Here is a 121,896-nt window from a genome sequence, read left to right as displayed (position 1 = left end):
GGAGTTTGTTCACCAGTCAGCTGGCAGTTGTCCCCCTCCGTGACTCTACACACAGAGCCTCTGTGGGATTTTAAAGATAAATTATCATAACAGCCAGCTGATATTACATATTGATTTGTTAGCCCCAAATCCATTCAACGCTGAGAAAGGAAGAGCATGAAACTGATTGGTGGGTGGCCATGTCAGTCATTATCAGAGGCCGAACTCCAGCCAGCTAAATACTGTATCCAGAGGGGTGACGCATTTGAAGGCGGGATCTTCAGTTATCCGATGATGTGATTCGGGCGTCCTTTCGCCAAGGTGAGAATAATGGCGCCCGTTGTCCAATTAGGAATGCGCAACTGTCCGTGGTTGTGGTTGATTGGTGAGAGCTGACGTCAGTCAGAGAACTGCCGCACGGCCAGGCGGATGGACGTGCGCCTATGTCCTATAGGCCGCTGAGACGTCATTTAGGACGGAAGGGGCGGGGTGGAACAGTGGGCTCGGCCATGGTAGGCAAGGAGAAGGAGTTAACTATCCACTTCAGTCCGGGTTGTGTGCAGCTGCTGGAGGTAAGCGGCCCTCAGGACCCCGGGACACCGGTTACTAGCCCCATTACTGCAGCTTCAGTCCGGTGCAATCCCCGCAGTCGCGTCAGAAACGGCTCCGCCTCGCAACTGGGCCCAGAGGAAAGTTCCCTCTCCGAGAGGGGTGGTACTGAGGGAGAGTCACACTGTGGGAGGGGTGGTACTGAGGGAGGGTCACACTATGGGAGGGGTGGTACTGAGGGAGAGTCACACTGTGGGAGGGGTGGTACTGAGGGAGGGTCACACTGTGGGAGGGGTGGTACTGAGGGAGGGTCACACTGTGGGAGGGGTGGTACTGAGGGAGAGTCATACTATGGGAGGGGTGGTACTGAGGGAGGGTCACACTGAGGGAGGGGTGGTACTGAGGGAGAGTCACACTGTGGGAGGGGTGGTACTGAGGGAGGGTCACACTGTGGGAGGGGTGGTACTGAGGGAGAGTCACACTATGGGAGGGGTGGTACTGAGGGAGGGTCACACTATGGGAGGGGTGGTACTGAGGGAGGGTCACACTGGGAGGGGTGGTACTGAGGGAGAGTCACACTGCGGGAGGGGTGGTACTGAGAGAGGGTCACACTGAGGAGGGGTGGTACTGAGGGAGGGTCACACTGAGGAGGGGTGGTACTGAGGGAGGGTCACACTGGGAGGGGTGGTACTGAGGGAGGGTCACACTGTGGGAGGGGTGGTACTGAGGGAGGGTCACACTGGGAGGGGTGGTACTGAGGGAGGGTCACACTGTGGGAGGGGTGGTACTGAGGGAGGGTCACACTGTGGGAGGGGTAGTACTAAGGGAGTGTCACACTGTGGGAGGGGTGGTACTGAGGGAGGGTCACACTGGGGGGGTGGTACTGAGGGAGGGTCACACTGGGAGGGGTGGTACTGAGGGAGGATCACACTGAGGGAGGGGTGGTACTGAGGGAGGGTCACACTATGGGAGGGGTGGTACTGAGGGAGGGTCACACTGTGGGAGGGGTGGTACTGAGGGAGGATCACACTGAGGGAGGGGTGGTACTGAGGGAGGGTCACACTGTTGGGGGGTGGTACTGTGGGGGGTGGTACTGAGGGAGAGTCACACTGTGGGAGGCGTGGTACTGAGGGAGGGTCACACTGAGGGAGGGGTGGTACTGAGGGAGGGTCACACTGAGGGAGGGGTGGTACTGAGGGAGGGTCACACTGTGGGGGGGTGGTGCTGAGGGAGGGTCACACTGTGGAGGGGTGGTACTGAGGGAGGGTCACACTGTGGGAGGGGTGGTACTGAGGGAGGGTCACACTGTGGGAGGGGTGGTACTGAGGGAGGGTCACACTGAGGGATGGGTGGTACTGAGAGAGGGTCACACTGAGGGAGGGTCACACTGGGGGGGTGGTACTGAGGGAGAGTCACACTGTGGGAGGGGTGGTACTGAGAGAGGGTCACACTGGGGGGGGTGGTACTGAGGATGGGTCACACTGTGGGGGGGTGGTACTGAGGGAGGATCACACTGAGGGAGGGTCACACTGGGGGGGTGGTACTGAGGGAGAGTCACACTGTGGGAGGGGTGGTACTGAGAGAGGGTCACACTGGGGGGGGTGGTACTGAGGATGGGTCACACTGTGGGGGGGTGGTACTGAGGGAGGATCACACTGAGGGAGGATCACACGGTGGGAGGGGTGGTACTGAGAATGGGTCACACTGGGAGGGAGTGGTACTGAGGGAGGGTCACACTGTGGGAGGGGTGGTACTGAGGGAGGGTCACACTGTGGGAGGGGTGGTACTGAGGGAGAGTCACACTGTGGGAGGGGTGGTACTGAGAGAGGGTCACACTGTGGGGGGGTGGTACTGAGGGAGGGTCACACTGTGGGAGGGGTGGTACTGAGGGAGGGTCACACTGTGGGAGGGGCGGTTCTGAGGGAGGGTCACACTGTGGGAGGGGCGGTACTGAGGGAGGGTCACACTGTGGGAGGGGCGGTACTGAGGGAGAGTCACACTGTAGGAGGGGCGGTACTGAGGGTGGGTCACACTGTGGGAGGGCTGGTACTGGGGCGGTACTGAGGGTGGGTCACACTGTGGGAGGGGCGGTACTGAGGGGGTCACACTGTGGGAGGGGTGGTACTGAGAATGGGTCACACTGGGAGGGAGTGGTACTGAGGGAGGGTCACACTGTGGGAGGGGCGGTTCTGCGGGAGGGTCACACTGTGGGAGGGGCGGTACTGAGGGAGGGTCACACTGTGGGAGGGGCGGTACTGAGGGAGAGTCACACTGTAGGAGGGGCGGTACTGAGGGTGGGTCACACTGTGGGAGGGCTGGTACTGGGGCGGTACTGAGGGTGGGTCACACTGTGGGAGGGGCGGTACTGAGGGGGTCACACTGTGGGAGGGGTGGTACTGAGGGAGAGTCACACTGTGGGAGGGGTGGTACTGAGGGAGAGTCACACTGTGGGAGGGGTGGTACTGAGGGAGGATCACACTGAGGAGGGGTGGTACTGAGGGAGGGTCACACTGTGGGGGGGTGGTACTGAGGGAGGGGTGGTACTGAGGGAGGGTCACACTGTGGGAGGGGTGGTACTGAGGGAGGGTCACACTGTGGGGGGGTGGTACTGAGGGAGAGTCACACTGGGAGGCGTGGTACTGAGGGTGGGTCACACTGTGGGAGGGGTGGTACTGGGGCGGTACTGAGGGTGGGTCACACTGTGGGAGGGGCGGTACTGAGGGGGTCACACTGTGGGTGGGGCGGTACTGAGGGAGAGTCACACTGTGGGAGGGGCGGTACTGAGGGAGAGTCACACTGTGGGAGGGGTGGTACTGAGGGAGGGGTGGTACTGAGGGAGGATCACACTGAGGAGGGGTGGTACTGAGGGAGGGTCACACTGTGGGGGGGTGGTACTGAGGGAGGGGTGGTACTGAGGGAGGGTCACACTGTGGGAGGGGTGGTACTGAGGGAGGGTCACACTGTGGGAGGGGTGGTACTGAGGGAGGATCACACTGAGGGAGGGTCACACTGTGGGGGGGTGGTACTGAGGGAGGGTCACACTGTGGGAGGGGTGGTACTGAGGGAGGGTCACACTGAGGGATGGGTGGTACTGAGAGAGGGTCACACTGTGGGAGGGGTGGTACTGAGGGAGGATCACACTGAGGGAGGGTCACACTGTGGGGGGGTGGTACTGAGGGAGGGTCACACTGTGGGGGGGTGGTACTGAGGGAGGGTCACACTGTGGGAGGGGTGGTACTGAGGGAGGGTCACACTGAGGGATGGGTGGTACTGAGAGAGGGTCACACTGTGGGAGGGGTGGTACTGAGGGAGGATCACACTGAGGGAGGGTCACACTGTGGGGGGGTGGTACTGAGGGAGGGTCACACTGTGGGGGGGTGGTACTAAGGGAGGATCACACTGAGGGAGGATCACACGGTGGGAGGGGTGGTACTGAGGATGGGTCACACTGTGGGAGGGGTGGTACTGAGGGAGGGTCACACTGAGGGAGGGGTGGTACTGAGGATGGGTCACACTGTGGGAGGGGGTGGTACTGAGGGAGGGTCACACTGTGGGAGGGGTGGTACTGAGGGAGGGTCACACTGTGGGAGGGGCGGTACTGAGGGAGGGTCACACTGTGGGAGGGGCGGTACTGAGGGTGGGTCACACTGTGGGAGGGGTGGTACTGGGGCGGTACTGAGGGAGGGGTGGTACTGAGGGAGGGTCACACTGTAGGGGGGTGATACTGAGGGAAAGTCTCACTGTGGGAGGGGTGGTACTGAGGGAGGGTCACTGTGGGAGGGGTGGTACTGAGGATGGGTCACACTGTGGGAGGGGTGGTACTGAGAGAGGGTCACACTGAGGGAGGGGTGGTACTGAGGGAGGGTCACTGTGGGAGGGGTGGTACTGAGGGAGGGTCACACTGTGGGAGGGGTGGTACTGAGGGAGGGTCACACTGAGAGGGGCGGTACTGAGGGAGAGTCACACTGGGAGGGGTGGTACTGAGGGAGGGTCACACTGAGGGAGGGGTGGTACTGAGGGGGTCACACTGTGGGAGGCGTGGTACTGAGGGAGGGTCACACTGAGGGAGGGGTGGTACTGAGGGGGTCACACTGGGAGGGGTGGTATTGAGGGAGGGTCACACTGTGGGGGGGTGGTACTGAGGGAAAGTCTCACTGTGGGCGGGGTGGTACTGAGGGAGGGTCACTGTGGGAGGGATGGTACTGAGGGAGGGTTACTGTGGGAGGGGTGGTACTGAGGGAGGGTCACACTGAGGGAGGGGTGGTACTGAGGGAGGGTCACACTGTGGGAGGGGTGGTACTGTGGGAGAGTCACACGGTGGGAGGGGTGGTACTGAAGGAGGGTCACTGTGGGAGGGGTGGTACTGAAGGAGGGTCACACTGTGGGAGGGGCGGTACCAAGGGAGGGTCACAATGTGGGAGGAGCGGTACCGAGGGAGGGTCACACTGTGGAGGGGCGGTACCGAGGGAGGGGTCACACCATGGGAGTGGCGGTACCGAGGGAGGGTCACAATGTGGGAGGGGCGGTACCGAGGGAGGGTCACACTGGGAGGGGAGGTACCGAGGGAGGGTCACACTGTGGGAGGGGCGGTTCTGAGGGGAGGTCTCTCTGTGGGGGGACCTGGGTTGGAAGGTGTTGAATCAGGCAATACTATACAATAGGTTCTTGAGCAGGTTTACTTCACCTCATCCACCTGCCCAGTCTGTGGGTGGGCAGAGTTGGTGTACCACACGTACACGGAAGGTGAGAGGTTGCAGCCGCTTTGAGTTTCTCAGAGAGCTGCTGCTGAGGTTCTGGCTGCACTTGAGTCCAGCGCTCCTCATATACGGGCACCCAGTTTGTAAGGGGGTGGGGTGTGAGGACGATCTCCTGGTGGGCTTGGTCCTGGGCCTGGCCAAGATGGTCATTCACGGGTCTAGGGGGCGAAGGTGGAGGGCGCTGCCCGGGCTGACTGCCTGCCGCTTTTCCAAGGATACATTCATGAGTAGTACTTCCTCAGTGTTATTGACTGTTTTATAGATGGTAGTGACAATATTTTAATCAGAGTGTGCTTACTGTCTTGTAAATACTGAATGTTTTTATCTTGTGTATATGTAAGTAAATGTAGTTTGGTTTTTAAAAGAAATATTGGTACTGAGGGACGGTCACACTGAGAGGGATGGTGCTGTGGGAGTGTCATGGTGTGGGAGGGATGGTACTGAGAGAGAGGCTCAAACCTTTAGGAACTCTCTCCTAAAGTTGAAAATTTGTGGCAAAATCACAAAGAAGAATTCTTGGGGCCATCAGGAGACTTTGGGAGTGTGGAGTATCCTCTCAGCAGTGGACTGGACTGAAACATTTTCTTTGCCTGGAAAGTTTCTGTTTGATGAAGTTTTTTGGGCTGTGCCTATTCAGCGCTGAGCAGTGGGTGTGGGTGGCAGATTGCCAAAGTTTCGAGTCTAACTCTGCGGGGAGCAGGGATGGATTTATTCCGTTTGTAACAGAAAACTCCTCCTCTTCGGAGTGCTTAGCCCCAGGGGGGCTGCTGAAGAGGACTTTGGAGCAGCTGACAGAAGAACGGACTGGCTCTTCATTGTTTGTAGCCACATAGGAGCGCTGAGGTTTTAACACCTCGCGGACTTCCCCTGCCTATCCACTCCATCCCGCCTCCTCTCTGAACTGTGCTCCTCTGGGTGTAGACTGTGTAATATCCCAGTCAGGGACTGACGCTAAGCGTGGGTTCAGGTGACGGGTGGGAAGGTGAAAAAGGAGAAGCACCTGAAGGCTTCTTCCCTGAGAGAAGAAGTGGGCAGGAGGTGTTGAACCAAGCTCAGAGTGGTCCTGTGGCTGTTGAGATTCAGGAAGAGCCTGGTTGTCGGAGGAGGGGAGGGAAGTGGTGCCTCTGAAATGGAGGTCGGTGTGCCTCAGCGTAGGTATCCTGAAGACCAGGGTGCACTGGAGGAAGATTTACCCCTGGTAAAGGCTGTATTCCCCTCACAGCTGGAGGATTGCCCTATGCTGGGGGGGGCATCCCCAGAACATGCATCCTCTGGGCTGGTGAGAGGGGCTGTGTGGGGAGGCAGACGCCTTCAGCTGAGACAGCACACTCAGAACGAGCAGCAAAGGGCATTGCTTGTGGGTGGGGGCGGGGGGTCACCAGTGGGATTAATTTCCCAGATTGCCTTAATTGAGGCTAGATACTCTGCGAAGTAGTGTCTGGTCCATGAGGTGAACAGAGCAACCTTGGATCGCCATTCTGTGCAGCCAATCAGAGAGAGGATGTCCTGAGGGGTGAGGTGGGAGGGGACTCTGCTCGTGCTGATTCTGGGGAGGGTGACAAGGATGTGGGGATGGGCATAGCCCAGCTTGTATCCTGGCTCTGGGCATAATTCTGGACCCAGGGGTGGTGGGGCCTCCCTCTGTCACTGGTCCTGGGGATGGGACAGTGGCCATTGTGGGGTCTTCTGTTCGGGCTGCAGTGAGAAGTGAGGTGGTCACGTCGGGTGCGATGGCTAGTGAGGAGAGCCTGGGACACAGTGAGGGAACGGGGGAGGGGTGACTTGAAGCTGAGAAGACGGACCAAGTCACGGGCTGTCCCTGTGCAGGAGATCCGGATGTTTGTGGAGGAGGAAACTGATCGCTAGTCAGATCTGTAAGGGATTGTTCAGTCTCTCTGCACTATTCTCCAACAGAAGGGGAGGGGAATTGAAGTGACCCGTAAGGAGAGGCGCCAGTTTAAGAGACTCCTGGAGTCTCTGAGAAGGGTTGTAGAGTGAAGATGGGAGATGGCTGGAAGGAGAGCTCTACTCCTTTCTAAGGCTCTGGTTCAGTAAGATACATCATGAAGTTCAGTGTGGCAGTTGAAGACGTTCCACAGATTCCTTCATCTCTGTCCTCTGGGACGGGAGATATGTGGTGAACTTCTTGCAGGAAACCTGCATTGTTCCAGGAGATGAAACAGACTGGCTCAGGGAATGGCGGGGGTTCCACATGAGTCACTTCAACTCCACTTCCAGCAGGGTGGCCCCTTATTGCCAGCCTGAAATAGTGAAGGTTCAGGAACTCATTGCAGGCTGCCTGCTTCACCTTGCCGTGTGCCAGGATGGTGTGCCGATGCATTGTGTCGGTGTGTACACCCCTGAGCCCGGCCAGCTGCAGGTGTGCCTGTTCAGAGAGGTACCCGCATTGCTGGAGGCCACAGATCATAATGAATACGTCATCCTGGGAGGTGGAGGCTCACAGATCAATCATCTGTACATCATCTCTGGGTGCATGTCTCCTGGGCGTTGCCTGCCTCCATGCGGCCAGTTTCCTGTTCGGACCACCACCTGGTGTGTGCGGAGCTGAAGGCGCTTTCTGCATGGGTAGGGTCCGCGTACTGGCACTTCAACAACCGGCTGCTGGAGGTTGGCCAGTTCCAGGATTCGTTCCGTCAGTTCTGGAGACCTGGCAGGAAGAACAGGAGTTTCCCCTCCCTGAGGCTCTGGTGGGATGTGGGCAAGGCTCACATCTAACTGTCCTGGCAGGAATATGTTCGTAGATTGACCAAGTGGTACTGAGCGGATTGATGCACTGTTGTCTTTGGTAGAGCTGACCAGTGCCCTCAGCCAGCTGTAGAGAGGCAAGTCCCGGGGACTGGATGGTTGACCGTTGAATTTCTCTGGGCCTTCTGGATGTCCTCGGGGTTGATTATTCAAGGGTATTGGGGGAAAGCATGGTGCCAGGTAGGATGCCACTCGCTTGGTGCAGGGCAGTTGTAGCCCTGTTGCCACAGAAGGGAGATCTCTATTGCCTGAGGAATTGGCACCCAGTATCTCCCTCAGTGCGTAGTACAAGATCTTTGCCCGGACAATGGCCGATTGTCTGGGCTCCGTGCTGGCCCAAGTAGTAGTCCACCTTGATCAGTCCTGCACGGTCCCAGAATGGTCGATCCAGGACAATATCCAGCTTGTCCAGGATCTGATTTACTTGTGCCAGAAGGCTGGTCTGTCAGTCACTTTCTCCCTTGACCAAGAGAAGGCTTTTGATTGAGTAACCACGAGTACCTTTTTGGGACTCTGCGAGTGTTTGGGCTCAGGCCGCATTTTTTGGCCCACGTCCAACTGTTGTACACGGCTGCAGAGAGGCTAATGAGTCCTTGACAGCACCCTCGTGCTTTGGGAGGGGGATGCGTCAGAGGTGCCCCATCAGGGCAGTTGTACTCTGTTTGCGTGGAGTCTTTTCTGTGCCTTCTCTGTAAGAGGTTAACGGGTTTGGTTCTACATGAACCAGACATTGAGGTCATCCCTTCGACTTATACCGATGACGTCCTCCTCCCGGTTACCGGCCCTTTTGACCTCTAGATGATGAAAGACTGCCAGAAGATCTTCTCAGCTGCTTCCTCTGCAAGGGTTAACTGGGAAAAATGTGCAGGCCTCTTGGGCCAGTGGCAGGTGGAAGGGTCCCTGTCGGAGGGGCTGAGACATGTTGCATGGAGCAGCACGCACATCCTCTACCTGGGGTCTACCTAACAGCCAGAGGAGGCCTGTCCAGCAAACTGGCGGAACTTGGAGACAAAAATCTCTCCCTGGCTGGGGTGATGGTGTGGCCTCCTTTCAAACATTGGTATTAAATCAGCTGGTAGCCTTCATGATATGGTACTGGCTGGGTACTTTATTCTGCCCCCCCCCCCCCCCCCACTGCCTTTGTCTACATGACCCAGAAGAGGCTTGTGGACTTCTGGGGCAATCGATGGCATTGGGCCCGTGCTGTGGTCTTGAGACTACTGATTGTGGAGGGCAGTCATTGATTGGTGTGTGTGTGTGCACCCAGCTGGTGGCTCTACACCTCAGGACCCTGTACTGTGACCACCCTCCGAGATGGCACTTGGGGGTATCAGCTTTCTCTGTTGGGGACATTGCCTACTGGAGGGCACGCAGCTTCCAATGGACAGCATCAGCCATGCTGCTTCGAGGGAGCAGCCGTGGTTTTACAGGGAGTTGTTGGGGGTGTGGAGTTTAATCTCGACCAGACGGTGTTCCTGCGCTGGTAGGGGTGGGGAGGGGTGACAGAGCTCTAGCTGTGAGGGGGACTGGATTCCATCCTGACACTTCAGGTGTCGAGGGGGCTCGTGGAAGTGGAGCAGTTCCAGCTGCACCAACAGACGTAAGAGCAGAATTAGGCCATTTAGCCCATCGAGTTTGCTCTGCCATTCCATCATGGCTGGTCCCAGATCCCACTCAACCCCATACACCTGCCTTCTTACCATAACCTTTGATGCTCTGACCAATTGGGGAGCTATCATTTTTCGCTTTAAATATACCCACGGTCTTGGCTTCCACAGCAGTCTGTGGCAGAGTATTCCACAGATTCACTACTCTGTGGATTAAAAAAAAAAAAAATTTCCTTCTTACCTCTGTTCTCAAAGGATCGGACCTCAAGTTTGAGGCTGTTTCCTCTGGATACCACCTCAGTAGGAAACATCCTCACCATATCCACCCTTTCTAGCCCTTTCAACGCTTGATAGGTTTCAATGAGATCCCAAAGCACTCATCTAAATTCCAGTGAGTACGGGCTCAAAACTGCCAAATGCTCCTCATGTGTTAACCCCTTCATTCCCAGAATCATCCTCGTGAACCTCCTCTGGACTCTCCAATGACAAAACATCCTTTCTGAGATATGGGGCCCAAAACTGTTCACAATACTCCAAGTAGAGCCTGACTAGTGTTTTATAAAGCCTCAGCATTATCTCCCTGTTTTTATATTCTATTCCCCTTGAAATGAATGCCAACATTGCACTTGCCTTCTTTACCACAGCCTCAACCTGTAAATTAATCTTCTGGGAGTTTTGCACATGGACTTCTAAGTCCCTCTGCACCTCTGATGTTTGAACCATCTTCCAGTTTAGATCATTCTCCGCGCTATTGTTCCTTTACCAAAGTGCATTATCTTACATTTCCCAACACTGTATTCCATCTGCCACTTCTTCGCCGATTCTTCCATTTTGTCTAAGTCCTGATGCAATCGCATTGCTTCCTCAGCACCATCTACCCTTCCAACTATCTTTGTATCGTCTGCAAACTTTGCCACAAAGCCATCAATTCCGTTATCTAAATAGTTGACAAATGTGATACCCTGAGGAACACCATGAGCCACTGGCAGTCAACCAGAAAAGCTCCACTTTATTCCCACTCACTGCCTCCTTCCCTTCAGCCATTCCTCTATCCATGCCAGTATCTTCCCTGTAATGCTATGGAATTTTTTTCTTCTTGTAGCTTTGTGTGGCTCCTCTCTCATCAGAATCAGGTTTATTAGCACCAGCATGGGACGTGAAATTTGTTAACTTAGCAGCAGCAGTTCAATGCAATACATAATTTAGCAGAGAGAGAAAAAAATAAAATAAAATAAAACAATAATAAACAAGTAAATCAATTACGTGTATTGAATAGATTTTTTTTAAATGTGCAAAAACAGAAATATTGTATATTAAACAAATTGGGGTAGTGTCCAAAGCTTCAATGTCCATTTAGGAATCTGTGATGGCAGAGAGGAAGAAGCTGTTCCTGAATCGCTGAGAAGCCTTCAGGCTTCTGTATCTCCTACCTGATGGTAACAGTGAGAAAAGGGCATGCCCTGGGTGCTGGAGGTCCTTAATATTGGACGCTGCCTTTTTGAGACACTGCTCCCTAAAGATGTCCTGGGTACTTTGTAGACTAGTGCCCAAGATAGAGCTGACTAGATTTACAATCTTCTACACACAAAATACTCTGCAGATGCTGGGGTCAAAGCAACATTCACAGCATGCTGGAGGAACGCAGCAGGTCAGGCAGCACCCGTGGAAATGATCAGTCAACGTTTCGGGCTGGAGCCCTTCGTCAGAACTGTAGGGGAAGGGGCAGAGGCCCTATAAAGAAGGTGGGGGCAGGGTGGGAAGGAGAAGGCTGGTAGGTTCCAGGTGAAAAACCAGTAAGGGGAAAGATAAAGGGGTGGGGGAGGGGAGGCAGGAAAGGTGAAGAAGGAATAGGGTAAAACACAATGGGTAGTAGAAGGAGGTGGAACCATGAGGGAGGTGATAGGCAGCTGGGGGAAGGGGGGCAGAGTGACATAGGGATAGGGGAAGGGAGGGGGAGGGAATTACCGGAAGTTGGAGAATTCAATGTTCATACCAAAGGGCTGGAGACTACCTAGACGGTATATGAAGTGTTGCTCCTCCAGCCTGAGTTTAGCCTCATCATGGCAGTAGAGGAGGCCATATATGGACATATCTGAATGGGAATGTGAAGCAGAGTTGAAGTGGGTGGCAACCGGGAGATCCTGTCTGTTGTGGCGGTCAGAGCAGAGGTGCTCAACGAAACGGTCCCCCAATCTGCGTCAGGTTTCACCGATGTAGAGGAGGCCGCACTGGGAGCACCGGATGCAATAGATGACCACAACAGACTCACAAGTGAAGTGTTGCCTCACCTGGAAGGACTGTTTGGGGCCCTGAATGGTGGTAAGAGAGGAGGTGTAGGGACAGGTGTAGCACTTACGCTTACAGGGATAAGTGCTGGGTGGGAGATCCGTGGGCAGGGACGTGTGGATCAGGGAGTCGCGGAGGGACTGATCCCCGCGGAAAGCGGAGAGGGGTGGAGAGGGAAAGATGTGCTTAGTGGTGGGGTCCTGTTGAAGGTGGCGGAAATTGCTGAGGATAATGTGCTGGATCCGGAGGCTGTTGGGGTGGTAGGTGAGGACAAGAGGAACTCTGTCCCTGTTGTGGTGGCGGGAGGCTGGGGTGAGGGCCAAAGTGCAGGAAATGGAGGAGATGTTGGTGAGGGCATCATTGATGACGGCAGAAGGGAAACCACGATCCTTAAAGAAAGTGGACATTTGACTCTCATAACTACCTTGACTATACCTCTTCCCACCCTGCCACATGCAAAAATGCCATTCCCTATTCCCAGTTCCTCTGTCTCCGCCGCATCTGCTCCCAGGATGAGGCTTTCGGTTCCAGGACATCTCAAATGGGTGATGGCATAAACATTGACTTCTCTAACCTCCGTTAATGCCCCACCTCCCCTTCGTACCCCATCCGTTATTTATTTATTGTTATTATATATATTTTTTTTTCCTCTCTTTTTCTCCCTCTGTCCCTCTCATGATACTCCTTGTCCATCCTCTGGGATTCCCCCCTCCCTCTTTCTTTCTCCCTGGGCCTCCCGTCCCATGATCCTCTCATATCCCTTTTGCCAATCAACTTTCCAGCTCTTGGCGCCATCCCTCCTCCTCCTGTCTTCTCTTATCATTTCGGATCTTCCCCTCCCCCTGCCACTTTCAAATCTCTTACTAGCTCTTCTTTCAGTTAGTCCTGATGAAGGGTCTCGGCCCGAAACTTCGACTGTATCTCTTCCTAGAGAGGCTGCCTGGCCTCCTGCATTCACTAGCAACTTTTAAGTGTGTCCTTTGATATTAAGCTTCCTTCAGCCACATCTCAGTGATGCCCACAACATCTTACTGACCAATCTCTAATTGTGCCGTGAGTTCATCCATCTTATTTTGAATGTGAAGCGCATTTAAATACAGTACCTTCAGTCCTGTATTCTACGTCCTTTTGAATTTTTCCTCTATGGTACAATTTAACTTTTTGTTCTGTCTGCATTTGTACGCAATCATTGGCTTGTCCTTCCTTACATACATGTTACATTCATCATCTACTTGTAAACCTGCTGGCTCATCCTCAGCTCTATCGTACTGGTTCCCATTGCCCCGTCATATTAGATTAAATCACTCCCAACCGCTCTAGTAAACCTACCCACAAGGATATTGGTCCCCATTGGATTCAAGTGCAACCTGTCCCTTTTGTACAGGTCACACTTGCCCCAGAAGAGGTCCCAATTATTCAGAAACCTGAATCCCTGTCCCCTGCTCCAATTCTTCAGCCACGCATTTATCTGCCGTCTCACTCTATTCCTATCCTCACTGTCACATGGCACAGGCAGCAATCCCGAGATTACTACCTTGAGGTCCTGCTTCTCAGCTTCCTTCCTAAATCCCTGTATACCGTCTTCAGGATCTCTTCCCTTTTTCTACCTATGTTGTTGGTACCAAATAGTGCCACGACTTCTGGCTGCTCACCCTCCCGTTATAGGATGTGGAAGCATTCAGAAACATCGTGGACCCTGGCACCTGGGAGGCAAACTACCATCTGTGTTTCTTTTTTGCGTCCATGAATCGCCTGTCTGTCCCCCAACTATAGAGTCCCTATTATTGCTGCCACCTTCTTCAGTTCACTCCACTTCGGAGCCACAGGGCCAGACTCAGTGCCAGAGGCACGGCCGCTGTTGCTTCTGGAGTACTTAATGTTGAGGGGGACGGCCACAGGGCTGCTCTCCACTATCTGACTTTTTACCTTCCCTCTTTTATCTGTCTCCTGCAACCATGGGGTGACTACCTTCCTGTTGCTCCTTTCTTTCATTGCTTCACTTTCCTTATCAGACTGAAGGTGCTCGAGCTGCAGCTGAATAAAAATAAAGAAATAAGAAATAAACTTACCTGCTTACCTACTTCCTATTCAAGATTCCTGGAGTCCCTTGGGTGAAGACAGTGGAGGGCTTATAGGGGTGCCTTATTCCCTAGCCCTAGGGAGTGGGGTGGGCATGTTAGGTGGAGGCGCTGCCTGCTTGGAGGGTGACAAAGGTGTGGAATGTTTTAAGGGGGAAGAGAAGACTCCTTCGAAGCCAAGATACTGGATTTTAGCTGGTCTGTGGAGGAGATTGGGCAGTTTGTGAAGGACTACGGGAGGAAACCGTTTGAGGCCCAGCTGGCCACTGACCTGCAAGGGTTTGTTGGATTCATTCACACCATCCTTGAAAAGAAGGAGAAGGGTGTGGAAGTGATGCACAAGGAGAGGCACCAGTTTAATAGACTCCTGGAGTCCCTAGAGAAGGGATGTGGGCGAAGATGTTGGAGGGCTCGAAAGGAAGCTCTATTCCTTTGTCCTAGGGCTCTGGTGAGGGGTCTCAATAAAAAAGATCATGACGCTAATTGTAGCACTGCTTAATCAATGGTGGCAGTTGTGGGGGCACTGTGTAGATTCCATCATCTCTCTGTCCTCCAGGGGTAGGAGATGTATGATGAGTTTCTCACAAGAATCCCTCTCTGTTTCAGGAGATGAATCCCCAGGCTCCTGGAATGGCAGGGGGGTGGGGGAGGTGGTGTGAGGTTCCACATAAATCACCTCAGCTCGATTTCCAGTGGGAATGCAATTTCAGGAACTGCCTGTTTTACCTCGCCATGAGGCAGGATGGTGTGTCAATGCATTTTGTCAATGTCTACGCCCCTGAGCCCAGCCTGATGCAGGTGCACCTGTTCAGAGAGGTGTCTGCTTTGCTGGGTACCACTGACCGTAACAAGTGAGTCATCCTCGAAGGTGACTTCAATTGTACCCTGAGAGAGGGATCCCTCTGGTCCCCAGAGTAGTCAGACTTCGCTTAGGAAGTTACGGGAGCTGGTCGGGTCCTTTGACTCGGTTGAAGTCTGGTGGAGCATTCACCCTGACTCCTGTGCTTTCTCATGGAGGTATAGAGGGGTTGGAGGCTTGCGGATTTATCAACTGTACATCGCCAGGGCACACGTCTCCTGGGTGTTGGCTGCCTCCACGTGGCCGATTGTGTGCTTAGACCACCATCTGGTGTGGGCAGAGCTCAATGCACTGCCTGCACGGCTGGGGTCTGTGTACCGGCATTTCAACAACGGCTGCTAGAGGATGGCGAATTCTGGGATTTGTTCTGTCATTTTTGAAGGACCTGATAGGAAGAACAGGGGAGTTTCCCCTCCCTGAGGTTCTGGTGGTATGTGGTCATTTGAGTTTCAGGAAGAGGTTGAAGTCAGAGACTTGTGAAGTTGTAAGAAACACTTCGAAGTTGTACTCCACTGTAACTTAGTGCTTTTGATTCCCTACTCCTGAGTGGGCATACGAATAGAGCTTCTCGAGCGTAGAACTGAAACAGCCTTGGGAGTAGACGGCATCACTGCTGATGTGATGAGTAGCTCAGTCAGTAGCCGCAAGCTCATTGTCTGCAGCTGAGAAGAAGAGATGTTCCAGTGACCTCAGAGCTGACGGTGATCCTGATGAGAAAGGAGACAGCTGATAGTGATGATAAAGGCTTCTACTGCCTGCCGGTGGAAGAGTCATCTGGATCTTCAGCTGCGCCCTTCTGGTCATGGATGGCTGTTCCCGGAATCACGGTGTGGATTCCGTCTGTCCGGACACACCGTGATTACTCAGAACAGCCCGGGAACTGGCCCTTTGGTTATGCCATGTTGACCTTGAACCTTTTGCCTGAGTATAATCCGTACCCCTCCAGTCCCTGTCTGGGCGGCAGCCAGTGTAATGCTGTACAGTGCCAGCAATTCCTGCCACTGTCTGTAAGGAGTTTATACATCCTCATGGGTTTTCTCTGGGTACTCTAGTTTCTAAAGATGTATAGGTTAGGCTTAGTAGATTGTTGGCATGCTATGTTGGTGCTGGAAGCATGGCGAATCTCATGGGTTACACCCACCACATTCTCAGACTGTTTTGATCGTTGGTGTAAACGATGCATTTCACTGTACTGTGTGTTTCGATATACTTGTGACAAACAAAACTAATCTTAAATCTAGTCCAGCAACCTTAACACCCATAGTTTGTCTGCTTCTGCCATACCCCGGCAGTGTATTCTAGCCACTCCCCACTCTCCTGTCCTACACCTCAGATAACACTGCTGGGAGGTCAGTGTGTCCTCACTCACTGCTGTCGAAGGCCAGGTGCTCCCCAAATCTGTCCTCCGGGGTATCTTTCACTATCTCACAGCCTCTCTGCCAATGAAGTACGTTGGAGGAGTCGTCTCTGTATTGGACAGGTGCTAACCAGCTTACTCTCAGCCATGATAATGATTAACTTTATCTATTCCGTGCAGTGAAACCCATCATTTTATGCCAAATGAAATCGGGGTCTGGGGGCAGCCCGCAAGTGTCACCACGTTTCTGGCACCAATGTAGCATGTCCGCTGTTGCGTGAATGAAGTCGCCAGAGAAAGGCACTGGTAGATATGGAGCACCTTCTTTACTCAGCAAAACAAGATACAGCAGGCATCATATGGAGATGCTTTTGGGGAAAGGTCTGGCTGGCTCATTGTGGGCTCCATAGTTCGTGTGCTAAACATCAAAGGACAATTCCATATTTAAAATGTATCCACAATGCTTTCTTTGAAACCACACACAAACTTTACATCTCCTGATTCACACTCACACCACAGACTTATAAATGAATTTTAATCAGCATTGTCTGGTCCGTGATTCACAACTGTGAGGAACCAATTGTTCAGAGATGCATTTTAAATTAAATCTCCAATTTATATTCAGATTTGCAGATTGGTGGCTGAAGTCATTTGCTAACTATAAATGTGCTAAACCAAAAATCGCTCTAACGTCCACAACTTAAGAACCTGTACGTCTTTGGTATATAATAAATTATTTGCAGAGCACTTTTCATCCAGAAGATGTAGTTCAAAATGCTTTACAATGAGATGAAGTGCAAATGTGAAATTAAAGATAAAAAGATATTTGTTAAAAGCAAGGTTAAATAAATAGGTTTTGAGTTGGTGAACAAGAGAGAATCTGCAGAAGATGGAAATTCGAGAGGGGGGGAGAGAGAGAGAGACATCCGTCCACACACCCACACGGAAAACAGTACAGTCAATGTTTTGGGCCTACCTGCCTTTTCCCCATAACCCTTTATTTCCCTGCTATGCAAAAATCTATCCAGACTTATCTTAAATAGATTTACTGATGTAGCCTCCACTGCTTCATTGGGCAAAGAATTCCACAGATTCACCACTCTCTGGGAAAAGCAGTTCCTCCTTATCTCCATCCTAAATCTACTTCCTTGAATCTTGAGGCTATGTCCCCTAGTTCAACTCTCACCTACCAGTGGAAGTAACTTTCTTGCCTCTATTTTATCTAGCACTTGCATAATTTTATTTATTTCCAGCAGATCTCCTCTCATTCTTCTGAATTCCAGCGAGTACAGTCCTAGGCGACTCAATCTCTCCTCATAATCTACCCCCTTCATCTCTAGAATCAACCTGATGAACCTCCTCTGCACTACCTCCAAAGCTAGTATATCCTTCCTCAAGTAAGGAGACCAGAACTGCACGCAGTACTGCAGGTGCAGCCTCACCAGTACCCTGTACAGTTGCAGCATAACATTCTGTTCTAAAATTCAGTCTCTCTAGCAATGAAGGCCAACATTGCATTTGCCTTGATAGCCCGGTGCACCTGCAAACCAACTTTTTGTGATTCATGCACAAGCACTCCCAAGTCCCTCTGCATAGCAGCATGCTGCAATTTTTTACCATTTAACTGATAATCTGGTCTTTCATTTTCCCTTCCAAAGTGGATGACCTTGCATTTAGCAACGTTGTACTCCATCTGCTAGACTCCTTGCCCACTCACTTAACCTATTTATATCTCTTTGCAGACTCTCCATATCTTCTGCACAATTTGTTTTTCCACTTAATTTAGTATCATCAGTAAACTTAGATACACTACACTCGGTCCCCTCTTCCAGATCGTTAATGTATATCGTGAATAGTTGTGGGCCCAGCACTGACCCCTGCGGCACACCACGCACCCTGATTGCCAACCAGAGTAACACCCCTGTATCCCAACTCTCTGCTTTCTGTTACTTAACCAATCCTCTATTCCTGCTAATCTGTCATCCCCAACTCTTTTTATGTGGTACCTTATCAAATGCCTTATAGAAATACAAGTAAATAATGTCTATCTGTTCCCCTCTATCCACTGCACTTATTACATCTTCAAAGGACTCCAGTAAGTTTGTCAAACAGGACCTGCCTTTGCTGAATCCATGTTGTGTCTGCCTGATGGATCCATTTCTTTACAGATACCTCACTATTTCTTCTTTAATGATAGCTTTAAGCATCTCCCCAACTACAGATGTTAAACTAACTGGCCTGTAGTTACCTGCCTTTTGCCTGCATTCTTTTTTGAGCAGTGGTGTGACATTTGCCCTCTTTCAATCTACTGGGACCTGACCAGAGTCCAGAGAATTTTGGTAAATCACCACCAACACCTCTACTATAACTTCTGCCATTTCTTTCAGTACCCTGGGATGCATTCCATTAGGACCAGGGAACTTGTCTATCTTCAGGCCCACAAGTTTGCACACCACTCCCTCTTTAATGATAAGTATTGTATTGACGTCCTCATTTCCCATCGCATCCGTAACATCTCTCTTTGTGTCCTCTACCGTGAAGACCAACAAAATATAGTCATTCAAAGCCTCGGCCATTTCCTCATTCCCTAATATCAATTTCCCTTTCTTGTCCTCCAAAGGCCTATGTTCACTTTAGCCACCTTTTTCCGCTTTAGAAACATAGAAAACCTACAGCACAATACAGGCCCTTCGGCCCACAAAGCTGTGCCGAACATGTCCCTACCTTAGAACTACCTAGACTTTACCCATAGTCCTCTATTTTTCTCCATGTAGCCATCCAGGAGTCTCTAAAAAGACCCTATCGTTTCCGCCTCCACCATCGCTGCTGGCAGCCAATTCCATGCACTCACCACTCTCTGCGTAAAAAAATTTACCCCTGACATCTCCTCTGTACCCACTTCCAAGCAACTTAAAACTATGCCCTCTCGTGCTAGCCATTTCAGCCCTGGGGAAAAGCCTCTGACTATCCACACAATCAATGCCTCTCATTATCTTGTACACCTCTATCAGGTCACCTCTCATCCTCCATCGCACCAAGGAGAAAAGACCGAGTTCACTCAACTTATTCTCATAAGGCATGCTCCCCAATCCAGGCAACATCTTTGTAAATCTCCTCTGCACCCTTTATGTGGTTTCCACATCCTTCCTGTACTGAGGCAACCAAAATTGAGCACAGTGCTCCAAGTGGGGTCTGACCAGGGTCCTGTATAGCTGCAACATTACCTCCTGGCTCCTAAACTCAATCCCACAAAATAATCTGCAGATGCTGGGATCAGAGCAACACTCACAACACGCTGGAGGAACTCAGCAGGTCGGGCAGCATCAGTGGAAACGATGAGTCGACGTTTCCACTGATGGTGCCCGACCTGCTTTGTTCCTCCAGCGTGTTGTGAGTGTAAACTCAATCTCACGATTGATGAAGGCCAATGCACTGTATGCCTTCTTAACCACAGAGTCAACCTGCATAGCAGCTTTGAGTGTCCTATAGACTCTGATCCTCCACACTGCCAAATTCTTACCATTAATACTATATTCTGTCATCATATTTGACTGACCAAAATGAACCACCTCACACTTATCTAGGATGAACTTCATCTGCCACTTCTCAGCCCAGTTTTGCATCCTATCAATGTCCTGTTGTAACCTCTGACAGCCCTCCACACTATCCATAACACCCCCAACCTTTGTGTCATCAGCACATTTACTAACCTATCCCTCCACTTCCTCATCCAGGTCATTTATAAAAATCACAAAGAGATTTTATATAATTATAAAAACTTTCACTATCCATTTTTATATTTTGTGCTAGTTTATTTTCATAATTTAGCTTCCCTTTCTTTATTGCTCTTTTTGTGGTACTTGGTTGCTTTTTAAAGTTTTCCCAATCTTCCAGTTTCCCACTACTCTTGGCGACTTTGTATACACGAGCTTTTAGTTTGATACCTTCCTTTATTTCCTGAGTTATCTGAGGCTGGCTCTCCCCACCCTTACTGTCCTTGTTTTTAACTGGGAAATCAGAGAGAGCACTTGGAGGAAACCCACACCATCACAAGGAGATCGTACAAACTCCTTAGAAATGGGTGGGAATTGAACCGCAATCTTGCACCCTGACACACAACCCTCATGACCAAGCAGGCTGTGCAACTGGAACCCATGTAGTTCGATCAAGGCGAGCTTTTGTTGGCTGCTGGGTTCTGGCAGTGTCCCACAGAGCACCCACAGCAGCTGTGAATGTGGTGCTGTTGCAGAGAGTTGATGCTGCATTCATCCCCTGCTCCTTCACACTGCAGTCGAGATATTTGGGTTGTCAGGGAAGCTATTATACTCTTGGATTCCACTGCAATGAGACATGAAAAGTGGCAGATGGAGTTCAAACAGAAAAGTGTGAAGTGACTCACTTTGCAAGGTCGAACTTAAAGGCAGAGCAGAGGGCTAATGACAGTGTTCCTAGCTGTGTGGAGGAAGGGGGGGGACCATAGGGTTCAAGTCCATAGATCCCTCAAAGTTGTTGAAAGGGTGGTTAAGAATGTGTATAAAGTGTTGGCTTTTATTAGTCGGGGGGGGGGGTTGAGTTGAAGAGCTGCAAGGTAATGTTGCAGTTCTATAAAATCCTGGTTAAATCACACTTGAGACCATAAGACATAGGAGCAGATTTAGGCCATTCAGCCCATCGTGTTTGCCCAGCCGTTCAAACATGGCTGATCCTGGATCTCACTCAACCCCATACACCTGCCTTTTCACCATATCCTTTGATGCCCTAGTTGATCAGGAACCCATCAACTTCTGCCTTAAATATACCATAAGAGCATAAGACATAGCAGAATCCGGCCATCTGGCCCATCGCGTCTGCTCCACCATTCAATCATGGCAGATCCTTTTTTCTTCTCCTCCTCAACTCCAGTTCCCAGCCTTCTCCTCATAACCTTTGATGCCATGTTCAATCAAGAACCTATCAATCTCTGCCTTAAATACACCCAATGACCTGGCCTCCACAGCTGCATGTGGCAACAATTCCACAAATTCACCACTCTTTGGCTAAGGAAATTTTTCCACATCTGTTTTGAAAGGGCGCCCCCCCCCCCCCCCATCCTGAGGCTGTGTCCTTTTGTCCAAGACTCTCCCACCATGGGAAACATCCTTTCCACATCTACTCTGTCTAGGCCTTTCAACATTTGAAAGGTTTCAATGAGATCCCCCCCACATCCTTTTGAATTCCACCGAGTACAGACCCAGAGCCATCAAACGTTCCTCGTATGATAACCCTTTCAATCCTGAAATTATCCTTGTGAACCCCCTCTGGACCCTCTCCAATGCCAGCACATCTTTTCTAAGATGAGGAGCCCAAAACTGTTCACAATACTCAAGGTGAGGCCTCACCAGTGCCTTATAAAGCCTCAGCATCACATCCTTGCTCTTGTATTCTAGACCTCTTGAAATGAATGCTAACATGGCATTTGCCTTCCTCGCCACCGACTCAACATGCAAGTTAACCTTCAGGGTGTTCTGCACAAGGACTCCCAAGTCCCTCTGCATCTCAAATTTTTGGATTTTCTTCCCGTTTAGAAAATAGTCCACAAACTTATTTCTACTACTAAAGTGCATGACCGTGCATTTTCCAACATTGTATTTCATTTGCCACTTTCTTGCCCATTCTCCTAATCTGTCCAACTCCTTCTGTATCCTACCTGTTTCCTCAACACTACCTGTCCCTCCAACAATCTTCATGTCATCTGGAAACTTGGCAACAAAACCATCTATTTCATCATCTAAGTCATTTAAATACAGATTAAAAAGAAGTGGTCCCAACACCGACTCCTGCTGAATGCAGCTAGTTACTGGCAGCCAACCAGAAAAGGATCCTTTTATTCCCACTTGTTGCCTCCTACCAATCAGCCAATGCTCTAACCATGTGAGTAACTTTCCTGTAATACCATGGGCTCTTAACTTGGTAAGCAGCCTCATGTGTGGCACCTTGTCAAAGGCCTTCTGAAAGTCCAAATATACAACATCCACAGCATCCCCTTTATCTATCCCAGGGGTCCCCAACCTTTTTTGCACTGTGGACCGGTTTAATATTGACAATATTCTTGCGGACCGGCCGACCCGGGAAGGAGGGGGGGTGGGGTAGGGTTGCCAAAGGACAAGAGTAGCAGTCAAATACGTTGTGTTTACCCAGAGAAAGACTACAATGACCATGAAGCCTTGCGCGGGCACCAGTGCGCATGCGTGCCCTGCCCCTGCGTGTACCTGCTGATTTTTTTTTCCTGCAAATACTTTTTGGCGATTCTGTTCGGTGGGGTGGGGGGTGGCATTAGTCACGACCGGAATATAGGTGATAAGTGGCTAATACACTCAATTTCGTTTGTAAAAAGGTTTATCTAACGAATTTAATATTAAACACACAGCGCATATTTTCCTCGCATGAATATAGTGATAAGTCAATTATCAGGGGAGGACAAGGGAGCTTGAAGTAAGTGTTGAACGAACTTCCAGTAGAAGTGGTAGAGGCAGGTTCGATATTATCATTTAAAGAAAAATTGAATAGGTATATGGACAGGAAAGGAATGGAGGGTTATGGGCTGAGTGCAGGTCGGTGGGACTAGATGAGAGTAGCGTTCGGCACGGACTCGAGGGGCCGAGATCGCCTGTTTCCGTGCTGTAATTGTTATGTAAGTAAGTGAATAGCATCATAACATTTTACGTAACATTTGGATATTAAACACACAGCACATATGTTCCCCGTATGATCATATAAAATCATTGCAACACACCAATATTGCTGAATCAGTGGGAGCCCTGGGCTTGGTTTCCTGCAGCCACACGGTCCTATCGAAGGGTGATGGGAGACAGCGATACTCGAAGGGGATTCCTTATGTCCAGTCTATTCCGCAATTTAGTTTCCGTTGCATTCATTGCAGAAAACTCCGCTTCGCAGAAAAATATTGGAAATGGAAGCAACGTTTTCAGTGCTTTCGTGGCTATCTCAGGATATTTAGCCTTGACTTTGATCCGGAATGCTGGCAGAGATGTTATGTCAAACACACTTTTCAGCTCGCCGTCATTTGCAAGCTGGAGGGGTTGATCTCCTTCCCGCGCTGACATGGATGACGCGTGCATAATGACCTCGCGTGCGTTCAAGCTCAACCGTGGCCATGACGGGGAATGAGGGAAGGTGCCGTGTTTCCCCGCGACCCGGTAGCACATGCTTTGCGTCCTGGTGGTTGGGTACCGCTATCTATCCTACTTGTAATCTCCTCAAAGAATTCCAACAGGTTTGTCAGGCAGTATTTTCCCTGAAGGAAACCATGCTGACTTTGTACTATCTTGACTCCATCACCTCATCATTGACAATTAACTCCAATATCTTCCCAACCACTGAGGTCAGGTTAACTGATCTATAATTTCCTTTCTGCTGCCTTCCTCCTTTCTTAAAGAGTGGAGTGACATTTGCAATTTTCCAGTCCTTTGGCACCATGCCAGAATCCAATGATTTTTTGAAAGATCATTTCTAATGCCACCACAACCTCTAACGCTGCCTCTTTCAGAACTTTAAGGTACAGTTCATCTGGTCTGGGTGACTTATGTACCTTGGTCTTTCAGCTATTTGAGCACTTCTCTCTTGTAACTTCACCCATGTCTCTTCCTTCACACACTACAACATTAGGCATACTGCGAGTGTCTTCCACAGTGAAGACTGATGCAAAATACTAATTTAGTTCATCAGCCATCTCCTCGTCCCTTATTATTATTTCTCCTGCCTCATTTTCTAGCAGACCTATATCCACTCTCATTTCTCTTTTATTTTTAACATGAAAAAACTTACTATCTACTTCGATATTATTTGCTAGCTTGCTTTCATATTTCATCTTTTCCTTTCCAATGATTTTTTTTTAGTTGTTCCCTGTAGGTGTATAAAACTTCCTAATCCTCTATCTTCCCACTAATTTTTACTTTGTTGCATGCCTTCTCTTTTGCTTTTACAATAGCTTTGACTTCCCTCATCAGTCACAATTGTACTATTTTTCTTCATTTTTGGAATACACATGTCTTGCCTTCTTCATTTTTCCCAGAAACGTACGCCATTGCTGCTCTGCTGACATCTTTGCCAGCAGCTCCTTCCAATTTACTTTGGCCAACTCCTCTCTCATACCACTGTAATTTCTCTTACTCCACTGAAATACTGCTACATCAGACTTTACTTTCTCCCTATCAAATTTCCAGTTGAACTCAATCATATTGTGATCACTGGTTCCTAAGAGTTCTTTTACCTTAAGATCCCTAATCTGTAATAGTGCAACAAGGTCATTCACTTTATTTCTTGTACTACGTGCTTTTAGGTACAACATCTTGAGTACCGTTTGCTATCATTTCTTGCTATACCCACAGACTTGGCCTCCATTGTAGTCTGTGGTAGAACATTCCACAGATTCACTACTCTGGCTAAAAAAATTCCTCCTTGTCTCTGTTCTAAATGGTCACCCCTCAATTTTCAGGCAGTGTCTCGAGTTCTGGATACACCCACCATAGGAAACATCCTCTCCATATCCACACTATCTTGTCCTTTCAACATTCGGTAGGTTTCAATGAGATCCTCACGTATTGTTCTAAATTCCAATGTGTACATGCCCAAAGCTGCCAGACATTCCTCATATGTTCCTTGGAACGTTCCTTCATTCATGGAATCATCCTCGTGAACCTCCTCTGGACTCTCCAGTGACATCATATCCCTTCTAAGATGTGGGGCCCAAAACTGTTGACAACACTCCAAGTGTGGTCTGACTAATGTCTTGTAAAGGCTCAGCATTATGTCCTTGCTTTTATACCAGAATCAGGTTTATTGTCACCCGAATATGTCGTGAAATTTGTTAACTTAGCAGCAGCAGTTCATTCATTGCAATACGTAATGTAGAAGAAAAAAATAATAAACAAATCAATCAATCGGATACATGTATATTGAATAGATTAAAAATCATACAAAAATGAAGTAATATGTATTAAAGTACAAGGTAGTGTTGGTGGGTTCATTGTCCATTTAGGAATCGGATGGCAGAGGGGAAGAAGCTGTTCCTGAATGACTGAGTATGTGCCTTCAGGCTTCTGTACCTCCTATTTGATGGTAACAATGAGAAAATGTGTGCCCTCGGTGCTGGGGGTCCTTAATAATGGACGTTGCCTTTCTGAGACACTGCTCCTTGAAGATGCAACACAACTCAAAAGTTGCTGGTGAATGCAGCAGGCCAGGCAGCATCTCTAGAAAGAGGTACACTTGACGTTTCGGGCTGAGACCCTTCGTCTTGAAGATGTTCTGGATACTTCGTAGGCTAGTACCCAAGATGCCGACTAAATTTACAACCCTCAGCAGCTTCTTTTGGTCCTGTGCGGTAGTTCCCTCCCCCTTCCCCCCATACCAGACAGTGATGCAGCCTGTCAGAATGCTCTCTATGGTACATCTATAGAAGGTTTTGAGTGTTTTTGTTGACATACCAACTCTCTTCAAACTCCTAATGAAGTATAGTTGCTGTCTTTCCTTCTCTATAGCTACATTGATATCTTGGGGACCAGGTTAGGTCCTCAGGAACTTGAAACTGCTCACTCTCTCCACTTCTGATCCCTCTGAGGATTGATATGTGTTCCTTCATCTTACTCTCCCTGAAGTCCACAATCAGCTTTTTTGTCTTACTGATGTGAGTGCCAGGTTGTTGCTGTGACACCACTCCACTAGTTGGCATATCTCAGTCCTGTACACCCTCTTGTCACCACATGAGATTTTACCAACAATGGTTGTATCATCAGCAAATTTATAGACGGTATTTGAGCTACGTCTAGCCACACAGTCATGGGTATATAGAGAGTAGAGTAGTGGGCTAAGCACACACCCCTGAAGCATACCAGTGTTGATCGTCAGCGAGGAGGAGATGTTATCATTAATCCGCACAGATTGTGGTCTTCTGGTTATGAAGTCGAGGATCCAATTGCAGAAGTCTGAAGGCACATACTCAATCCAATTGCATTTGCTTTCTTTTCCAGAGACTCAGCCTGTAAATTAACTTCCTGGGACTCCCAAGTCCCTCTGTTCTTTGAACCTTCTCCCCATTTAGATAATACTCCTCTCCTTTTACTAAAATGCATTATCATACATTTCCTAACACTATATTCCATCTAACACTTTTTTGCCCATTCTTCCACTTGTCCTCAGCACTACCTACGTGTGACTTATGCTTCTCCCTCTCAAATTGCAGTGTGAATTCAATCATATTATCACTGCTTCCTAAGGGTTCCTTTACCTTAAGTTCTCTAATAAGATCTAGGTTATGAACAACACCCAATCTAAGATAGCCTTTCCCTGAGTAGGCTCAAGCACAAGCTGCTCTGAAAAAAAAGACGTCTGGTAGCCATTCAACAAACTCCCCCTTGCGGTCTGATACCAATCTGATTTTTCCCTCTCCGCTTATATATTGAAATCCTCCATTACAGTTGTGTCCTTGCCCTTATTACAGGCCTTTTCCAACTCCCTTTGCAAACTCTACTCCACATCTTGGCTACTATTGAAGGCCTATATTTGATTCCATAATTTTTTTTACTCTTGCAGTTTCTTAACTCCTCCCACTAAGATTCAACATTCTCTGACCCTGTCACCTCATTCTCAAGATGTAATTCCATCTCTTACCAACAGAGCCACACCACTGCCTATGCCTTCCTTCCTGTCCTTAATATACAAGGTATATCCTCTGATGTTAAGCTCCCAGTTATGGCCGCCTTTCAGCCACGACTCAGTGAACAGTGTCATACCGACTAATCTCTAATCGCTGAACAGATCCTGACCTGGATCTGGGCCGTACCCTCCAAATATCCAGACCTGCCTCGGTTTTTTTGCACTACCTTACTTTCCCTTTTCTATTTTCTATTTATGATTTATAATTTAAATTTTTAATATTTACTATCGATTTGTACTCCAGGGAGCGCGAAGTGCAGAATCAAATATCGCTGTGATGATTGTACGCTCTAGTATCAATTGTTTGGTGACAATAAAGTATAAAGTATAATTGTGCCACGTGTTTGCCCACCTTATTCTGAATGTTATGCGCATTTAAATACAGCACCTTCAGTCCTGCATTCTCTGCCTTTGAATTTTGCCTCTGTGGTACAATTTAACCCTTTGCTCTACAGTTGTATTCAATCATTGGTTTGCCTTTCCTTGCATTCATATTATACCCATCACCTACTTGTAAACCTGCTGGCTCATACTCAACTCTATTATACTGGCTCCCATCCCCCTGCCATATTACTTTAAACCATTCCCAACAGGTCTAGTAAACCTGCCCGCAAGAATATTGATCCCCTTGGATTCATGTGCAACCCATCCCTTTTGTGCAGGTCCCAGCTGCCCCAGAAGAGGTCCCAATTATCCATAAATCAGAATCCCTGCCCCCTGCTCTAATTCTTCAGCCACGCATTTACCTGCCACCTCATTCTGTTTCTATCCTCACTGTCACGTGGCACAGGCAGCAATCTGAGATTACTACCTTTGAGGTCCTGTACCTCAGCTTCCATTCTAACTTCCTGTATTCTTTTTTTTCAGGATCTCCTCCCTTTTTCTACCCATGTCGTTGGTACCAATATGTACCGCGACTTCTGGCTGCTCACTATCCCTTTCAGGATATTGCGGACATACTGAGAAAAATCACAGACCCTGGCACCTGGGAGGCAAGCTACCATCTATGTTTCTTCTTTGCGTCTGCAGAATCACCTGCCTGTCCTCCTGACTATAGAGTCCCCTGTTACTGCTGCATCCTATTCAATTCCCTACCCTTCTGAACCACAGGGCCAGACCCAGTGCCAGAGGCACGTCCACTGTTTCTTCCCCCAGGTAAGCGCTCCCTCCAATCGTACTCAAAATGGAGTACTTATTGTTGAGGGGATGGCTACAGGTGTGCTCTCCACTATCTGATGTTCTCCCTTCCCTCTCTGGACTGTCACCCATTTACCTGTCTCTTGTAGCCTTGGGATGACTACCTCCCTGTAGCTCCTGTCTATCACTGCTTCAGTTTCCCAAACAAGCCAAAGGTCATCGAGCTGCAGCTCCATTTGCTTAACATGTTCCCTAACATGATGAGTCCATGGCCAGATGAGCCATGATCTTATTGAATGGTGAAGCAGGCCTGATGGGCCAGATGGCCGACTCCTGCTCCTATTTCTTATGTCTCTCAGGAGCTGCATCTCAATAAACCTGGTGTAGATGTGGCCATTGGGGAGGCTGGCAGTCTCCTGGAGATCCCACATTTGACACCCACAACAGGACACTGGCTCTGTGGACATACCTCCTATTCTCTCAAGAGCTAAAAAGAAATAAGTAATAAACTCACCTATTTACCTTGCCTCCACCTATTCTCGCTGAATCCTGTTGCGCCAAAGCCTTGCTACTCTAACTCAAGACTACTCTGACAACTGCTCCCATGATGACTGCTCTACTCAGCTGGACTATTGTGGTCAGTTCTGGTTGCCTCATTATAGGAAGGATGTGGAAGCTTTAGAGAGGGTGCAGATGAAATTTGCCAGAATGCTACCTGGATTAGAGAGCATGTCTAATGAGGGCAGGATGAGCGAGGTAGGCCCTTTCTCTTTGCAGCGATGAGAGGTGACTTCATAGAGGTTTACAAGATGCTAAGAGGCATAGATAGAGTAGAGAGCCAGATACTTTCTCCCCAGGGTAGAAATAAGTTAATTTTATGGTGACTGGTGGAAAGGTGGGGGATGGAGGGGAGGTGTCAGAGGTAGCATATGAGTAGAGTTTGATTACTCTGGGTCTCTACTCACTAGAATTCAGAAGAATGAGGGGTGACCTCATTGAAACCTATTGATGGTGAAAGGCCTTGATGGAGTAAATGTGGAGAGGATGTTTCGTATGGTGGGAGAGTTGACACAGCCTCAGTATAAAGGGGCGTCCTTTTAGAACAGAGATGAGGAGGTATTTCTTGAGACAGGGGATGGTGAGTCTGGAATTCTTTGCCACAGGCAGCTGTGGAGGCCAAATCTTTATGTATAGTTAAGGTGGAGGTTGATGGATTCTTGATTGGTCAAGGCATGAAGGAATGTGGGGAGAAGGAGATTGGAGCTGAGAGGATAATGGGTGTGTGGAACACACTGCCAGGGGTGGTGTAGAAGCAGATACAATCGGGACATTAGATAGGCACATGGATGATAGAAATATGGAGGGTTGTGTGGGATGAAAGGATTAGATTGATGTTGCAGTGTGTTAAAATGTCAGGTCATTGTCACGAAGGGCCTGTACTCTATGACAGTGCCTCTACTTCCTTAGCAGTCTGTGGAGATTCAAAGATTTCAACAAACTTCTATGGATGTGTGGTGGAGAGTGTATTGACTGGCTGCATCACGGCCTGGTATGGGAACACTAATGACTTTGAATGGAAAATCCTACAAAAGGTAGTGTATTCGGCACGGTACATCACAGGTAAAACCCTCCCAACCATTGAGCACATCTACATGAAACACTGTCAGAGGAAAGCAACATCCATCATCAAAGATCTTCACCATCCAGGCCATGCTTTTTTCTTGTGGCTGCCAGTAGGTAGAAGGTACAGGTGCCTCAGGACTTGCACCACCAGCTTCAAGAACAGTTACTACCCCTCAACCATCAGGCTCTTGAACAAAAGAAGATAACTACACTCAACTATTGAGATGTTCCCATAGCCAATTATCTCATTTTAAGGACTCTTTAATGTGCGATCGAGAATCTCTGGAGAGAAGGCCCCAAAATCCTCGGCTTTGCCTGCTGCTGGCGACCGAGGCTGAGGTCGAAGCGTTCGGATAGAGATGGTGCTCGGTACTCGGTGTCGGAGGGCTCATCAGAGCTCGAAGTTTTCGGATGACTCAGAGTCGGACTGTGGTCAGGCATAGCAGGGAGAGTTTGCACTGTTGTAACTATATGTTATAATTATGTGGTTTTGTTAGTTTTTCAGTCTTGGTCTGTCCTGTGTTTCTGTGATATCACACTGGAAGAATATTGTATCATTTCTTAATGCATGCATTAATAAATGACAATAAAAGAGGACTGCGTGTCCTCATCTAATCTAATAATCTACCCTTCATCTTATTATTTCATGCTCTCGTTATTTATTGCTAGTTATTTACATTTGTATTTACACAGTTGGTTGTCTACTATGCTGTGCTTGATCTTTCATTGATCCTGTTACAGTTACTATTAAAAAGATTTGCTGAGTATGCCTGCAGGAATAAAGAATTTCGGAGTTGTATGTTGTGACATATACAGTATGTCTCTGAATAATAAAACTTACTTCGAATTTTCTGCAGTGTTCTGTGATACTGAACTCGGTGAGGCGGTAGATTCTATGGATATTCACTGTTTGGGATCTGTGCATTGGAAAGTGGATTTCATCTGGGAGGGGTGTTGGTGCTGGTCACAATGCACCTGACCTGGGCTGGCAGCAACACTAATCTTTGCCCTTCTCCTTACAGGAGGATGTCTCAGTGCCTGACAGACGGGTACTGGTCACTGGAGCAACGGGACTGCTGGGCCGAGCCGTGTACAAAGAGTTTGCGGAAAATGGTTGGGATGCGGTGGGCTGTGGTTACAGGAGAGCTCGACCCCGGTTTGAAAAAGTGAACCTGCTGGAGGCAGGGGAAGTGCGGAGGATGATCCAGGAGGTTAAGGTGCTGAACCTCAATATACTGCTGACAATTGGGCTGAGGAGTGGGCTGTAGGAGACATCTGTAATGGGAAGGGCTGGTGGGCTTGGGAGAGGGCCAGAAGTGCAGCCATGCTGTGCTGGGAATGAATGGTGTGGAGGAGGGGCTGATGTCATTGGTGGGATAGGAGCTTGCTAGGGAAGGGTCAAACAGCCTGTGCCTACAAGCAGAGCAGCATCATGTGTATTAGTCTGGAGCTGGGGGAAGGGGATCCTGTGCGTTTAACAGGTCCCTCACAGCAGGTCTGTTGGCCAGTGAGCAGCAAATGTCTGTGGAACAGGAGAGAGAGATCTCTGCTTTGACAGAAATTGCCATGTTCCACAGAACTTCCGAGCCAGTTGTAAAATGGCTCTGAAGTTTTATGAGATGGTATGGAGGGAAGATTCACTGTGTCTGACCCTGGGAGTGTGAGACGGGATGGTGTAGAGGAAGCGTTGATCTGTGTCTGACCTTTTTTTTTAAACAAAATATCTTTGTTACAATGTTATTGCTTCAGTATATACAAGCCAGTGACTAACACAATTATTACACAACGACTAGACAAACAACATTGAACTAAAATGTTTCCATCTCTGTCAATGGTGGCGCTAATCCCCTGTTGTGCCCAACGGTCCCGGAGCACCTCTGTGGTCGCCGTGGACAGCATGTGTTCCCCCTCAATATTTACCCGGGCATGAACATACCCCTAAACATTGCCAGGCAGTTTGCCCAGGCAGATCCCTCCGCCACCTGCTCCAGGAACCTCAGATAGCTGTTTTCGCCAGCCCCAGGTGTAAGTTGACAAGGACATCATCATCCCTCCATGCCCCCTCCTTACTGGGTGACCATAGGATGGGGCTGAAATGCAGACAGAGGAAAGGAACAACCCTCGCAGATATGTGAAAAGGGGCTGCAGCCTCGCACACTGTAGGTACACGTGGTACAGGGTCTCCTCCAGCCTGCAGAAGTGACACGCAGCTGTGATATCCGTGTACAAACTAAGGAACTTGTTACAGGGCACTGCTCTTTGCAGCAGCCTCCACCCCAAGTCCCCGAGGTGCATGGGAAGAAGTCCCTTGTAAAGGGACTTTCATTGTAGACTTGCCTCACCTCCAGGTGGAAAGACAGTCCACCACAGCGTGTCAGGACAGTGGACAAGGACTAGGAAGTGGAGGGTGTGGAGCAGCAGCCAGAGCAGGTACCCCCTACTTGCATTCCTGAATGGGATTGTGGGTGTCGATGAGAGACGACTCAAGTTGTGTGGGCTCAGCTTTCGGATGGGATTGCAGGGTCTGGGCCCAAAAGGCAGCTCTGGCAGTGCAGAGGTGAGCCCAGCCTGGGTCGTTCCACACACCTGAGCCGCACTGACATCCGTTGAGGTAGGTCAGGGGTCGGCCGGAACTCCACGATCTGCCAGAGGAGAGGGTTCCTGGCCTGAGGCAACTATGTTCCAGACCCTCATTAGGTCCTGATAGGAGTCAGACAGACTTCTGACAAAGCATCACAGCTAATGCCTGCCAGTGGTAGCCGCATCTCTTCGTGAATACAGTGGCCCCCCGGAGAAATGCCACCAAATGTCACCTGGGAGCGTGCTCGGCGTACAGGAATCTGAGCGGGGTCCTGAGGCGGAGAGCCGCCAGCCGAGTGCGGACACACACCGGCGACTGTCTGCCCGCTCCCACTGGGAGACTGAAGACTGGAGACTCGGTGTTTCCTGTTACCCCAGAAGAAGTCCGTCAACTTCCTCTGCATTCCTGAGACAAAGGGGGCAGGTGGAGCAAGGTGACTATCTGTAACCACAACATGGAGACCACCAGTTGGCTTATGACCACCACTCTGCCTTGATAGGAAAGCACCCTGAGTAGGCCTGACCAGCGTCCCAGCCGGGCCATGACTTACGTCTCATGGTCTTGCCAGTTCGCCAGTTAGGTCTCCCCAGAAGGACTTGGGTAGACTCAGATAGAGGAGATTCACTCAAAAGGTCTCATTTCCTCTGGCAGGGAGTCCACCTGCCATGGACCCATTAACTTCCTGGCACTTGCGCATTCTCTGCAGGTCATTGGGATCTGTCACCATCAGGAGCACGTCGTCAGCATAGGCCGAAAGGATGGCTTCCATGTCCAATTCATGTAGAGCCAGACCCGTCGCTCCGCTGAAGAAGGCACAGGAACAGCTCTCTACTCAGATGGTATACAACTGGCTGGACATAGGGCACACCTGATGTACCCCTCTTAAGGGAATGGGCGCTGTCAGTGATCCATTAACCTTGACAAGGCACTACGTGGCACAGTATAGGAGTATGACCCGGGCTACAAAGTGTGGTCCCAGCCCAAGTGCCTACAGAGTGCCCACTGGTCCAACACCTCCTGGTCAAGAGAGTGAAACGCTGCAGTTTCCTGGAACAGGTGGATCAGGTCCGGGACTAGATGGACATTATCCTGAATGGACTGACTTGGGACCGTGTACAATTGGTCAGGATGGATCACCTGTCAATACTGAGCCAAGAGGGTTAGCCATTGCCCAGGCAAAGATGTTATAGTCTGCCAACCAAAGAGAGACCGGACACCAGTTCTTTAGTAGGTGGCAGTCTCCCTTCTTGGGCAGTAGGACAATAGTTCTCTGCCGTGAAAGGGACCTTTCCCCGGTGGCTAGACTCTCCCCTAGGACAAAGCTGTAGTCATCCCCGAAGACAACTAGGCCAGGGGAGTGTCCAGCCTCTCTGGGCTGACCATAGGCAGATCTTTCCGGACCTCACTGCACGTGTCTGCATTTGACAGGTCTGGTGAGAATAAGGACACAGAGGGAGCGAGGAGCAGACTTCTGTGTTGATTTCATCAGGGTCTGTGATGCAGAAATCACCTGCAGCAGGTAATTCCAGTTCTGCTTTTGGGCTCCCTGCCACTTCTCCAATGAGTAGAAGGGTGAGCCAAGGTCCAAATTGTGCAGCGTTTGGATCCATTATCTTGCGTATGTACCTTGGGACTGCTACAGCGTGCTTCTCCTGGTATTCCTGCCATAACTATTGGTCCCCAGTGGTCAGACCAAGGTAGAACTCTTAAGTCAATCAACTGTCTCTCAAACCGATCAATCTCAGAGCCCTGCATCTTTGGCGACCCCCCTAGTGTACTCCTGACATAGAAACCAGATGTGGGCTTTCACACCAGAGCCGTAGAGAGCAGAAATCCTCCTGCCTCTCCCTCCAGGTGACCCAGAGTGCATGGAATGAATCCAGGAATTGGCTGTCTTCCAGCAACCAGTGTTAAAGTGCCAGTGCCCAGATCCCACCCAAGAATACAGTGGAGCAAACTCCATCCACACAAGGTGATGGCCGCATGGAGGAGCTAAATGCCGGAGATATATGCCTGAGAGATGTAGAGGTGGTCTTTGGGGAAACCTCCCTCTCTAGATCTTCTCGGGAAGGTGCTAGAGTCAGGGTGAAGATTCTCCCAGGTGTCTACCAAGTCAAAGGAGCCTACTAGCTCCTTTAAATTTTCTGATGCTGGGTCACAATGGAGACCAGATTGGTCCTCCACCATGAGGGTACAGTTGAAGTCTCCCCTGAGGATGGTGCATCCACAGGGTTAATGGAGCTCAGCAGAATGGACACCTGACGAAATAGGCGCATCTGCAACACCCTGTGCCTCGGGGCATAAACGTTGATAAAGTGCAGAGGTACACTATCCAGGCACATGGCTAGGTGGAGCAGTTGGCGGGGAACGATACCTTGGACTTCTACGATTTCCAGCTAGAAGGTTGGTGCCAAAAGAATCGCCACCCCACCAGAGGTGGAGCTGAGGTGACTCATGTAGACCCCTCCCTGCCACTCCAGGAGCCAATTGGACTCGTCCCCTGGGATGGTATGGGTTTCCTACAGGAAGCTCACTGCATATCTCCCATCCCTGAGGACTGAGCGATTTTTAAACCTGTGGAGGGAACCCCCGCTGCCATTCAGATTTAGACTAACTATGGTGATCTTCATATTGGGAGTATACACCAGCACCCTTCCTGGTGAGAGCAGAGACACCCTCAGTCATACTTTCTCGGAAAACCAAGAAGGCTCTTTGCTGTCTGGGCTCAAGTGATGCCAGCGCTACCCTGTGACGTGCCAACCCCCAAAGGAGTAAGGCTGCTTTGCATCCTGATGTGTCTTACCAGGTAATCCATGAAGGATTTAGGCTGTCGCCTATCGTTCCCAGACATAACATTCCTATTCCCCTTCCCTTTCCGTCTGAGGATGACACCCAGGAACTTAATCAGCCTCGGCATGCTAGACCAGCGCAAGGAGGCTAATTTCGACTGATGCTTCTCACCTTCAGAGGTGAGGATGAACTCTCTGATCTCAACAGGGATCAATGGGAACTTCTCAGGAGGGGTGAGGATGTCCATCGTCTCACTATCAAATGAATCTTCCTCTACCCCATCACTACACAAAGAGCCCCTATCTTCCTTCCTGTGTGTACTGGCAGACTGGACCACTTCTAACTGACACTGCACAGCGGGTACCTTGCTCACACCTGCCGACTCCACCTTTTCATCAGCCCTACCCTCAAGAACAACAATGGAGGGATCACCCCCAGGAACTCCCTGAAAACCAAGCGTAGATAGGGTCAGCATGATGAATAAATCTCTATTCTCAGGAGCCAGGCAAGAGGTGGACCCTGACAACTCTGTTTCTAGGGGCATTTGGGAGCCTGATCCTGAGAGTGAGAGCGACAGGCTGCTGCTTTGCTAACATTATCTAGTGCACTTGCCTCTAGGAAGGCACCAACTAATAAGTCCTGGGGGAGGGCTGTAGGGCTGTCTCAGTTCCCAGATCAGGGGCAACAACAACTTCCTGCATAAACACCCCACCTACCATAGGGCTCGAGGCTGTTTCTGGGGATTCAGGTTTAGGACTCACCTCCACCCGGATTCCCACATCCTTCGGTGACCCCCCCAAGTCTACATTCTCTGGCCTCTGGGAGAAGAGCTTCTTCTCCTCAGGCTAGACGGGCACCCAGGTGCAGGAGTTACTAATGCAGTGGCACTTTCCACTTCCATCACCTTGTCCACCTGCGTGCTTCCCTGAGTCTCCCGCTGAACTTCAGGACAAGTAAGTTCCTCGGTAGTGAGCTCTGCGTTCTCAGGGGCCTTCCTGGGGTGTTTGGATTTCTTCTTCGCCTTCCTGCCCTGTGGAGGCTCCTCCCTGTGCCTGCCGTACATGTAAGCTCAGGTGCCTCCATCCCAACCACGGGCGAAAGCAGTTGCAGGGATAGGGGTAAATGGGGAACTGGTGCCAGAGGTGGACTCCTTGGGCCGGGTGTTTGGACAATCCTTCTGAAAGTGCCCCACCTCTGCGCACACATGGCACTGTGGGTGCTCAGAGCTCCAGTACTGGACTTTGTGCTGGACAGTAAACTGGCCCTCAGCGTTGTCCACCTGTGCCAGCTGCATGAACAGCTGGCACTGGAAAGAGATAACACTGTGCTGGCTGTGTCTCTTAAATTTGTGTCTTACGGCAGTTATCTCTGACGTTATGTCCCAGAGGGCTAGATGGAGAAGAAACACCTCATTGGGAATGAAAGGCTTGACGTGCCGGAGGATGATTCATTGCATGGGAGCTGTCACGAGCTCCATCTGTAAAAAAGTGGCTTTGACTGTGATCCCCTTACTGAGAGTCTAGTGCACCAGCTCATCATTCCCCAGATAAAGCACAAGACCGTAAGACATAGGAGTAGAATTAGGCCATTTGGCTCATGGAGTCTGCTCCGCATGAATCATGACAGATCCTTTTTTTCCCCTTCTCAGCCCCAGTTCTCTCCTTAACCTTTGATGCCATGACCAATCAAGAACCTATCAACCTCTGTGAGGTTCACGAGGTTAATTCCCGGGATGGCGAGGCTGTCACATGTTGAAACATTGGAGCGATTGGGCTTGTATACACTGGAATTCAGAAGGATGAGAGGGGATCTGATTGAAACATAAGATTGGACACACTAGGGGCAAGAAACATGTTCCTGATGTTGGGGGAGTCCAGAACCAGAGGCCACAGTTTAAGAATAAGGGGTAGGCCATTTAGAACAGAGTTAAGGAAAAACTTATTCACCCAGAGAGTTGTGGATCTGTGGAATGTGCTGCCTCAGAAGGCAGTGGAGGCCAATTCTCTGGATGCTTTCAAGAAAGAGTTAGAGCTCTTAAAAATAGCGGAGTCAAGGGATATGGGGAGAAGGCAAGAACGGGGTACTGATTGTGGATGATCAGCCATGATCACAGTGAATGGTGGTGCTGGCTCAAAGGGCCAAATGGCCTACTCCTGCACCTATTGTCTATTGCCTTAAATACACCCAACAACCTGGCCTCCACAGCTGCCTGTGGCAATAAATTCCACAAATCTACCATCCTCTGGGTAAAGAAATTTCTCCGCATCTCTGTTTTAAATGGGCACCCCTCTATCCTGAAGCTGTATCCTCTTGTCCTGGACTCTCCCACCATGGGAAGTCTCCTTTCCACATCTACTCTACCAGGCCTTTCAACATTCAAAAGATTACAATGAGAACCCCCTCATCCTTCTAAATTCCAGCGAGTATAGACTCTAAGAGTTATCAAATGTTCCTCGTATGATAACCTTTTTATTCCCGGAATCATTCTTGTGAACCTCCTCTGAACCCTCTCCAATGCCAGCACATCTCTTCTCAGGTGAGGACCCCAGAACTGTTGACAGTATTTAAGGTGAGGCCTCATCAGTGCCTTATAAAGCTCTGCTCTTATCACATCCCTGCTTTTGCATTCTAGACCACCTGAAATGAATGCTAACATTGCATTTGCCTTCCTCACCACCGACTCTACCTGCAAGTTAACCTTTAGGGTGTTCAGCACAACCACTCTCAAGTCCCTTAGCATCTCAGACCGTCTCAGCTCTACGTAGTCTCCTACAGTCTGACCATCACATCTCTACGTAGTCTCCTGCAGTCTCACCGTCACATCTCTACATAGTCTCCTACAGTCTGACTGCCACATCTCTACATAGTCTCCTGCAGACTGACCGTCACATCTCTACGTAGTCTCCTACAGACTGACTGTCACATCTCTAGTCTCCTACAGTCTGACCGTCACATCTCTACATAGTCTCCTACAGTCTGACCGTCACATCTCTACGTAGTCTCCTACAGACTGACTGTCTCTACGTAGTCTCCTACAGTCTCACCGTCACATCTCTGCGTAGTCTCCTACAGTCTGATCGTCACATCTCTACATAGTCTCGTATAGACTGACAGTCACATCTGTGCATAATCTTCTACAGACTGACCGTCACATCTGTGTTGTCTTCTACAGCCTGACCAGATCGCTACATATGTCCACTCTTCCCTCTGCGATGTGGGACTGTGCAGCAGCATAACATGACCTTTGTTCCCACGTGGAATGAATTTTATGTTAAGTGCCGCGCATTTTTCAGTTCTCAGTCTAAAAATTTCCTGCTCGGTCTTTGTCTGAGCCAATGCATCCACTTATTTTGTAATCTTCATGTTGCCGTATCTTTGTCCTGAGCCATTTCCATTTGGAATGAATCCGAGTTCTGCTGACATGTATGTAGGAATACAGTTAGTGGCAATCCTGTGATCGGTGGAAACCTGACAAATCTCTTGTGTTTGTCCTGTTACAGCCACACGCTGTTGTTCACTGTGCGGCGGAGCGTAGACCTGATGTGGTGCAAAATCGACCTGATTATGCCCAGCAGTTGAACGTGAACAGTTCTGCATTCATAGCCAAGGAGTCAGGTATCACATCTTTTTATGGCCTCAAATACTTGTTGCTCTTACTGACAGAAGTCCACAGGGCGACTGTTTAACTTGTCTTGACTATCTGTCACCAGTGTGTCTGCTGTTTGAGCCGAGGGTAACAGGTATCCTGTTAACTGGCAAACTGCAGGGAGCAGTGATCATGTGGGACTGGAGGCTCATGTTTGGTCCAGACAGTAGAAACAGGGCATTAGGGATGATGCCAGAGACGCAGGCTGCTGGAGCCCGGAGCAACACTTGGAGGAACTCAGCAGGTTGAGTAGCATCTGAGAGGGACAAAGGAATTGTTTCAAGATGAAACCCTGTATCAGGACTGAGAGTGGAGAAGAGGCATTGAACAGTACAGGCCCTTCGGCTCACAGTTTTGTGTCAGCCTTTTAACCTACTCCAAAATCAATCTAACCCTTCCTTTCTACATAATTTTCCATTTTTCTGTCATCCATGTGCCTTTCTGAGATTCTTCTGAATATCACTAAGTATATGCCTCTACCAACACCGCAGGTGAGACTTTCCACACACCCACTACTCTCTGTAAAGAACCTGCCTCATTTTCAGTAATGAGGAAATAGCAGAGGCTTTGGATGACTATTTTGTGTAGTCTTCACAGCGAGGACACATCTAACATGCCAAAGAGAGATGTGATGGGAGGTGAGGACCTCGATACAATAGCTATCACTAAAGAGGTAGTACTGAGCAGACTTGTGGGCCTGAAGATAGACAAGTCCCCTGGTCCTGATGGAATGCTTCCCAGGGTACTGAAAGAAATGGCAGAAGTTATAGGAGAGGCTTTGGTGATAATTCACCAAAATTCTCTGGACTCTGGAAGGTCCTGGCGGATTGGAAGATGGCGGATGTCATGCCACTGATCAAAAAAAGGATGCAGACAAAAGGCAAGTAACTGTAGGCCAGTTAGTTTAACATGTGTGGTTGGGAAAATGCTTTAAACTATCATTAAAGAAGAAATAGCTAGGCAACTGGAAAGAAATGGATCCATCAGGCAGACGCAGCATGGATTCAGCAAAGGCAGGTCCTGTTTGACAAACTTACTGGAGTTCTTTGAGGATATGAATAGCACAGTGGATAGAGGGGAACGGATAGATGTTACTTACTTGGATTTCCAGAAGGTGTTGAGTAAGGTGCCGCATAAAAAACTTATCCATAAGATCAGAATTTATAGAGTTGGGGGTGATGTATTAGCATGGATAGAAAGCAGAGAGTTGGGATACATGGGTGTTACTCTGGTTGGCAATCAGTGGTGAGTGGTGTGCCACAGGGGTTGGTGCTGGGCCTGCAACTGTTCACGACGTACATTAACAATCTGGAAGAGGGGACTGAGTGCAGTGTATCTACGTTTGCTGATGATACTAAATTATGCAGAAGGTATGGAGAGTCTGCAGAGAGATATTGAGAGGTTAAATAGGTGGGCAAGAGTCTTGCAAACGGAGTACAATGTTGGTAAATGCGAGGTCATCCACTTTGGAGGGAAAAATGAAATACCAGATTATTATTTCAATGGTGAAAGATTGCAGCATGCTGCTGTGCAGAGGGACTGGGAGTGCTTGTGAATGAATCACAAAAGGTTGGTTTGCAGGTGCACCGGGCTATCAAGAAGGCAAATGCAATGTTGGCCATTGCTAGAGGGATTGAATTTAAGAGCAGGGAGGTTATGCTGCAACTGTACAGGGTACTGGTGAGGCTGCACCTGGAGTACTGCGTGCACTTCTGGTCTCCTTAGTTGAAGGAAGGATATACTGGCTTTAGAGGCGGTGCAGAGGGGGTTCACCAAGTTGATTCCAGGAATAAGGGGATTAGACTATGAGGAGAGGTTGAGTCGCCTGGGATTGCACTCGCTGGAATTCAGAAAAGTGAGAGGAGATCTTCTGGAAACGTATAAAATCATGTAAGGGATAGATAAGATATAGGCAGGAACGTTGTTTCCACTGCCAGGTGAGACTAGAATTAGGGGACATAGCCTCAAGATTTGAGGGAGTAGATTTAGGACGGAGATGAGGAGGAGCTGCTTTTCCCAAAGAGTGGTGAATCTGTGGAATTCTCTGCCCAGTGAAGCAGTGGAGGCTACCTCAGTAAATATATTTAAGTCAAAGTTGGATAGATTTTTGCATAGTAGGGGAAATAAAGGTTATGGGGAAAGGGCAGGTAGGTGGAGATAAGCCATCTTACTGAATGGTGGAGAAGGCTTGATGGGCCAGATGGCCTATTTATGTTCTTATACCTCTGATATCCCCTCTATATTTTCCTCCAATCAAGGAAAAAATGCCTGGCTGCACTCTCTCTCTGTCTATGCTTCTTAAGATCTTGTACACCTCTATCGAGATAGTCACCTCTCATCTTCCACTCTTAAGAGAAAAGCTCTAGGTCACTCAATCTATCCTCATAAGATGTGTTATTTTATCCAGGCAGCATCCTGGTAAATGTCTGCATCCTTCCTATAATGAGGTGATCAGATCTGAACACAATTCAAGTGTGGTCTAACCAGAGTTTTATAGAGCTGCAACATTACTTGAGACAACCAGCAGGTAACAGGTTGAAGGATGAATACAAATGGAGGTGGGGTGTGGGCAGATTTGGGGAGTGGTGGAGACAGGAGGGCGATGAACAGGAACGCAAGCTCTCCCATGCTGGAATGGGATGAGTATGACCGTTGATAATAGGAGCTATTAGAGTGGAGGTGATGGCCAGGTGGAACCAGGTACAAACAGGGGGATGGTGATCCGGTTGGTCGGAGGGGTGCTCTGGTCAGTGGGATGGGAGCTGGTGACAGCCAGGTGGAACCAGGTACAAATAGGGGAATAGTATTCCTGTCAGTGGGATGGGAACAAAATAATTGTTACTGTGGATCTGATGCAGTACAAAAATAACACAATAAAATAAAGATGCAGGAGGCCATTCTATCCAAGTGATTTGTGACTTTATCAAGCTGGCCTGGTTAAAAGCTTCCGAAATAATGGTGAAGGCGTCAGGGTGTGCTGTTTCGTGAATGTTGATGTCATTGTTCAGATCATTTCCTCTTTGACATTAGCCTGAGGTGGAATGTATACCGCTATCAAAATGACCGCAGAATTCTCCTGCGACAGGTAAAATGGATGGCACTTAATTTTGAGATATTCCAGGTCGGATGAGCAGAATTGGGACAACACTGATACATTTCTGCACCAAGAGGAACTGATCATGAGACATACACCACCTCCTCTGCTTCTGTCAGAGGGATCCTGATGGCGTATAGTGAACCCGTTACTCTGAATAGCTGTGTCCCATTCAGAAGCAGTTAACCAGGATCTCACCCTAGCTCTGAGATCTTCGATTTTATTTACTAGAGACTATACGTATACAGTGATAGATTGTTCAATCACATTAAAACATCTTTGTTGACTGTACAGACCCTGGAAGCAGTTGTGATTCAGTCTATCAGGCTGAAAGGGGGATATTTAATCATGTCCGTTGAGCTGCACTGCAATGAGATCAGCTCACGCAGCCCCAGAAATAGACCAGAGGTATCACGGCTTTGAGGATGGTGGTGAGGTTTAGGAAGAGAAGGTGCAAGGACAGGTGTTGCACTCTCTGAGGTTGTAGAGGAAAGTGCCAGGGAGTCAGTGGTAGGGGGCTGGGGTCAATGACCAGGAGGTGATGGATGGAATGTTCCTCTAAATATATTCAGTTTCACCCCATGTGGTATTTGATCAAATTTCTTTTTCAGTTGTTTCAAAGTAGATTCAAGTTCTCAAACAGCCTGTGTTAGAATATGAACGCTGTTTCTCATATATCAGCCCTTACCTTTCCCACCTATCACCTCCCAGTTTCTTACTTCTTCCCCACCCATCTGTCATCTTCTAGCTTGTCCTCCATCCTCTCTTCTCACCACCTTATTCCAGCTTCTACTCCCTGTCCTTTCCAGTCCTGATGAAGGGTCTCGGGCCAAAATGTCGACTGTTTATTCTTCCCCATAGATGCTGCCTGACCTACTGAGTTCCTCCAGCGTTTTGTGAGTGTTGCTCTGGATTTCCAGCATCTGCAGAATCTCTTGTGTTTCACATATCTCACCTGGTCTTTAAGTGTCCCCAGGAGCACCTCCCTCTGTGCTTGTGCCCCTACTCTCTGGTTATTCAGGGTGGTGTAGTGATTATCAGCCTCGTTGGCAATTCCTGCATCCTCCCTCAAGATGAGATGGTGCTGGTTTGGGTTTGGACATATAAGTTTCACGTTACTGGGACAGAGGCTGGAGATCCCGGTTCACAACATTCTGGGAAACCAAATCAAACGTGGCTTGAGTGAACAAAGCAGAACTTCCAGGCACCACACTAGTGTAGCAGCGTGATGCTGTTACAGTTTGGGGCACTGGAGTTTGGAGTTCAGTTCCAGTGTCCTTGTATGTTCCTTCCCATGAGTGTGTGGGTTTCCTCTAGGTGTTTTACTATGCTCCCACAGTCCCAAGACGTGCCAGTTAGTAGGTTAATTGGTCATTGTAAATAGTCCTGTGGTTTGGCTAGAGTTAAGTAAGTGTGTTGCGGTGTGGCATGGCTGATTGGGTCGGAGGGCTTGTTCCGTGCTGTATCTATAAATAAATTACTTTAACTAATTACAGCCATTTTCTGCTCCTTACAGCTGAGGTTGGCGCCTTCATGATATACCTGAGCACAGATTACATTTTTGATGGAACACACCCTCCTTACCGAGAAAGCGACACTCCTAACCCCCTCAACCTGTACGGGAAAAGCAAGCTGGCAGGGGAGAGGCAGGTTTTGCAAAACCACCCTGGTGAGGCAGGAATTGAACTGCCTTGGGCAGTGATTGTGGTTGGCAGTAGGTGGGGGGAGGGGCTGGCAAGTGGTGGGCACTGGGGTAATGTAACAGGGAGTAAGCTGCCTTGGGCATTGGGGTTGGCAGTGGAGGAGGGGTGGGCACTGGGGTAATGTAACAGGAAGTAAGCTGCCTTGGGCATTGATTGGGGTTGGCAGTGGAGGAGGGGTGGGCTGATGAGGGAAGGGTATTGGAGTTACATAACGGGAAGTGGGCTGCGGGGCATTGATTATGGTTGGCAGTAGAGGAGGGGTAGGCACTAGGGTTATGTAACAGCATTGGCAGCAGAGGCAATGAGGCATACAGTGGCATGCAAAAGTTTGGGCACCCCTGGTCAAAATTTCTGTTACTGTGAATGGCTAAGCGAGTAAAAGATGAACTGATTTCCAAAAGGCATAAAGTTAAAGATGACACATTTCTTTAATATCTTAAGCAAGAAAACTTATATTTCCATCTTTTACAGTTTCAAAATAACAAAAAAGGAAAAGGGCCCGAATCAAAAGTTTGGGCACCCTGCATGGCAGTACTTAGTAACACCCCCTTTGGCAAGTATCCCAGCTTGTAAACGCTTACTGTAGTCAGCTAAGAGTCTTTCAATTCTTGTATGGGGGATTTTCGCCCATTCTTCCTTGTAAAAGGCTTCTAGTTCAGTGAGATTCTTGGGCCATCCTGCAGGCACTGCTCTTTTGAGGTCTATCCACGGATTCTCGATGATGTTTAGGTCGGGGGACTGTGAGGGCCATGGCAAATCCTTCAGCTTGTGCCTCTTGAGTTCTATTTTAACTTCATCAGACCACAGGACTTGTTTCCAAAATGCATCAGGCTTGTTTAGATGTTCCTTTGAATGTTTTGAATAGAACTTTTTGGCCGCAATGAGCAAAGGTATGTTTGGAGAAAAAAGGGTGCAGAATTTCATAAAAAGAACACCTCTCCAACTGTTAAGCACGGGGGTGGATCGATCATGCTTTGGGCTTGTGTTGCAGCCAGTGGCACGGGGAACATTTCACTGGTAGAGGGAAGAATGAATTCATTAAAAACACCAGCAAATTCTGCAAGCGAACATCACACCATCTATTTAAAAAAAAGCCAAAGGTGAAAAGAGGATGGTTTCTACAACAGGATAATGATCCTAAACACACCTCAAAATCCAAAATCCTCGAGACGCAAGCTGAAGGATTTGCCATGGCCCTCACAGTCCCCCGACCTAAACATCATCGAGAATCTGTGGTTAGACCTCAAAAGAGCAGTGCATGCAAGACGGTCCAAGAATCTCACAGAACAGAACTAGCAAAGAAGAATGGGCGAAAATCCCCCAAACAAGAATTGAAAGACTCTTAGCTGGCTACAGAAAGCGTTTACAAGCTGTGATACTTGCCAAAGGGGGTGTTACTAAGTACAAAGAAATGTGTCATCTTTAACTTTATGCCTTTTGGAAATCAGTTCATCTTTTACTCGCTTAGCTAATCACAGTAACAGAAATTTTGACCAGGGGTGCCCAAACTTTTGCATGCCACTGTAGATTCTTGTAAAGGTTCTACAGAGACCTCTAAATCACACAAGCAGGATGTGTGGTAGGAGGAATTGGACTTGGAGGGGGTGGGTGGATTTAAGACCATAAGAGTTTGAAGCAGAATTAGGCCATTTGGTCCATTAAACCTGCTCCACTATTCCATAATGGGTAATTTATTATCCCTCTAAACAGCATTCTCCTCCCTTTTCCCCGTAACCTTTCGCACCGTTACTAATCAAGAACATGTCCACCTCTGCTTTCAATATACCCAATTAATTGGTCTCCAGAATCATCTGTGGCAATGAATTCCACAGATTCACTACTCTCTGGCAAAAGAAGTTCATCCTCGTCTCTGTTCTAAGTGGTCGATTCTCTCTTCTGAGGCTGTACCCTCTGGTCCTAGACTCACCCACAATAGGAAACATCCTCTCCACATCCACTCTATCTAGGCCTTTCAATATCTGATAAGTTTCAATGAGATCTCCCCTTATTCTTCTAAACTCCAGTGAGTTCAGGCCCAGAGTAATTAAATGCTTCTCATACATTAATCCTTTCATTCCTGGAATCATTTTTGTGAACCATCTCTGGACCCTCTCCAATGCCAGTAGATCCTTTCTTAGATAAGGGATCAAAGCTGCTTGCAATACTCCCAAGTGTGGTCTGAGAAGTGCCTTATAAAGCCTCAGCATTATATCCTTGCTCCATGTTCACTGAGCAGGGTGTGTGGACGGGGGATTGTCAGCAGGAGGTTATTTGGGTTATGGTGGAGATGGGGAGATTGTTGTGGAGAAGGAGTTTACAGTGTTGGGAGTGTGCATGTGGGGGATATCTGCGGGGAGAGGTTGTAGAAAACGGGTGTTGTGTGGGTGGTGGTGATTTCCAGAAATTGTTGATGTGGAGAGTTTGCTCACTGTGGTGGTATTATGAGTGGAATGATTGTCAATATGTGGATGTTATTTACAGAGTGGGGATGAAGGGAGAGTGTGGACAGATTGTTGGATATTTTCAGTGAGGGGAGATTATTCACTGTATGGGGGTATTTACCCTGTCTGTTCACTGGGTCCCAGGCGCTGCAGTGCTCCGCGTTCCTGTCCTTTACGGTCCAATAGAGGAGCTGGAGGAAAGTGCAGTCTGTGCCATCTTCAGCAGTGTCCAGTCCCCTGAAAGATTGGCCAGTGTTGACCACTGGCAGCAACGGTTCCCCACGCACGTGGCTGACGTGGCCAGAGTGTGCAGGGAGCTGTCTGAGCGCAGGATGCAGGTGAGTGTATGTGCACACATGCGCACACGTACGCACACATAGAACAAATCCTGTGTCTACTCTCACCCTGTTCAACCAATTCCCCCTTTCCCCATCCGTCACCCATCTGTGTTCACCTTGTGTGACTCCATAACCTTTCAAATCGCAGTACAAGCCTTTGTGTTACAAATATGATTAGTAGATTGATCTCAGAGTAGGTTGAAAGGTCAGCACAACATTGTGGGCTGAAGGGACTGTGCTGTGCTGAACTGTTGTGTGTTGAGGGATTCCTGCCAGAAGTGTGCTACCCTCAGTTGGCTGTGTTGCTGTGTTCTGGATGTGTGGAACTGTTAACTGCAGATTTTGTCCCAGATTTACATCTGTTACCTTATTGGGAATTATTTCCCCTGAACAGGACTCTTCAGTTAGTGGAATCTTCCACTGGTCTGGGAATGAACGAATGACCAAATATGAGATGGCTTGCACTATGGCAGATGTCTTCAGGCTTCCCAGAAATCACCTGCAACCGGTGAGTGAGTGTGCGTGTGTTCATTTTCTGTCGGGGGGGGGGGGCGGCTTATGTCACACAGGATCCCTTGCTGAAAAGCATGCTATGTTGGGTGTCAAGCTGACCTGTGTATGTGTGTGTCAGGTTTGTGTCACACACAGTACTTTGCTGAAAGCATGCCGTATTGCATGTGGAGCCTCCTGTTGGAGGTGGACCTGACAATCTGCCCCTCCCCAAAATTCAGAACTATAACCTGATATTTCTCAATTGTTTAAATGAGCAAAGAGAGAGAGACAATTCATAGCAGCCTTCCATGGCATTAACATATTACTGTCGCCTGTGTCACGTTCAGACTTTGCACTGCTTCAGATTGGGTCTGTCGCCAGTCCTATAAAACAATGGACTTGGTTTTGAAATGTACTTACCATCATAATACATACACACACACACTCACACACTCACACACACTCACACAATGCTGGAGGACCTCAGCATGTCCGGCAGCATCTACAGAAAGGAATAAACAATCAATGATTTTGGACCGAGACCCTTCTTCAGGACTGGAAAGGAAGGGGAAAGAAGCCAGAATAGAAGTGGGGAGTACAGGCTGGCAGGTGAAAGGTGAGACTGGGTGGGTGGGGGAGGGGGATAAGGATGAAGTAAGAAGCTGGGAGGGGTTAGGTAAAGATATAAAGAAGAATGAATCTGATAGGAGATGAGATTGGACCATGGAAGAAAGGGAAGGAGGAAGGGAACCAGAGAGAGGTTTACAGAAAATTTATGGAGGAAATTTGCAGGGATGTTGCTAGAACTGGAGGACCTGAGTTATAAGGAAAGTTTGAATAGGTTAGGATTTTATTTCTTGGTACGTAGAAAATTGATGGGAGATTTGATAGAGGTATATAAAATTATGAGTGGTATAGATAGGGTAAATGCAAGCAGGCTTTTTCCACTGAGGTTGGATAGAATGACAACTAGAGGTCATGTGTTAAGTGTGAAAGGTGAAAAGTCTAGGGAACATGAGGGGAAACTTCACTCAGAGACTTGTGAGTGAACGAGCTGCCAGCGCAACTGGTACATGCAAGCTCGATTTCAACGTTTAAGAAAAGTTTGGATAGGTACATGGGTGGTAGGGGTATGGAGGGCTATGGTCCTGGTGCAGGGTGATGGGAGTGGGCAGTTTAAATGGTTTGGCACAGACTAGATGGGCCGAATGACCTGTTTATGTACTGTACTTTTCTACGACTGTAGGTGATGGGCAGGTGGGAAGAGATGGGAGCCAGACTGGGAATGGAAAAAGGGAGGACAGGGGGACGAGAGAGAAATAACCCGGAAGTTAGGGAAGTTGATGTTCATGCTATCAGGAACGGTGGGATGGAGGCTGTTTTTGATCCTGGTGGTTGATGCTTTCAGATTTTTCTATCTTTTGCCCAAAGGGAGAGGGAGAATCAGGTTTAATATTCCGGCCTAAAGTATGTCATGAAATCTGTTTTACAGCAGCATTACATTGCAATACATAAAAAAAACTGTGAAGTACAATAAGTATATCCTGGCAGGAAGGTTTAATAGAGCTGTTAGGGAGGGTTTAAACTAATTTGGCAGGGGAATAGGAACCGAAATGATGGAGCAAAGGAGGGGGAAAACAGAAATAAATCTAAGATAGTAAGCAGTAAAGATGTCAGGAAGGACAGGCAGGCAATGTGCAATAAAATTGCAGAGCAATCAAAGCAAAAAGTACCAAATACTGGATTGAAGGTGTTATACTTAAATGCACGCAGCATAAGGAATAAAGTGGATGATCTTGTCGTACAGCTACAGATTGGCAGGCATGATATTGTAGCCATCACTGAGACGTGGCTAAAGGATGCATGTGGCTAAAGGATGCATGTCTCTGGGAGCTGAACATCCAAGGATACACGGTGTATCGGAAGGATAGGCAGGTAGGCAGAGGGGGTGGTGTGGCTTTATTGGTAAGAAATGATATTAAATCATTAGAAAGAGGTGACATAGGATCGGAAGGTGCAGAATCTTTATGGGTTGAGCTAAGAAATCGCAGGGGTAAAAGGACCCTGGTGGCAGTTATTTACAGGCCTCCAAACAGCTACAGTGATGTGGACTACAAATTACAACAGGAAATAGAAAAGGCTTGTCAGAAGGGCAGTGTTATGATAATTGTAGGGGATTTTAACATGAGAATGGATTGGGAAAATCAAGTCGGCACTGGACCTCAAGAGAGAATTTGTAGAAAGTCTACGAGATGGCTTTTTAGAACAGCTTGTTGTTGAGCCCACTAGGGGATCGGCCGTACTGGATTGGGTATTGTGTAATGAACCGGAGGTGATTAGAGAGATTGAGGTGAAGGAACCCTTAGGAGGCAGTGATCATAACATGATTGAGTTCACTGTGAAATTTGAGAAAGAGAAGCCGAAAACCGATGTGTCGGTATTTCAGTGGAGTAAAGGAAATTACAGTGACATGAGAGAGGAACTGGCCAAAGTTGACTGGAAAGGGACACTAGTGGGAAAGACAGCAGAGCAGCAGCGGCTGGAGTTTATGCGAGAAGTGAGGAAGGTGCACGACAGATATATTCCAAAAAAGAAGAAATTTTCAAATGGAAAAAGGATGCAACAAGAGAAGTCAAAGCCAAAGTTAAAGCAAAGGAGAGGGCATACAAGGAAGCAAAAATTAGTGGGAAGACAGAGGATTGAGAAGTTTTTAAAAGCTTACAGAAGGAAACTAAGAAGGTCATTAAGAGGGAAAAGATGAACTATGAAAGGAAGCTAGCAAATAATATCAAAGAGGATACTAAAAGCTTTTTCAAGTATATAAAGAGTAATAGACAGGTGAGAGTAGATATAGGATGATAGAAAATGATGCTGGAGAATTGTAATGGGAGATAAGGAGATGGCAGAGGAACTGAACGAGTATTTTGCATCAGTCTTCACTGAGGAAGACATCAGCAGTATACCGGATACTCAAGGGTGGCAGGAAAGAGAAGTGTGCGCAGTCACAATTACGACAGAGAAAGTACGCAGGAAGCTGAATATTCTAAGGGTAGATAAATCTCCCCGACCAGATGGAATGCACCCTTGTGATCTGAATGAAGTAGCTGTGGAGATTGTGGAGGCATTAGCAATGATCTTTCAAAAGTCAATAGATTCTGAAACACATATGAGCCAATCTGAACATGGCAGATTAAAAAGAATGGGCTTTAAGCATGTATTTTATTCATCATATAAATTGAGCCACAAAAGAGGGGTAGCTACTCTAATATCAAGTACTCTTAATTATGAACATAGAAACATAGAAACATAGAAAATAGGTGCAGGAGTAGGCCATTCGGCCCTTCGAGCATGCATCGCCATTTATTATGATCATGGCTGATCATCCAACTCAGAACCCCGCCCCAGCCTTCCCTCCATACCCCCTGACCCCCGTAGCCACAAGGGCCATATCTAACTCCCTCTTAAATATAGCCAATGAACTGGCCTCAACTGTTTCCTGTGGCAGAGAATTCCACAGATTCACCACTCTCTGTGTGAAGAAGTTTTTCCTAATCTCGGTCCTAAAAGGCTTCCCCTCTATCCTCAAACTGTGGCCACTCGTTCTGGACTTCCCCAACATCGGGAACAATCTTTCTGCATCTAGCCTGTCCAATCCCTTTAGGATCTTATACGTTTCAATCAGATCCCCCCTCAATCTTCTAAATTCTAACGAGTACAAGCCCAGTTCATCCAGTCTTTCTTCATATGAAAGTTCTGCCATCCCCAGGAATCAACCTGGTGAACCTTCTTTGTACTCCCTCTATGGCAAGGATGTCTTTCCTCAGATTAGGGGACCAAAACTGCACACAATACTCCAGGTGTGGTCTCATCAAGGCCTTGTACAACTGCAGTAGTACCTCCCTGCTCCTGTACTCGAATCCTCTCGCTATAAATGCCAGCATACCATTCGCCTTTTTCACCGCCTGCTGTACCTGCATGCCCACTTTCAATGACTGGTGTATAATGACACCCAGGTCTCGTTGCACCTCCCCTTTTCCTAATCAGCCACCATTCAGATAATAATCTGTTTTCCTATTTTTGCCACCAAAGTGGATAACTTCACATTTATCCACATTAAATTGCATCTGCCATGAATTTGCCCACTCACCCAACCTATCCAAGTCACCCTGCATCCTCTTAGCATCCTCCTCACAGCTAACACTGCCACCCAGCTTCGTGTCATCCGCAAACTTGGAGATGCTGCATTTAATTCCCTCATCCAAGTCATTAATATATATTGTAAACAACTGGGGTCCCAGCACTGAGCCTTGCGGTACCCCACTAGTCACCGCCTGCCATTCTGAAAAGGTCCCGTTTATTCCCACTCTTTGCTTCCTGTCTGCTAACCAACTCTCCACCCACACCAATACCTTACCCCCAATACCGTGTGCTTTAAGTTTGCACACTAATCTCCTGTGTGGGACCTTGTCAAAAGCCTTCTGAAAATCCAAATATACCACATCCACTGGTTCTCCCCTATCCACTCTACTAGTTACATCCTCAAAAAATTCTATGAGATTCGTCAGACATGATTTTCCTTTCACAAATCCATGCTGACTTTGTCCGATCATTGCACCGCTTTCCAAATGTGCTGTTATCACATCCTTGATAACTGACTCCAGCAGTTTACCCACCACCGACGTTAGGCTAACTGGTCTATAATTCCCCGGTTTCTCTCTCCCTCCTTTTTTAAAAAGTGGAGTTACATTAGCCACCCTCCAATCCTCAGGAACTAGTCCAGAATCTAACGAGTTTTGAAAAATTATCACTAAAGCATCCACTATTTCTTGGGCTACTTCCTTAAGCACCCTGGGATGCAGACCATCTGGCCCTGGGGATTTATCTGCCTTCAATCCCTTCAATTTACCTAACACCACTTCCCTACTAACATGTATTTTGCTCAGTTCCTCCATCTCACTGGACCCTCTGTCCCCTACTATTTCTGGAAGATTATTTATGTCCTCCTTAGTGAAGACAGAACCAAAGTAATTATGCAATTGGTCTGCCATGTCCTTGCTCCCCATAATCAATTCACCTGTTTCTGTCTGCAGGGGACCTACATTTGTCTTTACCAGTCTTTTCCTTTTTACATATCTATAAAAGCTTTTACAGTCCGTTTTTATGTTTCCTGCCAGTTTTCTCTCATAATCTTTTTTCCCCTTCCTAATTAAGCCCTTTGTCCTCCTCTGCTGAACTCTGAATTTTTCCCAGTCCTCAGGTGAGCCACTTTCTCTGGCTAATTTGTATGCTTCTTCTTTGGAGTTGATACTATCCCTAATTTCTCTTGTCAGCCACGGGTGCACTACCTTCCTTGATTTATTCTTTTGCCAAACTGGGATGAACAATTGTTGTAGTTCATCCATGCAACCTTTAAAAGCTTGCCATTGCATATCCACCATCAATCCTTTAAGTGTCATTTGCCAGTCTATCTTAGCTAATTCACGTCTCATACCTTCAAAGTTACCCCTCTTTAAGTTCAGAACCTTTGTTTCTGAATTAACTATGTCACTCTCCATCTTAATGAAGAATTCCACCACATTATGGTCACTCTTACCCAAGGGGCCTCTCACGACAAGATTGCTAATTAACCCTTCCTCATTGCTCAAAACCCAGTCCAGAATAGCCTGCTCTCTAGTTGGTTCCTCGACATGTTGGTTCAAAAAACCATCCCGCATACATTCCAAGAAATCCTCTTCCTCAGCACCTTTACCAATTTGGTTCACCCAATCCACATGTAGATTGAAGTCACCCATTATAACTGCTGTTCCTTTATTGCACACATTTCTAATTTCCTGTTTAATACCATCTCCGACCTCACTACTACTGTTAGGTGGCCTGTACACAACTCCCACCAGCGTCTTCTGCCCCTTAGTGTTACGCAGCTCTACCCGTATCGATTCCACATCTTCCCGGCTTATGTCCTTCCTTTCTATTGCGTTAATCTCTTCTTTAACCAGCAACGCCACCCCACCTCCCCTTCCTTCATGTCTATCTCTCCTGAATATTGAATATCCCTGAACGTTGAGCTCCCATCCCTGGTCACCCTGGAGCCTTGTCTCTGTGATCCCAACTATATCATAATCATTAATAACAATCTGCACTTTCAATTCATCCACCTTATTACGAATGCTCCTTGCATTGACACACAAAGCCTTCAGGCGCTCTTTTACAACTCTCTTAGCCCTTATACAATTATGCTGAAAAGTGGCCCTTTTTAATGCTTGCCCTGGATTTGTCGGCCTGCCACTTTTACTTTTCTCCATAGTACTTTTTGTTTCTACCCTCACTTTACACCCCTCTGTCTCTCTGCACTGGTTCCCATCCCCCTGTAGTGAACTAACCTCCTCACGCCTAGCCTCGTTAATTTGATTCCCACCCCCCAACCATTCTAGTTTAAAGTCACCTCAGTAGCCCCCGCTAATCTCCCTGCCAGGATATTGGAACATATTTCGGAGACTAAAGTCAAAGACGGACGGTTTGTAAAAATTACAGGAAGAATAGAAGGTACAGAAATAACATTGCTGAATGTTTATGCTCCTCCAGGTTGTGAATGGTCATTTTATAGACACATTTTTGATCTAATGGTCAGTTCTCAAGGGGTAGTAAATTGTGGAGGGGATTTTAATATTAGATTAAATCCTGTATTAGATTCTTCAAGAACAGTTACCCAGAATAAACCTCTGACTTGGAAAATGAATTTATTGATGGAGGAGTTGGGAATTATAGATGTGTGGAGGGAATTACACCCCACTAGTAAAGATTATACACATTACTCTTTCCCTCATTCAGCCTATTCAAGGATAGACTATTTCTTTATCTTTAATACAGATAGACTCAGGACAAAAAACTGTAATATTGCAATAATTGATCTGTTGGATCATAGCCCAGTCTCTATGTCTCTAATCCTGGAAAGGAAATGAGGAAAACACTATGGAGGTTAAATTCACATATACTCAATAACCCAAAAGTAATGGAGAGATTAAGGGGAGATATCAAAGAATATCTAGACCTTAATGACACGGGAGAAACATCACCAGTGACCTTATGGGATACATTGAAAGCTGTACTGAGAGGGAAAATTATTTCCATTACCACTCACGTGAAAAAAATCAATGCACAAAAATTAGCAGACCTTCAAGGAAAATTAAAACAACTTCAAGTTGTAGATAGCAACAAAAGTAATTCAAATCTTAAACAGGAAATTAGGAAATTGCAAAGTGAAATTGACGATATTTATACATTGGAAACTCAAAGAAATTTTCTTTACCTGAGACAAAAGAATTATGAAGTAGGAGGTAAATCAGCTAGATTATTAGCATATAAATTATGAAAACAACAAGCAGACAATACAATTCATAAAATAAAGAATCCAAAGACAAAGCTTGTGGAGAGTACAATAGGGAAAATTCAAGAGAGTTTTGAAACATATTATCGAGAGCTGTACTCCCAACCCCGGGCCTGCAGTGAGCCCTATATAGACACTTTACTGAATTCTTTAGATCTACCTAAACTTACAGATTTATAAAATGAAAGTTTATTAGAACCAGTAACTGCCAAAGAACTGAATGTGGCCATCTCTAGGTTAAAGGCTGGAAAGTCCCCGGGTTCTGATGGGTTTACCTCAGAGTGGTACAAATCGCTGAAGTCACAGTTAGCCCCGTTACTACTTAACACCTTTAATTGGATCTTGCAGAGAGGAGAAACTCCACCTTCCTGGAGAGAAGCAATTATTTCAGTTATTCCTAAAGAGAGTAAAGATAAACTAGAATGTGGCAATTATCGGCCAATTAGTGTTCTTAATTTAGATTACAAACTATTTACATCTATATTAGCGCGCAGATTGGAAAAGCTTTTACCTGGCCTAATCCATTTAGACCAGACTGGATTTATTCAGCAAAGACAAACACAGGACAACATAAGGAGAACTCTACACATATTAGAACAGGTTAATAAGAACAAGACAGAGACAATGGTAGTAGGATTAGATGCTGAGAAAGCTTTTGATTCGGTTAGTTGGGCATTCCTATACAGAGTGTTAGGAAGATTCGGCTTTCAAGAAAAGTTTATTAAAGTAATTCAGACTCTATACGACAGCCCTACAGCCTGAATTAAGATAAATGGGGACCTCTCTGACTCCTTCATCTTAGAGAGAGGCACTAGACAGAGATGCCCAATTTCTCCTCTCCTTTTTGTGCTATATATTGAACCGCTTGCCCAACTAATAAGACAGTGCGAAATTGTAAAAGGTATCAAGGTGGCAGGGATTGAACAGAAAGTGGCGTTATTCGCAGATGATGTTTTGGTCTATCTGAGTGAACCAGAAAAATCATTTATAGGATTGTTTACACTGTTGGATGACTTTGGGAAAATATCAGGTTATAAAATAAATGTAAAGAAAACGCAGGTTATGTCCCTAAATTATACACCATCCAAAAAATTGCAGGATACATATGATCTTAAGTGGGAAGCTAAATCATTAAAATATTTAGGAATAACCCTGCCGAAGGATCTTTCAACGCTGTCACAGGTAAATTATGGGCCATTAATCTCAGAGATAAAAGCAGATATGCATGGGTGGAATCTTATCCCTTTTTTAAGTTTAAATTCAAGGATAAATACTATAAAAATGAATATTCTTCCTCGGTTACTCTGTCTTTTCCGTACTTTACCTATGGAAGTGGATGATAATCAATTCAGGGAATGGGACAAGTGGATTCCCCGCTTCATTTGGCAAGGAAAGAAACCTAGAATTCGATATAACACCATACAGTTAGGGAAGGAAGGAGGAGGTATGGTTCTTCCTTGCCTGAGAAATTATTTTTATGCCTCACAGATAACCCCTCTGTTATATTGGTGTAATAGGGAATATAAGGCTAGATGGAAGGAAATAGAATTTGGATTAGTTGACAGTTTTCCTCTACAGGCCTCAATAGCTGACAAAGGATTGATGGCCCAATTGGAAAAATTTAAAAACAGTTGGATAAATCTTACATTAAAAGTATGGCAGAAGGTGGTTAATTCGTGTGGAATTAATAACATGTTAAAACTCTTCAGATGGTGTGCATATGATACCGAATTCCTTCCCAACAGAGGAGATAAAAGATTTGAACTATGGATAAAGAAAGGTCTTACAACCTACCTCTCATTTATAGATAAAAGAGTATTACAAAGTTTCCAAATCCTGCAGGACAAACATGGCCTAGAACACAATGACTTTTTTAGGTACCTTCAAGTACGAAACTATGTTAACCAGAGTTGTAGATATACAGACCTATCAACAGTAGAATTAGAATTTTTCAAGATTCTGAATTCGGCTTGCAGTTCAATACCTAGTAAATCAGTTTCTCGATTATATAATGCACTCTCCCATGCTAAAAAGGTAAACACATTGTATATTAAAGAGAAGTGGGAGAAAGAAGTGAGGTTGGTACTTTCAGAGGAGGCTTGGGGGGAAATCTGCAGCTTTCAATGGTCCTCGACTAATTCTTTGACTTGGAGAGAACATTGTTGGAAAAATATTATAAGATACTTCAAGACCCCATATCAGGAAAAATATAAAGATACAAACGTGACGTGTTGGAGAAGGTGTGGCTCCAAGGAGGCAAATCATTTTCATATTTTCTGGGAACACACATCAAAGTTGCTGGTGAACGCAGCAGGCCAGGCAGCATCTGTAGGAAGAGGTGCAGTCGACGTTTCAGGCCGAGACCCTTCGTCAGGACTAACTGAAGGAAGAGTGAGTAAGGGATTTGAAAGTTGGAGGGGGAGGGGGAGATCCAAAATGATAGGAGAAGACAGGAGGGGGAGGGATAGAGCCAAGAGCTGGATAGGTGATAGGCAAAAGGGGATACGAGAGGATCATGGGACAGGAGGTCCGGGAAGAAAGACGGGGGAAGGGGATGGCGTTTTTGCAAGAGACTGGGTGAGAAGAGGAATGGTCCAGATAGCTGTGAGAGTCAGTAGGCTTATAGTAGACATCAGTGGATAACCTATCTCCAGAGACAGAGACAGAAAGATCTAGAAAGGGGAGGGAGGTGTCGGAAATGGACCAGGTAAACTTGAGGGCAGGGTGAAAGTTGGAGGCAAAGTTAATAAAGTCAACGAGTTCTGCATGCGTGCAGGAAGCAGTGCCAATGCAGTCATCGATGTAGCGAAGGAAAAGTGGGGGACAGATACCAGAATAGGCATGGAACATAGATTGTTCCACAAACCCAACAAAAAGGCAGGCATAGCTAGGACCCATACGGGTGCCCATAGCTACACCTTTAGTTTGGAGGAAGTGGGAGGAGCCAAAGGAGAAATTATTAAGAGTAAGGACTAATTCCGCTAGATGGAGCAGAGTGGTGGTAGAGGGGAACTGATTAGGTCTGGAATCCAAAAAGAAGCGTAGAGCTTTAAGACCTTCCTGATGGGGGATGGAAGTATATAAAGACTGGACATCCATGGTGAAAATAAAGCGGTGGGGGCCAGGGAACTTAAAATCATCGAAAAGTTTAAGAGCGTGAGAAGTGTCACGAACATAGGTCGGAAGGGATTGAACAAGGGGTATTTTCTGGGATTGCCCTAAGTTAAGTATATATTGGGAAGGTATTCTTAGAACATTAGTTAAGGTACTTAGGTCCCAGATACCTCTGAACTTTGAGACGCTCTATTTGGGGCATGTATTGTTTCTTGAACAGAAGGAAGATATAAAGTTGCTGCAGGCCCTCTTAGCGGCAAGTAAGAAATCAATCACTAGAAAGTGGCTAAATCCAATACCACCTACATTAGAAGATTGGCACGAAATTATCTTGGAAATATTTAAAATGGAAAAGTTGACTTACTCCCTGAGAATTCAAAAAGAAAAATTTTATCAAATCTGGAATAAATGGATTGAATATATAACCCCAATGCGAGCAGACTTTAGATGACTGCTCTTCTCATCAACACAGTAATATTGCTAACATAAGCACCCCTAGTCTAAATGTTCACTGTTTTTGTTTTCTTTTGGAAAATAGAGAATTAATACAAGTAAAGGAAAAGATTTGGGAAAGGGATAAAAAATGATAAAATTAAGTAAATAAGTACATAGGGATTGGATAATTATGTCTGGGGGCAGGAGCAAGCTTGAACAAGTTAGGATATAAACACCTACAATGGTTGTTACATAGACTTACATACAACATTTTGGACCAGTAGAAATGGTCCGGAAGAGATATATGGAAACTATTATTACTATTTTTCTTAACAACTAATACCATTATCTAGCCTAATAGATTAGAATTACCACTGTACATAATTATCTATTTAAGTGTCTAATTTCCTTTTATCTCATCTCAATGTGTACTTAAGAATGTATAAATAATTATAGTTTTATACATATAAAAAAATGGAAAAGATTATACGTGTGAAAAAAGTACATGATACTTGTGAATTCCTTATCCAAATAAAAATAAAATTTAAAAAAAAAGCAAACAACAAAAGTCAATAGACTCTGACATGGTTCCGGAGGACTGGAAGATTGCAAATGTCACTCCGCTATTTAAGAAGGGGACAAGGAAGCAAAAAGGAAATTATAGACCTGTTAGCTTGACATCGGTGGTTGGGAAGTTGTTGGAGTCGATTGTCAAGGATGAGGTTACGGAGTACCTGGAGGCATATGACAAGATAGGCAGAACTCAGCGTGGTTTCCTTAAAGGAAAATCCTGCCTGACAAACCTATTGCAATTTTTTGAGGAAATTACAAGTAGGCTAGACAAGGGAGATGCAGTGGATGTTGTATATTTGGATTTTCAGAAGGCCTTTGACAAGGTGCCACCCATGAGGCTACTTAACAAGATAAGAGCCCATGGAATTACGGGAAAGTTACATACGTAGATAGAGCGTTGGCTGATTGGCAGGAAACAGAGGGTGGGAATAAAGGGATCCCATTCTGGTTGGCTGCTGGTTACCAGTGGTGTTCCACAGGGGTCCGTGTTGGGGCCACTTCTTTTTACATTGTACATCAACAATTTGGATTATGGAATAGATGGCTTTGTGGCTAAGTTTGCTGATGATATAAAGATAGGTGGAGGGGCTGGTCGTGCTGAGGAAATGAAGAGTCTGCAGAGAGACTTGAATAGATTCGAAGAATGGGCAAAGGAGTGGCAAATGAAATACAATGTTGGAAAGTGTATGGTTATGCACTTTGGCAGAAAAAATAAATGGGCAGACTATTATTTAAAGGGGGAGAGAATTCAAAGTTCTGAGATGCAACAGGACTTGGGAGTCCTCGTGCAGGATACCTTTAAGGTTAACCTCCAGGTTGAGTCAGTGCTGAAGAAGGTGAATGCAATGTTGGCATTCATTTCTAGAGGAATAGAGTATAGGAACAGGGATGTGATGTTGAGGCTCTACAAGGCACTGGCAAGACCTCACTTGGAGTACTGTGGGCAGCTTTGGGCTCTTTATTTAAGAAAGGGTGTGCTGATGTTGGAGAGGGTTCAGAGAAGATTCACTAGAATGATTCCGGGAATGAGAGGGTTAACATATGAGGAACGTTGGACTGCTCTTGGACTGTACTACTTGGAGTTTAGAAGAATGAGGGGGGACCTCATAGAAACATTTCGAATGTTGATGGGCATGGACAGAGTGGATGTGGCAAAGTTGTTTCTATGGTGGGGGAGTCTAGTACGAGAGGGCATGACTTAAGGATTGAAGGGCGCCCATTCAGAACAGAGATGCGAAGAAATTTTTTTCAGCCAGAGGATGGTGAATCTGTGGAAATCGTTGCCACGGGCAGCAGTGGAGGCCAAGTTATTGGATGTATTTAAGGCAGAGATTGATAGGTATCTAAGTAGCCAGGGCATCAAAGGTCATGGTGAGAAGGTGGGGTAGTGGGACTAAATGGGAGAATGGATCAGCTCATGATAAAATGGCGGAGCGGACTCGATGGGCCGAATAGCTGACTTCTGCTCCTTTGTCTTATATTTTAAAAAATTACATTAATTAAGTAGTACAAAAGAGGGGAAATATACTGAGGTAGTGTCCATGGATTTATTGTCCTTCAGAAATCTGATGGAGGGTAAGAACCTGTTCCTGAATCATTGAGTATGTTTTCAGGCTCCTGTACCACCTCCTCGATGGTAGTAATGAGAAGAGGACATGGGTGATGGGGGTCCTTAAAGATGGATGCCATTTTCTTGAGGCATCGCCTTTTGAAGATATCCTTGATGCTGGGGTGGTTAGTTTACAGTTTTCTGCCGCTTTTTCTGATCCTGTGCTTTGGAGCCTCCAGTTGGAATGTTCTCCACGAAATATTTGTAGAAATCTGCCATGTCTACCAATTTCCTCAAACTCCTCATGAAATATTGCTGCTGTCATGCCTTCTTTGTAATTGCATCAATATGTTGGGCCCAAGATAGATCTTCTGAGACGTTGACACCCAGGAAGTTAAAACTGCTCACTCGTTCCACTGCAGATCCCTCGATGAGGACTGGTGCGTGGTCCTTCAACGTATGCTTCCGGAATGTCCGGGGTTGGTGGGCGAGTCGGTGAAGAATATAGACAGAGTCCATGGAGGGGAGACAAGTTTCCTAGTTGTGCTGAGCTATTTCCACAACCCTCTGCAGTTTCTTGTCGTTGCAGGCAGAGCAGTTGCCATACCAAGCCGAGGTGCATTCAGACATGATGTTTCTGTGGAGGTTTTGGAGAGGGTGTAGCCTGGATTAGAGAGAAAGAGAAGTTGGATGTATCTGGACTGTTAGAAGCTGAGGGGAGATTGTATAGAAGTCTATAAATTATGAAAGGCATGCATAGAGTAGACGGAATTTTTCTCTCAGAGCCGAGATGTCAGATACTAGATGGCACAGATTTAAGGCCATAAGATATAGGAGCAGTATTGGGCCATTTGGCCCATCGAGTCTGATCTGCTATTTCATCATGGCCGATCCATTTTTCCCCAGCCCCAATCTTCTTTCTTCCCCTCAAACCCTTCATACTCTGACTAATGAAGAATCTATCAACCTTTGCCTTAAATAATATATATATGTATGTATGTATATATGCTTGACCTCCACAGCTGCCTGTGGCAATGAATTCCACAAATTCACCACTCCCTGGCTAAAGAATTTCCTCCCCGTCTCTGTCCTAAAAGGACACACCTCTATTCTGAGGCGGTCTCCTCTGGTCCTAGACTCCCCCACTACAGGAAACATCCTGTCCACATCCACTCTATCTAGGCCTTTCACTATTTGATACGTTCAATGGGTCACCCCTCATTCTTCTGAATTCCCATGAATACAGAATAAATTCCAGAGGGGCAAGTATAAGGTAAATTTGTGGCAAGTTTCTTTACTCACAGGGAGGTGGGTGCCCAGACCATGCTGAAGTTCCCACAGTGCTATTGGGGTAGGATTTCCAGGGTTTAGATCCTGTCACGATATATCTCCCAAGTCCTGATGGTGCATGACTTGGAACGGTGCAGGGACATTGTTTAAGGAAGTTTAATAGTAGTTCTCTTGTCGGATGTCCCAATTGTTAATTGTGGGAAGCTGAGGGATCACAGTCAAACCTATCAAATATTGAAAGGCCGAGACAGAGAGAGTCTGTGGAGGACAAGTCAGTTAAAGTGGAGGTTAATAGGTTCTTGATTAGTCAGGGTGTCAAAGGTTACAGGGAGAAGGCAGGACAGTTGGGTTGAGAGGGATAATTAATCAGCCACGTTGGAATGGCAGAGCAGACTCGATGGGCTAAATGGCCTGATTTTGCTCTTATGCCTTATGGTTGTGGAGAGCAGATATGTAGTTATTGGAGGGATGGGAGTGGTAGATACCCCCATTGTGGCCCCTCTGCCCTGCCCTCACAAGTGTTTACTGGTGCTGAGCTCTGCACAATGCTTCAGGTATTTTGGTAATGACATTGATTTGTCTCCATCCCCTCCAGGTCACGGATCCCCCTCCCACCGGTACATTGCGACCTCACGATGCCCGCCTGGACTGCTCACGCCTGGAAAGGATGGGAATTGGACAGAGGACCCCATTCCGGCTGGGCCTGAAACGCTGTCTTTGGCCCTTTCTCCGTGACAAGCAATGGCAGCAGACGGTCTTTCACTAAGATGGTGAATTGAGTCGGTGCTGGGGGAGGTGGTAGGAGGGGAGATTACATGCAAAAGCAGTGTTTGGAAGGTTTCGGCGACACCGCCCCCGACCGGAAGCTGATCCTGGGCACTGTGTGCCGTTACTTGTCTGTACATTCGGGTTTACCTGCCCAGGTAAATCCTACAGCGAATGCGTGCGCTCTACGAATAGTTCCTGTCCACCCCTACTCTGTAATTGTGTCTGTTTTGAGTGGAAGCTTCTGTTTTGCACAAATTCTATCTGAGGTACCCAGCCAACATTATAGTTGGAATCGAACAACCCGCCCTCTGAGAGGGGAAGTGGTTCAGGGTGTTGTGTAAGTGGTGATGGTTGGCTCCCTTCTGTCTCTCCCGTGCTGCTTCTCTCTGCCTGTGGGACCACAGCCAGCTCACTTTCAGTCCCAGCTGTATCCTCACCGCCGTAGGTACAAACTGTTGGAACTGATGGGAGGAGGGGCCTAGTGCGTTTGACTTTCTCTCCCTTCCCAAACCCAACCCACCAGAAAAACATCAGTTTCCCTTTCAGCCAAAAGTCCTGACTGGTGCCAGCCTGCTCAACATTGAGGCTGTTCAGCTGGCGCCTGCTGTCCAAGAGACAAAGACGAGGAGCAGGTTCAGACCCCTGAGTCCCCGCTAAGTGCACCTCCATCGGTAGCGTGGCTGATGTCTACCTCATCCTCTCTCCTGTCTATTCTTGAATGTACTCAGTCACTGAACAGTCTCGGGGATGGCCCGTTTAAAGACCCTGAATTCTCCCATTCTCAGCCCAGAGCAACAGTGTGTATTCCTGGCAGCATCCTGTCAAATCCCACACTCCAGTAACTGTAGATCATCCTCCAACTCAGAACAGCCCCCTTGTCCCTTGTCCCAGACATCATGGCCCAGAGTACACTCTGTCCTCCCCTTCACGGACACAGGAGTTTCATTTCCTGAAACAGTCCCCTTGTCCCGGACATTGTGGAACAATTCCCTCATTTCAGACATCAGTCCCTGGGTCCCATACCCTGCCCTGTTTTCTCGGAAATGCACTCTTTCCCCTCCCCTTGCGGACACTGGAATTCCATCAGTCCCAGAGTATTCTTTGCCTTCCCCTGGTTTCTCGGAGTTGCACTCTTTCCTCTCCCCTCGCAGACGCAGGAATTCCATCAGCCCCAGATATCGGTCCTGGAGTATTTTCTGCCCTGCCCTGGTTTCTCGGAGTTGCACTCTGTGCTGGTCTAGTGAAGTCACATATCCCTGCCCTACTCCCTGTCTCCAGCCGATCTGATGCACCATTATTTAGCCATTTCTGACAGTTTGAAACATATTTTCCTATGTTGCTCGTAATAAACTGCGGGTTTGTATTTTCCCACCTGTCAGCATCCATTCCCAAATCACACTCCAGAGCTCTCTTTCTTGCTACTGAACATGGGAAGCACAGATTTGGTTCACTTCAGAGACATGACCCCTGATACTGTTCTTCTCCACACTTCCTACAGGCAATGATTTAAATAAAAACGGTTGTGTTTTTATACCGGAGATTCTCTCTTACCTGTATCGCATACAGCTCATCCACACTCTACTTTGTAAACTGGTGAATTGTGCTGATTTTCGCCTTTCTGCAGTCTCCTCGTTGACCTGTCTTCCCAACCCTAGAACTCACTGCCGTGAGAGAGGGAGCTTCACTCTGTCTCTGACCCCAGGTGTGTGTGATGGGATGGTGTGGGGGTAGCTTTACTCTGTGTCTGAACACAGGAGTCTTTGATGGGACAGTGTGGAGGGAGCTTCACTCTGTCTGACCCTAGGAGTGTGTGATGGGGCAGTGTGGAGGGAGCTTCACTCTGTGTATTGAGGGAGCTTCAGTCTGTGTCTGATTCCGGGGGTGTGTGATGGAACAGTGTGGAGGGAGTTTCACTCTTTGATCCCGGGAGTGTGTGATGGGACAGTGTGGAGGGAGATTCACTCTCTGTCTGACCCTAGGAGTGTGTGATGAGATGGTGTGGAGGGATCATCACTGTATGTCTGACCCCGGGAGAGTATGATGGGACAGTGGAGGTGGCAGAAGGGGGTGTTATAAAAGGTGATATGATTCACAGATGTAATGGTGACGTATCCCAGTGGGTGTGATAAAAAGTCCCGGCAGGTAATACAGGCCCTGTGATGGGACAACTGGGAGTTCTGCCACAGACACACATGGGCAGCCTGCTCTTTCACTGTCCATTTGTCCCTTTGTCCGGCCACCTTCACAGACAAAGCACCCCTCTCCATGGGTGGGGAGCATCCTGTCCAGAGGGCACAAAGTCCTAGATTATGTACCGGTCTTGGTAAAACTCAGGCTGCTCCCCCAGAGCAGATGGGTGGATACTCACCACCCCCTTTGCCTGGCTGCAAAATCATCAGCATCGGAGGAGATGTAGAGTCTCCACCTGGGGAGGGGGACACCAGTGACTGGCCACTCTCCTCGATCAGGGGCTCAGACCACATTAGAGACCTGGTGTTTCCTGGGGCACGAGACTGCAGATGCTGAAATTTGGAGCATCAAACACCCAAAGCTGGAGTAACCCAGCAGGTAAGGCAGCATCTATGGAAATGAATAAACGTTGATGTTTCGGGTTGAGATCTTTCATCTGGAGTGAGATAGGAGAGATAGTATAAAGGGGTGTGAGCTGGTAGGTCATAGTGCCACCCCTCCCAGAACTGTACCTGCTCCTATGGAGTGAGGTGGTGTATTTTTTGGAGACCAAAAGATACGAGTGCAGAATTAGGCCATTTGGCCCATTGTGTCTCTCTGTCTCTCATTTCATGATGGCTAATCCAATTTTCCTGTCAGTCCCAGTCCCCTGACTCGCGACCCTTGGCTAAAGAAATTCCTGCTCCTCTCTGTTCCAAATGGACATCCCTCTATTGTGAGACTCTCCCACCATTGAACCCTCTTCACGTCCTTTCTAAGATAAGGGGCCCAAAACTGCTCACAATACTCAAAGTGAGCCCTCACCACTGCTTTATAAAGTCTGAAGATTACATAGAAAGGTAGAAAACCTACAGCACCTTACAGGCCCTTCAGCCCACAATGCTGTGCTGAACATGTCCTTACATCCTTGCTTTGTATTCTAGCCCTTTCAAAATGAATGCTAACAATACATTTGCCTTCCTCACCACCAACTCAACCTGCAAATTAACCTTTAGGGAATCCTGCACAAGGTCTCCCAAGTCCCTTTGCATCTCAGTTTTTTTGTATTTTCTCTCCATTTAGAAAATAGTTAATCCTTTCATCTACCAAAATGCATCACCATACACTTCCTGACACTGTATTCCATCTGCCACACCTTTGCCCATTCTCCTAATCTGTCTCAATCCTTCTGTAGCCTCCCTGCTTCCTCAACATGACCTGCCCCTCCACCTATCTTTGTATCATCTGCAGACTTGACCACAAAGCCTTCAATCCCATCATCCAAATTATTGATATACAGTGTAACGTAAAAAGCAGTCCCAACACCGACCCCTGTGGATCACCACTGGTCACCAGCAGCTAACCAGAAAACGGCTCCCTTTGCCTCCTCCCAAACAGCCACCGCTTTATCCACGCTAGACTCTCCTGTAATATGGTGGGGGAATGGGAACCAGTATGACAGAGCTGAGGATGAGCCAGCAGGTTTACAAGTAGATGATGGATGTAACATGAATGTAAGGAAGGACAAGCCAATGACTGGGTACAAATGCAGACAGAACAAAGAGTTAAATTGTTACACAGAGGCAAGATTCAAAAGGGTGAAGAATGCAGGACTGAAGGTGCTGTATTTCAATGTGCATAGCATTCGGAATAAGGTGGACGAACTCATGACGTAATTAGAGTTTGGTCGGTATGACATCATGGCTGGGAGAAGGCCATAGTTGGGAGTTTAACATCAAAGGGTATGCTTTATATCGAAGAATAGGCAGGAAGGCAGAGGTGGTGTTAACTGTTGGTAACAGATGGAATTATATCTTTAGAAAGAGGTAATATAGGGTCAGAGAATGTTGAATCCTTGTGGGTGGAGTTAAGAAACTGCAAGGGTAAAAAAAACCATTATGGGAATGATATTTAGGCCTCCAAATAGTAGGCAAGATGTGGGGTTGAGATTACACAAGGAGCTGGAATAAAGGTAATGACACAGTTGCAATGAGGGACTTCAATATGCAAGGGCATTGGGAAATAAAGCAGGTTGTTGTTGGATCACAAGAGAGGGAATTTGCTGAATGCCTATGAGGTGGCTTTTTAGAGCAGCTTGTGCTTGAGCCTACTCAGGGAAAGGCTATCTTAGACTGGGTGTCGTGTAATAACCCAGATCTTATCAGAGAGGTTAATGTAAAGGAACCCTTAGGAAGCGTGATCATAATATGATTGAATTCATACTGCAATTTGAGAGGGAGAAACACAAGTCACATGTATCAGTATCACAATAGAATAAAGGACATTACAGAGGCATGAGAGAGGAGCTTGCCAGGTGGATTGGCGGGGGGGGGGATACTGGCGGGGATGATGGCAGAGCAGAAATAGCTGAAGTTTCTGGGAATAGTTCACAAGGCACAGGATAGGTATGTCCCACAAAGAAGGAAGTTCTCAAATGGCAGTGGTAGGCAACCGTGGCTAACAAAGGAAATTAAGGTAAACGCAAAATACTCTGCAGATGCTGGGGTCAAAGCAACACTCACAACACGCTGGAGGAACTCAGCAGGTCGGGCAACATCTGTGGAAACGATGAGTCGACATTTCAGGCCAGAACCCTTTGTCAGGACTGTCGAGTCCCTCACCCCTTTATCTTTCCCCTTACTGGTTTTTCACCTGGAACCTACCAGCCTTCTCCTTCCTACCCTCCCCCCACCTTCTTTATAGGGCCTCTGCCCCATCCCCCTACAGTCCTGACGAAGGGTTCCGGCCTGAAACGTTGACTGATCATTTCCACTGATGCTGCCCGACCTGCTGAGTTCCTGAAAGGAAGTTAAGGATTGCATAAAAGCCAAGGAAAGGCAGTAAGGTAGCAAAAGTGAGTGGGGAGTTGTTTGATTGGGAAACTTTTAAAGTTCAACAGAAGGCAACTAAAAAAGCTTTAAGAAGGGAAAAGATGAAATATGAAGGGAGACTAACCAATAATATAAAGTAGGATACTAAAAGTTTTTTCAGTTATATGAAGAGTAAAAGGGAGGTGAGAGTTGATATTGGACCACTGGAAAATGATGCTGGTGAGGTAGTAATGGAGGAGAAAGAGATGGCAGATGGTTACTTTGCATCAGCTTTTAATATGAAAGACACAGTGTTTCAGAGGTCCGTGAGTGTCAGGGAGCAGGAGTGAGTGCCATTACTATTACAAAGGAAAAAGTGCTAGGCAAACTTAAAGGTCTTAAGGTGAATAAGTCACCTGGACCAGATGGACTACATCCCGGAGTCCTGAGAGAGGTTGCTGAAGAGATAATGGATGCATTGGTCATGATCTTTCAAGAACACTTGATTCTGGCACGGTACCAGAGGACTGGAAGATTGCAAATGACACTCCACTCTAAGAAGGGAGGAAGGCAAAAGAAAAGAAATTATAAGCCAGTTTGCCTAACCTCAGTGGTTGGAAGGAGTTGGGAGTCTATTAAGGATGAGGTTTTGAGGTACTTGGAGACTAATGATAAAATAAGTCAAAGTCAGAATGATTTCTGTGAAGAGAAATCTTTCCTGACAAATCTGTTAGCGTTCTTCAAGCAAGTAACGAGCAGGGTGGACAAAGGAGAGGCAGTGGATGTCATTTAGTTGGATTTTCAGAAGGCATTTGATAAGATGCCACACATGAGGCAGTTTAACAAGATAAACAGTTTAATAAGATGGCGTTACAGGAAAGATACTGGCATGGATAGAGGAATGGCTGACAGGCAGGAGGCAGCGAGTGGGAATAAAAGGGGCCTTTTCTGGTTGTCTGCCAGTGACTAGTGGTGTTCCTCAGGGGTCAGTATTGGGACCACTACTTTTCACATTGTTTGTCAATGATTTGGATAATGGAATTGATGGCTTTGTGGCAAAGTTTGCAGATCATACAAAGATGGGTGGAGGGGCAGGTAGTGCTGAGGAAACAATGTGGTTACAGAAGGACTTAGACAAATTGGAAGAATAGACAAAAAGTGGCAGATGGAACACAGAGTTCGGAAATGTACGATAATGCATTTTGGTATAAGGAACAATAGTGCAGGTTATTATAATAATGGGAGAAGGTTCAAAGATCAGAGGTGCAGAGGGACTTGGGAGTTCTCTTGCAAGACCCCAAGAAGGTTGATTTACAGGTTGTGTCTGTGGTAAAGAAGGCAAATGCAATGTTGGCATTTATTTAAAGGGGAATAGAATATAAAAACAAGGAGATAATGCTGAGTATTTATATGATACTAGGGAGGCCACACTTGGAGTATTGTCAACAGTTTTGGGCCCCAAATCTCAGAAAGGATGTATTGTCATTGGAGAGAGAACAGGGGAGATTTACGAGAATTATTCTGGGAATGAAGGGGTTAACATATGAGGCGTATTTGGCAGGTTTGGACCTGTACTCACTGGAATTTAGAAGAATGTGTGACAATCTCATTGAAACCAACCGACTGTTGAAAGGCTGGATAGGGTGGATGTGGAGAGGATGTTTCCTTTGGTGGGGGTATCTAGAACTAGAGGGCACAGCCTCAAATTTGAGGAGCGACCCTTTAGAACAGAGGCAAGGAGGCTTTTTTTTAGCCAGAGAGTAGTGAATCTGTGGAATGCCCTGCCACAGACTGTGGTGGAGACCACTTCCGTGGGTATATTTAAGCTGGAAGTTGATCGTTTCCTGACCGGTCAGGGCATCAAAGGATATGCCGAGAAGATAGGTGTATGGGATTGAGTAGGAGCCGGGATCAGCCATGATGGAATGGCAGAGCAGATTCAATGGGCTGAATGGCCGAATTCTGCTCTTATGTCTTACGGTCTAATACCCTGGGCTCGTGGCTTGTTTAGCAGCCTCATGGATGGCACCATATCAATGGCCTTCTGAAAATCCAAGTCCACAATACCCACCGATTTTGCGTTGAAGTGCCTGATTCGGGGTTTTCGTGTCGTAATGTTCGGTCGTCGGTGTTCGTGTGCAATACAGCCTTTCCCCACCAGGTGTCTCTCTCTCCCACCCCCAGAATCAACAGCCTGTCCTAATGGATCCGGCTGCATCGGCGTAGCGGTTCTGCCCGGCGCTGTCCAATTGATCATGTGATCAATTAACCCTGCAACCCATACCTCTGAAATGCGGTCATGGGGAGAATGTACAGCCTCTTTACAGCCAGCGGCGGGAATTGAACCCATTCACTGTTGCTGTTGCAGCGTTATGCCACCGTTTTGGGCGTTTCTGCCTCCAACCGCCCCCTCCCCCCCCCCCCAGGCAGTCTGTCCCATATCCCAGTGCTCTCTGGACGAGAGAGTTAATTCTCAAGTTCAAATCTATTGTCATCTGACTGCACATACAGTTACAACGAAACAAAACAGCATTCTCCTGAACGACAGTGCACCCACAAAACATAAACACACAGCACATAAGCCAAAATATTACCATAAATTAATTAATAAAATGTAATTCAAAATGCATTTAGTGTGCAGCATAAGTAAACAGTAGACTCCCCACACCTCTGTTCCTAAACGCACGTCGTCTGGTATTTGACATTTCTACCCTGGGTAACAGATTCTGTCTATGCATGGTATAACTAGAAATCTCTATCAGGTCTCTCCTCAGCCTCCGGCTCTCTGGAGCGAACCTGTCCTCAGACTCTTATCCAGGCAGTCTAGATACCTCAAAAACATAGGAAATCTGCAGATGCTGCAAATCCAAGCAGCACACACACACAAAATAATGGAAGAACTTATTCTGTGGAAAATAGTACAGTCAATGCTTTGGGCCGGGACCCTTTGGCGGGACTGGAGAAAAAAAAAGTCTAGGTACCTCCACCGACAGTGAGTTTCGGATATCACTCACCCTTCAGATAGCCTTTCAACCTCCTTCCTCCCATCTTAAACCCACACTTTCTTATTCTATCTGCCCCAACACCTCTGTCTGGCCATCTCTTCAGAGTGAACAGTTCCATCTCTCACTGGAGACAAGGAGGATGAGAGATGATGAGGCATTGGTCGAGTAGACAGGGAGATTCTTTTCCCCTGGGTGGAAATGGCTAATACAACGGGGCATAATTTTAAAGTGGCTGGAGGAAAGTATAGGGGCATGTGACAGACAGATACTTACACAGAGAGTGGTGGCTGCATGGGACCTGCTAGGGGTGGTGGTAGAGGCAGATACGTTAGGGACATTTAAGAAACTTGCATAGATGATAGAAAAATGGATGGTGATGTGGTTTGATGTTGGAGCTGGTTAAAAGGTTGGTACAACATTATGGGCCGAAGGGCCTGTGCTGTACTGTTCCACATTCGTATTCTGCGGCTTGACTTCAGAGAACTCGGAAGAAGGCTGAAAAGCAGGACCTCTAGGGTGGTTATCTCCGGTTTGCTTCCAGTTCCTCGTGCTGAAGAGGACAGGAACAGGGAGATAGGGGATCTGAATGTGTGGCTGAGGAGCTGGTGCGGGGAGCAGGGATTTAGATTCTTGGACCACTGGGATCTGTTTTGGGGTCAGGATGAATTGTACAGAGGGGACAGGTTGAATCTTAACAGATGGGGGACCAGCATTCTGGCAGGCAGGTTTGCCACTGTTACACGGGTGTGTTTAAACTAAGTAGTGGGGGGCGGGGGGGTGGGGTGGGGAGAGGGGACGAACTGGAAAGATGAGGATGGAGTTAAAGGGAAAGAGAGAATAAGAAAAGAAGGACAACAGAATTAACGGGGCAGAAAGCTCAGGAAGAGATCGGAGAGTATGGGCAAGTGCAATAGGAATCGATATGAAAGGTGAGGGGGGTAAAAGTTTTACTTTAAATGGATTAAAAGTATTATATATGAATGCACAGAGTATAAGAAATAAAGTGGATGAGATTGAGGCTCAGCTGGAAATTGGTAAGTATGATTTTGTGGGAATAATGGAGACATGGCTGCAAGAGGACCAGGGCTGGGAAATGAATATTCAGGGATATACATCCTATCGAAAGGACTGGCAGGTTGGCAGAGGGGGTGGGGTGGCTCTGTTGGTGAGGAATGAAATTCAGTCACTTGTGGGGGGGGGGTGGAGACATAGAATCAGGAGATGTGGAGTCAGTATGGATAGAACTGAGAAACTGTAAGGGCAAAAAGACCCTAATGGGAGTTATCTACAGGCCCCCAAACAGTAGCCTGGATATAGGGTGCAAGTTAAATCAAGAGTTAAAATTGGCATGTTGCAAAGGTAATTCTACGGTTGTTATGGGGGAATTTCACCATGTGGGTAGACTGGGAAAATCAGGTTGGTAATGGACCCCAAGAAAGGGAGTTTGTGGAGAGCCTCAGAGATGGATTCTTAGAGCAGCTTGTACTGGAACCTACCAGGGAGAAGGCAATTCTGGATTTAGTATTGGGTAATGAGCCAGATTTGATAAGGGAACTCGAGGTAAAGGAGCCATTAGAAGGTAGTGACCATAATATGATAAGTTTTAATCTACAATTTGAGAGGGAGAAGGGAAAATCGGAAGTGTCAGTATTACAGTTGAACAAAGGGGACTATGGACACATGAGGAAGGAGCTGGCCAAAGCTGACTGGAAAGATACCCTAGCAGGGATGACAGTGGAACAACAATGGCAGGTATTTCTGGGAATAATACAGAAGGTGCAGGATCAGTTCATTCCAAAGAGGAAGAAAGATTCTAAGGGGAGTAAGGGGTGACCGTGGATGACAAGGGAAGTCAAGGACAGTATAAAAGAGAGGAAGTATAACATAGCAAGGAAGCCAGAGGATTGGGAGACTTAAGGAGCAGCAGAAGATAACTAAAAAGGCAATACTGTACGGGGGGAAAAGATGAGGTGCTAGCCAAGAATATAAAGGAGGATAGTAAAAGCTTCTTTAGGTATATGAAGAGGAAAAAAATAGTTAAGACCAAAGTTGGGCCCTTGAAGACAGAAACAGGTGAAATTATTATGGGAAACAAGGAAATAGCAGACGAGCTGAACAGGTACTTTGGATCTGTCTTCACTAGGGAAGACACAAACAATCTCCCAGATGTAATAGTGGCCAGAGGAACTGAAGGAAATTTGCATTAAGCAGAAAATGGTGTTGGGTAAACTGATGGGACTGAAGGCTGATAAATCCCCAGGGCCTGATGGTCTGCATCCCAGGGTACTTAAGGAGGTGGCTATAGAAATCGTGGACACATTGGTGATCATTTCCCAATGTTCTATAGATTCAGGATTGGTTCCTGCAGATTGGAGGGTAGCTAATGTTATCCCACTTTTTAAGAAAGGAGGGAGAGAGAAAACAGGCAATTATAGACCAGTTAGTCTGACATCAGTGGTGGGGAAGATGCTGGAGTCAATTATAAAAGATGAAATTATGACACATTTGGATAGCAGTAACAGAATAGGCCCGAGTCAGCATGGATTTACGAAGGGGAAATCGTGCTCGATGTAATTATGAAAATGGACATGGGAAAGCCAGTGGATGTAGTGTACCTGGACTTTCAGAAAGCCTTTGATAAGGTCCCACATAGGAAATTAGTGGGCAAAATTGGAGCACATGGTATTGGGGGTAGGGTACTGACATGGATAGAAAATTGGTTGGCAGACAGGAAACAAAGAGTAGGGATTAACGGGTCCCTTTCAGAATGGCAGGCATGGGGTACCGAATGGGGTACCGCAAGGCTTGGTGCTGGTACCGCAGCTATTTACAATATACATTAATAATTTAGATGAAGGGATTAAAAGTAACATTAGCAAATTTGCTGATGACACAAAGCTGGGTGACAGTGTGAAATGTGATGAGGATGTTATGAGAATACAGGGTGACTTGGACAGGTTGGGTGAGTGGGCAGATGCAGTTTAAAGTGGATAAATGTGAGGTTATCCGCTTTGGTGGCAAGAACGGGAAGGCAGATTACTATCTGAATGGTGTCAAGTTAGGAAAAGGGGAAGTACAATGAGATCTTGGTGTCCTTGTTCATCAGTCACTGAAAGTAAGCATGCAGGTACAGCAGGCAGTGAAGAAAGCTAATGGCATGTTGGCCTTCATAACAAGGGGAGTTGAGTATAGGAGCAAAGAGGTCCTTCTGCAGTTGTACAGGGCCTGGTGAGACCACAACTGGAGTATTGTGTGCAGTTTTGGTCTCCAAATTTGAGGAAGGACATTCTTGCTATTGAGGGAGTGCAGCGTAGGTTCTCTTGGTTAATTCCAGGGATGGCGGGAATGTCATATGTTGAAAGATTGGAGCAACTGGGCTTGTATACACTGGAATTTGAAGGATGAGAGGGGATCTGATTGAAGCATAAGATTATTAAGGGATTGGACACGCTAGAGGCAGGAAACATGTTCTCGCTGATGGGTGAGTCTAGAACCAGAGGCCACAGTTTAAGAATAAGGGGTAGGCCATTTAGAACGGAGTCGAGGAAAAACTTTTTCACACAGAGGGTTGTGGATCTGTGGAATGATCTGCCTCAGAAGGCAGTGGAGGCCAGTTCTCTGGATGCTTTCAAGAAAGAGTTAGAGCTCTTAAAAATAGCAGAGTCATGGGATTATGGGGAGAAGGCACGAACAGGGTACTGATTGCGGATGATCAGCCATGATCACAGTGAATGGTGGTGCTGGCTCGAAGGGCTGAATGGCCTACTCCTGCACCTATTGTCTATTCAAGTTGTTGATCTTTGTCACGAGTATCAGAACTATGTCTCACATTGTCTCAGCTCCGCATACTGAGAGGAGTAGCAAGCCTCCAGCACTCCCTCTCCCTTGCTGGGCTCATTTAAGAACATAAGAAATAGGAGCAGGAGTCGGCCATTTGGCCTGTTAAGCCTGCTCCAGCATTCAATAAGATCATGGCTGATCTGGCCATGGACTCATCGCCACCAACCTGCCTTTTCTCCAAAACCCTAATTCCCCTTCTATGCAAAAATCTGTCCAACCTTATCCGAAATATATTTACTGAGGTAGCCTCCAGTGCTTCACTGGGCATAGAAATCCACAGATTCACCACTGTCTGGGAAAAGCAGTTCCTCCTCATCTCTGTCCTAAATCTACTCCCTCGAATCTTGAGGCTATGTTTCCTTGTTTTAGTCTCACCTATCTCCATCTTATCAATAGGTACAATAGGTACATTTAATGTCAGAGAAATTTTATATGATATACATCCTGAAATTCTTCTTCGCAAAGCATCCACGAAAAGGAGTGCTCCAAAGATTGAAATGTTAGAACCCCAAAGCTCCTTATCCTCCTCACCCCCCACAAGTAGCAGCAAAGCAATGACCCCCCCACAAGTAGCAGCAAAGCAATGACCCCCCACAAGTAGCAGCAAAGCAGTGACGCCCCCCCACAAGTAGCAGCAAAGCAATGACCCCCCACAAGTAGCAGCAAAGCAGTGACGCCCCCCCACAAGTAGAAGCAAAGCAGTGACGCCCCCCCACAAGTAGAAGCAAAGCAATGACCCCCCCCCCACAAGTAGCAGCAAGGCAATGACTCCCCCCACAAGTAGCAGCAAGGCAATGACCCCCCCACCCCACAAGTAGCAGCAAGGCAATGACCCCCCCCCCCACAAGTAGAAGCAAAGCAATAATCCCCCCTCCCCCACCAGCAAAAAATCATCAGCACCATCCACCAAGCACTCAAGCGTGCAGCAAAGCATCAATAAAGACACAGACTTGCAGTACCCCAAAGACTACTTGTTCTTTCGGTAATTCGACATACCACAGACTCTCTCTAATAAGAGAAAAAGAGATGTCCCAGTTTCACAGCGAGAGGGGAGACATAACAAACAACTCGATGATTTATGATGTTAAAAGTCTGTTGCCTCGTGTCACTTTTTCTGAGCTCTGCACCCAGAGAATCAACCCCAGAAAGGCTCAGGTCTCTGGGGACACAGTTCCTGATGTTCTGTATTCTCCCACGATGGCTTTCTCATCTCTGGAATCAACCTGGTGAACCTCCTCTGCACCGGCTCCAAAGCCGGCATAACCTTCCTCAAATAAGGAGATCAAAACTGCACACAGTACTCCAGGTACGGTCTCACCCTGTATAATTGCAACATAACCTCCCTGCTCTTACATTGAATCCCTCTAGCAAAGGCCCGGTGCACCTGCAAACCAACCTTTTGTGATTCATGCACAAGCACTCCAAAATCCCTCTGCACAGCAGCATGCAGCAATTTTTAATCATTTAAATAAAAATCTGCTTTTTCATTTCTCCTTCCAAATTGGATGACCTTGCATTTATCAACATTGTACTCCATTTGCATGACCCTTGTTCACTCACTTAACCTGTCTACGTTTGTATATCTCTCAGCACAATTTGCTTTTCCATTTAATTTAGTGTCATCAGCAAACTCAGATACACTACACTCGGCTCCCTCTTCCAGATCGTTAATGTATATCGTGACAGTTGTGGTCCAGCACCGATCCCTGCAACACACCGCTCACCACTGATTACTAGACAGAGTAACACCCATGTATCCCAACTCTGCGTTCTATGAGTTAACCAATCCCCTATTCATCACCCCAACTCTTTACATCCTTATCTTATGGATAAGTCTTTTATGTGGCACCTCATCGAATGCCTTCTGGAAATCCAAGTAAATAACATCCTTCTGTTCCCCTCTATCCACTGCACTCATTATATCCTCAAAGAACTCCAGTAAGTTTGTCAAACAGGACCTACCTTTGCTGAATCCATGCTGCGTCTGCCTGATGGATCCATTTCTTTCCAGATGCCTCGCTATTTCTTCTTTAATGATAGCTTCAAGCATTTTCCCAACTACGGATGGCAAACTAACTGGCCTGTAATTACCTGCCTTTTGCCTACATTCTTTTTATGAACAGTGGCGTGACATTCACCGTCTTCCAATCTGCCAGGACTTGCCCAGAGTCCAGAGATGTTTGGTAAATTATCACAATCACTAAATTATGGCCAACACAGTCTGAGGATTGTGCTGGGGGCAGCCCACAAGTGTTGCCATGCTTCCAGTGATAACATGGCATGTCCACAACTCACTAACACGAAGCAGTAAGCCTCTGGAATGTGGGGGAGAATGTATAGACAGTGGCAGGAGCTCCAATCCTTTGGTTGGTTCTGTACAGCGTTGTACTATGTCACCATTACTCTCGGCTGAGGCACTGGGCGGCTGGCAATCAGGGCCATGGGTTCCAGCACCTTTTCCACATTGAATGTAGAGCTGTACAGCACAGCACAGATCCCTTTGGCCTGCAATGTTGTGCTGACTTTTTACTTGCTGTAAGATAAATCTAATCCTTGAGCTGGTGAGATAGTGCAGCACCTGACATTGTCAGCGACAGCGATCCCATACCGGCTCCTGTCTCTAGCAGTTAGTATGTTCTCCCCATGACTGCAAGAGTTTCCTCCCACAGTCCAAAGACATATGGGTTAGTGAGCTAACTGGTCACACAGGTGTAATTGGTGGCGCGGGCTTGTTGGGTTTTGAGGGCTGATTGCTATGCTGGACCTGTACATTAAAGTTAAATTCCACTGATTCCTCTGCTGATCTGAAATTGTGAGCAGAGAGTGTACATGGGCTCCCAAATCACCTATCATTCCATGCAGTGAGATGAGAGAGGTGAGGTGGCTCTTGAATATGGACATTGAGAGTGATGGTCAGTGATACTAAACAGAGACACACGTGGACTCACGTGGCTGGGCTGGTTACACGAGAGGAGTGCAGTCTCTCAATTTTAAACCCTTCATTCTCAACTTTGAATTGCATCACTGTGTCTAAATGGTGGGACCCATCCCCTAACCAGGCATGGCTGTTGCTTAAGGAGGTGGCTCACCCCCCCCCCCCCAGCTTCTCGGGGCAATGGGGGGGGGGGAAGAAACATCATACATCTGACAACGTGAATGGGGACGAAGGACTCCTCCAGTCCAGGCCTCAGGCCTCCGCACTCCACACTGCCTGCTGAGCAGAAAGCACAATGATCTTGGAGCTCGGTCTGGCATTGAGCTCGGAGTTTGGGGTCTCATAACTGATTAGTTCGGGGGTCAATCGGAAATTAAAGCCTGGGTGGACGAAGCCTGGAAGCCTGACTGACTGGGAGGGAGGGAGGGATGGACAGGCCTGGAAGCCTGACTTGTCTGTCTGGGAGTGAGGGAGGGAGGGAGGGAGGAACGGGCCTGGAAGCCTGTCCTGGAGTTGGAGGACTGTCTGGGGGGGTGGGAGGCTACAAGAGAGGAACACGGCTTAGACTCAGAGAATACAGCACCAAAACAGGCCCTTTGGCCTATCTAGTCCATATCGAAAGCATTTAAACTGCCTACTTCAATCGACCTGCACCCGGACCATAACCCAACCATACATGTATGTATCCAAACTTCTCTTAAATATTGGCATCAAACTTACATGCACCACTTGTGCTGGCAGCTCACTCTCACAAGCTTCTGAGTGAAGAGGTTTTCTCCTCATGTTCCCCTTAAACTACTCACCCTTTACCCTTAAGCCATGACCTCTGGTTGTAGTCCCATCCGACCTCAGTGGAAAAAGTCTGCTTACATTCACCCTAGCTATACCCTTCATAATTCTGTATGTCTCTATCAAATCTCCTCTTAATCTTCTGCATTCTGAGGAATAAAGTCCTAATCTTTCCTTATAACTCAGGTCCCCTAGGCTTGGCAACATTCTTGTAAATTTTCTCTGTACTCTTTCAAGCTTATTTACATCTTTCCTGTAGGTAGGTGACTAAAACTGCACACAATACTCCAAATTAGGCCTCACCAACATCTTGTACAACTTCAACATAATAGTCATAGCCATATTCATACTTTATTGATCCCAGGGGAAATTGGTTTTTGTTACAGTTGCACCATAAATAATAAATAGTAATAGAACCATTAATAGTTAAATAGTAATATGTAAATTATGCCAGTAAATTATGAAATAAGTCCAGGACCAGCCTATTGGCTCAGGGTGTCTGACCCTCCAAGGGAGGAGTTGTAAAGTTTGATAGCCACAGGCAGGAATGACTTCCTATGACGCTCTGTGCTGCATCTCGGTGGAATGAGTCTCTGGCTGAATGTACTCCTGTGCCCAACCAGTACATTATGTAGTGGATGGGAGACATTGACCAAGATGGCATGCAACTTAGACAGCATCCTCTTTTCAGACACCACCGTAAGAGAGTCCAGTTCCATCCCCACAACATCACTGGCCTTACGAATGAGTTTGTTGATTCTGTTGGTGTCTGCTACCCTCAGCCTGCTGCCCCGGCACACAACAGCAAACGTGATAGCACTGGCCACCACAGACTCGTAGAACATCCTAGCATCGTCCGGCAGATGTTAAAGGACCTCAGTCTCCTCAGGAAATAGAGACGGCTCTGACCCTTCTTGTAGACAGCCTCAGTGTTCTTTGACCAGTCCAGTTTATTGTCAATTTGTATCCCCAGGAATCTGTAGTCCTCCACCATGTCCACACTGACCCCTTGGATAGAAACAGGGGTCACCGGTACCTTAGCTCTCCTCAGGTCTACCACCAGCTCCTTAGTCTTTTTCACATTAAGCTGCAGATAATTCTGCTCACACCATGTGACAAAGTTTCCTACCGTAGCCCTGTACTCAGCCTCATCTCCCTTGCTGATGCATCCAACTATGGCAGAGTCATCAGAAAACTTCTGAAGATGACAAGACTCTGTGCAGTAGTTGAAGTCTGAGGTGTAAATGGTGAAGAGAAAGGGAGACAAGACAGTCCCCTGTGGAGCCCCAGTGCTGCTGATCACTCTGTCGGACACACAGTGTTGCAAGCACACGTACTGTGGTCTGCCAGTCAGGTAATCAGGAATCCATGACACCAGGAAAGCATCCACCTGCATCACTGTCAGCTTCTCCCCCAGCAGAGCAGGGCGGATGGTGTTGAACGCACTGGAGAAGTCAAAAAACATGACCCTCACAGTGCTCGCTGGCTTGTCCAGGTGGGCGTAGACACGGTTCAGCAGGTAGACGATGGCATCCTCAACTCCTAGTCGGGGCTGGTAGGTGAACTGGAGGGGATCTAAGTGTGGCCTGACCATAGGCCGGAGCAGCTCCAGAACAAGTCTCTCCAGGGTCTTCATGATGTGGGAGGTCAATGCCACCGATCTGTAGTCATTGAGGCTGCTGGGGTGAGGCATCTTCTATACTCAATACATTGATTTATGAAGGCCAATGTGCCAAAAGCTCTCTTTATGACCCTATCTACCTGTATTTATACTCTCAATGAATTATGGACCTGTATTCCCAGATCCCTTTGTTCTACCACACTCCTCAGTGCCCTACTGTTCACTGTTGAAGACGTACCCTGGTTGGTCCTATTGAATTGCAAAACCTTGCACTTGCCTGTGTTTTCAGCTCATTTTCCCAGTTGATCCAGATCCCTCTACAAGCCATGATAGCCTTCATCATTGTCCATTACACCCCCAGTGTTGGTATCATCTGCAAATATACTGATTCAGCTGACCACTCCATCGTACAGATCACTGATACAGATGACACACAACAATGGACCAGGCACCGATCCCTACAGCACACCACTAGTCTCAGGCCTCCAGTTAGAGAGACAACCAATTACTCCGACTCTCCGGCTTCTCCTGCAAAGCCAATACCTCATCCAATTTACCATCTCATCTTGAGTGTTGCGTGACTGAATTTTCTTGACCAGTCTCCCATGTGGGACCTTGTCAAATGCCTTGCTGAAGTCCATGTAGACAACAACCACTGCATTGCCTTCATCAACTTCCCTCGTAATTTCCTCAAAAGACTCATATCAGATTGGTTAGACATGCCTACCAGGCAAGAAGCCATGCTGACTATCCTTAATCAGTCCACATCTATTCAAATACTTATATATCTGGTCCTCAGAGTACCTTCCAATAACTTTCCCACTACACCTCAGGCTCACTGGCCTATAATTTCCTGGTTTATGTTTAGAGCCTTTCTTAAACAGCAACATTGGCTGTCTTCCAATCCTCTGCTATCTCTTTTGTTGCTAAGGTTGATTTAAATATCTCTGCTAAGGTCCTGGCAATTTCTACACTTGCCTCCCATAGGGTCTGAGGGGGCACCTTGTCAGTCTCTGCTGTTTTATCCACCCTGATCTGCCCCAGGATAGCAAACATCTCCTCCGTAATCTACACCGGGTTCATGAAGATGATGCTGCTTTGTCTCACTTCTATGGACTTTCTGTCCATCTTCTGAGTAAACACAGATGCAATAAAAAAATAAGATCTCCCCCATCTTCTTCGGCTCCACACACAGATTACCACTCTGGTCTTCCAGAGGGCCAATTTTGTCCCTTACAGTTCTTTAACATATCTGTAGAAACCCCAAGAATTCTCCTTCACCTTGCCTGCCAGGGCAACCTCAAGTTTTCTGTTAGCCCTCCTGATTTCTTTGTTAAGTGTTTCCTGGAATTTCTTAGTACCTCGTTTGATCCTACCTGCCTATATCTTTGAACATAGAATAGTACAGCACAGTACAGGCCCTTCGGCCCACATTGTTGTGCCGACCCTTAAACCCTGCCTCCCATATAACCCCCCACCTTAAATTCCTCCATATACCTGTCTCTTAAACTTCACTAGTGTATCTGCCTCCACCACTGACTCAGGCAGTGCTTTCCACGCACCAACCACTCTGAGTAAAAAACCATCCTCTAATATCCCCCTTGAACTTCCCACCCCTTACCTTAAAGCCATGTCCTCTTGCATTGAGCAGTAGTGCCCTGGGGAAGAGGCGCTGGCTATCCACTCTATCTATTCCTCTTATTATCTTGTATACCTCTATCATGTCTCCTCTCATCCTCCTCTCCAAAGAGTAAAGCCCTAGCTCCATTAGTCTCTATCATAATCCAAACTCTCTAAACCAGGCAGCATCCTGGTAAATGGTAATCCTGGTAATATGCTTCCATATCCTTCCTATAGTGAGGTGACCAGAACTGGACACAGTACTCCAAGTGTGGCCTAACCAGAATTTTATAGAGCTGCATCATTACCTTGCGATTCTTAAACTCTGTCCCTTGACTTATGAAAGCTAACACCCCATAAGCTTTCTTAACTACCCTATCCACCTGTGAGGCAACTTTCAGGGATCTGTGGACATGTACCCCGAGATCCCTCTGCTCCTCCACACTACCAAGTATCCTGTCATTTACTTTGTACTCTGCCTTAGAGTTTGTCCTTCCAGAGTGTACCACCTCACACTTCTCTGGGTTGAACTCCATCTTCCACTTCTCAGCCCACTTCTGCATCCTATCAATGTCTCTCTGCAATCTTCGACAATCCTCTACACTATCTACAACACCACCAACCTTGTGTCGTCTGCAAACTTGCCAACCCACCCTTCTACCCCCACATCCAGGTCGTTAATAAAAATCACGAAAAGTAGAGATCCCAGAACAGATCCTTGTGGGACACCACTAGTCACAACCCTCCAATCCGAATGTACTCCTTCCACCACGACCCTCTGCCTTCTGCAGTCAAGCCAATTCTGAATCCACCTGGCCAAACTTCCCTGGATCCCATGCCTTCTGACTTTCTGAATAAGCCTACCGTGTGGAACCTTGTCAAATGCCTTACTAAAATCCACATAGATCACATCCACTGCACTACCCTCATCTATGTGCCTGGTCACCTCATTAAAGAACTCTATATATCTGCTATGCACCTCCTTTTTTCTCTTAACCAAGGCCTCAATATCTCTTGAAAACCAAGGTCTCCGACACTTGTTACCTTTACCTTTTATTCTGACAGGACCATACAAGCTTTGTACTCTCAAAATTTCACTTTTGAAGGCTTCCCACTTGCCAAGTTCACCCTTTGATAGAAAGCAGCCTGTCCCAATGCACACTTGCCAGATCATTTCTGAGACTATCAAACTTGTTTTGCTGTTGTTCTGTAGTTGTATTGTTCTGCTGAAGATTGTGGCCATGCAGTGTCGCTCCCAGCACACCTTTGAGTGTCATAGAATCGTAGAGTACTTAGCACAGAAACAGCCCCTTCAGCCCATCTACTTCATGCTGACCTGCCTAGTCCCATTGACCTGCATCCAGGCCACAGCACTCCATACCCCTCCTAACCAAATTTCTCAACCAACCAGCATTGGATGTTAACTCAAATGATGCATTTCACTCTGATTCAATGTACATGTGATTAATAAATGAATTTCAATCTGAAACAACAGGGTTTCCAGCTCTGACCAACAGGATTTGGCCTGTTGGCTGAGCTGTTGTTATTAGAATCAGTCTGACAGAACAAAGACATCCAATGTTACCTTTGTTCAAATGCAGAGCACATTGTTAGTGTGATGCCAGGATGAAAGCTGCAGTTTCCACACGCAGGTCAGCATCACACTGTTCCTCAGCCCCACACTGTGGACGGAGGCACGTTCTTCAGTTCGATACCGGATCCCCTCTCCTTCACACCGTGCCTGGAGAGCAGCCTCCTCCTACCAAAGACAGGTGGGAACAATTTGCAGGGATACAGGGAGAGAGTGGGGAAGTGGGGTTAGTGTGGGGACTGATACAGGGCTGTGGGGAAGTTGGGTTAGTGTAGGAATGAAACAGGGCTGTGGAGAGAGATTAGGACAATAGGATTCATATGGGGACTGATAAGACCATAAAACACAGGAGCAGAATTAGGCCATTCAGCCCATCGAGTCTGCTCTGCTATTCTATCATGGCTGATCCCAGATCCCACTCAACCCCATACACCTGCCTTCTTGCCGTATCCTTTGAAGCCCTGTCCGATCAGGAAACAATCAGCTTCCACCTTAAATATACGCATGGACTGGACCTCCACCACAGTCCATGACAGAGCATTCCACAGATTTACTACTCCCTGGCAAAAAAAATTTCTCCTTACTTCTGTTCTATAGGGACGGTTCTCAATTTTGAGGCTGTTCCCTCTAGTGCTGAATACCCCATTATAGGGAACATCCTCTCCACACCCACCCAATCTAGTCCTTTCAACATTCGGAAGGTTTCAATGAGAACCCTCCACATTCTTCTACATTCCAGTGAGTACAGGCCCAAAGCTGCCAAATGCTCCTCATATGTTAACCCCTTCATTCCCAGAATCATCCTCGTGAACGTCCTCTGTTCTCTCTCCAACGACAGCACATCCTTTTTGAGATAAGGGGTCCAAGACTGTGGACAAAACTCCAAGTATGGCCTGACTAGTGTCTTATAAATGCTCAGCATTATCTCCTTACTTTTATGTTCTATTCTTCTTCAAATAAATGTCAACATTGCATGTGCCTTCTTTACCACAAACTCAACCTGTAAATTAACCTTCTGGGAGTTTTGCACGAGGACTCCTAAGTCCCTCTGCACCTCTGATGTTTGAACCTTCTCCCCATTTTGATAGTAGTCCGCATTATTTTTCCTTTTGCCAAAATGCATTATCATACGTTTCCCAACACTGTATTCCACCTGCCACTCTTTTGCCCATTCTTCCAATTTAGACCATAGGAGCAGAATCCGGCCATCTGGCCCATCAAATCTGCTCCACCATTCAATCATGGCTGATCCTTTTTTTCTCCTCCTCAACCCCAGTTCCCAGCCTTCTCCCCATAACCTTTGATGCCATGTCCAATCAAGAACCTATCAATCTCTGCCTTAGATACACCAAACAACCTGGCCTCCACAGATGCATGTGGCAACAAATTCCACAAATTCACCACCCTCTGGCTAAAGAAATTTCTCCGCACCTCTGTTTTGAACGGATGCCCCTCTATCCTGAGGTTGTGCCCTCTTGTCCAAGACTCCCCCATCATGGGAAATATCCTTTCCATATTTACTCTGTCTAGTCCTTTCAACCTTCAAAAAGCTTCAATGAGATCTCCCCTCATCCTTCTAAATTCCAGCAAGTAGACCCAGATCCATCAAAAGTTCCTCGTATGATAACCCTTTCATTCCTGGAAACATTCTTGTGAACCTCCTCTGGACCCTCTCCAATGCCAGCACATCTCTTCTAAGATGAGGGGCCCAAAACTGTTCACAGTATTCAAGGTGAGGCCTCACCAGTGCCTTATAAAGCCTCAGCATCACATCCTTGTTCTTGTATTCTAGACCTCATGAAATGAATGCTAACATGGCATTTGTCTTCCTCACCACCGACTCAACCTGCAAGTTAACCTTTAGGGTGTTCTGCACAAGGATTCCCAACTCCCTCTGCGTCTCAGATCTTTGCATTTTCTCCCTGTTTAGAAAATAATCTGCACATTTATTTCTACTACCAAAGTGCATAACCATGTATTTTCAAATGTTATATTTTATTTGCTAGTTTCTTGCCTATTCTAATCTGTCTAAGTCCTTCTGCATCCTACCTGTTTCCTCAACACTACCTGCCCTTCCACCAATCTTCATATCATTTGCAAACTTGGCAACAAAGCAATCTATTTCATCATCTATATCATTTATATAGAGCAAGAAAAGAAGTGGTCCCAGCACCGACCTCTGCAAAACACCACTAGTCGCTGGTAGTCAACCAGACAAGGATCCTTTTATTCTCACTCGCTGCTGTCTTCCAATCAGCCAAAGCTCTAACCATCTTAGTAGCTTTCCTGTAATACCACGGGCTCCTAACTTGGTAAGTAGTCTCATGTGTGGCAACTTGTCCAAGCCTTCTGAAAGTCCAAGTATACAACATCCACTGCATCCCCTTTATCTATCCTACTTGTAATTTCCTCAAAGAATTCCAACAGGTTCGTCAGGCAGGATTTTTCCTGAAGGAAACCATGATGACTTTGTATATCTTGTCCTGTGTCACCAAGTACTCCATCACTTTGTCCTTAGCAATTGACTCTTAACATCTTCCCAACCACTGAGATCACACTAACTGGTCTATAATTTCCTTTCTGCTGCTTTCCTCCTTTCTTAAAGAGTGGAGTGACATTTGCAATTTTCCAGTCCTCTGTCACCATGCCAGAGTCCAATGATTTTTGAAAGATCATTGTAATGCTGCCACAATCTCTAACACTACCTCTTTCAGAACCCGAGGGTGCAGTTCATCTGGTCCGGGTGACTTATGTATTTTTCAGCTTTTTGAGCACCTTGTCCCTTGTAATAGTATCTTCACCCATTTCTCTTCCTTCACACACTACAACATCTGGCACACTGCTAGCGTCTTCTGCAGTGAAGACTGACGCAAAATACTCATTCAGTTATTCTGCTATCTCCTTGTCCCCCGTTATTATTTCTCCATCTCATTTTCTAGTGGTCCTATATCCACTCTCATTTCTCTTTTATTTTTTACATACTTGAAAAAGCTTTTACTTTCCACTATGATATTATTTGCTAGCTTGCTTTCATATTTCATCTTCTCTAATAATTTTTTTAGTTGCTTTCTGTAGGTTTTTAAAAACTTCCCAATCCTCTATCTTCCCACTAATTTTTGCTTTGTTGTATGCCCTTTCTTTCACTTTTACAATAGTTTTGACTTCCTTTGTCAGCCATGGTTGTACTATTTTACCATTTGAGTATTTCTTCAGTTTTGGAATGCACATGTCCTGCACCTTCCTCATTTTTCCCAGAAATGCACGCCATTGCTGCTCTGCTGACATCCCTGCCAGCAGCTCCTTCCAACTTACTTTGAACAACTCCTCTCTCATACCACTGTAATTTCCCTTACTCCACTGAAATACTGCTACGTCTTCCTATCAAATTTCAAGTTGAACTCAATCATATTGTGATCACTGGTTCCTAAGGGTTCTTTTACTTTAAGCTCCCTAATCGCCTCCAGTTCATTACATAACACCCAATTCAGTATAGCTGATCCCCTAGTAGGCTCAACGACAAACTGCTCTAAAAAGTTATCACATAGGCATTCAACAATCTCACTCTCTTGAGATCCATTACCAACCTAATTTTCCCCAATCAACCTCCATGTTAAAATCTCCCATGTCTATCATAACATTGACCTTTTGACACGCCTTTTCTATTTCCTGGTGTAAACTGTGGTCCACATCCCAGCTACTGTTGGAGGCCTGTAAATAACTACCATCAGGGTCCTTTCACCCTTGCAGTTTCTTAACTCAACTCACAAAGATTCAATATCTTCCGATCCTATGTCACATCTTTCCTCTGATTTGATGCCATTCTTTACCAGTAGAGCCACACCTCCCCCTCTGCCTATCTTCCTATCCCTCTGTTACAACGTGTAACCTTGGACCTTCAGCTCCCAACTACAACAATCCTTCAGCCATGATCCAGTGACGGCACGGAGGAACATCTGGTGAGACTTCTGAAATGCCTGCTTCGCTGCTGCTGCTACTGTGTGATCCAGAATCTCCGGAGGGGAAGACCCGAGTCCTCGGCTTTGCTTGTTGCTCGGTGGCCGGGGCAGGGTCGAAGTGCTCGGCAGAGGATAGTGCTCGGTGTCGGAGGCTCGAAGTTTTCGGACGAACTCAGAGTCCGCTGCGGGTCGGCTGCTTCCTATGGTGCTGCATCGGCAAGTTTGTGGCGCTGGAGGTTGATGGCAGGGAGAGTGTCTCCCTTCTACCGTTTGCGTGAGATGATGGGGCTATCAGGACTTTGAGACTTTTTTTTACCGTGCCCATGGTCTGCTCTTTATCAAATTACAGTATTGGTTTGCCCTGTTGTAACTATATGTTATAATTATGTGATTTTGTCAGGTTTTAGCCTTGGTTTGTCCTGTGTTTTTTGTGATATCATTCCGGAGGAACATTGTATCATTTTTTAATGTATGCATTTCTAAATGACAATAAATGAGGACTGAGTGTCCTCATAATCTAAAAAAAATTTCATTATCCAAATCATTGACAAACAATTTGAAAAGTAGTGGTCTCAACATTGACTCCCAAGGAACACCACTAGACACCAGTAGCCAACCAGAAAAGGCCCCTTTTATTCCCACATGCTACCTGTCAGCCATTCTGCTATCCATGCCAGTATCTTTCCTGTAACAGCATAGGATTTTATCTTGTGTGGCACTTTATCAAACACCTTCTGAAAATCCAAGTCAATGACATCCACTGCCTCTCCTTTGTCCACCCTGCTTGTTACTTTTTCAAAGAACTCTAACAGATTTGTCAGGCATGATTTCCCTTCACAGAAACCATGCTGACTTTAATTTAGCTCCAAGTACTTTGAAACCTCATCCTTAATAATAGACTCCAACACTTTCCCAACCACTGAGGTTAGGCTAACTGGCCGATAATTTCCTTTCTTTTGCCTTCCTCCCTTAAAGAGTGGAGTGACATTTGCAATCTTCCAGTCCTCCAGAACCATGCCAGAATCAAGTGATTCTTGAAAGATCATGACCAATGCATCTATTATCTCTTCAGCAACCTCTCTCAGGACTCCGGGATGTAGTCCATCTGGTCCACATGACTTATCCACCTTAAGACCTTTGAGTTTGCCTGGCACTTTTTCTTTTGTAATAGCAATGGCACTCACTCCTGCTCCCTGACAATGATGGCCCTCTGGCAATTATACTCACTTCTGAGGAAGCATTGAGTTAGCTGAGTCTGTACTCACTGGAATTCAGAGGAATGAGAGGAGATCTTATAGAAACATATAAAATTATGAAAAGGATAGATAAGATAGAGGCGGGAAAGTTGTTTCCACTGGTAGGTGAGACTAGAACTAAGGAACATAGCATCAAGATTCGGGAGAGTAGATTTAGGACGGAGATGAGGAGGAACTGCTTTTCCCAGCAAGTGGTGAATCTGTGGAGTTCTCTGCCCAATGAAGCAGTGGAGGCTACCTCAGTAGATATATTTAAGATGGTTGGATAGATTTTTACGTAGAAGGGGCATTAAGGGTTATGGGGAAAAGGCAGATAGGTGGAGATGAATCCATGGCCAGATCAGCCATGATTTTATTCAGCAGTCTCGATGGGCCAGATGGCCGACTCCTGCTCCTATTTCTTATGTTCTTATGTTCCTGCTCCCTGACACTCATGACCTCTGGCACACTGCTAGTGTCTTCCACAGGAAAGACAGTTGTAACCTACCCATTAAGTTCATCTGCCATTTCTTTGTCCCCCATTACTACCTCACTAGCAGCATTTTCCAATGGCCCAATATCAACTCTCACCTCCCTTTTTATGCTTTATAACTGAAAAAACTTTTGGTATCCTACTTTATATTATTGGCTAGTCTGCCCTCATATTTCATCTTTTCCCTTCTTATAGCTTTCTTAGTTACCTTTTGTTGAATTTTAAAAGCTTTCCAATCATCCAACTTTCCACTCACTTTTGCTACCTTGTATGCCCTTCTCTTGGCTTTTAAGCAGTCCTCAACTTCCTTTGTCAACCATGGCTGCCTTCTCCTTCCATTTGAGATCTTCCTCTGTGGGACATATCTATCCTGCACCTTGTGATTGATTCCCAGAAACTTCAGCCATCTCTGCTCTGTTGTCATCCCTGCCAGTAACCCCCTCCAATCCACCTGGCAAGCTCCTCTCTCATGCCTCTGTAATTCCCTCTATTCCCTTGTGATACTGATACATGTGACTTATGCTTCTCCCTCTCAAACTGCAGTATGAATTCAATCATATTATGATCACTGCTTCCTAAGGGCTCCTTTACATTAAGCTTCCTTATAAGATCAGGGTTATTACACAGCACCCAATCTAAGATAGCCTTTCCCCAAGTAGACTCAAGCACAAGCTGCTCTGAAAAGCCATCTCATTGGCATTCAACAAATTCCCTCTCTTGCGATCCAACAACAGCCTGATTTTCCCAATCCTCTTGCATACGGGGCTGTAGGGAGAGAGTGGGGCAGTGGGATTAGTGTGGGGGCTGACACAGGGCTGTGGAGAGAGATTGGGATAGTGGGATTAGTGTGGGGACCGACACAGTGTCATAGGGAGGTGGCATAAACGGACCCAAGTGCAAGACACAGACACTGAAGTACTAGGGACAGGACTAGGATACAGGGCGAGGGCAAGGACATGGACAGGAAAACCGGGAACCAGGAACAGGACTAGACAAGAGAGCTAGGAGCCCGGGCTTGGACTCCAAGCCAGAGACTGGACAAGGACCCAGTACCTGGGTCTTGCCTCTGGCTCGGACCCCAGAACTAGGCAAGGATGAGGCTTGGCAGACAGGCAGAACAAGGCTGGAGTCTTCAGGCTTGAGGCTAGAGACTTGAGGAGAGGCTTGGCAGGAGGCTGGAGTCTTCAGGCTTGAGGCTAGAGGCTAGAGGCTAGAGGCTAGAGACTTGGCTTGGCAGGAGGCTAGAGGCTAGAGGGGAGGCTTGGCAGGAGGCTGGAGACTTGACTGGAGGCCAGAGGCTAGAGACTCCTCCTGGGCAGGGTGCGGTACTCCTGGGCAGGGTGCAGATCACCACCCAACAAAAGCAAGGGACAGGAAGGGACAGAACCAACCGCAGGTAATGGCAAGACGGCATGGCTTACCTGGGCGGAGGCAAGGGACAGGAAGGGAGCTAGGTACAGGGTGGCTCCAGGACAAGACTGCAGGCAAGACGAGGCGAGAGTTACCAGCAAGAAAAGGCAAGGCTTCAGGCAATGCAAGGCAAGACAAGAACTTCAGGTGAGGCGAGAGTTACCGGCAAGACAAGACAAGGCTTCTGGCAAAGCAAGGCAAGATGAGAACTTCAGGCGAGGCGAGAGTTACCGGCAAGACAAGGCAGGGCTTCAGGTGAGGAAATAGAAGGCAGAGCAAGAGATACAAGGAGTAAGGACAAGAACAATCCAGCACCCACACCCTGGTCTCTGGAGGTATTTATGCAGCCAGCCCCAACGAGCATCAGCTGCCTTAATTAGTGCTAAACAAGATCAGAAACAGGGTAGACAGAAAAACCTGGAGCAAAGGGTCGATGGACCAGACCATGAACCGGAATACGGACCCCACGGACTGGACCATTACACACAGGGCTGTGGGGAGAGAATGGGGCAGTGGGATTAGTGTGGGGACTGACACAGGGCTGTGGGGAGAGAGATTGGGATAGTGGGATTAGTGTGGGGACTGACACAGGGCTGTGGGGGGAGAGATTGGGACAGTGGGATTAGTGTGGGGACTGACACAGGGCTGCGGGGAGAAATTGGGACAGTGGGATTTGTGGGGATTGTGAGGAGAGATTGGGATAGTGGGATTCATGTGCGACTGAGACAAGGTTCTGGGGAGAGAGTGGCCTTAGTTTGGGGCCTAGTTTGGGAGTTAAGTTTCTTGCTCCATCATAATCATTCCCCAATTTTGTATTGTGTTGGTCAGTGCGGGGTTAACACAAGGATCACCTGCCAGCGATCTGGAGGCATCCAGAGAGATTCTCCAGTCTGGCTCAAAAATCTTCATTCACCAAAGTTTAGAAGAGTGAGAGATCTCTCTGAAGTCTGACTGTACAGTCAGGGTGACAGGCACTTCATCCCACCAAGTCTGTGCTGAACATTACAACCGGTTTTCTTGCCAACTCCTCTCCAATTCCAGCCCTCACCCACACACGGGATAATTGACAGTGGCCGGTTAACCCACCAACCCATGCAAGACCCAGGGGAATGGTGCATAGTCACAGGGGAGAACACTGGAGCTGTGAGATACAGGCTTTACTGGCTGCACCTCGATGTTGACCCCACAGGATGAATGTGGAGGGTTGGGGTCTCTCCCCTGGTATGTTGTGGGGTAGGACCCTCAGATTGAGGAATGTCTTCACTGATCATCTGTCGGTCTTCTATTTCACATGGAAACCTAGGACATTACAGGCCCCTTGGCCCTCTTTAAACCTACTCCAAGATTAATCTCAGTATCAAAATCAGGTTTAGTATCATTGACACGTGGTGACGTTTGTTGTTACGTGGTAGCAGTACATTGCAATACATAATAATAAAAATCTATAAATTACAATGAGAAATATGTATTAGATTAGATTAAATGAGATTAGATTATGAGGACACGCAATCCTCTTTTATTGTCGTTTAGTAATGCATGCATTAAGAAATTATACAATTTGTTCCTCCAGAATGATATCACAGAAACACAAGATAAACCAAGACTAAAAAAACTGACAGAAACCACATAATTATAACATATAGTTACAACAGTGCAAAGCAATACTGTAATTTGATGAAGAACAGACCATGGGCATGGTAAAAAAAGTCTCAAAGTCTCTCGAAAGTCCCATCATCTCACGCAGATGGTTGAAGGGAGAAGCTCTCCCTGCCATGAACCTCCAGTGCCGCAAACTTGCTGATGCAGCACCCTGGAAGCACCCGACCACAGTCCGATTTTGAGTCCGTCCGAAAACTTCGATCCTCTGACCAGCCCTCCGACACTGAGCACCATCTCTGCCGAGCATTCGACCCCGGTCCCGGCAATAGGCAAAGCCGAGGATTTGGGGCCTTCCCCCCGGAGATTCTCGATCGCACTGTAGCAGCAGCAGCGAAGCAGGCATTTCAGAAATTTCTCCAGATGTTCCTCCGTACTTCTTCACGTCTGTCTCCATCAAATCAGGATTGGGCACGGCCCCTATTTAACAAATACGATATCACTTGGAGCGGCCGCACGCACTGCGTCGCGCCACCATCTTCTCCTCCCCTCCCAGTATATGAAATTAAATAAGTTATTATTGTGGCTATCCCTCAAGGTCGAGGATGATGGTCTTTGTTCTGTTGATCTGCTTATGGGCTCTGAAGTGGCTTATGAGTCCAATCTTGGCTTTGAAAGTTCTTCCGCATTCAGGACAGGTAGTTCCAGATGGCAGATCGGCTTTGATTGTTGCTGCCTCTCTTTCCTTCTAATTCTGCACATCTATTGGCTTTGAAAGTTGCTGTTCCTTCTCAGATGATGGCTTGCCAGAGTTTCCTGTCCTTGGCATTGGTTTCCCAATTGTTGATGTCGATGTCACATTTCTTCATGTTGGCTTTTAAGACGTCTTTGAATCTCTTCCGTCATCCACCTCTTTTACAATGGAACTTTTCAAGTGCCTTCAGATGTCGGTATGTTGTCCAGGTTTCTGATGCATACAGGAGCATTGGGATCAACACTGCTTTGTACACTAACATTTTGGTGTCTGTTTGGATGTCACGATCATGAAAGACTCTTGTTCGGAGACGTCCAAAAGGTGTACCAGCACATTTAAGACGATGTTGGATCTCGTCATTAAGGTCGACATTGGAGGAGAGGTGACTTCCAAGATACAGAAATTGGTCCACGTTTTCCAGGGTAGTTTCGCCAAGTTGAATTGATGGTTCTATCCGATTTGTCTCAGTTGGTGACGGTTGGTAGATGATCTGAGTCTTCTTGGAATTGATGGTAAGTCCAAGTTTCGTGTATGCACGGTTGAAGGCAGTCAGAATCTGTGGTAGGGGGTTTTCTGAAAGAGCTGCAACACTGTTGTCATCTGCATATTGGAACTCGATGGGGGAACTCATGGATGTCTTATTTTTGGACTTGAGATGGGCAAGTAACTTGAAAAGGCTCACAGTTACTGTTGCTCACCATGACTGTGGCAAACATGCCATCGTGGAGGAGTCTCAGGATTCAAATGTACTTTTCAGGGCATTCATAGGTGGATAGGACATCCCATAGGAGTTTCCTTGATACTGAATCAAAGGCTTTGGTGAGGTTGATGAATGCCATGTACAAAGGTTGAAGTTGTTCATGATATTTTTCTTGTAGTTGTTGCATTGTGAAGATCATGTCGATTGCTCCACGTGATGGTCTAAAACCGGCTTGTGTCTCTGGAAGGATCTTCTCGGCTAAAGGCTTGGGCCGGTTGTTCATGATGCGGGTGAGGATCTTTCCTGCTGTTGCTAACAGGGAAATTCCACGATAGTTTCCACATTCGGATCAATCGCCTTTCCTTTTGTAGATGGTAACGATTGCTGAGTCTCTAAAGTCTGCTGGTACGTCTTCATTTATCCAGATCTTGATAGAAGTTGATGCAGTTGATAATGAAGTGGGTTACCTCCAATTTTGTAGACCTCGGCAGGTATTTTGTTGAGTCCAGTGGCCTTGTTGTTTTTCAAGGTTTTGATGGCTTCCTTGACCTCTTCAAGTGTTGGTATTTTGCTTAGGGAGTCGTCAACGGGCTGTTTTGGAATGCTATTAATCACATTCCTGTCAAATGAGATGGTTTGATTTAGAAGATCTTCAAAGTGCTCCCCCCCATCTAGAATTGATGTCAGCATTGCTCTTCAGGATGGTTGAACCATCTTTGCTTTTGACAGGGGCTTGACCCTGAGTGGATGGGCCAAAAGTAGCTTTAGTTGTGCTGAAAAAGCCTTGAGTGTCATTGGCATCTGCTAGTTGTTGGATTTCCTGAGCTTTCTTCCTCCACTATTGGTTTTTCAGGTTTCGGGTGCTCTTCTGGACTGCAGCCTTGCATTCCTGATAATGTTTCCTTTTGCTAGCTGATTGTTGGTCATTTTGTAGGGTGATGAAAGTTTTTCTCTATTTGTCGATGAGTTGTTGGAGTAGTTTGTCATTATCATCGAACCAATCCTGGTGTTTTTTCATCTTGAACCCAATTGTTTCTTTGCAGGAGGTGATGATAGCGTTCTTCAATTGATTCCAGTGTTCTTCTACAGATGGTGAGATTTGTTGAGGCAGTTGTTCTTGAAGATTTTGTTGGAACTTCTGTACATGGTTGACGTCTTGAAGGATGTCAACATTGAATTTCTTAACAGTGTTCTGATTTTGGTGTTTCCTTTTGGGCCGAATCTTTATTCTCATGGTGGACGAGATAAGTCGATGGTCTGTCCAGCACTCACTGGCACCAGTAACAGCTCTTGTTATCAGTACATCTTGTTGGTCCCAAGATCGTACGATGATGTAGTCGATGAGGTGACAGTGTTTGGAGCTTGGATGCTGCCAGGAGACTTTGTGCCTGTTTTTCTGGTGAAATAGGGTGTTTGTAATCACCAGGTTGTGTTGAGCATATTTGGTGAGGAAGAGTGTTCCATTGGCATTGACCTTGCCAACTCCTTCCTTGCTTATTATTCCAGTCCAAAGCCTATGATCTTTCCTGACTCTGGCATTGAAGTCTCCCAAGAGAATGATCTTGCTGTTGTTGGGAACAGAGGAAAGGACGTCGTCAAGTTGGGCGTAGAAGTTCACCTTTACTTCATCTTCATCGCCCAGAGTTGGAGCATAGGCACTGATAATGGTGGCGTGTTGGTTCTTGACAAACTGGATTCGCAGAGTCATGAGGCGTTCGTTGATTTCCAATGGTTGGTCTGTCAGCTTCTGAAGTAGGCTGTTTCAGATGGCAAAACCTACTCCATGGTTCAGGATCAAGTCCTTTCCAGGAAAAGGTGTATTGACCTTGCTCTTCCTTTAGCTGCCCTTCTCCAGCTCTGTGGGTCTCACTCGGAGCAACAATGTCAAAGTTGAATTTTTGGCGTTCCTGGGCAACAAAGGCAGTTCTCCTCTCTGGTGGGTCTGAGTTTGGGTTATCCATCAGAGTTTGTATACTCCAGCTTCCAAGTTTCATAGTTTCACTTCTCGATGTTTTTCGACCACATGATGGTGATCCCTCTGGACGCGGCTTTCCAGACAGGATGGGGTGAAGCAGACTATTTTTAGGCCACCTTTTCTAGTCCCTTCCCTGTTCAGGGTGAGCAAAGTGGATCCTAAATGGGGCTGCTCAGGTGTGAATATTGCTGCCGAACAACTTCCCTGCTTCTGTCCAAAGGTTGAGCGACTGAATCAAGTATTCACCGCTTTCGTGCCGGTTCTTGACTAGGAGCTTCCAGCCATCACATTGCCTGCTCCCGTTGCCCTCCCCCGATCACCGAAAGACTTGAAGAAGTGGCCCACAGAGCGAAGACACCTGTGCGTGTACTTGTTTAACGTGTACTTGATGTTTCACTCCAAGAAACACATGATACTTCACAAAGCAACCAACTGATTCCAATAGCATGGAAACCATGACAAATGGAGCTGATGGATTTGTTGCAGCCTTCATCCGTCTTCACAGCCGTTGAGTTCAAAGTAACTTCGTCCGCCTGTTCCACCGTTGGGATCTTGGTTGGATTGTTCTTTGTCAGGGACCTCACCCTCGACCTTACCGCCACGGGTGACCCTCCCAGGAGCAGAGCTCCAGACGGCATTGCTCTCGGGATCACAGGACCACACAAGCTTCTCCACCACGATAAGGTGACAATCCACGGAGAATTAAATAAGTACTGCAAAGAAAAAATATATAAGTACTGCAAAAAAAAGAAAAAGAAATAAATAAGTACTGCAAAAAGAAAAAGGAATAGTGAGGTAGTGTACATTGTCCATTCAGAAATCTAGCCCTTCCCTCCTACGTAGCCCTCCATTTTGCTATCATCTATGTGCATATCTAAGTGTCTCTTATGTACCTACCCCAACCACCACCCAGGTGGAGCATTCCACACATCCACCACTCTCTGTAGAAAAAAAACTATCTCTGCCATCCCCCTATACTTTCCTCCAATTTCTTAAAATTATGTCCCTGTGTATTAGCCACTTTCACCTTGGGAAAAAGTCTCTGACTGTCTACTCGACTAATGCCTCTTATCATCTTGTACAGCTCTACCAAGCCAACTCTCACCCTCATTTACTTCAAAGAGAAAAGCCATAACTCAACTCACATGTAAAGGTGTCACAGTGGAATAAAGGGAATTACAGAGGCATGAGAGAGGAGCTTACCCAGGTGGATTGGAGAAGGTGGGGATGGTGGGGGTGACGGCAGAGTAGAGATGGCTGAAGTTTATGGGACAGTTCAGAAGGCACAGATAGATATATCCTGCAGAAGTTCTCAAATGGCAGGGGTAGGCAACCATGGCTGACAAAAGAAGTTAAGGATTGCATAAAAGCCAAGGAAAGCACAGATAAGGTAGCAAAAGTGAGTGGGAAGTTTTAAATCCAACAAAAGGCAACTAAAAAAAGAGAGAAGGTGAAATATGAGGGCAAACTAGCCAATAATATAAGGCAGGATACCAAAGGATTTTCCAGTTATATAAAGAGTAAAAATGAGATGAGAGTTGATATTGGACTATTGGAAAATGATGCTGGTGAGGTAGTAATGGGGGACAAATAAATGACAGATGAACTTAATAAGCACTTTGCTTCAGTCTTTGGAAGATATTAGCTGTATGCTAGAGGTCTGTGAGTGTCAGGGAGCAGGAGTGAGTGCCATTTCTGTTACCAAGGAAAAAGTGCTGGGCAAACTGAAAGGTCTTAAAGTGGATAAGTCTCCTGGACCAGATGAACTACATCCCAGAGTCCTGAGAGAGATTGTTGAAGAGACAACGGTTGCATTGGTCATGATCTTTCAAGAATCACTTGATTCTGGTATGGTCCCGGAGGACTGGAAGATTGCGAATGCCACTGCACAGCACAGAAGGGAGGAAGGCAAAAGAAAGGAAATTATAGGCCAATTAACAACCTCAGTGGTTGGGAAAGTGATGGAGTCCATTATTAAGGATGAGATTTTGGAGATTAAGGATAAAATAAGTCAAAGTCAGGATGGTTTCTATAAAGGGAAATCTTGCCTGACAAGTCTGTTAGGGTTCTTTGAGGAAGTAACAAGCAGGGTGGACAGAGGAGAGACAGTGAATGTCATTTACTTGGATTTTCAGAAAGCATTCAATAAGATACCACACATGAGGCTGCTTAACAAGATAAAATCCTACATTACAGGAAAAATACTGGCATGGATAGTGGAATGGCTGACAGGCAGGAGGCAGTGAGTGGGAATAAAAGGGTCTTTTCTGATTGGCTGCCAGTGACTAGTGGTGTTCCTCAGGGGTCAGTATTGGGACTGCTGCTTTTCACATTGTTTGTCAATGATTTAGATAATGGAATTGGTGGTTTTGTGGCAAAGTTTGCGGATGACACAAAGATAGGTGGAGGGGTAGGTAGTGCTGAGGAAACAATGCGATTGCAGCAAGACTTAGATAAATTGGGAGAATGGCAAAAAAGTGGCAATTGAATACAGTGTTGGGAAATGTATGATAATGCATTTTGGTAAAAGGAACAACAGTGTGGACTATTATCTAAATGGGGAGAAGGTTCAAACATCAGAGGTACAAAGGGACTTGGGAGTCCTCATGCAAGACACCTAGAAGGTTAATTTACAGGTTGAGTCTGTGGTAAAGAAGGCAAATGCAATGTTAGAAAAATAGAAACATAGAAAACCTACAGCACAATACAGGCCCTTCAGCCCACAAAGCTGTGCCGAACATGTCCTTACTTGGGCCCTCTATTTTTCTGAGCTCCATATACCTGTCCAAGACTCTCTTAAAAGACCCTACTATTTCTGTCTCCACCACTGCTGCCGGCAGCCCATTCCACGCACTCACCACTCTCTGCGTAAAAAACTTACTCCTGACATCTCCTCTGTACCTACCAAACCCAAACGTTGCAAACAAACCTGCATCCACCATTTCCACTGGAAGCTCATTCCACACTCTCTCAACCCTCCTCATGTTCCCTTAAACATTTCACCTTACACCCCTAACCCATGATGTCTAGTTTTAGTCTCACTCAACTTCAGTGGAAAAAGCCTGCTTGCATTTGTCCTATCTATACCCCTCATAATTTTGAATACCTCTATCAAATCTCCTCTCATTCTCCTTCACTCCAGGGTTTCATCTGCAAGTTTGTTAATCACACGATCATCCAAATTCTTGATATAGATGACAACTGCAGACCCAGCACCGATCCCTCCAGCACTCCACTAGTCACAGGGCTCTAGTCAGAGAGGCAACCATGTACAACCACTCTCTGACTTCTTCCACAAAGCCAATGTCTAATCCGATTTACTACCGCATTATGACTGCCTAGCGACTGAACCTTCCTGACCAAACTCACAAAAGCCTTGCTGAAGTCCTTGTAGATCACATCCACTTGTTGCAAGGACGTGACTGGAGACGAACCCAAGTGCAGGACACAGAATCTGAGGCAGAGTCGTTAGGCGTAGCTCCTCTGTGAACGGGGAGTCAATATCCAGGAGACAATGTGAAGCTAGAACTAGCAGTTCTCAGGAACAGGAAACAAGGTTTACTCTCACAAGAGTCAACCAATAAACTGGCGAAGCTGTATAGTGACGCCATCGTACTTATTTCACAGCCTTTGATGCAAACCATGTGTACCATAATTGAGTAAGCTAGCAGCAATTGGAAATCTAATGTCTGTAATTAGGGCATAATCAGGGAGCAGGGAGCATTAAAGGGGAACAACCAAACAGAACCACGACACCATTGCCTTGCCCTCATCAACTTTCCTACCGCGTCCTTGAAAAACTCTCTAAACAAGGCAGCATCTGTCAACAGAAAAGATTCTGCAGATGCTGAAAATCACACACAAAATGCAGGGACTCAGCTGGTCAGGTAGCATCAATGGAGAGGAACAAACAGTCGACGTTTCAGACAAAACCCTTCTTCAGGACTGGGAATGGAAGGGGGAAGATGCCAGTACAGGAAGGTGGGGGAGGGGAAAGAGTACTAGCTAGAAGGTGATAAGTAAAGTCAGGTGAGTGAGGTAGGGGGTGAAATAAGAATCGGAGGGGGGGAATAGGTGGAAAAAATAAAGGGCAGGGAAGGAAGGACTCTGATAGGAGAGGAGAGTGGACCACGGGAGAAAGGAAAGGTGGAGGGGCATCAGGGAAAGGCAGGTGAGGAGAAGAGAAAAGAGGAGAGCCAGAGTGGGGAATTGAAGAAGAGAGAAGACCATAAAACCATAAGATATCGGAGCAGAATCAGGCCATTTGGCCCATCGCATCTGCACTACCATTTCATCATGGCTGATCCAATTTTCCACTCAGCCCCAAACTTCTACCTTCTCCTCATATCCCTTCATGCCCTGACCATTCGAGAATCTATCAACTACACCTTAAATATACATAAAGACTTGGTCACCATAGCTGCCTGTGGCAAAGAATTCCATAGATTCACCACTCTCTGGCTAAAGAAATCCCTCCTCATCTCCGTTCTAAAAGGCACCCTTCTATTCTGAGTCTGTGTCCTCTTGTCTTAGACTCTCTCACCATAGGAAGCATCCTTTCCACATTCCCTCTATCAAGGCCTTTCAACATTCAATGAGGTCACCCTCATTCTTCTGAATTCTAGTGAATACAAGTCCAGAGCCATCAAACGCTCTTCATACGATAAACCATTCAATCCTGGAAACATTTTGGTGAACCTCCTTTGAACCCTCTCCAGTTTCGGCATGTCCTTTTTAAGATAAGAGGCCCAAACCTGTTCACAATATTCCAAATGAGGCCTCACCAGTGCTTTATATAGATTCAACATTACATCCTTGCTTTAATATTCTAGTCCTCTCGAAATGATTGCTAACATTGCATTTACCTCCCTCACCTCAGACTCAACCTGCAAATTAACCTTTAGGAATCCTCCACGAGGGCTCCCAAGTCCCTTTGCACCTCAGTTTTTTGAATTTTCTCTCCATTCAGAAAATAGTCAACCCTTTCCTTTCTTCTATCAAAGTGCTCGACTATATACTTCCCAACATGGTATTCCATCTGTCACTTCTTTACCCATTCTCCTAATCTGTCTTAAGTCCTTCTGTAGCCTCTCTATTTTCTGAAAAGGAAGAAATAGAGCTGTGACTGGCGGCCAATCCAGACATCGGAAGCTTGGAGAGGAGGGGATTTCCATCAGGTCCACTGTCTGACGATGAAAGGCAGGAGCAGGTTGTGGCAGCGTAATAGAGCTTTGACTGGTGACCAGTCGGCATTTGGGATTAATTAATAAGAGCAAATTAAAGGAAGGCATTCACAGCAGCTGTTGTCTGAGTGGACATAGAGTGGTGATAATAAAGCTTTAGCTCTTTGAGACTTTAATGAAGAGAGGTTTCACTCAGAGAAAACAAAGGAAAGAAAAGCTCAAGGTTTTTACATTCTCTTCTTTATACCTGCTCAGCTCGGACAGGCAGGATAGTGAAATGCTCCTCTTGCTGGGTGTGGGAAGACAGAGAGACCTCCAGTGTCCCTGACAACTACAGCTGTGAGAAGTGCATTCAGCTGCAGCTTCTAACAAATCACGTGAGGGAGTTGGAGCTGGAACTGGATGAACACCGGATCATTCGGGAGGCTGAAGGGGTGATAGGACATACAGAGAGGTAGTTACACCCAAGGTGCAGGACAAAGGAAACTGGATGACAGTCGGGAAGGGGAAAGGGGTTAAGGAGACAGTGCAGAGTACCCCTGTGGCCATCCCCCTCAACAACAGGAATATCACTTTGAGTACTGTCGGGGGAGGTGACCTTACAGAAGAAAGTCACAGTGATCAGGTCTCCCACACTGACACTGACTCTGTGACTCAGAAGGGAAGGGGGAAGAGGCACATTGTGGAGATAGGGCATTCATTAGTTAGGGGAACAGACAGGAGATTCTGTGGCTGAGAACCAGATTTTCAGATTGTATGTTGCCTTCAATTTGCTAAGATCCGGGATATCTCAGATCGGGTCCTCAGCATTCTTAAATGGGAGGGTGAACAGCCAGAAGTCATGGTCCATGTAGGTACCAATGATAAGGGTAGGATGAGTGACGAGGTTCTGCATAGGGATTTCAGGGAGTTAGGTGCTAAGTTAAAAGGCGAGACCTCCAGGGTTGTGATCTCAGGATTGCCACTTGCTAGTGAGGCCAGAACTAGGAAGCTTATACAGGTTAACACTTGGCTAAGGACTTGGTGTAGGACTGAGGGCAAAAGATTTTTGGATCATTGGGATCTCTTCCAGGGGAGGTGGGACCTGTACAGAAGGAATAGGCTTGCACCTGAACAGGAGGGGGACTAATATCCTGGCGGGAAAGTTTGTTAATGCTGCACAGTAGAGTTTAAACTAGAGTTGCAGTGAATGGGAACCAGACTACCAGAAAAGTTAGTGGAGAGGTTGGTGAGGCAGATGTTGGTAAGGCCTCAGACAAAGCTAGGAATCAAAAAGGTTGAGCACGATGTGACTAGTGTCCTGAACCATCTATATTTCAATGCAAGAAGTGTCATAAGAAATCTGAATAATAGTGGTGAGGATGAAGTAGCTGCTTTACAATTAGAGGGAATGTGTAGTGAGGAGAGGCTGCTGAGGAGAGGATGAGTTTCCGTGAACAAGGACAAAATCGAAAAGGGTGAATACAGGATTGAAGGAGTTGTATTTGAATGCACGCAGTATACGGAATAAGGTAGATGAATTTGCAGCACAGTTGCAGATTGGCAGATATGATGTGGTAGGTATCACCACATCATGGTTGAAAGAAGATTATAGCTGGGAGCTTAATGTCTAAGGATACACATTGTATCAAAAGGACAGGCAGGAAGGCAGAGGGGGTGGCATTGCTCTGTTGGTAAAAAATTAAATAAAATCATGAGAAAGAGGTGACATAGGGTTGGAAGGTGTTGAATCATTGTGGAGAGAGCTGAGGAACTACAAGGGTAAACCTGGTGGGAGTTGCATACAGAACTCCAAACAGTAGTAAGGATGTGGTCTGCAAATTATAACGGGAGATAGGAAATGCATGGCAAAAAGACAATGTTACAATAGTCATGAGGGATTTCAGTTGGAAAAATCAAGTCAGTGTTGGATTCCAGGAAAGGGAATTTCTAGAGTGCCTACGAGATGGCTTTTTAGAGCAGCTTGTAGTTGAGCCCACTAGGGAATCAGCTGTTCTGGATAGGGTGTTGTGCAATGAACCAGAATGATTAGCAAGGTTAAGGTAAAAGAACCCTCAGGAGAAAGTGATCATAATATGAGTCCCGGGAGGAGAAGATGGCAGTGTGACGCAGCGCGCGCAGCTCTCCAGTGAAATGATATCGTATCTGTTAAATAGGGGCAGTGGACAATTCTGATTTGATGAAGACGGACGTGAGAAGCAGAGGAATATCTGGAGAAAATTCTGAAATGCCTGGGTTCACTGCCGTTGTTACCGTGCGATTGAGAATCTCCGAAGGGAAGGCCCCAAAATCCCCGGCTTTGCCTGCTGCTGGCGACCGAGGCTGAGGTTGAAGCGTTCGGATAGAGATGGTGCTCGGTACTCGGTGTTGGAGGGCTGATCAGAGCTCGAAGTTTTCGGACGACTCAGAGTTGGACTGCGGTCAGGCATGGCAGGGATAGTTTTCTTCCTTCTCCTGTCTGCGTGAGATGTGGGACTTTCGAGAGACTTTGAACTTTTTTACTGTGCCATGGCCTGTTCTTCATCAAGTTATGGTATTGTTGCACTGTTGTAACTATATGTTATAATTATGTTGTTTTGTTAGTTTTTCAGTCTTGGTCTGTCCTGTGTTTTTGTGATATCACACCAGATGAATATTGTATCATTTCTTAATGCATGCATTACTAAATGACAATAAAAGAGGACTGCGTGTCCTCATAATCTAAATCAAAAAAAAACTTGAAGGTAAAGTCAGATGTATCAGTATTACAGTAGAGTAAAGGGAATTACAGAGGCATGAAAGAGGAGTTGACCAGAATTGATTGGAAAAGAACACTGGCAGGGATGATGGCAGTGCAGCAATGACTGGAATTTCTGGAAGCAGTTGGGAAGGCACAGGATATATACATCCCAAAGAGGAAGAAGTATTCTGAAGGAAAGATGGCACATCCATGGCTGACAGGAGAAGGCAAAGCCAACATAAAGCCAGACAGAGGTCATACAATAGAGCAAACATTGGGAGGTTAGATGATTGGGAAGCTTTTAAAAACCAACAGAAAGTAACTAAAAAGTCATTAAGAAGATAAAGATGGAATACAAAAGTAAGCTAGCCAATAATATTAAAGAGGATACCAAAAGGTTCTTCAGATACATAAAGTGTAAAAGAAAGGTGAGGGTTGTTATTAGACCGCTGGAAAATGATGCTGGGGGGGACAAAGAAATGGTAGAGGAACTGAACATGTAGTTTAAGGTAAGATATAAGATCATAAGATATAGGAGCAGCATTAGACCATTTGGCCCATCGAGTCTGCTCCGTCAGTTCATCATGGCTGATCTAATTTTCCTCTCAGCCCCAATCTCATGTCTTCTCCCCATATCCCTTTGTGCCAGACCAATCAAGAATTTATCAACCTCTACCTTAAGTATACATAAAGACTTGGTTTCCACAGCTGCCTGTGGCAATGAGTTCCACAGATTCACTACTCTCTGGCAAAAGAAATTTCTCCTCATCTCCTTTCTAAAAGGATGTCCCTCTATTCTGAGGCTCTGTCCTTTGGTCTTAGACTCTCAGGAAACATCCTCTCCACATCCACTGAAGGCCTTTCACCATTTGATAAGTTTCAATGAGGTCACTCCCCATTCTTCTGAATTCCAGTGAATACAAGCCCGAACCCGTCAAACACTCTTCATATGACAAGCCATTCAATCCTGGAATCATTTTCATGAAACTCCTTTGAACCCTCTCCAGTATCAGCACATCCTTTTTAAGATAAGGGGCCCAAACCAGTTCACAATACTCCAACTGAGGACTCACCAATGTTTTATAAAGTTTCAACATTACAGCCTTGCTTTTATATTCTAGTTCTCTTGAAATTAACGCTAACATTACATTTACCATCTTCACCACAGACACAACCTGCAAGTGAACCCTGTAGGCAGGGAATCCTGTACAAGGACTCCCAAGAACCTTTGCGTTTCAGTGTTTTGCATTTTCTGTCTATTTAGAAAATAGTCAACCCTTTCATTTCTTCTACCAAAGCACATGACCATACACTTCCTGACACTATTCTATCTGCCATTCCTTTGCCCATTCTTCAAATCTGTCTAAGTCTTTCTGTAGCCTCTCTACTTCCTCAAAGCTAACTGCCCCTCCACCTATCTTCATATGGTTTGCAAACTTCACACAAAGCCATCAATTCCATCATCCATGTAAAAAGAATTAGTCCCAACCCTGTAGAATGCCACTAGTCACCAGCAACCAGTCAAAAAAGGCTCCTTTTATTACCACTCTTTGCCTCCCGCCAATCAGCCACTGCTTTATCCATGCTAGAATCTTTCCTGTAATACCATTGGCTTGTAGCATGTTAAGCAGCCTCATGTGTGGCACCTTGACAAAGACCTTTTGAAAATCTAAGACCACAACATCAACAGATTCTTCTTTGTCTATCCTACTTGTTCCTTCAAGGAATTCTAGCGGATTTGTCAGGGAAATTTTTCTCTTGAGGAAACTGCTGACTACAGCTCACTTTATCATGTGTCTCCAAGTACCCTGAGACCTCATCCTTAATAATTGACTCCAACATCTTTCCAACAACTGAGGTCCAACAACTGGCCTTAAGTTTCCTTTCTTCTGCCTCTCTCCCTTCTTGAAGAATGGAGAGACATTTGCAATTTTCCAGTCTTCTGGAACCATTCCAGGATCTAGTTATTCTTGAAAGATGATAACTGATGCCTCCACGATCTCTTCAGCCATCTCTTTCAGAACCCTAGGTGTACACCACCTGGTCCGGGTGACTTATCTACCTTCAGACCTTTCAGTTTCCCAAGAGCCTACTCTCTAGTTATGGTAACTTCACACACTTCATGCCCCCCAAGACCTGGAACTTTCACCATACTGCTAACGTCTTCCACAGTGAAGACTGATGCAAAATACTAATTCAGTTCATCCACTATTTTGTTGTCCTCCATTCCTTCCTCTCCAACATTACTTTCCAGAGGTCCAATAGCCACTTTCGCCTCTCTTTTACGATTTATGTATCTGAAGAAACTTTTGGTATCCTCATTAATTTTATTGGCTAGATTACTTCCATATTCCAGCCCTGGATTCGGAGCAAGAAGGCTGCGAGTGAACGGCTGATTCCCTGAGCGAAGGCAGTTTTTACTACTCGGGGTAAAAGAGAGGCAAGACTGCGGAAGCGCGTGACATCAGCCAGTAGAGCACGAAAGGTTTAAAAAGAAGACTGCCATATCCAGCAGGCAGCATAGTGAGAGGCAGCAGAGTGATAGGGCTTTGGCTCAACGGGCTTAGAAGGTAATGGTATGAGGCGAGGTAGGTTTACTGGTGTTATTTGCGGAAAGGAGGAAGTATGTGTGTGTGAGGCCAGTTTTCTGCGCTCGGTGTCAGATGTGGGAGGTCCTGGAGTCTCCCAGCCTCCTGGATGGCCATATCTGCGCCAGGTGTGTCGAGCTGCGGCTCATAAGGGACTACATTAGGGAACTGGAGGTGCAGCTTGATGATCTTCATCTGGTCAGGTAGAGCGAGGAGGTGGTAGAAAGGAGTTATAGGCAGGTGGTCACACCGGGGCCATGGGATACAGACAAGTGGGTCACAGTCAGGAGAGGGAATGGGAAGAGTCAGGTACTAGCGAGTACCCCTGTGGCTGTACCCCTTGACAATAAGTACTTCTGTTTGAGTACTGATTGGGGGGGCAGCCTTCCTGGGGGAAGCGACAGTGGCCGTGCCTCTGGCACAGACTCTGGCCTTGTGGCTCAGAAGGGTAGGGAAAGGAAAAGGAAAGCAGTAGTGATAGGGGACTCTATCGTTAGGGTGTCAGACAGGCAATTCTGTGGATGCAGGAAAGAAACTCAGATGGTAGTTTTCCTCCCAGGTACCAGGGTCCGGGATGTTTCAGATCACGTCAAAGACATCCTGCAGTGGGAGGGAGAACAGCCAGAGGCCGTGGTTCATATTGGTACCAATGACATAGGTAGGAAAAGGGAAGAGGTCCTGAAAAAAGACTACAGGGAGTTAGGAAGCAAATTGAGAAGCAGGACCATAAAGTTAGTAATCTCGGGATTACTGCCTGTGCCACGCGACAGTGAGTATAGGAATAGAATGAGGTGGAGGATAAATGCGTGGCTGAGGGATTGGAGCAGGGGGCAGTGATTCAGATTTCTGGAGCATTGGGACCTCTTTTGGGGCAGGTGTGACCTGTACAAAAAGGACGGGTTGCACTTGAATCCCAGGGGGACCAATATCCTGGCGGGGAAGTTTGCTAAGGCAACTGGGGAGAGTTTAAGCTAGATTTGTTGGGGGGTGGGAACTGAACTGAAGAGACTGGGGAAGAGGAGGTTGGCTCACAAATAGAGAAAGCTTGTAGACAGTGCGAGAGGGAGGATAGGCAGGTGATAGAGAAGGGACGCGCTCAGACCGAAGGTTAAGATGTGTCTATTTCAACACAAGGAGCATTGTGAGCAAAGCGGATGAGCTTAGAGCATGGATCAGTACTTGGAGCTATGATGTGGTGGCGATTACAGAGACTTCAATGGCTCAGGGACAGGAATAGTTACTTCAAGTGCCGGGTTTTAGATGTTTCAGAAAGGACAGGGAGGGCGGCAAAAGAGGTGGGGGTGTGGCACTGTTGATCAGAGATAGTGTCACAACTGCAGAAAAGGTGGACGTCATGGAGGGATTGCCTATGGAGTCTCTGTGGGTGGAGGTTAGGAACAGGAAGGGGTCAATAACTTTACTGGGTGTTTTTTATAGGCTGCCCAATGGTAACACGGACATCAAGGAGCAGATAGGGAGACAGATTCTGGAAAGGTGTAATAATAACAGGGTTGTCGTGATGGGAGATTTTAATTTCCCAGATATCAATTGGCATCTCCCTAGAGCAAGGGTTTTAGATGGGGTGGAGTTTGTTAGGTGTGTTCAGGAAGGTTTCTTGACACAATATGTGGATAAGCCTACAAGAGGAGAGGCTGTATTTGATCTGGTATTGGGAAATGAACCTAGTCAGGTGTCAGATCTCTCAGTGGGAGAGCATTTTGGAGATAGTGATCATAATTCTATCTCCTTTACAATTGCATTGGAGGGAGATAGGAACAGACAAGTTAGAAAAGCATTTATTGGAGTAAGGGGAATTATAAGGCTGACAGGCAGGAAATTGGAAACAGATGTTCTCAGGGAAAGGTACGGAAGAAATGTTGCAAATGTTCATGGGATATTTGTGTGGAGTTCTGCACAGGTACGTTCCAATGAGACAGAGAAGTTATGGTACGGTACAGGAACCGTGGTGTACAAAGGCTTTAATAAATCTAGTCAAGAAGAAAAGAAAAGCTTACAAAAGGTTCAGAAAGCTAGGTAATGTTAGAGATCCAGAAGATTGTAAGGCTAATAGGAAAGAGCTTAAGAAGGAAATTAGGAGAGCCAGAAGAGGCCATGAGAAGGCCTTGGTGGGCAGGATTAAAGAAAACCCCAAGGCATCCCACAAGTATGTGAAGAGAAAGAGGATAAGACGTGAAAGAATAGGACCTATCAAGTGTGACAGTGGGAAAGTATGTATGGAACCGGAGGAAATAGCAGAGGTACTTAATGAATACTTTGCTTCAGTATTCACTATGGAAAAGGATCTTGGTGATTGTAGTGATGACTTGCAGCAGACTGAAAAGCTTGAGCATGTAGATATTAAGAAAGAGAATGTGCTGGAGCTTTTGGAAAGCATCAAGTTGGATAAGTTGCCGGGACCGGAAGAGATGTACCCCAGGCTACTGTGGGAGACAAAGGAGGAGATTGCTGAGCCTCTGGCGATGATCTTTGCATCATCAATGGGGACGGGAGAGGTTCCGGAGGATTGGAGGGTTGCAGATGTTGTTCCTTTATTCAAGAAAAGGAGTAGAGATAGCCCAGGAAATTATAGACCAGTGAGTCTTACTTCAGTGGTTGGTAAGTTGACGGAGAAGATCCTGAGAGGGAGTTAGATATGGCCCTTGTGGCTACGGGGATCAGGGGGTATGGAGGGAAGGCTGGTGCAGGGTTCTGAGTTGGATGATCAGCCATGATCATAATAAATGGCGGTGCAGGCTCGAAGGGCCAAATGGCCTACTCCTGCACCTATTTTCTATGTTTCTATATTTTATGAACATCTGAAGAGGTATAATATGATTAGGAATAGTCAGCATGGCTTTGTCAAGGGCAGGTCTTGCCTTACGAGCCTGATTTAATTTTTTGAAGATGTGACTAAACATGTTGATGAAGGAGGAGCAGCAGATGTAGTGTATATGGATTTCAGCAAGGCATTTGATAAGGTACCCCATGCAAGGCTTATAGAGAACGTAAGGAGGCATGGGATCCAAGGGGACATTGCTTTGTGGATCCAGAACTGGCTTGCCTACAGAAGGCAAAGAGTGGTTGTAGTTGGGTCATATTCTGCATGGAGGTCAGTCACCAGTGGTGTGCCTCAGGGATCTGTTCTGGGACCCTTACTCTTCGTGATTTTTATTAATGACCTGGATGAGGAAGTGGAGGTATGGGTTAGTAAGCTTGCTGATGACATAAAGGTTGGAGGTGTTGTGGATAGTGTGGAGGGCTGTCAGAGGTTACAGCGGGACATTGATAGGATGCAAAACTGGACTGAGAAGTGGCAGATGGAGTTCAACCCAGGTAAGTGTGAGATTGTTCATTTTGGTAGGTCAAATACGATGGCAGAATATAGTATTAATGGTGAGACTCTTGGCAGTGTGGAGGATCAGAGGGATCGTGTGGTCCGAGTCCGTAGGACACTCAAAGCAGCTGCACAGGTTGACTGTGTGGTTAAGAAGGCGGTGTATTGGCCTTCATCAATCGTGGAATTGAATTTAGGAGCCGAGAAATAATGTTGCAGCTATATAGGACCCTGGTCAAACCCCACTTGGAGTACTGTGCTCAGTTCTGGTCACCTCACTACGGGAAGGATGTGGAAACCATAGAAAGGGTGCAGAGGAGATTTGCAAGGATGTTGCCTGGATTGGGGAGCATGCCTTATGAGAATAGGTTGGGTATATTTAAAGCAGAGACTGCTAGGTTCAGTCAGGGTGTCAAAGGTTATGGGGAGAAGGCAGGAGAATGGGGTGTGAGGGATAATAAATCAGCCATAATAGAATGGGTAGAGCAGACTTGATGGGCTGAATGGCCTACTTCTGGTCCTATGTCTTCTGGTCATGGAAATACAGAGCAACACACACAAAATGCTGGAGGAACTCAGCAGGTCAGGCAGCATCTATGGAGAAGAATAAACAATTGGTGTTTTAGCTGCGGCATAGGGACTGGAAAGGAAGGGGGCAGAAGCCAGAATAAGAAGTTGGAGGAATAAAGGAGTCTATTCCTTCATGGATCTGTTCCAAGAAGGCCGATTGATGTCTTTTGAGAAATTAGTAACTAAATAATCTCTCTCATACTCACATTTATTGCAATATCTTCAGGTCAGACATTTCTTACAAGAATATTTAAGTAATTTTCCATATATACAGGAGTCGGACCTGTTAGACATTATTTTAAAAATGAATCCTTTAGTGAAAGATTTTATAGGGAAAATTTATAATTTGCTATTACAACAGTACAATTATCCTTTACATAAGATTAAGCAAGATATGGAAAGAGAGCTTAATATGACCTTGATGACAAAGGATTGGTTGCGAATTTTGAAGTTGGTTAACTCTTCTTCGATTTGTGCCAGTCACTCTTTAATTCAGTTTAAAATTGTACATCATTACTATTTGACAGAGGAGAGACTGTCTAAAATATGTCCTAATGTTGATAGTCAGTGTGATAGATGTAAAACTGAGACAACTACATTGACACATATGTTTTGGTCGTGTTCTGTATTGAAACAGTTTTGGAAATATATTTTCTCTACAATTTCTAAAGCTTTAAAAATTAACTTACAACCTAATAAATCGACAGTTTTGTTCGGTGTAATCCCTCAATATATTCATGGTATTTCTATATCAGACTAACATGTAATTGCATTTGTCACATTATTGGCCAGAAGGGCTGTTTCATTGAAATGGAAAGATGCCTCTGCTCCCACTGTGATACAATGGTTCTCTCAGGTGATGTTATGTCTTAGTTTGGAGAAAATCAGAAGTCGAACTTTCGATCCTCGATTTGACTTTGAGAAAATGTGGGGTTTTTTTTGCCCGCTACTATCATTTGATTTGAATTAATTAAGATGGTTCCCTTCTGATTCCTGTTTAAATTGTGACGGGGTCCTGAATTACCCCTATGAAATGTGCTTTTGAAAAGAGAGAGAGAGAGTTATTTAACACCGACACATTGTTTTGAAAAGAGAGAGAAAGAAAGAGAGAGAGAGAAATGAAGACTAACTGTTGGACTGTCACTTTAAGATATGAGAAAGAACTGGGTAACTTTTGGATTTCTGCTGAGTTGGAGATGGCACCGAGCAGCTCGTAAGTTGCTATGGTGACTGAGGATGTTATTTGATGGACAATCAATGTTATGATTTTTCGGCAGCGTGTTTATACTTCTCAAGGACATTTGCCTGCTTGTACATTTCTTACACAAAGAAGGAAAGGAGGAGTTATTTGACTGACAGTTGGTACTCAGTACGGTGAGATAAATGGGAGGTCAGATGATACAGACATCAGACACATGTTTTGGACACTGAATGAGCTTTATTGTGCCCGCAGAAAAAGTGTGTTTTTGGAGGATCGATCAGGTGGATCGATCAGTGGCTCTTGCAGTGAGTAAAAGGCAGTGACCGGTGGGGAGTTGTCCATGTGTCCAACCTTTGCCTGGGTTGATAGCTCCACCACAGAAAAATGGTCCCCTTTGTTGTGGTTGCAGTCGGTGACTTTCAAAGGATTTCGGAGGACAACGAGAAGATCGATGGCGTCAGCTCACATGAAAACTCAGATCTCTCCCTCTCTCCATCACTACTCAACTCAACACCACGAACTGAACTGAACTGAACTGAACTTTACTCATCATCGTAAGACTGTATCTTTTTACCCCTAGACTTGAAGAGGCTTGGTTTTCATATATATTTCCACACTTACTGATATACTTACTTACATATAATCATTGCTAACCTGTTTGATTTATCTACATTTATATTACATTATTGCGTAGTTACATAAATATTATTAGTTAATAGCAATACTGGACTCCAAAGTGTTTTCCATCTCTGCTGGTTCTTTATTCCCGTCACGGGGTATGTGACAAAATGGATTTGAGTTGGCGGATTGATGCTTTTCTTTTATGGAAGCTTGTATGATGTATAGCTCCAGGGTTGTGCTCCCAATGGGTTTTATTTTTTCATTTTTTTCTGTTAGTAGGGTATTTTTTGCCTTAGTTAGTAGGGGTTCTTTTTACTTTCTTTACTTTTTCCAAAAAATAGTTTTAACATTTTATTTTTTCTTATTATTAATATATTGTTTAGCTTTGTTATTCAGTTATTTGATAACTTAATTTCTCATTGTACATGTTGACATGTTGACTTGATTACCTTAATGTATTTTTTTTGTTGATCTTCAATAATAATTAATAAAAAGGATTTAAAATGAAGAAGTTGGGGGTGGTGGTGGGGGAAGGAGGACAAACTGACATGTGATAGATGCAGAGATCATAGAGGGGGAGCAGTGAGAAAGTGTCTCACTGAACTCCTGTCGAAGAGAAGATTTAAATATCTTTACGGTAGCATACCTCAAAGAGACATTGCAGTGGAGCAGCAAATCATGAAGACAAAAGATTATGCAAAAGGCGTAAATCCTGCTCTCAGTTGCTGGTGCTTGATGGCTGGGCTTGGGAACTTGAGGAGAGAGGCTGACATTTACTTTCTTTCAGGAGGAGGATGCAGCTTGTGGGCTGGGCTGGCCTCATTTATAACAATCTTCTTCATTGCTAACATCCATTGACAGGGGATTTCTTACTGCAGCGTGAATCTCAAACTGATAAAGGAGCTGGTGCACTGGGATCAGCTAACACCTCCTGGGCAGCGGCATTGTAATTCAAAGCCCACCTCGTTCACACAGTGTGGAACTCACACTCCTCTCTCTCTGGAGAGTGCTGTTTTCCCAAATTGGGAATTTGGAAAAGAAAGCAAATGCAATGTCGGCATTCATTTCTAGAGGTATAGAATATAAGAGCAGGGATGTGATGTTGAGGCTCTATAAGGCACCTGTGAGACCACACCTGGAGTATTGTGTGCAGTTTTAGGCTCCTTACTTTAGAAAGGATATACCGATATTGGAGAGGGTTCAGAGAATGATTCCAGGACTGAAAGGGTTACTGTATGAGGAATGTCTGGCAGTTCCTGGGCTGTATTCCCTGGAGTTCAGGAGAATGAGGGGGGATCTCATAGATACATTCCAAATGTTAAAAGGCCTGAACAGATTAGAAATGGCAAAGTTGTTTCCCATGGTAGAGGAGTCTAGGACAAGAGGGCACAACTTCAGGATTGAAGGACATCTACTTAGAGCAGGGGATAAAATTTTAGGCTTTAATCCTTTGCAGAAGGGATTAATAGCAATAATTTATGATATAATTATGAAATTACAGCCAGATATATCTGACAAAATTAAAAATGCATGGGAAAGGGAACTTCAACTTTCCCTACCTACAGAGGAATGGGATAACATTTTTCAATTAGTTAGTACTTCTTCTATATGTGCTAAACATACTTTAATACAATTTAAAGTAGTACACAGAGCTCATATGTCCAAAGATAAACCAGTTCATTTTTATTCCCGTATAAACCCTACTTGTGATAGATGTCACTCTGAAGTGGCTTCTTTAACTCATATGTTTTGGTCCTGTCCTCTTTTGGAAAAATATTGGAAAGACATTTTTGATATTATTTCAACAGTTCTAGGCTTCGATTTAAAACCCCATCCTATTACGGCAATCTTTGGATTGCCAATGGTAGAACATAGATCTTTGTCTTCTTCAGCCTGTCGAATGATAGCTTTTGTTACTTTAATGGCGAGAAGATCTATTTTGTTGAACTGGAAGGAAACTAATCCTCCAACTACATTCCATTGGTTTTCTCAAACCATATTAAGTTTAAATTTGGAAAAATTAGAAGTGATGTTTTTGACCCTTCGGTTAAATTTGAAGAAACTTGGAAACCTTTTATGCAACATTTTCATACAATGTAATCTGACCTTTCCGAATCTTTTTTCTAAACTTAAATTATATGAGGAGAGGAGCGGAGTTAACGACATTATTGAACATGTCCGATATAAGTTGTTGGTCTAGCCCTGTCTTGTTTTTTTTTCTCTTGGGTTTTTTTTTCTTTTTTTCCCTTTTGGGGTTTTTTTTGTTTATATATTTTTTTCCTTTTGATTTCTTTTTTAATGTTTAATCTCATTATGAGCTTGGAAGTCTTTTATATCTACGTTACTTAAAATTCATCTTATATAAGCTGATGAACATTTTTCCAATCTCTGTGTACCAACTTTGTTATTGAGTTTGTAATTTTGAAAAATTAATAAAAAGATTTAAAAAGAAAGAAAGAAAGAGCAGGGATGCGGAGAAATTACTTTAGTCAATAGGTGGTAAATCTGTGGAATTTGTTGCCATGAATAGCTGTGGTGGCCAAGTCATTGGGTGTATTTAAGGCAGAGATAGATAGGTTCTTGATTAGCTGGGACATCAAGGGATATGGGGTGAAGGCAGGGGAGTGGGGATGACTGGAAGAATTGGATCAGCCCGTGATTGAATGGCAGAGCAGAATGGCCTACTTCTGCTCCTATATCTTATGGTCTTAAGGTGCATATTTGTTGGTGTCTTTAATTTTTTATGCCACCAAAGACTCTCCCAAATTTCTACAGATGGACCATGGGGAGCATTCTGACTGGTTGCATCACTGTCTGGTACGGAGGGGCCACCGCACAGGATCAGAAAAGGCTGCAAAGAGTTGTAAACTTGGCCAGCTCCATCATGGGCAATAGCCTCCCCAGCATTGAGAATACTTTCAAAAGGTGATGGCTCAAGAAGGCAGCATCCATCATTAAGGACCCTCACCACCCAGGACATGCCCTCTTCTCATTGCTACCATCAGGGAGGAGGTACTGGAGCCTGAAGACACACACTCAGTGTTTCAGGAACAGCTTCTTCCTCTCTGCCATTAGTTACTGAATGGCCCATGAACACTACCTAATATTTTGCTCTCTTTATAAACTGTTTATTTATTTTTATATGTTTTTATGGCAAGTTACAGAATTGTAAAGAGCTGCTGGCGCAAAGCAATGCATTTAATATTTGTCAGTGATGTTAGACCTGATTCTGATTTGGATTCATTCAGCGCCAGTCCCCACTGCTGGTGAGATAGTGGAGGTGAGCTGACACCTCGGATCATTTCCGTCCATGTGAGGAAGGTGCCGCTGGGGAGTGAGGTCCAGGGTTCCGACCCTGTGACGGTGGCAGGACGGAGAAGGTTCCTGGCCGGGGTGGTGTATGAGATGGAGGGGAAGCGGTGGGCGATGGTGTCCCATGGGGCACCAGCCCCTCTCCTTCGTGCCGTTCATGGGATCTGTGATTCCTTGGCTGAGCCCAGTACCTCTCACCATCTCTAACCAGCCCCTGAGGTGCAGGGAACTGCCAGTTCACCCACTGCAGCTCGACAGGGTGCAGTGTGGCAGGGAGGGGGATACATCCTCTGATGTCCCAAGGAGAGTGACAGGTGGTGGGTGGGGATGTGAGGGTGAGGACTGAGGGTCTGTGAGGGGTGCTGGATGAGGTACTGTGGGTGAGGACTGAGCATCTGTGAAGGGTGGTGGATGAGGTACTGGGGGTGAGGACTGAGTGTCTGTGAGGGGTGGTGGGCGAGGTTGTGCGGGTGAGGACTGAGGGTCTGTGAGGGGTGGTGGGTGGGGATGTGAGGGTGATGACATGTCTGTGAGGGGTGGTGGGTGAGGACTGAGGGTCTTTGAGGGGTGGTGGGTGGGGATGTGAGGGTGAGGATGTGTCTGTGAGGGATGGTGGATGAGGTTGTGAGGGTGAGGACTGAGGGTCTGTGAGGAGTGGTGGGTGGGGATGTGAGGGTGAGGATGTGTCTGTGAGGGGTGGTGGGTGGAGTTTTTAGGAGACAGATGGTTGGTGGAGGGGTAGGGTGAGAGGTGGGGAGTTGGGTGGAGTAGGGTGTTCTGAGAGGTGATGTGTAGGTAGAGGGGATTTGAGGTTGAGGTGTATGAGAATGTGGAGGGTTGGGATGGGGGTGCAGTTGTACAGGGCCCTGGTGAGACCACACCTGGAGTACGGTGTGCAGTTTTGATCTTCAAATTTAAGGACGTTTTTGCTATTGAGGGAGTGCAGCGTAGGTTCACGAGGTTAATTCCCGGGATGGCGGGACTGTCATATGTTGAAAGATTGGAGCGACTGAGCTTGTATACTCTGGAATTTAGAAGGATGAGAGGGGATTTGATTGAAACATATAAGATTATTAAGGGATTGGACACGCTGGAGGCAGGAAGCATGTTCACGCTGATAGGTGAGTCCAGAACCAGAGGCTACAGTTTAAGAATAAGGGGTAGGCCATTTAGAAGAGAGCTGAGGAAAAACTTTTTCACCCAGAGAGTGGTGGATATGTGGAATGCTCTGCCCCAGAAGGCTGTGGAGGCCAAATCTCTGGATGTTTTCAAGAAAGAGATGAACAGAGCTCTTAAAGATAGTGGAATCAAAGGTTATGGGGATAAGACAGGAACTGGATTCTGATTGTGGATGATCAGCCATGATCACAGTGAATGGTGGTTCTGGCTCAAAGGGCCGAATGGCCTACTCCTGCACCTATTGTCTATTGAGATGGGGCATTGGGTGGTGTGGGGTGTTCTGAGAGGTGATGAGTAGGTGGGGGTTTGGAGGTTGAGGTGTGTGAGAATGTGGAGGGTAGGGTGAGAGATGGGAGTTGGGTGGTGTGGGGTGTTCTGAGAGGCGATGACTAGGTGGGGAGGCTTGAGGTCGAACGGTGTGTGAATGTGGAGGGTCTGTGTGAATAGTGGGGGGATTGCTTTGTGAGGTCTGAAGTGAGCGTGTTGTGATGTGTGTACGGTGGGAGGGTGGGTTGAGGGTGAGGGGTGTGAGAATATGGTGGTTGGGGGGGGGGGAATTCCTGAGAATATTTTCTGAGAATATCGTTCACTCTGGCCAAGGGATCCCTGAGTTCCAATACAGTGGAGAGGGAACCATTCACAGTGTCAAAGCATCGTCCCTCCGCACTTGTTGCTCCCCAGTTCTCTGCGGTAAAGACCCTCCCTGCCGTTCACCCCGCTTTCTGACGCTCACCGTCTCCGCCGCCCCATCATCTGCTCGATGATCCCCCGCTTCCTTCCTCACCCCGCCGGGGCTCTGCCCGAGGAGCGGCCTGCACAGCGGGGGAGGCTTTCTGACGCAGAGGGGCATTGCCTCTGAGAAAGGCGTCGCATTTCTTTGAAGTATTTAATGGGTGATTTCCTGAAATAATTCTCTCCTCAGTCAGCCTGCGATAAGTGTTTCTGTATCAGTGTCTGTTCACGTCTGTTTGAGGGAGTCTGCTCAGGAAACATATTAAAGCAAATCTACCTCCTATCTGATCTCTTAATGGCTCTGTGGTCATGCCAACGGATCGCTGATACTAGTTAATAGTTTCAACAACTAAATTGCTGGCTGATTGCATCCTCCTTGTCATATTGATGTGACATATTTTTCTTCCACCCTCCCGACTTCACAGAATGTTATTGTGACCTGGGTGAGATGAAACCAATGGTTTGTTACGCTCCATACACAAGAATGGTTAACGATGAAACTAGCTCATTCTTTGTAGAGGGGATTAACACCTTCTTGGCCAATTGAAGCCCCTTCAAGCCCGTGCATCAAAACCGTTCCCGCCAGTTGCCAGCTCTGCCGCGGAGTATCTGAATTCCCATCTGCCCTCACGGAGGGATCGACAATGGAAAGGCTGAGCAGCTTCAGGTTCCTGGGTGTCGGCGTCTCAGAGAATCTGTCCTGGGCCCGACACAGTGATGTAATCATGAATGGCTCTACTTCACTGGGAGTTGGAGGAGATTTGATATGTCACCAGACGCTGCAGATGTACGGTGGAGAGATTCCTGGCTGGTGTGGAGGCTCCAGTGCACAGAATCACAAGAGGCAGCCAACTCCACCTTCCTCACCATCAAGGACATCTTCAAAAGCCCATGCCTCAAGAAGGGGGCATCCATTATTCAGGACATTACCAACTTTACTGTAACTCAAGCCAAGACTCTTCATCAGGCAAATTAATGAAAGAGGAAAGGAAGAACTCAAAGAGCTGCTGAAATCTGACACTGTGGAAAGAGTTAGTAGGAACTGGTGAAGGGCCCCAGCCTGAAACATTGTCTGTTTATTCCCCTCCATAGATGCTGCCTGACCTGGCCCAGTAGTGTATGTTACTCAACAGCCTGGTAAGTCACTCTGCACGGCCCAAACCCCTCCTCTAGTGTGGTCCCCAGAAGTGGCCTCTGCACCCCCAAACTGTCCGGTGGGTGATAAAAGCAGGTAATGCAGTGATGCTGCTGTCTCCAAGGATCTGTGCACATCCACTCCCTGGTCTGCATGGCGCAGAGTCCAATGCAGGGCAGTGCAGTCTCCTGATGCTGATGTCTCCAGGGATCCGTGAATGTCCACTCTCTGCATCAGGACTGATTGATGGCTCTGGGCCTGTACTCACTAGAATTCAGAAGGGTGAGAGGGGATCTCATTAAAACCTATCGAATATTGAAAGGTGTTAATAGAGTGCAGAGGATGTTTCCTATGGTAGGGGAGTCTAGGACCAGAGGGCACTACCTCTGTTTATTTAGAATGGAGATGAGCAGGAATTAGCCAGGGAGTGTAGAATCTATAGAAATTCATTGCCACAGGTGGCTGTGAAGGCCAAGTCATTGGGTATATTTATAGCAGAGGTTGATAGATTCTTGATAAGGCAGACCATGAAGGGTTACAGGGGAGAAGGAGGAGATTAGACCTGAAAAGGAAATGGATCTTCCACGATAAAATAGTGGGGCAGACTTGATGGGCCAAATAGCTTAATTCTCCTACTCTATCTTATGATCTTAAGGATGTAGGAGCAGAATTAGGCAATTTGGCCCCTCGAGTCTACTCTGCCATTCCATTACCATTTATTTATTATCCCTCTCAACCTCATTCTCCTGCTTTGTCCCTGAAACCTTTGATGGCCTGATTAATCAAGCACCTGTCAACATCTGCTTTAACCCAATGACTTGTCTACACAGCCGTCTGTGGCAATGAATTCCATAGATTCACCACCCTCTGGCTAAAGAAATTCCTCCTCACCTCTGTTCTAAATGGACACCCCTCAGTCTGAGGCTGTGCCCTCTGGTCCTAGACTCTCCCACTATCGAAAACATGCTCTCTACATTCACTCTACTGAGGCCTTGCAACATTTGATAGGTTTCAATGAGGTGTTTGTGTCCTTGAGCAAGGCACTTAACCACACATTGGTCTAGTGTCTGTGCAAGGAGTGGTGCCCCACACAGACTTCCAATCTGCACCTTGTAAGGCATGAAAATGCCCAATGCAGGCCTCTCAGGGTCTCAGTTAACGTTCCCAATGAGATCCCCCATCATTCATCTAAACTCCAATGCCTTATAAAGTCTTAACATTACACCTTTGTTTTTATATTCTAGTTCTCATGAAATGAATGCTAACATTGTTGCCCCCTTACCACCTACTCAACCTGCAAATTGACATTTGGGAAATCCTGTATGAGAATTACCAAGTGTATATGTTTATGGGTGAATGACAATTAAACTTGAACTTGAGTGTGTGTGTGTGTGTGTGTGTGTGTGTGTGTGTGTGGTGTGTGTGTGTGTGTGTGTGTGTGTGTGTGTGTGTGTGTGTGTGTGTGTGTGTGTGTGTTTGTGTGTGTGTGTGTGTGTGTGTGTGTGTGTGTGGAGATGGACGAATGGTTGGATGCTTCTCCGTCTTGTTTTACGGCGGTTGGCACCCAGCTTAATGGTGCATTACCGCCACCTTCTGCTCTGGAGTGTGCAATAGATTTGCATTCTAAATCCCTTCACCCAATCACACACACACACACATGCACACACACACGCACACACACACACACACACGCACACACACACACACATACGCACATACCCTAACCTACACTTTATCCTCCCATCTTTGGCCATCCTAGTACCCTATTCCTGCTTATCTGTCAAATCCTATAAAAAAAAACCTGTACCCCTTAAGAAAGCTAAAATACCCTGACCTGTGCTCGCTCACCCGTGCCCAGCAACTCTTTTAGTGTGAATTCCTGCACCCCCGATTCCCTTAGATTAATTCTCATCATCTCTCTCTGTATCCCAGACGAATAGTTGGTTGGTCAAATAGTTGGAATATATAGGGTGTCCATGGAGAGGGACAGGTTTGTGGACCAATGGGAAGAAGGGAATGCGTGTGGGGTAGGGACTCCATGGAGAGGGATAGGTTAGTCTCCCAGTGGTGGGAACGCGTGTATATGGAAGGGACCCGAAATGTCAACTGTCCATGGCCGTCCACACCAGCTGTCTTCTCCCGCTGAGTTCCTCCAGTGTGTCTCTGTCTGTGGGAGGGTGAGGTGGGATTCTGTGGGGAGGGAAGGGCTCGGTGATTGATGAAAATAAATTTATTTACATGTATGTCCCCATATACAACCCTGAGATTCCTTGTGTTGCAGGGATTCGCAGAACCGTAATAGAATCAATGAAAGGTCGCACCCAACAGGGCGGACAACAAACTGCAAATACAAAAGGAACTAATAATAAATAAATAAATAAATACTGATTACATTGATGAAGAGTCCTCGAAAGTTAGTTCATTGGTTGTGGGAACAGTTCAGTGATGGGGTGAGCGAAGTTATCCCCTCCGGTTCAGGAGCCTGATGGTTGAGGGGTTATAACTGTTCCTGAACCTGGTGGTGTGGGTCCTGAGACACCTGTACCTCCTTCCTGATGGCAGCTGCGAGAACAGAGCGTGGCCTGGGTGGTGGGGGTTTTTGATGATGGATGCTGTTTTCCTACGGTAAAGCTCAACGGTGGAGAGGGATTTGCCCGAGTTGGACTGGGGCGTCTCCACCACTCTCTGTAGGAGTTCATATAACCAGGCATCGCAGACCGTTTCTACGCGGTCCCAAGGAGCCACAGAGAGCAGGTTCCATTCCGTAACTGATAAAATTGCACGGAGACAGAACTGACAACTTAATTAGCGCTTAATGCGCTTTTACACATCTGCTGGCGTTAGCTGCTTCCATCAGGTATCTGGAGAAAGCAGAGAGTGACGAAATACAGTAACAATTTTATCTTCACGTAGCTATTGAGAGAAAAGACAGTTGACAGATGCACACGGATATTTATTTACATATTTGTGAATGTTAATGAGTGAAAATCGGGAACTGTGTGTTTTCGACGTAATTATCACCCTCGACAAAATTACTGCTTTTAAACGTGTGGAGATTCTGATAATCGAGTACCGCAGAGAAACAGCCACAACCTCATCCTCAATTGCGGCTCCACCGGTACTTGGTACAGTGCTCCGGTGGGCTGGGGGTTCGATCCCCATCTCCGCCGCCGTCTATGTGGAGTCGGCACGCTCTCCCTGTCGTCGTGTAGGTTTCTCCCGGGGGCTTCGGTTACCTCCCACAGTCAGTGCGCCAGGTTCAGTGGGTTATTTATAGTTATAGTCATACTTTATTGATCCCGGGGGAAATTGGTTTCCGTTACAGTTGGACCATAAATAATTAAATAGTAATAAAACCATAAATAATTAAATAATAATATGTAAATTATGCCAGGAACTAAGTCCAGGACCAGCCTATTGGCTCAGGGTGTCTGACTCTCCAAGGGAGGAGTTGTAAAGTTTGATGACCACAGGCAGGAATGACTTCCTATGACACTCTGTGTTGCATCTCGGTGGAATGAGTCTCTGGCTGAATGTACTCCTGTGCCCAACCAGTACATTATGTAGTGGATGGGAGACATTGTCCAAGATGGCATGCAACTTGGACAGCATCCTCTTTTCAGACACCACCGTCAACTGCTGTACGTTGTCGCCCAGTGTGAGCGGGAGGGGTGGAATCTGGGGGTTGTCTTTTTACATAGTAACGGGCCCTGTCGCAGGAGAGCATACAAACCCCTTAGACAGGGATTGAACCCTCGTAGCTGGCACTGAAAAGCCTTAAGCTAACCACTGTGCTACCATTCCGCCTCCATGCGGGGAGAGTGAAGTGGGATTAGTGTAAGTGGTCTGTGTGTGTGTGTGTGTGTGTGCGCGCGCGCGCGCGCGGGGGGGGGTGTTGATAAGACCATAAGACGTAGGAGCAAATTAGGCCATTCAGCCCATCAAGACTGCTCCACCATTCCATCATGGCTGATTTATTATACCTCAACCCCATTCTCCAGCCTTCTCGTAACCTTTGACACCTGACTCATCAAGAACCCATCTTCCTTCACTTTAATTATACCCAATGGCTTGGCCTCCACAGGTGTCTGTGGCAATGAATTCCACAGATTCACCTCCCTCTGGCTAAAGAAATTCCTCCTCGTCTCTGTTCTAGATGCACATCTCTCTATTCTGAGGTTGTGGCCGTCAACATCACAGTGGGGGTAAAATTCAATGTAAAGCGCTGTAAGGATTCACTGCTAGTGTAATGGTTTCTCTGTAATGTTCACTGCTGAGGTAACGGTTTCTCTGTAGCAGCAATGTTTGGGTTATGGCTGGAGATAACAGGACTGCGGGATGCATGTTAGCCAATTGGAGATTGTTGCTTTGTCTTGTATATCTGGAAGGATGTTTTTTTTGCGGTCTTTGGTCGAGGAGAGATGAAGAGGGAAGACACGTGTGGAGAGAGCTGGTAGACTACTGGACGGAGTGGACTGGGATCTGAGGGTCCGAAGGTCGGCGACGTTCAGAGGAGATCAATGGTGGAAGAATGGCGAATGAGTGAGCTCCAACGTGAACTTTTGACTTGAATTGGGCCTTTTTATAATTTTCATTACTAACCCTATATTCAGATTAAGATTCATAAAGTTCAATCATTTAATTGCATATGCTAATTTTTGCGTTGTGGGTTTCTCACTGGGCAGTACATTACACAACATCTGCACAAACGTGATTTCTCAGGTTGGCGGGGCCAGAGGCTGTTTTCCCCAGACGAACATAAGCTGGGCAGCCTGAGGGTCACATCAACATAGATTTATTATCAAAGGTCATTTTCTTACAGGAAAATAAATAAATACAACAGAAATTATGAAAACTATATATAACAAAGACTGGGAAACAACCAATGTACAAAAGAAGACAAATTGTGCAAAT

General features: G+C 46.5%; 1 protein-coding gene across 1 annotated transcript; it reads left to right on the top strand.

Moving 5' to 3' along the window:
• The first annotated feature begins 404 nt into the window (after positions 1-404).
• Positions 405-63,442, top strand: mat2b (methionine adenosyltransferase 2 non-catalytic beta subunit methionine). The gene is made up of 7 exons (XM_072264088.1): positions 405-551; positions 30,734-30,928; positions 38,583-38,697; positions 43,339-43,491; positions 46,111-46,304; positions 46,699-46,812; positions 61,737-63,442. The coding sequence occupies exons 1-7, from the start codon at positions 423-425 to the stop codon at positions 61,905-61,907; spliced, it is 1,071 nt and encodes a 356-aa protein (XP_072120189.1). The 5' UTR covers positions 405-422; the 3' UTR covers positions 61,908-63,442.
• Positions 63,443-121,896: the final 58,454 nt, after the last annotated feature.

This window comes from Mobula birostris, chromosome 7 (genome assembly GCF_030028105.1).
Source record: "Mobula birostris isolate sMobBir1 chromosome 7, sMobBir1.hap1, whole genome shotgun sequence".
NCBI classification, from domain to species: Eukaryota; Metazoa; Chordata; class Chondrichthyes; order Myliobatiformes; family Myliobatidae; genus Mobula; species Mobula birostris.
This window is presented reverse-complemented; position numbering and strand designations above follow the sequence as displayed.

Coding starts and splice junctions, on each gene's coding strand:
- mat2b (XM_072264088.1), top strand. CDS start 423: ATGTCCTATAGGCCGCTGAGACGTCATTTAGGACGGAAGGGGCGGGGT. Junction 30,929..38,582: donor GGATGATCCAGGAGGTTAAG/GTGCTGAACCTC, acceptor GTCCTGTTACAG/CCACACGCTGTTGTTCACTG. Junction 46,305..46,698: donor TGTCTGAGCGCAGGATGCAG/GTGAGTGTATGT, acceptor TCCCCTGAACAG/GACTCTTCAGTTAGTGGAAT.